This window comes from Capricornis sumatraensis, chromosome 20, assembly GCF_032405125.1.
Source record: "Capricornis sumatraensis isolate serow.1 chromosome 20, serow.2, whole genome shotgun sequence".
NCBI classification, from domain to species: Eukaryota; Metazoa; Chordata; class Mammalia; order Artiodactyla; family Bovidae; genus Capricornis; species Capricornis sumatraensis.
In genome coordinates this window covers 8,698,365-8,842,543 of record NC_091088.1, presented here as the reverse complement: position 1 = coordinate 8,842,543, position 144,179 = coordinate 8,698,365, and the positions used below count along the sequence as shown (strand labels likewise).

Sequence of the window (144,179 nt, the reverse complement as noted above, 5' to 3'; positions counted from 1 at the left end):
ATCTATTTTACATTCCAGCACGGGTTTCAGAGTTCCATACAAAGATAGAATCTATACCCTTGGCAAATAACACTGTCTGGATTACCTTAAACATGTCACGAAGCCTGATTTGGCTCAGCAAATCATCTACTAACGACCCCACTTTCCCGGCAGTGTTTTTTCCTGACACCAGGAAACGTAGTCTTCCTAATGTTTCCAGATTCCCCATATTCATGTTTTAAGATGTTTTTGCAAATTGTCCTGCACTGGTTTTAAAGTTAGATTTCCATTTCAGTATTCATGCTGCAGTTTAAGGAAAACTAAATCCTCTTACAAATCATGTGTCAACAATCCGAACAGACCACTGTGGCTGAATGTAAGCAACCCAAAAAGATAAGTCAAGTGTACGCTCCTAGAATTTAGTCAAACCGCTAACAGCATGTCGTAGATGATACGCTCTGATAGACGGGTACTTAACATTGCTTGGAAGATCTCAATCGTCAGCCGTATCTTTTTTGCTAATAGACTCCCTCACAATAAAAGAGGAAATAGAATTCAGAAATAAAGGAGACATTTTAGTTGCTCCTTCTCTTGCTGTTCATCATAGGTGCTTTTCCTTGCTGCCAGCTCAGTACATATGCAGGTTTAATGTACTTGGATATAGGTAAATTCAGACACAGGTGTGTTTTTCATCAACTAGGACACTACCTGGGGAGACGCCCGGGCTTGATTTACACTGTCCAGCCAAGCTAACCAAGCCAAAGTCCATCCAGCTGTGCTGGCCGTCCTGCATCTAAATCCCCCTTTATACGCTGTTTGCCGTGAACACTGCTGTGTGAAAATCGGTCACCTAGAAATGCAAGGTGAAATAAGCAAACCTCACTTGCACCCTGTACTTGGTCGCGGAATGTGCCCAGTGTACTGTGGGGCCAGTGTGAGGAAAGCAGGAGAGACTCCATCTTGAAGCCTGTCATCCATCCTAAAGACAGGATTCACACTGGGCCTGAACCCTGCCCAAGAGTGAAGAAACCGTTGCTAGGGAAAACCAGGTCTCCTGGAGACTTCCGTCCCTACAGATGGCAAACGGAGATTGTAGCTGAGGTCAGGCTGCCCCTGTTAGATTAACTATGGAGACATCCCCCTTTTTGTATAATCATTGTTCCTCACCTTTAACCTTAATTGTTTGTTCTCCTAGCACCTACCTGTTATAAAACTCAGTCATGCACAACAAAGAGGTTGCTAACATGCAACCAGTCACGTAGTGGGGGGTATAAAACTGGGCCTCTCAGAAACATCAGGGTCCTTGTTGGGGACTGATTCCCCTTGGCTCCGCTGGCGTAATAAGCTGTACCCCACTGTCTTGAGTGTCCTCCGAGGTGAGTTTTACGACTCCATATCCCACAACATACCCAGTGCCGAAGAAGAAAATGGGATGCGAACATCCATTTGTCCCAATTCAGGGCTCCATTAGGGTAATTATAAACCAGCGCCCCTGGTGTGAATGGAATACACGACGCTCAGAATGCTGCTCCTTTGGGGGAACCATTATATTCATTTTACAACCACCCCATCCACGTAAAGAAAACATCCTTCCTCTTGTTAGTCAGAAAACAGCCCATCAAACTCTCCCTCAGTTGAACTAGGGGAAACATTTTACTCTAATACGTGGTCTTGATATTTTCACCTTTAAAGCTTTAATATTTTCCTGTTGTGTGCACTCATGCACCGCTGGCTTCCATATCCTTGTGTATCCCTTTGTCATACCAGGGTCATGGCAGCTCACCTTTTAAACAACCCATACTGAGCTGGAGCAAGTTTGGAGAAACAAACAGCTCACCTTTTAAACAACCCATACTGAGCCGGAGCAAGTTTGGAGAAACAAACAGACATAGCTGGCAAACAGGAACTGAGAAGTTCGTTTTCTGTGAGTTACTGAGATCCATGTAAGGCTTTATTTCCTTTTTACTACTCACATGTTTTACCTATCAAACACAAAGTGGGGAAACTTCCCTAGTGATCCAGAGGCTAAGACTCCATGCTCCCAAGGCAGGGGGCCTGGCGTTTGATCCCTGGTCATGGAACTAGATCCCACACACTGCAACGAAAGGATCCTGCATCCCACAGCGAAGATCTGGTGCAGCCAAACGAACAAAAATAAGTAAACATATTTTTAAAAAACACAAAAACTGGTTTGCTGCCTTTCTTTGGTAGCCAGAAGGAAGTTAACATACAAATAACTCCATGCCTTTGCCTATATCTCTAATGATTGATCCCAGGAGAACCAGTTCTGGGAACATTACTAGACAGGGTCTTAGGCAGAACCATCGCCCAGTGGTCTCTCTCTCTTCATGTGTTTGCCTTTTTTAATTTTATAGACCAGCCCAAAGAAAAACTCCTTCAGAAATGAGTGGGGTTTTTTCCCATGGACCCTGTAATGTTCTGCAGCATTTTAAAGACATTAAACCCTTGGCTTCTATTTATTATGATTTACTCTTACACATGGGCTTCCCAGGTGACACTGGTGGTAAAGAATCTATCTGGTAATGCAGGAGACATGAGAGACACAGGTTCAATTCGTGCATCTGGAAGATCCCCTGGAGGAGGGCCTGGCCACCCACCCCAGTATTCTGGCCTGGAGAACCCCCTGGACAGAGGAGCCTGGCGGGGCCCATGGGGTCGCAAAGCATCAAACGTGACTGAAGCGACTTAGCACGCACGCACACAATCTTATACATATGGAAATAGCACCTCCAATTAATCCTAGTTCCTTAAAGATATCTGGGCATTTTGTTCCTAAAGTATCTTCTTCAGTGCAGAGTGTTAGGCAGGAGTTACATAAATATTGAAAGAATGAAGGAATGGAAGAGTGAATGAGTGAACAAGCTGTGTCTCTGTTGACCCCTCAGATGTTCTATTTTTTGTTTTCTTCAGGGAATACTCTGCTTGACTCACTGTGTGTGTGTGTGTGTATTTCTGTGTGAGTGTGTGCACATAGCACACATGTACATGTAAATTAGTCCAATTTTTACCTCCCGATATAGTCTGGTTCAAATCTTCAAGACTCCATGCATCTTCTCTCAAGTGGCAGCTTGCCAGCCTCCTCATTTTCACCCTGAGTTCCAACCACCCTCTTCCAGAGTCATGATCCAGCTTCTTTATAGGTTCCGAAAGCAGAGGAAGTCAAGTCCTGGATAACTGGAGAGTCAAGTAAAGTACGACATCAGCTGTTAGATAAGGAGAGTGAAACCACTGGAAAGAGTGAGATGGCTATAAAATTAGTTCCTATGCAACTTTTATTACATGCAGTCACCACTATATCAATACTTTCCCATTGTATAGCCTCTTTGTCCCCAAATTATTTTTGTAGCCATCCATTAATTAACATTCACGGTGTTTGTTTGTTTGTTTTTAACATTCACGGTGTTTTGAGTCATATCACTTGATTCATTTTGGGCTATCTTGAAAGCTGTCATATACTGGAGTTTCACCAGCCATATTTCTGAAGCACTTTGAGCCAAGTCTCAATTTCTCACTTCCAGAATTGTATCCCTATTAATAAAAGACACACATCACAAGAATGGAGTTGGGAGAGGAGACACACTTCTACTCTTTCTGTGTTGAAACAAGATTCAGAGTCCTTTAAAAGAAATGAGAAAGGACAAAATGCTCAGGTGTGAAAACTTAACACATTGTATGAAAAAGCCTCTTCCTTAAAAGGTAAGGAGAGGAACATAAACTAAATTTTTGATCTTGTTGTAGAGATAACTGTTCTATAAGAACAATTATTCATAAACTTCCAATGTTCTGCCCGCCCTTCCCATGTAATAACTCCATTTAATTAAAGTTGTCACTTATTTGTAAATGCTTTTTTAAGAAATAGAAACAAGAACCCAACAAATAAATAACCAAATTTGGATGATTTGAATATGTTTGGAATGTTGAGAATCTATTTACATTTTAATAAGGTATTTCTTCAGTGCAGGTATTAGATAAATCTCCATAGAGATGAGGCTAGGACACAGAATTAAGAAGAAAGAAGCGCCCTTGACAATTTGGAGAAAAGGAAAGATAAGCAGAGTGGTGTTTAATAGAAACAGATGTGGATGTAATCCCTTTAGGAAGAAAAAAAAAGCTGTACAAATATAACATAAGAGATAGGGAAATGGCTTTAAACACAAAGAATGAAAAAACCTGGGAGAGTTTTGAGAAACCCAAGCTCAGAATGGCTTCATGACTCAGACTCTCTTCCAAGTCACATCCCAACATGGTGTGTTATGTGGATAACTTAAAGAAAGACATGGTGTTACACACATTATATTATTTATAAGAAAGAGTAACACGGGTTTCTGAAAGTGGAAACAGAGGGCTGAAAAAAGGAGGGTTTGTCAGCCTAAAATGAACACATCATTATATATATATATATATATATATATATAGTCACAGACACATATTCTGGTTGGCACATTTCTAATCTATGACCAGTGACAATTGTTTTCTAGTCCAGCAAGAAGGATTTGAATCAACCATAAGGATAAACCTATTGATTAAGATAGAGCATTAAAATACATTAATGGGAGTCAAGAATTCTATTAACTCTATTTTCTTCTAAAAATGATTACTTGTACTTGTGCAATGCTTTGCACACGTAGTTGTTGTTTAGTCACGAAGTCATGTTCAATTCTTGTGACTCCATGGACTGCAGCCCGCCAGGCTCGTGTGTCCATGGGATTTCCCAGGCAAGAGTACTAGAGTGGGTTGCCACTTACTTCTCCAAGAGATCTTCCCGACCCAAGGATTGAACTGGCATCTCCTGCACTGGCAGGCCGATTCTCTACCACTGAGCCACCAGGGAAACCCTTGGATGCCTTGCAGGAGTATAAGTAGATCGAGACTTATAACCCTACCATCAACTGATACATGGTTAATGGTTAAGTGATGAGGAGAATTTTGCAGAAAAGTTGGGTAGGACAAAATGTCTCCCAGTCCACTTTGACTCAGAATAGCATTCCCTCACTTTTCAGAAATATTCTCTCTGCCTGAGAAAATATTTCCACTCTTTGTTTTATGTTGTCCTCAATTTTAAGGAATTGAGACTCTGTGACACCTCCACATTGCTCTATAAAGAAAATGAAATGAACAGACAGGCTGTCACAGAAAACTTTTACTGGAGAGGATTCAGAAAAACAGGTATGCAAATCTTCCTAAAAACAATAGAAAGTAGCAATTCTGATTCTTCTAAATTTTGATCCTTCACTCCTGCGTCTCAGGCTGGAAGTCACAACTCTAAACACACCTCTCGAAGTACCCTTCATTGACAGCTATTACAGAATATTGTGAACAGTATTATATTACAATGAATCAACTATGCCCAGTGATTCAACTAATTCTAAAGCTGTGAGGTGTGTGTGTGAAGAGGAAAAGTTAAAATTTCACCTCCTGCCTCTGTAACTCAGCTTGCCCCTTGTAAAGCCTGGATCACGTAGGTCACGTAGTCTCGGAAAGTGGGGACTTGCAGTTCTAGGAACTGGAGTCTCTCTCACTCACCTTGTCCTGCTCTTTGCAGTCGTCCAGCCCCTGCAAACCGGCTTAATCATGCCTGTCCAGGTCAGGCATCCCCCTCCCCATCTTGACCACTGTTCCCGTGCACACAAAACCCCTTAGTTTAAACCAGCCTACTAACAGCTAGTGTTGCCCACTACAGTCTGTCTATAAAAACCCTGTAATCCCTTTGTTCGGGGCTCAGAGCTTGCAGTGTTAACCCCTCTGGGCCCGATGGCGTAATAGACCAGAGTTCTCCCACTCTCCAAGTGTGGTGCTTGGTTTCTCAAGTTCTGGTTTCTGCAACAGGCTCAGCCGCTCAGTCTTTCCTGACTCTTTGCAGCCCCATGGACTGTAGCCCGCCAGGCTCCTCTGCTCATGGAATTTTCTAGGCAAGAACACCATTTCCTTTTCCAGGGATCTTTCCAACCAGGGATTCTTGTGTCTCCTGCATTGGCAGACTGATTCTTTACCACTAGCGTCACCTGGAAAGCCCTAGCTTTAAATCAGTTCAGTTCAGTTCAGTCGCTCAGTCGTGTCCAACTCTTTGTGACCCCATAAACTGCAGCACGCCAGGCCTCCCTGTCTATCACCAACCCCCAGAGTTTACCCAAACTCATGTCCATCAAGTTGGTGATGCCATCCAGCCATCTCATCCTCTGTCGTCCCCTTCTCCTCCTGCCCGCAATCCCTCCCAGCATCAGGGTCTTTTCAAATGAGTCAACTCTTCACATAAGGTGGCCAAAATATTGGAGTTTCAGCTTCAGCATCAGTCCTTCCAATGAACACCCAGGACTGATCTCCTTTAGGATAGACTGGTTGGATCTCCTTGAAGTCCAAGGGACTCTCAAGAATCTTCTCCAACACCACAGTTCAAAAGCATCAATTCTTCGGCGCTCAGCCTTCTTCACAGTCCAACTCTCACATCCATACATGACCACAGCAAAAACCATAGCCTTGACTAGACAGACCTTGGTTGGCAAAGTAATGTCTCTGCTTTTGAATATGCTATCTAGGTTGGTCATAACTTTCCTTCCAGTGAGTAAGTGTTTTTTAATTTCATGGCTATAATCACCATCTGCAGTGATTTTGGAGCCAAAAAAAAATAAAGTCTGACACTGTTTCCACTGTTTCCCCATCTATTTCCCATGAAGTGATGGGACCAGATGCCATGATCTTAGTTTTCTGAATGTTGAGCTTTAAGCCAACTTTTTCACTCTCCTCTTTCACTTTCATCAAGAGGCTTTTGAGTTCCTCTTCACTTTCTGCCATAAGGGTGGTGTCATCTGCATATCAGAGGTTATTGATATTTCTCCCAGCAATCTTGATTCCAGCTTGGGCTTCTTCCAGTCCAGCATTTCTCATGATGTACTCTGCATATAAGTTAAATAAGCAGGGTGACAATATACAGCCTTGACGCACTCCTTTTCCTATTTGGAACCAGTCTGTCGTTCCATGTGCAGTTCTAACTGTTGTTTCCTGACCTGCATACCGGTTTCTCAAGATGCAGGTCAGGTGGTCTGGTATTTCCATCACAGTTTATTGTGATCCACACAGTCAAAGGCAATGCCATAGTCAATAAAACAGAAATAGATGTTTTTCTGGAACTCTCTTGCTTTTTCCATGATCTAGCAGATGTTGGCAATTTGATCTCTGGTTCCTCTGCCTTTTCTAAAACCACCTTGAACATCTGGAGGTTCACGGTTCACATATTGCTGAAGGCTGGCTTGTAGAATTTTGAGCATGACTTTACTAGTGTGTGAGATGAGTGCAATAGTGTGGTAGTTTGAGCATTCTTTGGCATTGCCTTTCTTTGGGATTGGAATGAAAACTGACCTTTTCCAGTCCTGTGGCCACTGCTGAGTTTTCCAAATTCGCTGGCATATTGAGTGCAGCACTTTCACAGGCTCGTCTTTCAGGATTTGAAATAGTTCAACTGGAATTCCATCACCTCCATTAGCTTTGTTCGTAGTGATGCTTTCTAAGGCCTACTTGACTTCACATTCCAGGATGTCTGGCTCTAGGTGAGTGATCACACCATCATGATTATCTGGGTTGTGAAGATCTTTTCTGTACAGTTCTTCCATGTATTCTTGCCACCTCTTCTTAATATCTTCTGCTTCTTTTAGGTCCATACCATTTCTGTCCTTTATTGAGCCCATCTTTGCATGAAATGTTCCCTTGGTATCTCTAATTTTCTTGAAGAGATCTCTAGTCTTTCCCATTCTGTTGTTTTCCTCTATTTCTTTGCATTGATTGCTGAGGAAGGCTTTCTTATCTCTCCTTGCTATTCTTTGGAACTCTGCATTCAGATGCTTATATCTTTCCTTTTCTCCTTTGCTTTTCACTTCTCTTCCTTTCACAGCTATTTGTAAGGCCTCCCCAGACAGCCATTTTGCTTTTTTGAATTTTTTTTCCATGGAGATGGTCTTGATCCCTGTTTCCTGTACAAAGTCACGAACCTCCATCCATGGTTCATCAGGCACTCTGTCTATCAGATATAGTCCCTTAAATCTATTTCACTTCCACTGTATAATCATAAGGGATTTTATTTAGGTCATACCTGAATGATCTAGTGGTTTTCCCTCTTTCTTCAATTTGAGTCTGAATTTGGGAATAAGGAGTTCATGATCTGAGCCACAGTCAGCTCCTGGTCTTGTTTTTGTTGACTGTATAGAGCTTCTCCATCTTTGGCTGCAAAGAATATAATCAATCTGATTTCAGTGTTGACCACCTGGTGATGTCCATGTGTAGAGTCTTCTCCTGTGTTGTTGGAAGAGGGTGTTTGCTATGACCAGTGCATTCGCTTAGCAAAACTCTATTAGCCTTTGCCCTACTTCATTCTGTATTCCAAGGCCAAATCTGCCTGTTACTCCAGGTGTTTCTTGACTTTCTACTTTTGCATTCCAGTCCCCTATAATGAAAAGGACATCTTTTTTGGGTGTTAGTTCTAAAAGGTCTTGTAGGTCTTCATAGAACCATTCAACTTCAGGTTTTTCAGTGTTACTGGTTGGGGCATAGACTTGAATTACCATGATATTAAATGGTTTGCCTTGGAAACGAACAGAGATCATTCTGTCATTTTTGAGATTGCATCCAAGTACTGCATTTCAGACTCTTTTGCTGACCATGATGGCTACTCCATTTCTTCTGAGGGATTATTTTTCCATAAATGTTAAGTAAAATTTCTCCACCAATAAATCTATTGTGCACAGTTGTGGTTATGATACACACATTTACTGTGCATAGTTGTGACACAAAAAAGCAAACAGCCTTCAGCTAGGACAGTCACAGGGAGAGGAGCACAGCTGCACGGTGTAGGATACATTTCCCTACCACCTGAATCCCCAGTAAGCCATGCTTTCTGCCTCCTAATGCAAGGAGAATCTTTAGAGGATAAAGACAGCAGTGGGGCCAAGTCACAGTGAAATGTTCCCTAAGCTAACAAGCAAAGGATCAGCATTTTGTGACGCCTATTATAGATGAACAAAGAGTATAATAAAGGAAGTCCATTTCAAGTATATGTAGATTCAGAATAAATTCTCTACATGTGATCATTATTACTATTATTAGTGTTGCAAGAAGGTTTACATACTCTAAAGAAATCATTTCAGCATCATCACAAAATATTGCATTAAAAATTTCATCCATGCTTTTATTATTAAATAATAATTATTATTATTTGGCTGCACTGTGAGGCATGCAGGATCTCATTTCCCCAGTCAGGGATCAAACTCACACCCCCTGCAGTAGAAGCATAGTCTTAACCACTGGATGGCCGGGGAAGTCCCCATTCTTGCTTCATAAAATAAAGCAGACAGTGGATGTTATCTATTATAAAGTGAGAAATCGGTACTCAAGGAGGCCAAACTAGGCAAAAAGCATCTTTTCTAGAATCTGTATTAACAGAGATTATCTCTCTCATATAATTCTTTCCTTAAATACTCTGAGGAGCTTTGAGCAGGTCTTCCTATTTCCATGGCAGTTTATTTCATTAATGGTATGGCATATTGGCTACGACTAGCAGTTTGCTAGGTATCATCAGCTAGGTAGGAAAAGCACTGAAGAGTCTACTCACAAGCGCCTAGATGGGGACACTTCACACACACACACACATACCAGCGGTGTGCATGGATGTAATAGTCCAAGCATAAGGACATGAACTTTGCCTTGGGGGAGAGTAGAAATGGGAAGTGTTTCTCACAAAAGGCAGGAGGTGGGGCGAGAGGAAACAGACTGAAGGAGCCTCCTGTGGCCCCCGGGACTGGAAGCAGGAGCTGCTGCTCTAGGGGAGGAGGCATACAAGGTTGGCTCTGCACACACTCAGTTAGAGGCTGGACGAGGCGCTACCACACCGGGCCTGGTGCTGCAGCTCTCTCATCAACCACAGCTCTAGCTGGGAGCTGAGAAGGACCTGCACACAGAGGAGTGCTTGAAGTCAAGAGAATGTCAGCCCACTGGGGGTTTATTATGTCACAAACGACACATCATAGCATCATTGCTACCACATCATGAGATTTTCCTTCGTGTTTACACAGTCAAGGGAAATCTAAAACCTTAGTGCTTGGATGAGCACCTTGGGTCATGCACCTTGGATCAGCCTATTCAACAAACCATCATTTCCAGCCACAGTCCTTTTGCACTTCTTCCTGTCCGTTTCCAGTAACAATCTCACTCCGACACTCGCCCCCAAAGCAGGAGCTGTGCCCAGCAGACTCTCCTGTTTTGATATTCCCCACGTAGCTTCAGGAAAGTGGCCGGAATGATTGAAGCCTATTAAATACCTGTTGTGGGTCTGTAGAAATCACCAGGAAAATATCACATCTGTAACTATCACCAAGTATTTCAATTTAGTAGTTAGAAATACAGGCTTCTTATCAAAATGGATTTTCTCTTCCTAGAGAGATAGTTAAGCCAGGATTCCCAATTCTTATCTGTGCGTATGTGCATGCTAATTCGCTTCAGTCATGTCTAACTGTTTGTGACCCTATGGATTGTAACCTACCAGGCTCCTCTGTCCATGGGATTTTCCAGGCAAAAGTACTGGAGTGGGTTGTTATGCTCTCCTCCAGGGGATCTTCCCGACCCAGAGATTGAACCCGCGTCTCCTGCAACTCTTGCATTGCCGGTGGATTCTTGACCGCTGAACTACCGGGGAAGCCCCAGGTCTTATCCATCTTTCCTTAAAAATTAGTTGCTCTTAACAAGTGGTGCCGATCAGGAGAAAGGACCCTGGATGTGGGCTGGTTCTGTCGTGCTCTGTCACCTCCTTGCCCCAGATCAGCGGAGAGCTGAGTGACTGCCATGTTGCCAAGCAACTCTGTAAAGACTATGAATCTTGTTAATTAATCAATGAACGAACTCTGAAGGGCACTTAGACAACATGGACTATCTTGTCCTGCCAGGGCGGGGGAAATACCACAGGGACACAGTGTGAAGACCAGTCACAGAAGGAGTTGAGTGGACGTAGTTTGCACAGGCAAGATTTCCTGCCATTTCCCACAACAGGGATGGGCCATGAGGGCATTATGCTAAGTGAGAAAAGCCGGATGGAAAAGATAAACACCATATGGTATCAGTTAGATGTGGAATTTTTAAAAGCTGACCTTATTAAAAACAGAGAGTAAAATGGTGGTTTTAGGGGTTGGGGGTGGGGGGGCTGGGGATATTTGGGAGATGTTGTTTGGGGGTACAAACTTTCAACTAGTAGATTAGTAAACCCTGGAGATCTAATGCCCAGCATAGAGATTATAGTCAACAATACTATATTATAAACTTTAAAGTTTCTGAGAGACTAGATCTCAGTTGTTCTCACCACTAGAAAAAGAAAAACATGATAATTATGTGATCAGATAGGGATGTTAGCTAATGCTATAATGGTAATCTTATTGCAATATATAAATGTATTAAATCAAAACATTGTACTCCTTAAACTTACACAACGTTATATGTCAATTATATCTCAGTTTAAAATTTTTTTTCTGAAGGAGGAAATGGCAACCCACTCCAGTATTCTTGCCTGGAAAATCCCACGGACAGAGGAGCCTGGCGGGAGACTGGGAGTCCATGCAGTCCCAAAGAGTTGGACACGACTGAGCAATTAAATAAAAATTTAAAGGGATACTGAACCAAAGGAGTAAGGAAAAAGAAAAGTTAAACCACATACAGGTGCCTCATATCACATACCCTCTACAGAAAGCACAGTAGCATCTGAATTCTCCTGAAAATGTCTCATTTGGAAAGAGTAAAAACTCATACCCAATTTATTTCTACACTTTCCCAGGCTTTGTCATTTTTCAGAAAATACTCTGAGGAGATGAGCAGACTGAACTGGCAGAAGGAGTGTCTTTTCTCCAGGTAGACTCTCCAGTCACCTGTCACTCTCCTCGTGCTCTTTGAAATCAGTAAGTGCACACCTACTCTCTTTATTGCTGTTGTTTGGCTTTCGTGGGTATCTGTTTCATGCTTTATGCAAGTAAATGTTTCTGAGTAGAATGTTTCACTGATAAAAGTAGAATTCTGAAAGAGATGGGAATACCAGACCACCTGACCTGCCTCTTGAGAAATCTGTATGCAGGCCAGGAAGCAACAGTTAGAACTGGACATGGAACAACAGACTGGTTCCAAATAGGAAAAGGAGTCTATCAAGGCTGTATATTGTCACCCTGCTTATTTAACTTATATGCAGAGTACATCATGAGAAACGCTGGACTGGAAGAAACACAAGCTGGAATCAAGACTGCCGGGAGAAATATCAATAACCTCAGATATGCAGATGACACCTTATGGCAGAAAGTGAAGAGGAACTAAAAAGCCTCTTGATGAAAGTGAAAGAGGAGAGTGAAAAAGTTGGCTTAAAGCTCAACATTCAGAAAATGAAGATCATGGCATCTGGTCCCATCGGTTCATGGAAAATAGATGGGGAAACAGTGGAAACAGTGTCAGACTTTATTTTTTGGGGCTCCAAAATCACTGCAGATGGTGACTCCAGCCATGAAATTAAAAGACACTTACTCTTGGGAAGAAAAGTTATGACCAACCTAGATAGCATATTCAAAAGCAGAGACATTACTTTGCCGACTAAGGTCCGTCTAGTCAAGGCTATGGTTTTTCCAGTGGTCATGTATGGATGTGAGAGTTGGACTGTGAAGAAGCCTGAGCGACGAAGAACGGATGCTTTTGAACTGTGGTGTTGGAGAAGACTCTTGAGAGTCCCTTGGACTGCAAGGAGATCCAACCAGTCCATTCTGAAGGAGATCAACCCTGGGATTTCTTTGGAAGGAATGATGCTAAAGCTGAAACTCCAGTACTTTGGCCACCTCATGCGAAGAGCTGACTCACTGGAAAAAACTTTGATGCTGGGAGGGATTGGGGGCAGGAGAAGAAGGGGACGACCAAGGATGAGATGGCTGGATGGCATCACTGACTCAATGGACGTGAGTCTGAGTGAGCTCCGGGAGTTGGTGATGGACAGGGAGGCCTGGCGTGCTGCCATTCATGGGGTCGCAGAGTCGGACACGACTGAGCGACTGAACTCAACTGAACTTCCATCACTGTAAGCGAGGAATCACCATCATTTTGTGCATTAATTCGCTCATGTTTTGGGAAATTTGTTTGGATCCAATTCTCTGTTTGCTATCACTTCTATTACATTTGAAGAACTTTGTTTAGCCTTTCTTGTAGTACACGTCTGCTGGTGACAACTCCTATACATATTTGTCTAAAGAAAGTCTTTTGCCTTCATTTCTGATTTTCAGCCAACTTAACATTCCAAGTAAACAAGGTTGTTTTCCTGTACCTTCCAGCACCATGGAGATGTAATTCCATTGTTCCCTGACTCTCATAGTTATTGACCAGACATCTGAAATTATTCTTATCTTCACTGCACAATATGTAATGTATCTTTTATTTCTAATTGCTTTTAAGACATTGTTTTAAGCACTGGTTTCCTGAAATTTTAGTATGATGTGGCTCCATCTGTTTTCTTTTTCTGTATTTATCTAGCTTTGCTGGGTTCACTGAAACTTTAAGATCTGTGGGCTTATAGAGTTTATTAATTCTGGAAATTTTTCAGTCATTATCTGCTTAGAAATTGTTTCTCATTCTTTATGTTCCAGGACAGCAATTAAGTGTAATTTAGACCATTTGACCTTGTCCCAAAGATCACTAGGACCAATCACGGTTTTTTTCTTATGTGTTTATTTTTCTTTTTCTACATCTTAAGGTTCATTGATCTTTCTCTTTACAGTGGCTGCTTTTAGTTCTGTCTAGTAAAATTTTCATTTTGTATATTCTCCTTTTGTGTTCATCAGTTCATGGTTTATTTTTATGTCTTCCATTCCTTTCCTAATTACATGTAAAGTGAAGATTTTAAACATAATGATTTAAAATAACTGTTTTAAAGCACTTGAGCTAATTTCATCACCTTTGCTGACTTCTACGTACATATCTATTGCTTGATTTTCTCTTAGTTAACCATAATTTTACAGATAAAAATATATATACACACATTTGTGTACATATATGTTTATATAATACCTATATAAAATATATATAACTGTATATTTTGTTATGAATAATATTATTATACATTTATTTTAATATATATGTTACTTTGCATATCTTATAATTTTTTGTAAGATTTTAAGTGATACATTGTTGAGTATCAGACTGAGTGCTGAAATTTTAGGGGGCAAGCAATTGATTAACTTTCAGATCAGTTTCTTGTTAAGCTTTATTAGGGCTGAATTAGTCTTTATCCTAGGACTAAGTTAGCCTTAGTACTAAGGCTTAACCTTCTGCCACCTCTATTGAATAATTACCCAGGTTTCAATAAGATTTCCAGAGAAGGCAATGGCACCCCACTCCAGTACTCTTGCCTGGAAAATCCCATGGATGGAGGGATCCCTGGTAGGCTGCGGTCCATGGGGTCGTGAAGAGTTGGACACAACTGAGGGACTGCACTTTCACTTTTCACTTTCATGCACTGGAGAAGGAAATGGCAACCCACTCCAGTGTTCTTGCCTGGAGAATCCCAGGGACAGAGGAGCCTGGTGGGCTGCCGTCTATGGGGTTGCACAGAGTTGCACACGACTGAAGCGACTTAGCAGCAGCAGCAGCAGGAATGAGATTTCTCTCCTCCAGCTGGACAGAACTTGTCTCCCAGCACTGTGTGAGTTCTGGAAGTTGTTCTTTGTGTTGCCTCATGGAGTTTCATCCCACGTGTACATGTTCATCCTACATAGTATTCAGCAGCAAATTCAAGAGGATTTCTATTCTGATTTCGGGAACTGTTTTCCCTAGGATTTCATCTTCTTTAGTACTTTGCCCGACAAATTTCACCTATTTCATCCGAGAATGCTGTACTCTGCCTGGGTTAGCCTGTCCTATGCCATGGTCCACAAAGGATTTCCAGGGTGCTTGTAGCCAGAACAAGGGTAACTTTCACATCATTTATTTTCCTTTTCCCTGGATCACAATCCTTCACTACCTATTGCCCAATTTATGAAAACTGTTATTTCATATGTTTCTCCAGTTTTTAAATTCTTTATAGAAAGAGGACAAATCCACCACCAGTTACTTCAACATGACAAGAAGTAGAAAATCTATAGTTTTAGTAGGTAAGGTATTCAGAACAACCTAAATGGGTATTTCTGACTCTGAGTCCCTCATGAAGTTGCAGATGACTTGTTGGACAGGACTACAATAATAAGAAGGCTTAAATGGGGCTGGAGAATCAATTCCAAGGTGATTCACTAATGTGGATGGCAAGTGCTACCGCCTGTTTGCAGGAAGTCTAGTTTCTCACCTCCTGCACCCAGTCTGCTTGAGTGTTCTCCTGGCACATCAGGTGGCTTCTGTCAGAGTGAGTGACCCTAGAAATACTAACACTTTTTATGGCCACCAAAACACATAAAACACAGGGATAAAGCGCCTTTGATTCTTAGGAAATGACCAATCACTGACAGTCTCTTTAATACAAACCACACTGGATTGCATTCAGCACACACAGAAGAACCAAGTCTCTCAAATTCTTCAGTGAATTGCTTATTGTGAAAAAACAAACCAAAGTTCAGCTTGATTCAAACAAATGCAACCCCCAAGGAAGCTGAGTAGCATCCTGTCACTGTCCTCCCTTCCTTTCACAAGAAGGCTGTCATTTCAGAGACTCTAGAAGAAAATATACCCCCAAGAGCCACAAGAAGGCATGAGAGAATCTGAGTGACACACAAAGTCAGGATCCCCCCCAGATAACTAGAGCCCTAATACAACACTCCCTTGGCACATCTGAGTGCACTTGGCTGCCCTTGCTGTTCATTTTCACAAGGGTAAAGCCAGCAACCTCTTTCTGAAAATACTGCCAGTTCATGCTATCACCGCAAAAATATAATAAGAAAAGAAAAGAAAGCCCTTTCTAATGAGGGGAATGCCAAGGACTAAGAAAAAGACGATCAAGCAGATGCTACTTCACTATAAATGGTCAGTTCAATAAAGGGCAACGCTGCTTTTGCTTTTAACTGGAGGCAACTTACAAACCATGTAACATTTTTAAATGCATGCATTTCCTTAGACTTTATGTATTCATTACAGAAAATCCACTTTTTGCCAAACACATAAGACTCATAGCTCTTAGCAATAAATTTAGCATTTAACATGCAGAAGACTAAGCCGGTAAGTGAACAGAGAGGCGAGATTCACACTGAACTTCTATGGCTCACACAAAAGTGAAAGCATATATATATATATATATGCCTTTCCTGGTGGCTTAGACAGTAAAGAATTTGCCTGCAATGCTGGAGACCCAGGTTTGATCCCTGGGTCAGGAAGATCCCCTGGAGAAGGGAATGGCTACCCACTCTAGTATTCTTGCCTGGAGAATTCCATGGACAGAGGAGCCTGCAAAGAGTTGGACATGACTGAGGACTAACACTTTCTTTTTTTCATATACATATATATAACTTAAGAGAATATTAAAAAGCAGAGACATTTAGCCAACAAAGGTCCATATAGTCAAAAGTATGGTTTATTCCAGTAGTCATGTACAGATGTGAGAGTTGGACCATAAAGAAGACTGAGTGCTGAAGAACTAACGCTTTTGAACTGTGGTGATGGAGAATCTTCTTGAGAGTCCCTTGGACTGCAGGGAGATCAAGCCAATCAATCCTAAACGAGACCAACCCTGAATTTTCATTGGAAGGACTGATCCTGAAGCTGAAGGTCCAATACTTTGGCCACCTGAAGCAAAGAGCTGACTCACTGGAAAAGACCCTGATGCTGGAAAAGACTGAGGGCAAGAGGAGAAGGGGACGACAGAGGATGAGATAGTTGGATGGCATTATTGACTCGAAGGACAATGAGTCTGGGCAAACTCTGGGAGATACTGAAGGACAGGGAAGCCTGGCGTGCTGCAGTTCATGGAGTTGCAAAGTATCAGACACGACTTGGTGATTGAACAACGGCACATATATGCATTCATATTCATATTATACATCAGCTGCCATTTAGCTTTTCTAGATAAGAATTAGAGAAATAAACAGGTGCAAAGTCTAGCGGCCAGTTCACAAGCATTTACTGCTGCCTGATCTGTACCTGCGTCTACACTGTTGATGCAGATGCTGAGGTGTTTGCCTTCAAGAACCACTAACTAGGCAACACACACACAACTAACATGCTTTCAACTATTCAGTATATATCAACCCCCCTGACATGTTATAGACCCTCTGCAAGACTCTAAGAGAACAACAAGAGAAAGAACAACAAGAGAAAGATTCTGACATTGACATGGTCCGAAAAGAATAAGCCAGAATTAAAAAGGGGACATTGGGTGAGACATTAATACCATTTCTGTGATTGTCTAAAAATAAAAGATTAATTAATTTAAAAATATATTTGTAGAGCATATGTTTCTTGGTTGATGGCTGGATATTTGATAATCATGAAATACCATAGAGATTCTATGCTAAGAAGATGTTTTAAAAATAAAAAAGAAGGTCATCATTTCTCAGCCTTATTTATGTTCTCATTAATGCACTCTGGCATTTATAATGGCAATTTGTAAATAATCTTTAAACATCTAGGGAGGGGGGTTCATGTTTGGGAACACATGTAAGAATTAAAGATTTTAAAATTAAAAAAAAATAATAAAAAAATAAACATCTAGTGATCCAACCTTCTTTTAATGTCTTAATTTCTACCATCCATAGCTGTGTTCTCTAATAGGGCAGCCATGTTGGCTGTTTACATTTAAATTTGACTAAAAGTGAAAAATAAAATTCGTTTTTCAGTCATGCTATTCTCATTTTAAATATTCAACAGCTACTGTATTACAATTCACAGGCGTCACAGTGGTCAAAACTCCACCTGCCAGTGCACGAGCCACAGGAGACATGGGCTCAATCCCTGGGCGGGGAAGATCCCCTGAAGAAGGATCATAAAGAAGGTGGATCACAAAGCAAAGGAATTCCAGAAAGACATCTACTTCTGCTTCATTGACTACATGAAAGCCTTCGACTGTGAAACACACAAACTGTGTAAAATTCTTAAGGATACGGGAATATCAAATCAGCTTACCAGTCTCCTGAGAATCTGTATGTGGGTCAAGAAGCAACAGAACTGGATGACCGACTGGTTCAAAGTTGGGGAAGGGCTAAGACAAAGCTGTATATTGCCATCCTGCTTATTTAACTTCTATACAGAAGTTATCATGCAGAATGCCAGGCTGGATGAATTACAAGCTAGAATCAAGATTGCTAGGGGAAATATCAACAACCTCAGATATGCAGACGACACCTCTCTAATGGCAGAAAGTGAAGAGGAACTGAAGAGCTTCTTGATAAGAATAAAAGAGAGAGAAAAGCTGGCTTAAAACTCAACATTCAAAAACTAAGATCATGGCATCCAGTCCCATCGCTTCATGGCAAGTACAAGGCAGGAAAGTGGAAACAGTGACAGATTTTATTCTCTTGGCCACCAAAATCACTATGGATGGTGACTGCAGCCATGAAATTAAAAGATGCTTGACCCTTGGAAGAAAAGCTATGACAAATCTAAACAGTGTATTAAAAAGCTGAAACGTCACTTTGCCAACAAAGGTCAATATAGTCAAAGCTATGATTTTTCCAGTGGTCACACATGGATGTGAGAGTTGGACCATGAAGAAGGCTGAGTGACAAAGAATTGATGCTTTTGAACTGTGGTATTGGAGAAGACTCTTGAGAGTCCCTTGGACTGCACAGATCAAATCAGTCAATCCGAAAGGAAATCAACCCTGAATATTCATTGGAAGGATTGATGCTAAAGCTGAAGCTTCAATACTTTGGCCACCTGATGCGAAGAGCTGACTCACTTAGGAAAAGACCCTGACGCTGGGAAAGACTGAAAGCAAGAGGAGAAGGGGGCAGCAGAGGATGAGATGCTTAGACAGCACCACCGACTCAATGCACGTGAATCTGAGCAAACTCCGGGAGATAGTGGAGGACAAAGGAGCCTGGAATGCTGCACTCCATGGGATTTTAAAGAGTCCGACATGAATTAGCCACTGAACAACAATACCACTGTATTACAGAATATTTCCATTATTGTAGAAAGTTCTATTGGACAGAATTAGTTTATTGATTTCTAACATAAGAAAATAATCTTCCAACTCAAATCATATTGCTTGCCAAGCATGTTTCCATTGCACTTCATCTGTTTATCTTTATTAATAAGTTAACTTTTTACTCCAGTGGAGAACTCAGTGCTATTCATCTTATGATTATTAAAATAGTAATTGATTAATAAACATGTAACCTATGCTAAGTCTATTCTCCACCCAGTATCACCACCATTTGAAGACATCATAGTAAAACTACACTTTTATGTCTATCAACAGATGAATGAATAAATAAGTGGTATTCCATTACACAATGGAATACTTAGTCAATTCAGTTCAGTCGCTTAGTCGTGTCTGACTCTTTGCGATCCCATGAATTCCAGCATGTCAGGCCTCCCTGTCCATCACCAACTCCCAGAGTTCACTCAAACTCATGTCCATCAAGTCAGTGATGCCATCCAGCCATCTCATCCTCTGTCATCCCCTTCTCCTCCTGCCCCCAATCCCTCCCAGCATCAGAGTTTTTTCCAATAAGTCAACTCTGTGCATGAGGTGGCCAAAGTATTGGAGTTTCAGCTTCAGCATCAGTCCTTTCAAAGAACACTCAGGACTGATCTCCTTTAGAATGGACTGGTTGGATCTCCTTGCAGTCCAAGGGACTCTCAAGAGTCTTTTCCAACACCACACTTCAAAAGCATCAATTTTTCGGCACTCAACTTTCTTCACAGTCCAACTCTCACATCCATACATGACCACTGGAAAAACCATAGCCTTGACTAGACGGACCTTGTTGGCAAAGTAATGGAATACTACTCACTTTTGCCATTTGCAGCAACATGAATAGACTGTGAGAGCATTATGCTAAGAAAAAGAAGTCAGACAAAGGCAAACACTATATGGTATCACATGCAGAATTAACAAACTAATGATTTTGACAGAAAAGAAGCAAACTTACAGACACAGAGAACAAACTCGTAGTTACCAGCAGGGAGAAGGAAGGGACAGGCAATATGCAGGACAAGGGATTACAAGGTAGAAACCATACAGTATAAAAGAAGTTACAGGGATATATGGTATAACACGGGGAATACAATTAATATTTCATAATAACTATAAATGGAATATAACCTTTAAAAATTGTGGATCATGCTACTGTACACCTGTAACTTATAATATTATACATTATACTTCATTTTTTAAAGCAACACTTTTAAATTTTTAACATTAAATTTGAAATACCATTAAAAATTTAAAATTGGATATGATAAAAATCAAATCAACTACCTATCTTCCTTATGAAACTCTCTGTGGAAGACACACTGAAAATGTATCCCTTCCTTCTTGGAAACTTGCAAATGGTTTGCTAATGAAAAATATGAAAATTCTGAATCTTGTAGAGTATACTTCTAGATTTTTTTTCCACAGTAGAGACTGGGAGAAATGGATTTGCATATACTTCTTCAATTAAAGGAACTTTCAGATTGCTTTTTAAAACTCAAACTTTTATAACATCAAGTATAGTGATAATTTACTTGTTCCTGGACAGAGAATTATCAGATAATGATAATTGGACTCAGAGCTCCTTCTTGGAAATTTTATTAAAATTGTTAATATTAGATAGGAGAAAATCCAACATGATAAATTCAAATATTCCACCAGACAGGGAAAGCCATATAATAGTGCATGTCATAACTTTATTTTTGTGAATAGGTTTTATCTGTGACTTTACCCACAAGAACATCTTTCTGTCAAGGACTTAAGATGATTCCCTGGTGGCTCAGTTGGTAAAGAACCCGCCTGCAATGTGGGAGACCTGGGTTCAGTTCCTGGGTTGGGACGATCCCCTGGAGAAGGAAATAGCTACCCACTCCAGTATTCTGGCCTGAAGAATTCCATGGACAGAGGAGTCTGGCAGGGTATCCAGTCCATGGGGTTGCAAAGAGTTGGACACAATTGAGCAACTTTCACTTTCACTTTATTTCCTTGGCAGATAAAGGCAGTTTTTCTGTCCTGTGTTTGATATCATGTTTGCCCAGATATTCATCTTCTACATTTCCAAGTTCCTCAATTAAGTTTGGGGATGTATCTATTCCTTGGGGATACTGCAAAGCCTTTTCCCTAGTATGGAAGACTATCCAGGCTTCCCAAACCCTCTAACCCACAATTAGATTAAAATTTTAAATACACTATCAGTATAACTAACTCAGGCTTCCCAGGTGGCACTAGTGGTAAAGAACTCACCTGTCACTGCAGGAGATATGAGATGCAGGTTCGATCCCTGGGTCAGGAAGATCCCTGGAGGACGACATGGCAACCCACTCCAGTATTCTTGCCTGGAGAATCCCAGGGACAGAGGAGCCTGGTGGGCTACAATCCATAGGGTCGCTAAGAGTCAGACCTGACTGAAGCGACTTAGCATGTACACATGCATAACTGTCTCTAAGAGGAAAAGAACCTCACTCCTTTATGTTGGACACTTCCGAGTTAATTGTGGCTCAGCTGAACACAAAGGTCTTGGAAAGAGACATGCTCCCTATCTGGGGATTTACTTTTTTATGATTGCATTATTCTAATTCTCAGTAAAACTTAGTTTACTAATAACTGAAGAAGTCTGTCTACAATCTTGGGACCTTTGCTTTCCCAACACTCTCATCATACACTTTCTCATCTTCAGCTCCAGGCAGATACACGCAGAGATCAAACATCAAACTCCTTGATCACAATGGCTGTCATTCTCCCACTAGAACAACTCTCCCCTTCTCTATACCAAAGGGCTGGTATGATTTTCCTGTTAAATATGCCAAGGAAGTCTTTAAAGGTGTCTGTCAGTTGCCAATATGAGGTCTGCCAGACAGGCCTGCTGCCTTCAGGAAGGAAGCAGAAAATTTCAGAGTTGCAACATAAAAGGCGGTATGACTCCAGGAATCTGGGAAAGAAACACCCCACTGGAATCTCAAATCTGGATTTTCATAATATGTGAATGTATAGGAAAACAGTTTGCACAGAAGCCTTGAAATGAGAAGATATAGCTTTATTTCCAAAACAAGACTAATGGGTCATTAAACTCAGTGTTCAGTATAGGGTAGAGAAAGTTCCCCAGGAATTTAAATGCTATGTCTGACGCAGGATACAGCATGCTTGGGGCTGGTGCATGGGGATGACCCACAGAGATGTTATGGGGAGGAAGGTGGGAGGGGGGTTCATGTTTGGGAACACATGTAAGAATTAAAGATTAAAAAAAAAAAAGAGTGTAGGGGATTGTGGAAAAAAAAATAAATGTAAACTGTGTATTTAAAAAAAAAAAGAAAGTGAAAAGTGAAAGTGAAAAAAAATGCTATTTCTGGCAGATTTTCAGTGAAATGGAGACTTCCTACTAGGATAACCTATTGATATCCTTTTTGGTAAGTATATCAGAAAAAGATAAGCATATCAAAAAATAGAGATGCTTATAACTTTGACTTCAGTCTTGTCTCAACTACATAAAAGGAAAGCATATATTTAAGATGCTGTTGCAGCAGCTGCTGCTGCTGCTGCTGCTAACTCGCTTCAGTCATGTGCGATTCTGTGTGACCCCATAGACGGCAGCCCACTAGGCTCCCCTATCCCTGGGATTCTCCAGGCAAGAACACTGGAGTGGGTTGCCATTTCCTTCTCCAATGCATGAAAGTGAAAAGTGAAAGTGAAGTCGCTCAGTCGTGTCCGACTCTTCGCAACCCCATGGACTGCAGCCCACCAGGCTCCTCCGTCCATGGGATTTTCCAGGCAAGAGTACTGGAGTGGGTGCCATTGCCTTCTCCAATGTTTAAGATGAGTCACTGAATTTGGGAAGGGAGTTTCTGAAGTGGTCGAGACTCTAGAGACTTCTCAACAGCTACAGGTCCACATGATTGTTTCTTCACAGGAAGGACTAGTAAAAAGCTACCTCAAATAGTTGGTCTATACAAGCCTCCTTTCAGCTCAGCAGCTGATTCATCAGATATACTTCTTGCTGTGCACAAGGGCTTTCCATCTGAAAGAATGAAATTTGGCTTAGAAACCAGAGTTCAGATTGCTGTGTTTTCTACCTTTCAAAATATGCTCTCCTAGTTCAGTTCAGTTCAGTCGCTCAGTCGTGTCCGACACTTTGTGATCCCATGAACTGCAGCAAGCCAGGCCTCCCTGTCCATCACCAACTCCCAGAGTCCACCCAGACCCATGTGCATTGAGTCAGTGGTGCCATCCAACTATCTCATCCTCTGTCGTCCCCTTCGCCTCCTGCCCTCAGTCTTTCCCAGCATCAGGGTCTTTTCAAATGAGTCAGCTCTTCACATCAGGTGGCCGAAGTATTGGGGTTTCAGCTTCAACATCAGTCCTTCCATGAATATTCAAAACTGATTTTCTTTAGGATGGACTGGTTGGATCTCCTTGCAGTCCAAGGGACTCTCAAGAGTCTTCTCTAACACCACAGTTCAAAAGCATCATTTCTTTAGAGCTCAGCTTTCTTTATAGTCCAACTCTCACATCCATACATGACTACTGGAAAAACCACAACCTTGACTAGACAGACCTTTGTTGGCAAAGTAATGTCTCTGCTTTTTAATATGCTGTAGAGGTTGGTCATAACTTTTCTTCCAAGGAGGAAATGTCTTTTAATTTCATGGCTGCAGTCACCATCTGCAGTGATTATGGAGTCCCCAAAAATAAAGTCTCTCACTGTTTCCATTGTTTCCCCATCTATTTCCCATGAAGTCATGAGACGGGATGCCATAATCTTAGTTTTCTGAATGTTTAAAGTCAACTTTGCGCTCTCCTCTTTCACTTTCATCAAGAGGCTCTTTAGTTCTTCTCACTTTCTGCCATAAGGGTGGTGTCATCTGCATATCTGAGGTTATTGATATTTCTCCCGGCAATCTTGATTCCAGCTTGTGCTTCTTCTAGCCCAGCGTTTCTCATGATGGACTTTATATATAAGTTAAATAAGCAGAGTGACAATATACAACCTTATTGTCAAATGCTCTCCTGAAGATCCTGCAATAAATAAACCACCTCTCCTTGCAGTCATCCTCTTATACTTTTAAGCAGAAACTAGAAAGTTACACAGCTGAGCTCTGTATCAATCGTATAAAAAGTCGAGAAAAAGAATGCAATGAATTTAATTTTAAAATAACAGATAAATCAGTTCCTAATGGTCTAGACTGATGGGGAAACAGTGGAAACAGTGTCAGACTTTATTTTGGGGCTCCAAAATCACTGCAGATGGTGACTGCAGCCATGAAATTAAAGATGCTTACTCCTTGGAAGGAAAGTTATGACCAACCTAGATAGCATATTGAAAAGCAGGCATATTACTTTGCCAACAAAGATCTGTCTAGTCAAGGCTATGGTTTTTCCAGTAGTCATGTATGGATGTGAGAGTTGGACTGTGAAGAAAGCTGAGCATCGAAGAATTGATGCTTTTGAAACGTGGTGTTGGAGAATACTCTTGAGAGTACCTTGGACTGCAAGGAGATCCAACCAGTCCATCCTAAAGGAGATCAGTCCTGGGTGTTCATTGGAAGGACTGATGTTGAAGCTGAAACTCCAATACTTTGGCCACCTCATGCGAAGAGTTGACTCATTGGAAAAGACCCGGATGCTGGGAGGGATTGGGGGCAGGAGGAGAAGATGATGACAGAGGATGAGATGGGTGGATGGCATCACCGACTCAATGGACATGAGTTTGAGTGAACTCCAGGGGTTGCTGATGGACAGGGAGGCCTGGCGTGCTGTGATTCATGGGGTCACAAACAGTCAGACACAACTGAGCAACCGAACTGAACTGAACTGAATGGTCTAGAGTATGATTAATAAAAATTGACAATAATAGAATATGTGGGAGAAATATTGCTGGTTTCTTTTGAGATGATAATAGGATAGATTACTTGCTCAGAAAATGTTCAAGGATTTTTGGTTGCTTAAGAATCAGTTAAGGTAGAATGCATGCTTTATGAAATAAAAATTCAGATAATTATCTGAAAACTATCACATACTTGAATAAGTGAAGGGAAACTGTATATTGAAGAAGAATAATATAAAGTCACATCACTCTGTTTATGTCATATTTACTCCTACTAGAATAAATATATTTCAGTTCAGTTCAGTTCAGTCGCTCAGTCGTGTCCAACTCTTTGCGACCCCATGAATTGCAGCACGCCAGGCCTCCCTGTCCATCACCATCTCCCCGAGTTCACTCAGACTCACGTCCATTGAGTCCGTGATGCCATCCAGCCATCTCATCCTCGGTCATCCCCTTTTCCTCCTGCCCCCAATCCCTCCCAGCATCAGTCTTTTCCAGTGAGTCAACTTTTTGCATGAGGTGGCCAAAGTACTGGAGCTTCAGCTTTAGCATCATTCCTTCCAAAGAAATCCCAGGGCTGATCTCCTTCAGAATGGACTGGTTGGATCTCCCTGCAGTCCAAGGTACTCTCAAGAGTCTTCTCCAACACCACAGTTCGAAAGCATCAATTCTTCAGCACTCAGGCTTCTTCACAGTCCAACTCTCACATCCATACATGACCACAGGAAAAACCATAGCCTTGACTAGATGGACCTTAGTCGGTAAAGTAATGTCTCTGCTTTGGAATATACTATCTAGGTTGGTCATAACTTTTCTTCCAAGGAGTAATTGTCTTTTAATTTCATGACATATTTAAGTCAAACTAAATAATAACACAGTGATTTTATATATATACATACACATGTGATATATTATATATACACACATAGAGAGGCCTGGTGTGCTGCAGTTCACGGGGTCTCAAAGAGTCAGACATGACATGGCGACTGAACAACACCACCACATGTATGTGTATATGAATATATTCCAATTATACATACAAATTTTTTATTTATATAAATATTTTTCATGGATGTATGTATAATTTATTTGGAATTAAACTATAATTCTAAAATACTACATTGGAAGATTTTTAAATGATATGATAAAACATCAATAAATTAAGTGAAAAAAGGGTATGAAAATACTGCATTAGCCAAAGAGTTCATTCTATAACATGCTACAAAAAAACCAAAACAAACTTTTTTGCCAACCCAAAACTTTTATCATTCACTAGAGTAAAAAGTATTAAAATTCACATATACCATACATATTTATATTACAATACATAATATATTGTGAAAGCAAAACTGGAAATGACACTTCAGCATAGATTTCACAGGCTTTTTTAACTTTTGCTCTTCATTATGAAAATTTTTAAATGTCCATCTTAACAAAGATAAAAGTAAGTTCTAAATGAAGTTTTATAAAGTAGATTACACTAAATTATTTTAAGGAAAACAGTTACCACCCAAAGACCATGAGCATAATTTGATACACAAGCCTCCAATCTTATTTTCAAAATGTACACTAATGTGTTTCTATTTCTGAATGATTTGTTTATTCATGGTGGTTCAAATTCAGATAAATAATCATTTGCATGTTTATAATATTCTTTCAATATTTCACATTGCATTAGGGTTTTTTTTTATATTTTGTATTGTGCTGTCTCCTATTTTTCTTTCCACAAACTACTTACATCCAAATGGGCTTTCCTGGTGACTCAGACAGTAAAGAATCCTCCTGTAATGCAGGAGACCCAGTTTCAATCCCTGGGTTGGGAAGATCCCCTGGAGAAGGGAATAACTACCCACTCCAGTACTCTTGCCTGGAGAATCCCATGGAGGGAGGAGGCTGGTGGACTTCAGTTCATGGGGTCACAAAAAATTGGACACAACTGAGTTAGTGCTTAAAATTCTCCAAGCCAGGCTTCAGCAATATGTGAACCGTGAAATTCCAGATGTTCAAGCTGGTTTTACAAAAGGCAGAGGAACCAGAGATCAAATTGCCAACATCCGCTGGATCATGGAAAAAGCAAGAGAGTTCCAGAAAAACATCTATTTCTGCTTTATTGACTATGCCAAAGCCTTTGACTGTGTGGATCACAATAAACTGTGGAAAATTCTTTAAGAGACGGGAATATCAGACCACCTGACCTGCCTCTTAAGAAACCTGTATGCAGGTCAGGAAGCAACAGTTAGAACTGGACATGGAACAACAGACCGGTTCTAAGTAGGAAAAGGAGTACGTCAAGGCTATATATTGTCACCCTGGTTATTTAACTTATATGCAGAGTACATCATGAGAAACGCTGGGCTGGAAGAAGCACAAGCTGGAATCAAGACTGCCAGGAGAAATAGCAATCACCTCAGATATGCAGATGACACCACACTTATGGCAGAAAGTGAGAAGAACTAAAGAGCCTCTTAATGAAGGTGAAAGAGGAGAGTGAAAAAGTTGGCTTAAAGCTCAACATTCAGAAAACGAAGATCATGGCATCCGGTCCCATCGGTTCATGGGAAATAGATGGGGAAACAGTGGAAAGAGTGTCAGGCTTTATTTCTGGGGACTCCAAAATCACTGCAGATGGTGATTGCAGCCAAGAAATTAAAAGACGCTTACTCCTTGGAAGGAAAGTTATGACCAACCTAGACAGCGTATTAAAAAGCAGAGACATTACTTTTGCAACAAAGGTCCGTCTAGTCAAGGTTGTGGTTTATCCAGTAGTCATGTATGGATGTGAGAGTTGGACTGTGAAGAAGGCTGAGCGCCGAAGAATTGATGCTTTTGAACTGTGGTGTTGGAGAAGACTCTTGAGAGTCCCTTGGACTGCAAGGAGATCCAACCAGTCCATCCTTTAGGAGATCTGTCCTGGGTGTTCACCAGAAGGACTGATATTGAAGTTGAAACTCCAATACTTTGGCCACCTGGTGCAAAGAGCTGACTCATTTGAAAAGACCCCAGTGCTGGGAAAGATTGAGGGCAGGAAGAGAAGGGGACAACAGAAGATGAGATGGTTGGGTGGCATCACCAATTCAATGGACAGGGGTTTGGGTAAACTCTGGGAGTTGGTGATGGACAGGGAGGCCTGGCATGTTATGGTTCATGGGGTCAAAAAGAGTTGGACACAACTGAGCAACTGAACTGAACTGAACTGAGCAACTGAACTGAACTGAACTGAGCAACTAACACTTTCACTTTCACTTATATCCAAATGAAGAAAGAGGAGTAGCAAATGCTACAGAAGATCAACTTTGAAACCACCATTCTGGATACCCTTGTGGTTTATAAGAAGTAGTTCATAAGGTCTCTGTATTCAGAGGTCAGTGTGTTTTATTTCCATGGTACTCACTTCAATAGGCCTGTTACTTAGCAATTATGACACATTATACATATCATAACAAACGCTTCTGGAGACTACAAGGTTCTAGGCAACCCAACACCTACAATATTCAGAAAGGATTCCCCAGGTTGGGTTTTTATTCATGAACTGTGCATGTTTATTTACATTTATGCTGTTGCTGTGTCCCTGAGTTCTATATTTTGGTTCCCCAGTTAGGAGGGGATATAAACGTTTAACATACAAGAACACAATGGAGAAATGAAGGTATAGCCAGTGTGCACGTAAGTAGCAAAATGCCACACAACTCTGTTTGAAGTCAGCACTTCTTTTTCAATAACTGAGCATCAGATTTTTTTTATCCTAGAAAAATGGAACTCTTCTTGGGTGCTTTTCAAGTCAGTCAATACCACACACACTGATTGAACAGCATCTATGTATGTGCCAAGCTACTGTTGCTGGTACGGTAAATTATTCTATAGTGCAACATGTTATTTGGAGGAAAATTGGCACTATTTGCAAGGAACTTTGGGTTTAATTTGCATCTAAAAATTTTAAATACCCGTAATTGTATACAGCCAGGAACACTATCCATGGTTAAACTGCATATTGTTCCTATTGTTGCTAAGATGTGAGGACATTTAACAATTACTACCTTATGCCACATGATGTTGCACATCCGAGAGCAAAGATCACTCATGGCTGAGGACTTGGCATTGAAGACTTTAGGGGTCTTGATGAACCACCAAACAGATTAACACCCTTTCATCTCATGCCCACTGAATTTCCCTTTGGAGAGTGCCTCCTGCCCAGGCTTTTGCAGACTCATCCAAGGACTGTCTGGCTCAATTATCTTGGTCCTAGCTGTCTGTAAGCAGAATCATATTTCAGAGGTTCAAAGGGCTCTGGGGCTATCCATCAGGCCAATTCCATTTCAAATATTAAAAAAAATCATGTGCACTCTGATCAAACTGACATTTTCTCCTTCCTTACATGTCAGTAGCACAAAAGCTGAAGCTCCTTCCATTTTGAGATTCTGAACTTCAATCTCCTTTTAATGTAACAGTCCTTCCACTAAATCCTTTCTTGGGCTCATTGGCTGGTTCTATTGAAAATATTCTAACCTTGTATCCCTTTCTTGTTATGAATAAAACAGTTATTCAAACCCTATTGCTGAGAAATTTTTTCACAGTTCTCCAGCACTTTCATACTGCAACTCTGTTTCAATAGTAAAAAAAAAAAAAAAAAAAATGAATCAAGACTTTGGAGGGAAAAAATTGGTGCTTCAAAGAAACAACTATGCATTGTCTATAGCATGTCTCCATATCATCTGTTTATAATTACATGGCAACTATTCTATATCTTTGTAAACTATGGATAACTGATGCCAGGGAAAAATAGTTCTTATCTATAGTTATGCAAATCTGCCCGGTCCAAAGAGAGTTAATTGACCTCCGTCCTCCACTGTGGAGAAGCCAATATTTGCTTTTGAACCTGTTAAGCATTTACTTAACCAGTAGCTCCCTAAACTACCATCCTAATCTACGACCCTAATCTACAACCAGTAATGCTGGAGAAGCTGAAGCTGAATGGTTCCACAAAGACCTACAAGACCTTTTAGAACTAACACCCAAAAAAGATGTCCTTTTCATTATAGGGGACTGGAATGCAAAAGTAGGAAGTCAAGAAACACCTGGGGTAACAGGCAAATTTGGCCTTGGAGTACAGAATGAAGCGAGGAAAGGCTAATAAAGTTTTGCCAAGAGAATGCACTGGTCATAGCAAACACCCTCTTCCAACAACACAGGAGAAGACTCTACACATGGACATCACCAGGTGGTCAACACCGAAATCAGATTGATTATATTCTTTGCAGCCAAAGATGGAGAAGCTCTGAACAGTCAGCAAAAACAAGAACAGGAGCTGACTGTGGCAGATCATGAACTCCTTATTGCCAAATTCAGACTTAAATTGAAGAAAGCAGGGAAAACCACTGACCATTCAGGTATGACCTAAATCAAATCCCTTATGATTATACAGTGGAAGTGAGAAATAGATCTGATAGACAGAGTGCCTGACGAACTATGGACAGAGGTTCCTGACATTGTACAGGAGGTAAAGATCAAGACCATCCCCAAGAAAAAGAAATGCAAAAAAGCAAAATGGCTGTCTGGGGAGGCCTTACAAATAGTTGTTAAAAGAAGAGAAGTGAAAAGCAAAGGAGAAAAGGAAAGATATACCCATCTGAATGCAGAGTTCCAGAGAATAGCAAGGAGAGATAAGAAAGCCTTCCTCGGTGAGCAATGCAAAGAAATAGGGGTATACGATAGAATGGGAAAGATAAGAGATCTCTTCAAAGAAATTAGAGATGCCAAGGGAACATTTCATGCAAAGATCGGCTCAAAAGGACAGAAACGGTATGGACCTAACAGAAGCAGAAGATATTAAGAAGAGGTGGCCAGAATATACAGAAGAACTATACAAAAAAGATCTTCATGACCCAGAAAATCATGATGGTGTGATCATTCACCTAGAGCCAGACATCCTGGAATATGAAGTCAAGTGGGCTTTAGAAGGCATCACTACAAACAAAGCTAGTGGAGGTGATGGAATTCCAGTTGAGCTATTTCAAATCCTGGAAGATGATGCTACGAAAGTGCTGCACTCAATATGCCAACAAATTTGGAAAACTCAGCAGTGACCACAGGACTTGAAAAGGTCAGTTTTCATTCCAATCCCAAAGAAAGGCAATGCCAAAGAATGCTCAAACTACCGCACTATTGCACTCATCTCACACGCTAGTAAAGTCATGCTCAAAATTCTCTAAGCCAAGCTTCAGCAATATGTGAACCGTGAACTTCCAGATGTTCAAGCTGGTTTTAGAAAAGGCAGAGGAACCAGAGATCAAACTGCCAACATCCACTGGATCATCTAAAAAGCAAGAGAGTTCCAGAAAAACATCTATTTCTGCTTTATTGACTATGCCAAAGCCTTTATCTGTTAAATATCTGGGCCTAATCATATCAGAAGGGACTAGGGCCTTAGGCCCTGAGAGAATTAAACCTATACTAAATCATCCCCTACCTATGACTTTAAAAACAATTGAGAGGATTTTTGGGAATCACAGGTGATTTGGATTCCAAGTTATGGGGAACTTGCCCGGCCTTAAAGCGTCTGCCTACAATGCGGGAGACCTGGGTTCGATCCCTGGGTCAGGAAGATCCCTTGGAGAAGGAAATGGCAACCCACTCCAGTATTCTTGCCAGGAGAATCCCACGGACAGAGGAGCCTGGTGGGCTACAGTCCACGGAGTCGCAAAGAGTCAGACATGACTGAGCGACTTCACACAAAGCCTTTGACTGTGTGGATCACAATAAACTGTGGAAAATTCTGAAAGAGATGGTATTTGGTATTCTGAAAATACCAAACCACCTGACCTGCCTCTTGAGAAACCTGTATGCAGGTCAGGAAGCAACAGTTAGAACTGGACATGGAACAACAGACTGGTTCCAAATAGGAAAAGGAGTTCATCAAGACTGTATATTGTCACCCTATTTATTTAACTTACATGCAGAGTACTTCATGAGAAATGCTGGGCTGGAGGAAGCACAAGCTGGGCTGGAAGAAGCACAAGCTGGGCTGGAGGAAGCACAAACTGGAATTAAGACTGCCAGGAGAAATATCAATAACCTCAGATATGCAGATGACACCACACTTATGGCAGAAAGTGAAGAAGAACTAAAGAGCCTCTTGATGAAAGTCAAAGAGAAGAGTGAAAAAGTTGGCTTAAAGCTCAACATTCAGAAAACGAAGATCGTGGCATCCAGTCCCATCACTTCATGGGAAATAGATGGGGAAACAGTGGAAACACTGGCTGGCCTTATTTTGGGGGGCTCCAAAATCACTGCAGATGGTGACTGCAGCCATGAAATTAAAAGACGCTTACTCCTTGGAAGGAAAGTTATGACCAACCTAGACAGTATATTAAAAAGCGGAGACATCACTTTGTCAACAAAGGTCTGTCCAGTCAAGGCTATGGTTTTTCCAGTGGTCATGTATGGATGTGAGAGTTGGACTGTGAAGAAAGATGAGCACCGAAGAATTGATGCTTTTGAAGTGTGGTGTTGGAGAAGACTCTTGAGAGTCCCTTGGACTGCAAGGAGATCCAACCAGTCCATCCTAAAAGAGATCAGTCCTGGGTGTTCATTGGAAGAACTGATGTTGAAGCTGAAACTCGAATACTTTGGCCACCTCATGCAAAGAGCTGACTCATTTGAAAAGACCCTGATGCTGGGAGGGATTGGGGGCAGGAGGAGAAGGGGACAACAGAGGATAAGATGGTTGGATGGCATCACCAACTCAATGGACATGAGTTTGGGTGGACTCTGGGAGTTGCTGATAGACAGGAAGGCCTGGCATGTTGTGGTTCATGGGGTAGCAAAGAGTCAGACACTACTGAGCAACTGAACTGAACTGAAGCGTCTACTTGATTTCCTTATCGATTCATGAGTTAAATAAAATCTTTAATCATTATTCATTTTATATCTGCATGGGAGTCACACTTTTATCTTTTTTTAAAGTACCATTTAACAACTGCAAATGAGGAAAAATAAGCGTAACAAGGTTATCGATCCCGGAGTTTATAAGAATGAGATGGTAAAGAGGACATATCCAGCAAGAGGGGGTCAAAAGTTATATTCTCTCATGCTTTTCTTAGCATTAACATGCCATAATTTAGTGGGAATGAAAATAAAGAGTTATTTTAATAATATTCTCTGAAAGTAATATCACGTTTACATTGGGAAATGATTACAGGGTGATGGTTAGTATCTGAAACCATTGTCAAAGCAAAAATCGCACCAGACTTAGTTAAGCAGGTAAGGAAGCCTGTATTCAAAGCTACTGACAGAGGGAAGAAAGACAATCTGAATGCAGCTCTGCCAAAACAATGGGCAGGAGGGTTTAAAAGCTGGCTGGTGGATATCATAGGTCGTCTGTGTTCACTAACTGGCCTTACCAAGGAAAAGGAAGGCTGAGAGAATTCAACACAGAGAGAGGAGAAGGCAGTGTAAGGATAGAGAGCAGCGAGGGATATGAAGATCCTGGCCCTGAGGACTAGTGCCATTCAGCCCCTAACCAAGGACTATCCAGGGCCCACTAGAAGCTGGAAGAGACGAGAAATTACTCTCCCCTAGGGCCTCTAGTGTGAGGAGAGCCCTGGCAACATCTTGAGTTTGACCCAGTGATAGTTACTTCTGACTTCTGGTCTCCAGAACTACAAGCGGATAAATTTCTGTTGTTTTAAGCCACCACGTTTGTGGTAGCTTGTTAGAGCAGCCACAGGAAAACCAATACTGATTTTGGTACCAAGGAGTGGAGTATTGCTGTAACAAATACCTAAAAATGTGGATATGGCTTTGGAGTTAGTAATGGACAAAGGCTAGAAGAATTTTGAGGCACATAATAAATAAAACCTAGATTGCTTTAAACAAACTACTGATAGAAATATAAACATTAAAGGGACTTCCCTGGTGGACCAGTGGCTAAGACTCAGCATTCTCAATGCAGGGGCCTGGGTTTGACCCTTAATCAGGGAAGTAGATCCCACATGCTGCAACTAAGACCTGGTGCAGCCAAACAAATAAACAGAAATGTTTCAAAAAGAAATATAAGCATTAAGAGCTCAGAAATAAGGGAGAAGCACAAAAGGGGAAGCTCGTATCATCTAGGAGAATACGCATATTGTTGTAAACAGAATATTGCTAGAAATGTGAACATTAAAGGTGCTCAAAGTTCTCAGAAGGGAATGAGAGACATCCTGGTGGAAAAATGGGAAAAGGCAATCCTTGTTAACAGTGGCAGAGAGCTTCACTGCACTGTGACCTACTGTTGTGTGGCAAATAAAATCTTGCAAGGGATGAATTCAGATATTTAGCTGAGAAGAATTCCAAGCAAAACCCTGAACATACAGCCTGGCTTCTCTTCGCTGCCTGTACTAAAATGGTAGAGGAAAGAGACATATTGAGGAAAGAAATATTAAGCCAAAAGAAACCAGGACTTGATGATTTGGGAAATTCCCAGACTTTCCAGACTGCTAGAGATATTTAGGAGGTTCACTGTTACAAAAGTGTCCTCTGGAGAGAAGTCCAGAGGTACTGCTAGAGAACCTTTCATCAGTGCAAAAGAGATTGAACATGAGTGAAGGGAAGAATAGCTGGGGGGCTGGGCAGTCTAAGTGAGAGACGATGGTGCAGTGGTTGGACAGTACGTGCGGCAGTCCAGCACAACAGGATGAAAAGTGGCTGGATTTTAAATGCATGCTGAAGACAGAGCTGATGATGTTTTCTGACTGACTGTAAACGCTTTGGGAGAGAGAAGGGTCGAGGATTATCCCAAGGCATTGGGTCTGGGTAACTGGAAGGATAGGGTTTCCCAGGTGGTGCGGGGACAAAGATCTGCCTGCCAAGCAGGAGACACGGGTTCAATCCCTAGGTCAGGAAGAAATGGCAATCCACTCCAGGATTACCTGGGAAATCCCATGGCAGAAGAGCTTGGTGGGCTACAGTCCACAGAGTCACAAAAGAGTCAGACATGAATGAGCAACTAAACAACAACAAGAAAGACAAAGTTGACATTTCCTAAGATACAGAAAAATACCAGGAGCCCAGTTTTTAGCATAATAGATAACTATTTCCATTTAGAAAAGCAAGTAGAGATTCTGGGAAGGTAATTGAATTTCAGAGTCCAGAGATCAGCATCTCGGTCCAGACCACAGCTATAAATTTGGGGTCATCAATACAGAGATAAATATAAAGCCATGAGACTGGAGGAGGTCATCAGGAAGCGTCTGTACATACAGAATAGAAGAGGTTCAAAAGCTGAGTCATGGGAGCCTGCAAAATTAAACAGTCAAGAAGAGGGGGAGGGGGCAGCAGAGGAGGGCAAGATGGAGTATGGCAGGGAAAAAACCAGGAGAATGTGGAGTCCTACTGAGTCAAGAGAAGAAAGCGTTTCAAAGAGGAAGGATGATCAAGTGTCAGGTACTGCTGAGAAGGTCAGAAAGAAGAGGCTGACCGTGTCCATGGTGCTTACCAGTCCGGAAGTTACTGGCGATGTTGACTAGAGACGTTTTGCTATGATACTGACATGATGATTTCGGTGGGAGATAAGAGAGGGAATTTAAAGACAGTACATGTAGGAAATGAAATGAAATGGACTGGAAAGTCAATTAATTTCGCTTTTTAAAATAATCCACAAATTTGGCCAGAATAAGCTCATTACTGACTTTAAAAAGTTTTGCTAAGATGCACCAGATGGCTTGAGGTATGGAGGAAATGAGTAACCAACATGGATCATTCAATTAGAGAGTTTGCTAATTAAAGAAAGAGGTAGTAAGTGCATGGTAATTTCCAAGAGCTAAGGGGAAAGCAAATGTGATTGTTTTCATCTGTTGAATCTGTTTAGTCTGTGAGGTAAAAATGGAGAGAAAAGAGACTGAATGGGGTTCTTGAAGAATTGAATGGGGTTCTTGAAGAATTGAAAATGATGCAAACAACAACCAAAAAAAAAGCCAAGTGAAGGAAATGACTTTGGTAAAGAAGTAATTTCTTCCTCAGAAATACTAGGGACAGATGAGAAGGTAACTGCACACCAGGCTTTCTCAGTCTCAGCACTGTTGACACTTTGACCTGGATAATTCTTTGTTGGGATGGCCTCTCTGTGCTTTACTGGACATTTAGCAACCCTGATCTCTACCCACTAAAAGCCAGCAGCACTTGCCCTCTGTCAAGACAGCCTCAAATGTCTCCAGACATTGCTAATGTCCTCAGACAAAATCACCTCAGGGCAAAATCACCTTGGTTGAAAACCACTGATATAGAGATAAATTGAAGAACAGAGAATTGCATTGTGTGTGCTCTGAGTCCTATGAGAAATTGGAATGGTAACTTCATGTGAGCTATTAGAATGGCCTGGGTGATTAAGAGGAGAACTTCTGGGAAGAATAACAATAGATACTATGACAGCTTTGCTTTGTGTCGACCCTGGAACTGTCGTCTGCTAGAATGCCCTTCCCTGTATAGTTCTAGAGTCATGTGGGCCACAAGAGACATTTTACGTGAGATTTGAAGGTGGAAGGAAACAGCCACCACATTCATTTCACACTTGGAAGGCTAAAGCAGAGCCCCAGGCAGGACGGCGGCTTGCACACACTGCCACTCGCCTGCTGGCCCGCTTGCGGTAAAGCAACCAGCAGCCCACAGCTCCTCCAGCTCCTGAGGCAGGTGCCTCTTTAAGCACTGTGATGAAGGGCGCCAGCTGCCCCAGCAGGTCAGCCACCTCGTTGAAGTGGGAGGCCTGGGAGCAGTGAGAGAGTCACGTGGGTCCCAGCTCACCTGGGAGGGCTCAGCCCATCCCTGCAGTTTCCAGTTTGTGCTTCCTCTCCCCTCTCTCTTGTCCATCTTTCCTCCTAATCACCAATCCTGCTGATTTGGGGCTGCAGCATCCAACACAGAAGCAGTAACTGTGTATAAACTCTTCAGTGTGATCTCTCAATTGTCTCAGGTCAAATCCCACATTCTATACCATTCATTTACTACTGCCTATATGTCAAGCGTAACAACACTATAACTTACATTACAGTGTCCTTATTTTATCGGTGAGGAAACTGAGAGCCGGGAAGACTGACTCTATTGAGGTTCCACATTTAGTAAGTGGTGAAAACACAGAGCTTGAACAACACCAACCTTCCTTTAAAAAACCCTCTCTCCTTCCATCCGGCCAGCCTAAGAAATAAAGGAGGGGTAGAACGTTTCTAAATGAATGACCTTGACAAATGACTCCACACTGTATTCTAATAATGATAGGAAATAAATAAAAGCCCTTTTCAAGACAGCACTTGATGATGTTTTAGAGGTAAGAGGCACAACAGTTAAAGATAAGAATTACCTGCTCTTCATAGATACGAAATAAGAAGAGTCGCAGTCCTCTGTTTTCTATTACTGCATAATGCCTCTGAGACACCAGCGTTTGGGGGCAGCAAACGGCCTGAAAGTTTAGAAGCGGCCTTAACAAATCCATCAACACTCAGCCTACTCAGGACCAGGGCACGGTGACCAGGGCGCTCATGACTATTATTGTACCTCGGCCAACGCCCTGGCTTCCTCTTTCCCACCTCTCACCCCAGGGGCACAGCTTCTAGGCCTCTCCCACGCCGGCTGACCCCCACATTAACAACGGCAGCCACATTCTCTGTACACGTGGGCTGTGGCAACAGACCAAGATGGGACAAATCTCACTTTTTACTTGCTGGTATTGTTCAAAGCAGCAGCAAAACCAGAAGGGCGGCGAAGAAAATGTATTAGGTTGTCTGGGTGAACAGTCTTATGTGCCCATATCTCCGCGTCTACTACAGCATATGAAGGCCTGAGATACAGAGATCAAATCTATGAATTACTTTCCAAAAAGGCAAGAATGATAGAATATCATCAACGGAAGGGAATTTTTCTTCAGGTCACTTAATCCATTCCAAGTGAATGAATCCATTCTAAAACTAACCAAGTAGTCATCCATGCTCTTCTTTCCCCCTTCAAATCCCACACCACCATTAACCAATTCAAAAGGAAGCCCTTGTTATCCTCTGAGAGCAAAGAGCTAAAAGCGAGAGGCACTCCTTGCTTTGAGCTAGACTATACCTGCCTGTGATTATGACCCAGCGGTGTTGGAAGAGTCATTTTGCATCAGCCAGAGTATCTCCGCCCATCACAGGCCATATTTATTGTTTAATGCATGTTCTATAGTTATAATAATGGCAACAATAATAAGACTGATATGAAACCAGCTATTTTGTACACCAGTTTGTTCCATCAGTAAAAGATTTTTAGATCAGTTACTGACAGCACAAATGATTATTGCTTTTGCCATATTTTTTTTCACTTTATACCATAGTAGCACCATGGTTAAATTAGGTAAAAAGGTAGTAATTATCTTATTATATTTATCTATTGTATTCGTAGTCATTTTAAAAATCCTCCTTTCCTTGATTTCCACAGAAAAACTATTCACTTGAACAAAGTTTTACTTTTAAGCTTCAGATTGAAGCCCACTTTAAGATCACAGTTTTATTATCTGAGAAAAGCATAAAATTTTGAAATAGAATATCTTCACCAAAACTTGGGAACAGTTTCTATAGAAATTGCCAATTAACTCTTGCATATTGTCTTCAGGTTTCTGAAGACCTCAGTGCAAGATGGACTCTGATACGTGTTATGGCCCCTTTAAGCGTTGGAGAGATCAAGTCACAAATAATTCTTACTGTATTTTAGATTGCACAGTCATCTGCAAAAAACAGAAGGAAGGGCTTGTGGTGACCATTCTTCTGCTTTGTACCTAGAGCATAGACTCTCCAGGAATGCCTTGTATTTCACCTCATCAGAGTCTGTCTCCACTATGAGAAAATAGATGGTGCAGATACTGACAATATAAACGACCTCAAGAAAAAAATTACAGACAGGGCTGACATGTTGAAGCAAAGAGTTTATCAGGATTAAGAGCTGATTCATCAGGGAGTTCCCTGGTGGTCCAGTGGTTAGGACTCTGCACTTCCACTGCAGGGGTCCTGGCCAGGAAACAAGACCCCACAAGCCATGCAGATTCATCAGTTTCTGATTCATCAGTTTCATTTCCCAGTAACTGGGTTAGTACCTGTCCTCTAAATAAATCTGATCCTAGGATGACTGTGCTCTGATCAGTTATAGGTAAAATATATTCAATAAGAAAATTAAGATAGGATTGTTTCTTTCAGATAAAAGAGTAGAAAAGTCCTAGAGGGAACAGGCTAGAAATGATAGGAAGCTAAGTTTGATAATTCAGCTTTATATGGCAGTACTCTATGGGAAAAAACACAATTTAGTGGGATTCAATAAATAGTTTTCTTAAATTAAACTATTTGTTAGAATTAAGCTGTGCTCTGGGTTTTTAAATCAAAATGAATATGCTGTGGTAATTGGGGATATGAGAAAAAATAAATTAACACTACTTGGAACATAGTTAATGTGTCTGAATTTATGCCAATACCTGTTTGTGAGAGGGAACAATATTCTAGTAGATGAAAGCTGCCAATTATGTTTTAATAGGTTCATGTACAATGATAGTAGAATTATAATACTGATTTTCTTCTGAATACTCCAATTTGCACTGTTTTCCTCCAATAATTTCTGCTTCAGTGACTGTATATTGATCTTCACTATGTACTATTTTCTTAAATTAAATACTCTATTTCTAAAGTTGTGGGGGTGGGGAGAAGAGTACACACATGAAAGAATAATCCAAATTCTGGTGAAACCACACACTTTTAGCATACATCAGTATGCTATTTCATTTTCAAAATAATTCCTGTAGCTTTTTTGCCTTGAACGTTCAGGAATTGGCTGCCCAATGCGTTTGTATTTATTCACCTCGCTTTCCTTCATATTTGATCTTTGTTTCTTGCCTTTAGTCATTTCACGGCTAATTAAATCCCTCTACCTTCTAAGTGAGAAGAAGAAAGACAAAATAACGTAAGCTATTGTAGTAGTGTCAAAGGAGAAAAAAAAGTAGAAAGGGACTAAACTGTTTCTCCAGCGTCAGTGCCAGTTGACCCCAGGTCTGTCCGCTTCCTCAGCACTGCCCCTGGGGATGAAAAACCCTTGACACGCAGCCCAGCTCAGAGAGGAAGGCACATGTGCCGAGCCTGGCTGCGCGTGTGAGATGCACACGGATGCAGCATGTCTCAGGGCTGCCAACAGTCCTGCCTCCCCAGTACAAGAAAGCCGTGGACAGAGCATGCTTACTGGGCACTCCCTTCATTCCCTCCAATCTCTTCTAAGGAATACAGCTCTGCCTTCTTTTCCTGATGGATAATCTGTACCTGGAGGGTCTAGAGTCTTCCGTACCCTTGCTCCCATGTGGACAGATTTCTAACATGCTCAGTCGGCTCCCCATCACATTCTTGCCTGCTTCCTCCCCCTAGGGCCTAGAATTTACATATGTAACATCAGACACTGTTTCAGAGAAGACACACCATTGGGAAATCCGCACCATCTATTTACAACAAGTATTTCCCACCTAGAACTCCCCACAAGCACCCTGCGGCTGGTGTACACGACTTCGTGACTAAACCACCACCACACCAAACCAGGTTCGTTTGCCGTACACAGAGCAAGCCAGGTGCTGAGACGCCGAGGTTTGCAGCAGAGAAGAGGTTTACTCTCAAGGCAGCCAAGTGAGGAGAGGAGACAGGAGAACAAATCTCAAATCTGCCTCCCCCAAGGCAAGGGGCTAGGGACATTTATGGGACAAAGCTGTACATCCTCCGTCACTTCAGCTGTGTCCGACTCTCTGCAACCTCAAAGGACTGTGGCCTGCCAGGCTCCTCTGCCCATGGGATTTTCCCGGCCAGAATACTGGAGTGGATTGCCATGCCCTCCTTCGGGGGATCTTGCCGACCTAGAGATCGAACCTATGTCCCCCGCACGGCAGGCAGATTCTTTACCATCTGAGTCACCAGGAAAGCCCATAGGGTAAGGCTGAGGTGTGGGGAATTGGGGAAAAGGGACTGGAGATAAGAAAAAGATGAGGTAATCATTATACTGGGCAGGTGCTTCTGAGCCATGAGCTTCTTCATGGACACATGTTCAGAAAATGGCAGCGTCCCCAGGCACTGAGAGTGGAGTTTGGGGCCCTCTGATGTGAGAAGGTCATCAATTGGACACTCATGATTGCCCAGTTGGAGGGTCAGTGGTCCTGACTAGTCTTAAACAGCTTGAGCTCAAATTGAACATAGCTGACTCTAACTCCCTGAAAACAACTCAGGCAAACATCTTATTCTTTAGGTGATGTGAGGCTTGGAAGACATGAAAACTTTTTGTTGCAACGATTAAAGGGAGCTTGATTGATGAAGGCAGTTTACGGGTTTCACAGATCTAACTGATGATTATTCTCAGTTTCACTAGAATACTGTTCTCATCACCCTTCTCTCAAGGACAATGTTCTGGAGATTTTGCCACTTTATTAAAGGCAACACAGCCTTGGGTTCGTCCACTAATTACCCCCTGCCCGTCCCTGGTGCTCTCCACACCCCTCAGCAGCCAACATTCAAAGTCCTGTAGCAGCTCACGTATTTCAGGTTGATTCAACGTCATCTTCTTGTTCCTGTTCTCTATTCCAGATCACCAAGATGTGACAGCAATTACAGTAGTAGCTGAGAACTGATGCTAGGTTTCTCTGCAGTAAGTTTCTTTTTAGCAAGGTTGGTAAAATATGCAATCAAACTAGGTACAAAATATTGATCCAGCCTCTCTTTGACGAATATGAAGAAGGCCTAGAGGGATTCCAACTAACTGAAAGAATTAACCAAGCACAGATTTGTTTTACTTGGTCTTGTGACAAGGAAATTGGGGATCCTTTTCCCAAAAAATACATAAAGTCACTCTGTCTTATTCATTGCTGTGTTCCTTGTACCCATCAGAGTACACTGCCATATTGGGTTTCTATAAACATTAGTTGAATAAAAAAAACAAATGGATGAATACAGGATCTCATACCTGAATTAAGTTATCAAAAATGACTGAATAAACATCAGTTATGGGCAAATAATGAAAAAACAGTGAGGTGCTACCTAAACAAGCAATATAAAAGTTACAAGAGAGAATGGGATATAGTGAAGAACACAGAAAAAAGTAAACTGATAATTTAGAACTAGTTTAGCCTTAAACCTGGGGGAAGGTTTAGCATTAGATAGAGACAAAGGCATTCCTGGCACCGGGAACAGAATACATGAATATTTGCATGTGCATAAGAGCATGGACCAATGAGAAGAAATGCTCTGTTGGGAGTGGGAAATGCATGGGAAATACTGTCTACTGCACAGATAGTAGGTGGACTGAAGGCAGAACATGGAGATCATTTTAAAACTCAGTCTAAGGAGCACTTGAAAAAGCACCAGGTCTGGTCTGAGTGAGATGTTTTTTGTACATCTGGACATTAACTTCCTCTCTGTTTCACTGTTTACCTTTCCAAAAGATGCAAATTTCTTTCTCATGCTCTAGGTTAAACATAAGACCCCACAATCGGCAGGAGCAATAAAGAGTTTAAGGGCACATGGTAAACTGGGTAAAGAGAGTCACAGTCAAGTGGAAGACACAGTGACAGGGACAATGATATCAAATGATATCAATGTTATCAAATGCTGGTTCTCCAAATTATCACCAAAGCAGCTACTGATAAGACAAAGCACAGCTAATCCCTTGCCACGGTAAGCGAGGACACTAGGTCAGCAGAGCCTTAATAATGTCCTGCTGCTGCTGCTGCTGCTGCTGAGTCACGTCAGTCGTGGCCGACTCTGTGCGACCCCAGAGACGGCAGCCCACCAGGCTCCCCCGTCCGTGGGATTCTCCAGGCAAGAACACTGGAGTGGGTTGCCATTTCCTTCTCCAATGCACGAAAGTGAAAAGTGAAAGTGAAGTTACTCAGTCGTGTTCGACTCTTCGTGACCCATGGACTGCAGCCTACCAGGCTCCTCTGTCCATGGGAGTTTCCAGGCAAGAGTACTGGAGTGGGGTGCCATTGCCTTCTCCATAATAATGTCCTAGGGAAGGACAAAGTCAGGATACTTACTGAAATTTTGAAGTCTGGTTTAAAGCAGGTCTTACAATGTGGAAGCTTGATTACGATTGGGCAGGAATCATGATGCAATACTTTCAGACTAGTAATAGTTGAGGACATAGCAATGCAAGACTTCTGAGGTGAAGATTCAGAGTCTGGTGTAAACTGTCCACAGATGCTTCCTATTAGTGAGTTGATGGAACTCCTTGGAAGTCCTTGGAGTGAAAAGTAAAGTTATTTACAGCTCATATCATCCAGGGAAAGAGCCTCATGACATACTGAAGTTAGATCAAAGACGGTGGGATAATAAAGTCATGTTAATGTACTAGTGAACTGCATAGATGGTTTCAATTCTGAGTGTACACGCATGCAAAGGACACAGGAAGCAGAACCAAAGAAGAGTTCTGAGCTCTGCTCGGTAGATTCAAAAGAGTCTTCAAAGAAAAGGTGGCCTCTGCACCATGAGCTAAAAAAAAATGAGCAGAGTTTGATCTGTGTACAAAAGGAAGAAACGATTCAAGGAAAGGGCATAATGTTGTGTAAGAAAAAGGGTGAAAGAATGTGTCTTTCACCATAGATTCTACAAGCAGAACCCATCACTGTTGTTCTAACATACAAATTGATGCCCTTCTACTGTGTTTATTGTAATTACTCAGAGTATTTTGCTGGGAAAGAAATTTTTGCATAAGGATGATGTTTTAAATTATTGCTGAAACTACTTTCATGTTTTACGATGAGCTTAAAAACAAATATGGTTTGGGGATGCAAACTTAAAATCATGTGGGATTTTTTAAAATATTCTTTTTTAATAAATAAATTGTTAAAACACATAGAAAGTCATTCCCACCTAAAGAGAGTAAAAGAGAAAGGAAGCGTGGAGCTGCCAGCAGGGTTTGTAGTTTCTCTGATGCAGTGCAACAGCATTTCAAATCCTCCAGGAAAAAGAAGAAAATATTCTGTACTCATGAAAGCCAGAGTGGAGGCCATTTAGCTCTCTCCTCCATGTCAGGGAACTTTTAGTAAACTAACTTAGAACCCAAAGGGATTATGATCACTGTGCATTATAAAAAAAGGGATGGCCATAAGGAGATTTAATCAGAAAATAAACTTCAAAAACATGCTTTGATGCAAGAACACTGGGAAACCAATCAGCATTTGATGCTCTTAGTAGCCTCTCCTAGAAAGAACCTTATCCCTCTGATGCCTTTGTGCGATAAAGGTCAGGGCACCCCTCCATGGCCCTTCATGAGTTGGTCAGACCCAGGTCCCCCAGTCAGTGATGAGCACAGCTCTGATTCAACAAGCTGCAAACCTGCAAACCCCACACCTGAGAGCCCAGACATTCAAAACAACCAGCTAATTAAACCTGGAGCAGCAAGCTATCATCATCCGAGATTCATGGGCATCCAACAAGCAGAAGAACAAGCAACACGGCACTCAGCAACAGCTGTCACCTGCTATAATGTTCTTTAATTATCTTAAAATCTCTAAGAACTGACAAATGGGTGACAAAATGCAATTTTCTGTGTCAGGAAGCGAGAGAGAAGCCCGTGTTTCTTTGATGAGAGGAAATACTGTAAACCATCTCTCTCTGGGCTCTCACTGGGGAGAGGGTGCCGTCGTCACTCAGCTCTGGTCTGTAAACACACTCGTTGTTGTTGCTGTTGATGTAGTCACTCGGTCATGTCCGACTCTTTTGCGACCCCATGGACTGTAGCTCAGCAGTCTCCTCTGTCCGTGGGATTTCCCAGGCAAGAACACGAGTGGGTTGCCATTTCCTCCTCCAGGGGATCTTTCTAACCCAGGAATCAAACCCCCATATGCTGCATTGGCAGGTGGATTATTTACCACTGAGCCGATCAGGAAAGCCCATATAACACACTCATTACAGGACTCGTGGAGGGACACGTTTCCTTCTTTACAAAGACTGAAGAAGAGAAGCCAGGATGGGCACTGGGCTATGACAAGCCGGCCCCCACAGGCTCAACACGTCTTTCAAATGCAGCCCCAGCTCCAGGGCTAGCCCCACTGTGGTGCTCGTGTCTCATGGACATGCATTCCTGGGATGGACCACTAGCAAAGCCAATCCAAGTTCCCTGGGGTCATGTCACGCCCCTTCCCATATGCCCACTGGCATGGCCAAAAAAATTTTTTTAAATAATAATCTTTAAAATGATAAAATAAAATAAATTAGTGTCAATTTAGTAAACATTCAGTGAACATTTCTGCTCACTATAGTATAATCATTTAAATTTTCTATTTAAATTATTTTAAGCAATTAGCATATTATTTTAAATTTCTATTACTAGTTAAATTAGTCTGTTTTTATGCTCTTTGATATACAAGTTCTCTGGGAACAAGGACAAGACTTGTTAAGTGATTTTGTTGATGTTACTTTGATAATCAACATTTTGTATTTGGTCATTTTAATAATAAAGTCAACTGTTCTCTTCAAGACAATGCAGTCAAATTCATTAATTTTTTCCTCCTCTATTTTCATTCTTATTATCCACTCCATCAATGCTTCTCACTTTAAGATTTCAGAGCCCACAGGTGAAGGCATCTTAGTGTACAGTACAAGCTTAGACCTGTTAATTGACACGGTACCTGAAATGGACATGCCACTAACCTAAAGAGATAAGAGGAGACCATTGCTTTCTCCAATCACCTTCCACTAAAAATGCAGGTAAGGGCATGACGCTGATCCAGAAGAAGGTACAGCACCAGAATGCTGCCCAAGTTATGACCAAAAAAAATCTATGCTCCCAATTGACCTATTTTGCTTAAAGGAGAAAAAACTTCCAGTGAAAAACATACCCATTTTATATATTTAAACTGGGGAATATTAATACTAGAAGGAACCATTGTTTATCTCTGAAAAATGAAAGTGAAGCTATAAGAAAGAGCAAATTACAACAACCCTGATTCCCAAAGAAACGAACTCAAGCTTCCAAGCACGGACATTTAAATTACACATCACAGATGCTTTGGTGCCTTTCAAAATAGAATAAAGAAAGAGGAATGTGACAAGGATCATTCTCCTCTCTCCCCATCTCTGCAAGGGTGGCCTTCAGTGGAACTTGGCCAGGAACACAGATAGCCCAGGCAATCCTGATAATCTAAAAAGGCTGAAGAAAGATGATGTATTATAGATATAAAAGATATTCTTTCACCGTGTCAAGTCAGTCTCAACAGACTGAAATTTGTTTTCTATTGTAATGCATTCTTATTTGTGAAATAATATCAAAATCTGAAAAGCACTTCACAGTTTACCAAATATTTCCATAGACCTTTAGCACTGACAGCATCTGGACAGAGATAACGGGCTGACCAACACAGATCCATGCTCCTCGTTCATAACGCAAAGTTGGCGGCAAGAGGTGGCCCTGGCTGGGACCATGTGATGGAATGTGAGCCAAAGTGATGTCTGCCATTTCTGGGCTCAGAAATTGAGTGCTGGGTGTTCAATGCTTTATGCTCTCACCTTTCACTACACAGCCAACTAAAGGCAAAGGATCCAGTGAAAGACACTAAAGGCATCTTAAGAGATGGAGAGAGTCACGTTATAGCAGGAGAGTCACACAGATCTGGGATGTAAGCAGGAAACTATCGAGATTCGCAGAATTCTTCTTGTTTCATTAGCTAGTGAAAACAACACACTGCCAAAAGAAATGACAGCGCAGGTGCCAGTCGGGGCCTAGTTCACGTCAGGCGTTCAACAAATGTTGGATAGATGGATCTGTCTGTCCATCATCTGGATGATGAATGGATGGATGAATGGTAGGTAGATGGACAAATGGCAGCCCTATTATATTCTAACCTATTAAATCTGGAAATCATAAAGTTTTGCCACAAATACAACACTCGGTAGTGATGTCAGTTTCTAACACATGTGACCTGGGCTGATGACTATTTTAAAGAAACATGGCTGACCTGTAAAATTGTAATATACTTTTCAGAGGAATATCAGAAAAAATTGTAAATGGTACTAACTAGAGACTAAACCAAATAAGGTCTCAAAATATCTCCAGACTAGTGACCATGATTTTCCCAAATAATTCAGAAGAAATGGGGATTAGGGTACTAATACATAGGTTTAAGAGCACTGGGCTTTGAGAATAGGAAGATGGTAATTCAGATGAAGGTTGCACCACATACTAACTGTGTAACTTCAACTGAATCCCCTACCCTCCCTAAGCTTCACCTCTCACATCTGTAAAATGGTAATGAAACATGAAAATCAAAGTAGAAAGTTTAGCATGGTGTCTGGCACATAGAAGACACTCAATACATGCTAGGCTATTATTCTTGAGAGTGACTCTATACACTGTTACTGCTAATTAAAATATATTCAAGTTACCCTGCCACAATGGCAGGTAATTTCACAGATATTAAACCATACAAATTAAAGGATTCCTCCAATTTTAAGCATAGTTAAAAGACAGTCAATAACTAATTCATATTGCAGAACTGGAGGCTTTTCAAGGGTGGCTATCAGTGGCTGCTGTATGATAATTGCTGGGCTCTTCTTACAAATTTAACTTGTCAATCCACTGGTTGCTAGCCTTTTCTGAATATCAAGGTCTGTATTCCTGACATTCTCATCTCACTCATTTCTCTCCAAACATGCTTCCCAGTGTTCCTATCACCATCTTCCAGACAAGCCATAATTTCTGCTTTTGAGCATTTTCTTGGACCTCCCCGGTTTTGTGAACCACCTTCCTCCTATTCTTTAATCTCCTGGGCAAATATCAGACTCAAGGTCACGCTGATAAAGCCTCCTGCAAACGTGAAATACTTGGCAAATGTCAAGGCTCTGAGCTCTCTACATTTACTTATGCCACAGCGGAGATCTCCTCTCTTCAGATTCCTAGAGCACATATAATCCACATAAAACAGAGTATTTACTCCTAGACGCTTGTATATTGATATTTAATTATTTCACTTTTTTATTCCTCTTAAATAGGATTGTCAATTTCTTGGCAGCCTTAGTACCCTCATCTGTGAAATGAGGGCATTGTATTAAAGGTCTCCTGGTTTCTTCTTACTCCCAAATTTTTACTATCTCCTGAGGCATTTTGCCTGTGAAGACCAAAGCATTAAGCACAAAGATGGGTACATTTTAGCTTAGTCACTGTGTAAACAGTTAAGAGAAAAGATGTGTGCACGTTCAGTTGCTCAGTCATGTCTGACTCTTTGCGACCCCACAGACTAGCCCACCAGGCTCCTCTGTCCATGGGATTTCCTAGGCAAGAATACTGGAGTGGGTTGACATTTCCTTCTCCAGGGGATCTTCCCAACCCAGGGATCAAACCCGCATCTCCTGCACTGGCAGGCAGATTCTTTACCACTAAGCCACCTGGGAATCCCAAGAGAAAAGTGATAAGCCATCCTTAACAAAACTCAACCAAGGTCAGGTCTAAAGTGAACCTTCTTAGTGTACATCAGCATATAGAACAACATTCACAAAGATTTTCTCTCGACAGATTTAGCTCTAAGGTTAAGAAAATTCATGGCATTTTTCCTCCTTATTTTTGTGAAATTGAAAAGCAACATAGGGCCAGGCAGCCTGATCGAAACTTCCCTTTGCCTACAGGAGAGAGTGCTCTCTTTTCAAAGGCTTCCTCAAATGCTCCGGGATTTCTGCTGCCCTCACTTACAAAAACCGACTCAGGCATAATTTTGCTTTCTTCTTTCCTCATGCTCAAATTGATTCACCATGAAATAAGTAAGATGTAGCTTTTAGGGTCCCTTATTTGAGAGGATTCTAGCAATTTGTCCATGTGGTCCAACCTTATCTTCGACAAAGGAGGCAAGAATATACAATGGAGAAAAGACAATCTCTTTAACAAGTGGTCCTGGGAAAACTGGTCAACCACTTGTAAAAGAATGAAACTAGAACACTTTCTAACACCATACACAAAAATAAACTCAAAATGGATTAAAGATCTAAACGTAAGACCAGAAACTATAAAACTCCTAGAGGAGAACATAGGCAAAACACTCTCCGACATAAAGCAGGATCCTCTACGATCCACCTCCCAGAATACTGGAAATAAAAGCAAAAATAAACAAATGGGATCTAGTTAAAATTAAAAGCTTCTGCACAACAAAGGAAACTATAAGCAAGGTGAAAAGACAGCCTTTGGAATGGGAGAAAATAATAGCAAATGAAGCAACTGACAAACAACTAATCTCAAAAATATACAAGCAACTTATGCAGCTCAATTCCAGAAAAATAAACGACCCAATCAAAAAATGGGCCAAAGAACTAAATAGACATTTCTCCAAAGAAGACATATGGATGGCTAACAAACACATGAAAAGATGCTCAACATCACTCATGATCAGAGAAATGCAAATCAAAACCACAATGAGGTACCATTTCACGCCAGTCAGAAAGGCTGCAATCCAAAAGTCTACAAGCAATAAATGCTGAAGAGGGTGTGGAGAAAAGGGAACCCTCTTACACAGTTGGTGGGAATGCAAACTAGTACAGCCACTATGGAGAACAGTGTGGAGATTCCTTAAAAAACTACAAATAGAACTGCCTTATGACCCAGCAATCCCACTGCTGGGCGTACACACCGAGGAAACCAGAATTGAAAGAGACACGTGTACCCCAATGTTCATCGCAGCACTGTTTATAATAGCCAGGACATGGAAGCAACCTAGATGTCCATCAGCAGACGAATGGATAAGAAAGCTGTGGTACATATACACAATGGAGTATTACTCAGCCATTAGAAAGAATACATTTGAATCCGTTCTAATGAGGTGGATGAAACTGGAGCCGATTATACAGAGTGAAGTAAGCCAGAAAGAAAAACACCAATACAGTATACTAACACATATACATGGAATTTAGAAAGATGGTAATGTCCATGTGGTCCAGTGTTGCACAATTTGCAAATGTAAGATACTTAATTCATAATTAAATGACTGTGGTCTCTTTTCACTCTGCTTTTTCCCCCTTTAACTGCCCTTTGCTGAAGTGGTAGTGTTGTGACCCAGGCACATGTGAAGACAAGGTAAAAAGATGTCAGTTTATGATACATAGTTGGGAACACAGTCAGCTCTTGTTTAGTCAGATGTTTTCACATGGTTCACCATCACTTCCATAAAGTAAAGCTGTAATAGCTTGTCCAGTAAGTGGCAAAGCTAGGATTCAAACCTAAGTGTGTCTGATTCTAATACTACCATATCATCTTATTTACTCCTATCATCTTCTTTGGGATCTATTAACAAGTCTGATTCCTTAATTTAAGTATGATGCTCGATGCTCAGCCACTTGCCAGCATCTTCTACCTCCACCTCTCAATCTGGTGCCAACAGACCACTAACAGCTACCACTCCCCTACCTGTATAAACAACTCTATCCTTGATGAACTCTTTTTCTTTTACAGATTGTAGTTTGGTTTATCTTTCCTCAGGCTATAATAGTTTTGACCAGTCACATTTATGTGAATTCTTACTATTTTTTTCCTGCTGCTACTGCTGCTGCTGCTGCTAAGTCGCTTCAGTCATGTCCGACTCTGTGCGACCCTGTGGACTGCAGCCTACCAGGCTCCTCCGTCCATGGGATTTTCCAGGCAAGAGTACTGGAGTGGGTTGCCATTGCCTTCTCCTGTAACTGCATAGTGATACACCAATTCAACTTACTGCTATGGGGGAGAAACACCATTTAATGAGACATGAAGACAAATTGACATAAAGCATTGCCATCAATGAAGATAATATATAACTCATATTATACCACTACTACAAAGGCCGCAATGAAAAACTGGGTTATGCTTGCTGTCAAATGTAAGAGTTGTCCACTAAGATCTAGAGACAAAGATCAACCCAGTAGTACTAAAGACCACTAGCACCCAGATTTTGCTCTCTAAATGTATGTAAATATAATTTTTTAGTTTAAAAATTAGAGCACTTTGGGAAAAATTACTGATTACAGGTTAGGGCAGGAACTATCCAAAACTAGACCTTTTGTCGTACCTGCAACAAGAAGGATTACTGACATAGCAGTGGTCCCTCCTGTGCTGCTTACCAAGGTTTCACTGTGATTTCAGTTACCCCCATGGTCAGCTGCAGTCCAGAAATATTAAATGGAAAATTACAGAAACAAACAATGCACAAGTTTTAAACTGCGTGATGTTCCGAGTAGCCTGATGAGATCTCGTACCATCCCGCTCATGAATCACCTCCTTTGTCCAGCATATTCCCCCCTGCGTTAATCACTTAGTAGCCATCTGGGTTATCAGATCAACTGTTTCAGTACTGCAGTGCCTATGTTCAAGTAACCCTTATTTTACTTATTATTGGCCCCAAAGCACAATAGTAGTAATACTAGAAATTCAGATATGCCAGAGACACTGCCAAGTGCTTCTGTAAGTGAAAAGGTGTCTCAAGTTAATGAGGAAAGAAAAAAATGCTATGCTGAGGTTGCTAAGACCTATGGTAAGAATGAATCTTATATCTGTGAAAGTGTGAAGAAGGAAAAAGAAATTTGTGCTACTTTTGCTATTGCACCTCACAGTGCAAAAGTTACGGCCACAATGTGTAACAAGTGCTTAGTTAAGATGGAAAAGGCATTAAATTTGCACAGTTAGATAGTTTGAGAGCGAGAGAAACCATATTCACATAACTTTCATTATATTATATTGTTCTGACTGTTCTATTACGATTTTAGTATCAGTTATTGTTATTAATCACTTACTGTGCCTAATTTATCAGTTAAACTTTATCATAGGTACGTATGTATAGGAAAAAAACATAGTATATGGGTAGACAACTCCATACTACTCATGGTTTCAGGTACAGAATAGGGGCCTTAGAAAGTATTCCATGGATGAGGAGGGACTTCTATATTGAGGTTATATCACAAGAACAGAGGAGTCAATTTGAAGAGGCTTCAACTGACCAAAGTATTGATAAGAATAAAAACACACAAAAATGTTAAAATTCATGAGTTTTAAATATTACTAAAACAAAAAATGAAACCTTCACTAATCACCTTTTAAAAATGCTCAGGGGACTTCTCTGGTGGTCCACGGTTGAGAATACACCTGCCAAAGGAGGGGACATGAGTTCGATCCCTGGTCCAGATGGATTCCACGTGCCAGGGACACCCTCCGTGCACCACAACCACCGAGCCCGCTGTGCGCCCACTACTGAGCCCACACACCCTAGAGCCCAAGCTCTGCAACAGGAGAAGCCGCTGCAATGAGCAGCCCACACACCATGACGAGAAAGTAGCCCCTGACTGCCACCACTAGAGAAAGTGTGCACGCAGCAAAGAAGACCTAGTTCAGCCAAAAATAAAATTAATTACAAAAAACAAAGAATAGGAAGACTGGTAAGATTTAAAGAAAAACACTACAGAATCAACTCATTTTTCTGATAGCTGGTAAATAAAGTAAATTAAATATTCAAGCTGCTTTTTAAAAATCATCTATACACAGGGTAACCAGATACTTTATTAGGAAAATTGTCTCTCTATGGAATCACTCCAAGAACTATAACAGGAAATGATTGAATAGCAACATTTGCAAACTCCTAATGAAGACAGGCAATGGTCATGAATGGCTTCAAGCAGTCCCAAAGAAAGACAACCAGACACCTTGTACCTTATGACAAAAATGCATAACACCATTTATGACAGTGAAGTGTCTGCCTGCAGTGCGGGAAACCTGGGTTCCATCCCTGGGCTGGGAAGATCCTCTGGAGAAGGAAATGGCAACCCACTCTAGTACTCTTGCTTGGAAAATTCCTTGGATGGAGGAGCCTGGTAGGCTACAGTCCAGGGGTCGCAAAGAGTCGGACACAATGGAGCGACTTTCCTTTCCTTTCCTTTTGCCAATAAAATAAAATCTAAATCAGATCAAGCCTCTGGACATAATTATCAATATTTTGAGAAGAGAGTACACAGAGGAACATAGTTTGTGACATCTTTAAAATATGATTAGGAAAATCCAAACAATAATGACAATACATAAGTGTATGTTTTTACAGCACTTTTTTTACACTTTTATAATCAGCAAAAAATAAAAATGTTTTGGAACTATAAACAGGCAGTATAACAAATAAAGAAACTTAGCTTACTTGTGAAACTATTATTACCTAAACAAAAAGATTCTCTCCTTGACAAGATTATTCACCAAAAGACACCTTGGAGAATGAACTGAATTGGTGCATTTATACTTAGTCACAGCTCCTTGACTTATGGTCCTACATACGGAGAAATTCAAGAATGAAGTTTTAAAGGCTACACAGTCAATGGAAGACCCACTTGTACTAAGTAAAAAGTGTTTTTAAAATTATATCACTGAAAATATTATACGTTGAAAGAAAACTTATACATTTGCAAAGATTTCACTTAAATTTTATCATTCTGTTGGTGTTGAGTAAGTAAGATGTGTCCAGCTCTTTGCAACTCCATGGACTGCAGCATGCCAGGCTCCTCTGTCCTTAACAATCTCTCAGAGTTTGCTCAGATTCATGTCCATTGAGTCAGTGATGCTATCTAAGCATCTCATCCTCTGTCATCCCTTTCTCCTTTTGCCTTCAATCTTTACCAGCATCAGGGTCTCTTGCAATGAGTTGACTCTTCCCATCAGGTGTCCAAAGTACTAGAGCTTCAGTTTCAGCATCAGTCCTTCCAATGAATATCCAGGGTGGATTTCTTTTAGGATTAACTGGTTTGATCTCCTTGCAGTCCAAGAGACTCTGAAGAGTCTTTTCCAGCACCACAATTTGAAAGTATCAATTCTTCAGCCTTCAGCCCTCTTTATGATCTAAGTCCCACATCCATACTTGACTATTGGAAAAACCGTAGCTTTGACTATACAGACCTTTGTTGGCAAAGTGATGTCTCTGCTTTCAATAAGCTGCCTAGGTTTGTCATAGCTTTCCTTCCAAGGAGCAAGCATCTTTTAATTTCATGGCTGCAGTCACCGTCCGCAGTGATTTTGGAGCCAAAGAAAATAAAATCTGTCACTGCTTCCACTTTTCCCCTTCTATTTGCCATGAAGTGATGGGACTGGATGCCATCATCTTAGTGTCGTTTTTTTTAATGTTGAGTTTCAAGCCAGCTTTTTCACTCACCTCTTTCACCTGCATCAAGAGTCTCTTTAGTTTCTCTTCACTCTCTGCCATTAGGGTGGTATCATCTGCGTATCTGAGGGTGTGGATACACACATGCTTAAAATCAGGGCCAAATGTATCTGTGCTAGCCCAGCTTCCTGCAGGTCTCTTCAGAGTGCAAGTCACCACCGTGCATCGTCAGGGAGAACTCCCCTTCGTCTGCAGAAGGAAGCGGCACCAACGAGCCAAGGCAACAGATCTGAGTCCTAAGGCAGGAGACCAGAAGCTGCAGGCGAGATGTAAGTACGTGCCACGCGTGCTGACTTATGCTAGGGCCTTGTGTTTTTTATTTATTATTTTTTTAATCTTTTATTTTTATTTTTACTTCATTTTGCTTTACAACACTGTATTGGTTTTGCCATACATACACTGACATGAATCTGCCACGGGTGTACATGAGTTCCCAATCCTGAGCCCCCCTCCCACTTCCCACCCCATATCATCTCTCTGGATCCTCCCCGTGCACTAGCCTCAAGCATCCTGTATCCTGTTTTTTATTCTATTAATTCTATTTTATTATTTAACTCTGCCTTGCATAACCAAAAAAAAGATACCTTTGTAAGTCTTTGGCACCCTCTTTTGGACAACATGATTATTTCAAAGCTGAAATTTCTTTCAATAAAAAGGATTTCTGAGTATGTTGAAGGCAAATTGAAATCAGATACATATTTTTATGTACTTTTGTTTTTATAATGAACAGACTTTACTTTCAGGGTGGTTTTAGGTTTGTAGAAAAATCGAGTAGATAATACAAAGTCCCTATATGTTCCCATTCCCACACAGTGTCCCCTGTTATTAACAGTTGGCATGAGTGTGGTATATTTAAGTTAACAAAACAATATTAGCACATGATTACTAACTAAAGCCCAGAGTTTACAATAAAGTTGTACCTATCGATCTTTATAAATTTCACATATCCACTGTCACAGTATCATATAGTTCTACTGCCTTAAAAACCCCTGTGCTTTACTCTTCGGCTCTCCACCCGACGCCTGTAACCACTGATCTTTTTACTGTCTCTGTAGTTTTCTGTCTCTGTACTTCTCCAGAATGACATATCATGGATAATAAAACATGTATCCTTTTCAGACTGCTTTCTTTCACTTAGCAATATGCACTTAAGAGTCTTCCATTTTTGGTTTCCATAGTTCATTTCTTCTTGTCACTGAATAATATTCCATTGTATGGAAGTGCCAAAGTTTATCCATTTCCTACTGATGAACATCTTGATTGCTTCCAATTTGGGCAATTATGAATAAAACTGCCATCAACATTTCTGTGTAGGTTTTTTTGTATGTGTTTGCAGAGTTTTCAGCTCATTTGGGTAAATGCCAAGGAGTTTGATTGCTGGATTATATGGTAAGATAATGTTTAGCTTTGTAAGAAACTGCCAAATTGTCTTCCAAAGTGACTGTACCATTTTGCATTTGCACCAGCAAGGCAAGGAGTTTGATTGCTGGATTACATGGTAAGATAATGTTTAGCTTTGTAAGAAATTGCCAAATTGTCTTCCAAAGTGATTGTAACATTTTGCATTCTCACCAGCAACAAATGAGAGTTTCTGTTGTTCTGCATTCTCACCAGCTTTTGTATTGTAGGGGTTTTTTGGGATTTTAACCATTTACATTTAGGACAAATCCTACTTGGTTATGATGAGCAATTTTTTATTCATTATTGGATTTGCTTTGCTAATATTTTGTTGAGGAATTTTACGTGTATGTTCAGAAGAGATACTCGTCCCTGGTTTTTCTTTATAATGTCATTATCTGGTCTGGAGGGTGAGTATAATGTGAGCTCCATTGGATATGTTAGAAAGTGTTCCTTCTGCTTCTATTTCTAGAAGAGGGTGCAGAGAATTAGCGGCATTTCTTCTTTAAATGTATGGCAAAACTCACCAGTGAAATCATCTGGAACCACTGCTTTCATTTTTGGAATTTTATTTATCAGTGATTCAAACTCCTTAATAGATATAGCTCTATTCAGATTATTTCTTTTTGTTTGAGTTTTAATGTCCAATTGGTCCATTTTACCTGTTATCAAATTTGTGGGAATACTTATACATAATATCCCTTTATTATCCTTTTATTGTCCATGAGATCAGTAGTGATCAGTTCTATTCGTTTTTTATTTCATGTATTCTGATGCTCTGTTGTTAGGAATATGCATATTAAGGGTCACTTTCACTTTTCACTTTCATGCATTGGAGAAGAAAATGGCAACCCACTCCAGTGTTCTTGCCTGGAGAATCCCAGGGACAGGGGAGTCTGGTGGGCTGCCATCTATGGGGTCGCACAGAGTCGGACACGACCGAAGCGACTTAGCAGCAGCAGCAGCAGCAATGACCTCTTGGAGAATCGACTCTGTTTTAATTATGTAATACCTCCTTTTATCCCTGATAATTTTCCTTGTTCTGAAGTCTGGTTTGCTTAAAATTAACATAGTTACTGGAGAAGGGAATGGCAACCCACTCCAGTATTCTTGCCAGGAAAATCCCATTGATAAGAGAAGCCTGGTGCACTACATTCCATGGGGTCACAAAGAGTCAGACACAACTGAGTGACTGAGTACAGCATAGCGCAGCACGATTGTGTAACTTTATACAACCCTTTACTGTTCATTTACCTGCATCTTTATATTTTAAGGGCTTCTTTACAGACACTAGATAGATCTGAGTCCTGTTTTTTAATCCCTTTGATAATCCCAATTTAATTGTTATATGTTATATGTAAACCATTCACATTTGAAGTCATATGTGGATAGGTGAATTAAAATCTACCATCTTTCCATTTGTTGCACTTTTTTTTATTCCTTTGTTTAAACTTTCCCTTTTATTTAGTTTGAAAATATTATTTTTTGCTAGAATCAATAGATTCAATAGAATCTTATTCAATTCAATCAAAATGATTCATAGATTTCATATTCATAGTCCTAATCCCCAGAATCTCAGAACGTGACTCTATTTGGAAATAGGGTCTTTAAAGAGGTAATTAAATTAAAATGAGGTCATTATGATGGTCCCTAATCCAATATGATGGGTGTCCTTTTAATAACAGGAAGTTACAGAGGGAAAGCAAGGTGAAGACATAGGGAGAAGACAGTCATATACAAGCCAAGGAGATAAGTCTTGGGAGACACCAGTCCCACAGACACTCTGATCTCAGATTTTCAGCCTCCAGAATTTTGAGAAAATAAATTTCTGCCACTTAAGCCATTCAGTCTATGGTACTTTGTGTGACTGACCTAGCAAACCAATATAATCACCAATCAGCATTAAGGTTTCTTTTTTAATATAAATTTATTTATTTTAATTGGAGGTTAATTACAATATTGTATTGATTTTGCCATACATCAACATGAATCTGCCACAGGTATACATGTGTTCCAAAACAAGTGCTTTCAATTTGCATTCATATATCTATATTTCAGCCCAAAATTTTTATTTTGAAACCATTATTTTCTCTTTGACTACTATACAGAAGCCATTCTTGAGGTTATTTGATACAGTAATGAACAAGGACAGTTAGAAATGTAGTTATAACATAAGTTTCACATACTGCTGGCTGCTTCTAGTGACTAGATATTTTTATAATTCCCAAACAATTACAAGGCAAAAATCAAGTCCATGAGAATACCTGTGGGGCTGTGCATGGGTGAGCCTTACGGCATCTCATGTTCAAAGTCTCCCAGGGACTGTGCCAAATGCCCACACAAATGGGAAATCATGTAGGCTGGGGGATAAGACTCAGGATTCTACTGAGTATTTCTGTTAGAGCTCTTACCTGCAGTCTGAAGACTTCAGTTCTCCTCTAGACTCAGCTACCAATTTAGAAGAAGCCAGGCAATTCATTTCACTTTACAAGGGGTGCTCACGTGTTTTCTCATGTATGAAACAAAAGGATCAATCTGCTAGCCAATCTCTAAAGCTCTCAATGGCTCCCAAAATTTGTGAATCATAAAAGTAGGAGATGACATCCAATAAGAAGCTCCATGGTGGTGGCCTTACAAGAAGTTTGAGTCAATCTTTCCACGGCACCCACATGACTGGACAAGTGTGTATGAAAAAACCAAAGGCAAAGCAGTCATCCCACTGTAATGTAAGTCATGCCATTGAGGTAAGGTCAGTAAAAATGTCAACATGATAACCTCTGAAAATGTACCACTTCATAAAAGTAACAGAAGAAAAGCTAGCAAAATTTGTCAAAATCAACTTTTTCAGACCTAAAGGTGTTAACCAAAGACTTGTAATAACCCAAGGAGCATTTATTCAAGAAAAATGGCTGAATTTAGTCATGAAAGCAGCAAGTTCTGTGGTGTTTTAACTTACCCTAGTACCATCCACACTGCCCCTCTCAACAGTAGCCTTGGGAACCAACAGTCTGCATTCCTATAGACAGATGGAGCAAAGCATCATGAAATACAATCCACAGAATGGGAGAAAACGTCTGCAAACCATATATCTAATAAGGATATAGCACCCAGAATACAGAAAGAACTCTTACCATTCATAATGAAAAAACAAATTTAAAAAATGGGAAAAAGTTCAAACAGACATTTCTATAGATAGATACTCCAATTGCAGAAAGTGAAGAGGAACTAAAGAGCCTCTTGATGAGGCTGAAAGAGGTGAGTAAAAAAGCTGACTTGAAACTCAACATTAAAAAAACTAAGATCATGGCTTCCAGTCCCATCACTTCATGGCAAATAGAAGGGAAAAAGTAGAAGCGGTGACAGATTTTATTTTCTTGGGCTCCTAAATCTTTGCAGACGATGACTGCAGCCATGAAATTAAGAGGCTTGCTCCTTGGAAGAAAAGCTAAGACAAACCTAGACAGTGTATTAAAAAGCCTCTACTAACAAAGGTCCACATAGTCAAAGCTATAGTTTTTCCAGTTGTCATGTACGGATGTGAGAGTTGGACCATAAAGAAGACTGAGTGCCCAAGAATTAATGCTTTTGATCTGCGGTGTTGCAGAAGACTCTTGAGAGTCCCTTGAACAGTAAGGAGATAAAATCAGTCAATCCTAAAGGAAATCAACCCTGAATATTCATTGGAAGGACTGATGCTGAAGTTGAAGCTCCAATACCTGGGCCACCTGATGTGAAGAGTCAACTCACTGGAAAAGACCCTCATGCAGGGAAAGATGGAGGGCAAGAGGAGAAAGGGGGTGACAGAGGATGATGAGATGGCTGGATGGCTTCACTGACTCAATAGACGTGAGTCTGAGCAAACTCTGAGAAATAGTGGAGGACAGAGGAGACTGGCATGCTGCAGTCCATGGGGTCACAAAGAGTTAGCTGCTGGCTCAGCTGGTAAAGAATCCGCCTGTAATGTGGGAGACCTGGATTTGATCTATGGGTTGGGAAGATCCCCTGCAGAAGGGAACAGGTATCCACTCCAGTATTCTGCCCTGGAGAATTCCATGGGACTGTATAGTCCATGGGGTCACAAAGCGTCAGACACGACTGAGCACCTTTCACTTCACTTCACTTAGCAATTGAACAACCAACACAGACAGACAGATACATAGGTAGGATGGATAGGTAGATAGATAGGCAGGGCGAATGAGCACATGAACGCTCATCATTCATTAGAGAAATAAAAAAGTCAAAACTACGATGAGATACCACCTCACACACACACTGAAACGGTTATAACTTTTAAAATTTGAAATAACAAATATTGACAAGGATGTGGGGAAATTGGATCTTTATGTATTGCTGATGGAAGTGAAAAACACCACAGCTGTTGTGGGAAACAGTTTTGCTATTCCTTAAAAAAGTTACAAGAAGTTACTGTATGATAGCAATTTCATGCCTAGGTGTATATACTCAAGAGAAATGAAAACAAATGTTCATAGCAGCATTATTTATAACAACCAAGAAATGGAAACAAATGGTTATCAACTTATGAAAAGATAGATAAAATGTGGTATAAGTAGCTATACAGTGAAATATGATTCAGTTAAAGGGAGTGAAGTACGAATACTTGCCACTGAATCTTGAAAAGTTTTTGCTAACTGAAAGTAGTCAGACACAAAAGAGCACACATTCCATATCATTTTACATGAAATGTCCAGAATAAGCAAATCCATAGAGCAGAAAGTACATTAGTAGTTTCATCTTTTCCGGATTAATGAAATATTCTGGAATTAGTCCTGATGGTTGCACAATCTTATCAGTGTACTCAGAACACCTGAAATGTACACTTTAAAATGAATTTTATAGTATGCTAATTACATATCAACAACAACAATGAAGCAAGACACAATTAAGCCAAATATTGCTGCTGATTCCAAAAGGCTGACCTTAAACATGGGGCAAACAATCTACACCAACAAGAATGAACAGGACACCAGCACTGTGGCTTCTCTGGGTTTGACACATATTCTCAATCTTTTCAAAGTCCAATAGTGTTGCCAATAAGGCATTTTCATTTTAAGCTTCATAATAAGCTGGTCCATTGTTACCATTATTCCTTGCCTGACATGTGATTTTATTTTATCTTCACAACAAAGTAATTCTTGATAGATCACAGTAATTTCAATCCGTGAGGATCTTTCAACTGTAGGAGTGAATTAGAAAGATATTTTTATATTGCCTATTTGAGATAACAGGTCCTAGCACCACGCTTCAGGCAAAATACATCAAAAGAATGAACTGAAGGTTAAGTTTCCTTTTAGATCACAATTTTTATAACATCACAACATTCTTGCCTAAAAGCAATCCGAATTATTCAACTGCAAGATATTCTATATTCACCTCATTCAGCCTCAGGGAAAGAACAAAGTCAGTAGCTGGAGACACTTCTGAGGTGGAGGCACATTCATCTTCTCATTGTGCCCTCCTAAGTCACCAACGCCTGAATTCAACATCAACACACTAGAGAGAAAACGCAAGTAAAAGCTTCCTGAAAAGCTTTCTATTATGCTGTATTTGCAAAGGTAATCCTCACGTGGAAAGAAGTCATAAGAAATTCAAGTCATGAAATTTAAGTTCCATGTTCAACAATTATTACCATTTTATCCTACCCAAATCAGTCAATTAAATATAACTATCTCTCCAAATTAGTGTTGCTGCTGCTGCTGCTAAGTCGCTTCAGTCGTGTCCATAGCACTTAATCCAAATTTGATTTTAAAAAATTTACTTTATGTATATTCTTGTTTCTATGAAAAAAAAAAAAGTTCCTTGCTGTGATTATGAATCTTAGAGAATTGAAAGATTCAAGGCTCTTTGCCTTCAATGCTGTTTATCACAGAGCAAGATTTGTATTCAGTTACAGGTGGATCCATGGGGGTCTTTCCCCACAGGGGTTTATTTACTGAACTATCCAGAGATATTCATTATGAGGTGATTTCATATATCATTATCCATGAGCAACTTTGGTGTAACAAGTTTGTATTTAATCAGGTCTTTCTTGGTTTCAGTCTCTTTTGCACAAGACCTGACCTTTGACACGCACAGAGCCCGCTGGGGTTGTGCAGTACTGTGGTCCTGCTTAACAAATGCTTCTTTTCTTAATCTTTATTGAGACATAATGGATATACAAAAAATCACTCACATGTAATGTATACATCTTGATAAGTTTGGACATATACTTACACCTGTTACACCAAAGCTCTAAACATATGCAAAATTTTCCTTGGATTCTTTTGTGAGTTTCTTGTTCTTTTGCTGTTGGTTTGGGAGGGGTTAGAACATTTAATAGGAGATGGACCCTCTTAATATTTTAATGTATATGCACAATAATGTATTATTAACTATAGATACTCTTTAAATAAATGCTTTCTGATATTGATGACGACGACAATGGACATGACATCAGGTAATATTACCCTCATTCATTCACTCACATAATCAATGATTTGGTATTGATCACTCAATTTGTACCATGGCCTGTCTTGGCACTGTTTGACAGGATGATAAAGAAGGAAAACACAGCCCCTGACCTCATTCAGCTTTACACTTTAGTGAGAAGACAGAGAAAATACACATAGCCTGAGTGAATAAGATCACTTCAAATACTTGTAAGCGCTGTGGGAAAAGTACGGCTCCTGAGACAGGAAGTGATAGGACAGAACAATTCACAAAGTGTGCTAAAGTGATGAGAGAGGAGTCAGCTCACCAGGCAATCCTGCCCCTGCAAAGACCACTGGAGCTCCAATACAGAGAACACTGTGGCAACATGAAATGTCCCAACAGAAGACGTTTGATGGCCAGGTGAGGAATCAGCGCACCAATAAGAACACCCAACTCACATCAGTTTTACACTGGGATCTGCTTCAAAAAGTCTCCCATTAGAGAGACTTTAGTACCATTAGTACACATGTAGCTCTGTCTTGTTTCAGCTTTCAGAAGGTGTCCACTGAAAGACTAACCACCGTTCCGATATTTTACACTGAGAAAAACCAATTTCCAATTTTATCTGGAAGACAATTCAGGAACTGTGAATCCTGAAGAATCCCACTGAACCGTTGACATACCATCCTACTGAGAAGTAAGAAGTGGGATGTAATTTTCCAATCAACAAATTAACAAGGTCAAAATGCAATTTGGGCAGGGAAAGGTATCTGCTAATGATCAAGGTATAAACTATCAACAATCATTCCTTTAGAGACATCTGTTTTAATACTTCATATGATATTGAGATGAGCCTCTGAATTGATGTAATGTTTTTCATATAGTTGATGAATTACTTATACATAGTAATTTACAAATTCATACAAGAACGCTGTCTGCAAAGGTGAAGCAGGAGGTGTGATGCTCCCTACTACACTTGGGAAACTCTTGGCTGAAAAAGCCACATTCATCTGAAGGACTAGCAGATGGGCAAAGACATGGAGAGATGGGGCCAACTCAAGTCTCCTCAGGCATCTTCTGCAATGCAGTGTGAGATAACATAGGTCAAATACTTCAGTTCATCTTTGTTCTTTGTCCTAGTCCATCTGAACTGCTATAACAATAATACCACAGACTGAGTTACTTACAATTTAACAGAAATTTCTTTCTCACAGTTCTAGAAACCGAAAGTCTAAGATCAAGGTGCCCTAATGACTGGGTTCAGGTGAAGGCCCTCTTCTTGGTTGCAGACTGCCAACTTCTCACTATATCCTCAGAGTTAAGGCACCTCGTCCTCTCTCAGGTGTTGGCTTGAGAATCAGCTACAAAGTTTTCTTTTCGAGATAATTCTAATCCATCTTCACTTGTAATACCAGAACTTCTTAGAACATGATTGCTCTTTTTAATGTCTGTGCTTTGTTAATTTACAAGGGCCAAAATGAAATACATATTTTTTGAACTGGACTATAACTTTCGGACACAACTGAAGTGACTTAGTAACTATTTATCTCAGTCTTAATTGAGTCCAAGTCTTTTTTTTTTTAATTATTCCCAGGATTTTATCTACTTATTTTTGGCTGCACTGGGTCTTCACTGCTGAGCGCGGCTTCCTCTGGTTGAGGTGAATGGGAGTCTCTCTCCAGTTGTGATGCACAGGCTTCTCACTGCAGAGGCCTCTCCTGGCGCAGAGCACAGGCTCCAGGGCACAAGGGCTTCAGTAGTCGCAGTCTGCAGACTTAGCTGCCCGGAGGCGTGTGGAATCCCAGACCAGGGATCAAAGGAGTATCCCATTCACTGGTGGGAGGACTCTCAACCACTGGAGTACCACAGAAGTCCCGAGTCACATTTGCTGAGTGTTGGGCCCCTGCCGACACGCTGTTGTCTTTTCACGCTGCAGTGTGAGCCACCTAACCTGGAAAGCCTATGAAAGGGCATAGGACTCCCAAGTTGCACAGAATGAGGGGACAAATAGAACAGCGCATCTCCATTAGCATTTACTTTATGCAAAAAGTAAGAAAGGACTTAGACCTCTGTTTGCTTGGGAGAGGAATCTTGCTCAGTTCATACACAAAATGGTCATGCTGAATGTGCAGTGCGCCAGGCTCAAAGAAACAGTGGAGTTCCACCAAGATATTCACATTTTCTGAAGTGAACAAGAGAATGCCGAGACTAAAATGCCTTCGATTCCATTTAAATTGGCCTCATTATGATATAAAACAGTGATCTAATCAGACCTGACATATAATCTGCAAAAGATTCTAAGTTGTCAATTCTACTTCATCATTAGCACGAGTGTCACAGTTCTGTTTATATTTTGTAATCTACACAGTATATTTGGATAGGATGTACTACTATATAAGTAAAATTCATAAACAACTAGACATAAATATATTGGATGTTTACTAAACCAATATTTTATTACAAAGACTGTACAAAAGTTTGGAGACTCTAGTCTAAAATACCATTTTAATCATATCAATCACTTAACTGAAAGTCATTTAATCGCCACTAGCTAAAAGCTATAGTCCAAATTCTTATTGCAGCAAATTTGGTGCTTCACAAAGTGGCCCCAACTCCCTTTTTTAAAATTGTTATTTCTTGCCACTCTTCCCATGGACTCACTCAGTAAGTACTCGCTGATCTTGTCATGATATTTTGATACTCCTTCTACTTTATGTCATATTTAGAATTTTGAGGATGGACGGTTATTTGCCCCTTTCTCAAGTGGAAATTTCCTAGACATCTTTTGAATCCCGATGGATAGTCATCTACTCTGTGACGCCTCCCAGACCCCCCACCCCCGGCAGTTACAAAGCACGTTGCTTCATGCTGTCATTTGGGGTCCACCTCTGTGTCCCCTCACCAAAGACAGGAGCTCACGGAGGCATGAGATGCATCTCATCATTCTTCTCTGTGAGGGCCTTATATAGCAGACACAAATGAACGCTAACCAATGCCCCATAAACACACAGAAATCCATCTAAAGGTTGAAAATAACCCTACCTACTGTGTCATTCCTGTTGAGTCCTAGTGAGGAGAATCACTAAATCTACATAGAGCAAGTATTATTTTAGGCAAAATATTTTTATAAATTTTACACTGAAGCTAAAAACTACCATCATGACAGATACAAGAATACAGTAAAGCAAATCAGACTGGGTTATCCAAATTAATGCCAAATATATCACTTTATGTATCTTTTAACCTAGAAATGCTGTCTCTGCTGTATAACATTGCCATCTAGTGGTCAACTTCAAAACACTAACTCAAAATAAGACTTCACTGTTTGAAAGGTAAGTACATAAATAGGACCTTAGCTTCTGGCCATGATAGAATAATAAGGAACAAACTTTCCCTTCCATCAAGAAAAAAAAAGAAGACAAATCACATAATTGTTTACAAAGCACTGAACAACAGGCAACAGAGGACAGTGGTTCTGTGAGACAGGAAACAAGCAAGGCCAACCCTACAATCTCCCCAGATTGTTGCCTTGAAAGAGACTGCAGGCCATGGGGAGGGGAGGCGAGTGGACTCATTATGGATCATGTATGAATATTTGTTCATCAGCTGTAAGAAACATGCCGCACTAATGCAAGATGTTAATTATAGTAGAAACTATATGCTATAAATAACATAAAACAAAAACTATGTCTTTATAAGGACTCTGTGCTCTATTTTTCTGTAAACCTGAGAGTGCTCTGCAGAGGGTGTGCGGGCAAGGCTCGCAGAGCGCTGGAGGATCCCCGGCTGAGACATTTGCAGCAGCTCATGAGCTGCTTCCTGAAGGGCTCTGTGATGCAGTGGGTACAATCCGTGTCCCCTTCACGATCTCTGAGAGCCCTCTCTGCTGCTCTCCCAGCCTCTCCCACCCCGAGTCATGTAGTTCACAGTCAGCCTCCTTCATGAGGCGGAGAGTACCCTTCGGCACATTTTCCTCCACAGGAGATCACAGGCCCAGAAGCTCTCTCTTCCCTACGCCGTGCTGTTCTGGGGAAGGAGTGATGTGGGCAAAGTCAAGCTATTCCTCTTATCCACACTCCAATGTGTTCAAACTTCTTTTTTCCTCCAACAGTGTGAGGCGCTAACTTCTCCTCTGGAAACACAGACTTCTAAGAAGGCTCTCTTATCAATGTCTTTTAGAGGCTCCCTGGTCTGAGGCAGAGAAGGGCTGGAGCCGGTTCACAGGCCACTGCAGGGTCCACCATCAGGACCAAGGTCTATGTGCCTATTACCCAATGTTCAGGGGGGTGAGACTCCTCCTGGACCCCTTGGCATACGGTACTATATCCCACAGATCTCACAGAGACAAATTGTGGATGGATGTCAAATTTTTGTTGCTGGGGTGGGGGAGTGAAAAAAGCAAGTGACATCTTACGCTGCCATGATGCTGACATCCATGATGCTGACATCCTGCAGACACGTTGATTGTCAAGGTGGGGAAGGATGCTACTGACATCTAGTAGCTAGAGAAGCTGCTAAACATCCTACACCATCTAGGATGCCTCCCACAAAGAATGATCCTGTACAAAATGCCAATAGAGCCAAGCTTAAGAAATCCTGATGGATAATACCGCTTTGAAAAGGAAGAACAAAGTTAGAGGATTTAAACCATCTGATTTCAAGACTTAATACTATAAAGCCATGATGGCCAAAACCATTCAGCTGGTGTACAGAGAGACAAACAGATCAATGGGACAGATTAGTGATGGCAGAAACAGACTTATACATACAAACTGATTTTCCACCAAGGTCCCAGACCATTCGATGGGAAAAGGATAATCTTCCAACAAATGATATTGAAACAATAAAATATATGTGTAAAACTCTACCCTTAATCTCACACTATAGACAAAAATTATGTTGTGTCATAAACCAACTTTAGGAGCTTAATCTGTAAAATTCTAGGAGAAAACATAAGCATAAATTTTAGCGATCTTGGGGTTGGCAAGGTTCTTAAGTATAACACAAAGAACACAAATATTTTTTTACCCTAAACAATTGGACTTCATTTCTATCTATATTGACCTTGCTAGAGAAAGGTCTCCAGTAGAATTGCTATGCATTGTGAGGGGAGAAGCCAGGGGCTGGGAGGGAGGTCTCCACCAGCCTAGGACCCTAAACGCCCCACATGCAGGCTGCAGCAGGGCAACCTCACTTGGCCACCAATGCAGCAAAGGGTGGAACCCATGCTTCCGCGTCCCACATCCAAGGCCTGCGTTTGCTCATCTTCGGAAAAGGTGGGGGTGTGAGCCAGGCTAGCATCCTTGGCACTTGCACTCATGATGCGAGACTGGCACAGCTGTGTTCTCGGTGCAGGGTCACTCACCCTTGGCTAAGTGGTTGGGTGTACCTGGATTTGCACCTCCCAGGCCTGGCACCAGCTCAGTCCAGCCAAGCAGCCAGATCAGGCTTCTGGAGTAAGTGACCAGCCCTGGCTCTACACATAGCCGTGTCCCACGTAAAGACAAAGCATATTTCAGTGTGGAAATGGTGGGCACCAGGGATGGCAAGAGAGCTTGAGTTTGTGATTTGTCCTGGGCCAGGCCCTGATGGTGCTCACACCTGCCTTACTCCCAACCGAGGCCTGAAGGCCTCTCTCCCAAGGAGCAGCAGGGTCTGCAAAAGTCAGAAATGAAAGGAGATGAAGGACTAAGTATCAGGAAATACTGGACACGGGGGTTCTTACTGCAGTTATTAGTGACCTGCAGACTTTTCCACAGACCACTAACAGCTCCATGTGGGAATGCGATAGGGCTGCAATTCTTAGACAAGGTTCCGTAACCTTGGACTATTTCATGTGACTCTCAGATGTCCTTCCTTGTTATTCTGTTTGCAGATGGTGCAATGACAGTATTTTGTGGCTACCCATAAGACCATCAAAATGATCAGAAACACAAAATTTTCTCTTTTTTTAAATGATTTACTTTTATTTTTGCTCTTCTATTTTCATTGCCAGTGTTTAAGTAAGGGCAAAATTTTGGTTGTTTCTGTTTAACAAGAGCCCATAATGGGAACACTAAGAGAGAATTTACATGAGTGGACTCACAACCAGAAAGATTTGGAAGGCAAAGTTTATTTCAACGTAATGAGTTACAACACTAACATGTTTAACAAAATTAATTTTTGATTTAAGAAAAAGTAGGTTGTGAAACATTTTACATGGCCCAGCATCACTTTCTTCAGCATTCATCGTGTGTGGTTTTATACTGACAGCCCCTGGGAGTTCTGCCACCCTTCACCCTCAGAACCGAACTCTGGGCCTGGATGAGCAGCTCAGAGTGGGCGCATTCCTCCAGACGCAGCCTTCTTAGGGGGCAACGCTCTCTATCCACCCTCCATCAGCACCATAACCCAGATTAACATCTCCCAAGGCAGCCTTTCAAGAAACATGTTTCTGTTAAGTTCGGTGTAGAAGAAAAAAAAGTCATCAAAATATGTAAGAGGTTCGCTGAACTCAGACTTAACCCTAAAGCTCAAGCTAAACTCCCCAGGACGCTCCTTAAGACACAACTTTAATCTTAACACTGAAATGTGCCCTAAGTGGGCACCCAGCCAGTTAATAGGTCAAACCCAGCACTTTCCAGCCAGGCCAGCCCATGGCAAGATGACTGAAGGAGGATTTTGTTCAGGGTCCTGATCCCTTTCTCTCTGAGCACTGACTGATTTATCTGAAGTGTCCCTGGATATCAAATTTGCCTGGGTGATCTCATGGTGTCCAGGACAAGCCCGACTCAGTCAGTTCAGTTCAGTCGCTCAGTCGTGTCCGACTCTTTGCGACCCCATGAATCGCAGCACGCCAGGCCTCCCTGTCCATCATCAACTCCCAGAGTTCACTCAGACTCACGTCCATCAAGTCCGTGATGCCATCCAGCCATCTCATCCTTGGTCGTCCCCTTCTCCTCCTGCCCCCAATCCCTCCCAGCATCAGAGTCTTTTCCAATGAGTCAACTCTTCGCATGAGGTGGCCAAAGTACTGGAGTTTCAGCTTTAGCATCATTCCTTCCAAAGAAATCCCAGGGCTGATCTCCTTCAGAATGGACTGGTTGGATCTCCTTGTAGTCCAAGGGACTCTCAAGAGTCTTCTCCAACACCACGTTTCAAAAGCATCAATTCTTCAGTGCTCAGCTTTCTTCACAGTCCAACTCTCACATCCATACATGACCACTGGAAAAACCATAGCCTTGACTAGACGGACCTTTGTTGGCAAAGTAATGTCTCTGCTTTTGAATATGCTACCTAGGTTGGTCATAACTTTTCTTCCAAGGAGTAAGCGTCTTTTAATTTCATGGCTGCAGTCACCATCTGCAGTGATTTGCCTGACTCAGGTCCAGGCAAATTACCTCCTAGCAAATACCTGTCTCTCAGCACATTATTCTGGGCACTATGCCCACCAATCTGGTTTCATCCTTTATCTTTTATTTGTGATCGTATGTTTCCTTATGTGCTGCGCTGTGCTGTGCTTAGTCGCCCAGTCGTGTCCACTCTTTGCAACCCCACGGACTGTAGCCTGCCAGTCTCCTCTGTCCATGAGATTCCCCAGACAAGAATTCTGGAGTAGGTAGCCATTTCCTTCTTGAGGGGTTCTTCCCAATCTAGGGATCAAACCCAGGTCTCCCGCATTGCAGGCAGATTCTTTACCATCTGAGCCACTGGGGAATTATAACATCGTTTTTATTTCTCTTGATTTAATAGGCATAAGTTTATGAATTTTGAATTATGGTTGAATCCAACTTAAGGATGTCTGAGAACTGGATCTGGCAGGGAAAAGCATGTAGGAAGTCAGTAAATAATTGCATTAACCATGGAACCTCAAGACAAAATCTGGAATATGCGTTTCAGCAGAAAACCTTCTCTTTTTTTTCCCCTAGCCGCATCTTGTGGCTTTCAGGATCTTAGTTCCCCCACCAGGGATTGAACCCAGGTCACAGCAGTGAAAACACTGAGTCCTAACCACTAGACTTCCAGGAAATTCTCCAGGCAGCCTTCTCTTTAATGACATTTTTGTAGTTCCTCAGTGGAGTGAAAAAGTGAAGTTGCTCAGTCGTGTCTGACTCTTTGCGACCCCATGGACTGTAGCCCACCAGGCTCCTCTGTCCATGGAATTTTCCAGGCAAGAGTACTGGAGTGGATTGCCACTTCCTTCTCCAGGGGATCTTCCCAACCCAGGGCTTGAACCTGGGTCTCCTGCACTGCAGGCAGACGCTTTACCGTCTGAGCCACCAGGGAAGCACCTCAGTAGAGTGGGAGATGTCAATAATTAAGAAAGTAAAATTAGAAACGAGAGAGTTTAGAAGATTATTTGTATAGACTGTTTTATATCCCTTCCAATTGATAAGACTATTTAGGAAACATCAAGTTTCAGAAAGGTTAAGTGGTATTTTTCTTAGACAAAATAACAGAAGGATAGGTATTCCCCTGGAGGTCCAGCATTTAAGACTCTGAACTCCCAATGGAAGGGGCATGGGTTCAGTCCTTGGTTGAGGAACCAAGATCCCATGTGCTGCATGTCCAATAAGTAAATAAAACAAAACATTAAAATAAATAACAGAAGGATACTTACTCTCAGCATATACAAGTGTTATATAAATAAATATATACACATCTATATTTGGGCTTTCCTGGTGGCTCAGAAGGTAAAGTATCTGCCTGCAATGCAGGAGACCTGGGTTTGATCCCTGGGTTTGGAAGATCCCCTGGAGGAGGATATGACAACCCCTACTCCAGTATTCTTGCCTGGAGAATCCCCATGGATAAGGGAGCCTGGCGGGCTATAGTCCATGGGGTCGCAAAGAGTCAGGCATGACTGAGTGAGTAGGCACAGCACAGCACATCTACATTTATTCATATTCATATATAGTGTGTTATACTCTTAGGAATATTAAGAAAGTGCTACACTTATTCCTCAGTATGAAGTGTGTGCTATAATGGACCCAAAGTTGGAGATAAGAATATGTGATTTGACATAAAAGTTGGTAGTAAAGAAAATCTTACAGTGTGAATACCAACTATGAAGGTTTTGGCTACTTAGGTCAGGTTTTCTAGGTTTTAGCCTAGAAAGAGTAATATTTACCCAAGAATCCCAAACTGTGTCCCATGTCATTAGCATCCCAGTCATGGCAGCTTAACCAATTTATTCCTGGGAAAATGTTGCTAGTGTGTCATGATTATACACATATGAGCCATTCTGAAAAGGACTCCAGGACTGAATGAGAAGAAACAATGTATTTCATATGTGCTCAGTTTCATTGTATTTAATAACATTTCTATTCTTGGGAATTTCACATTTTTATTTGAATATTTTAATTAGAATATTAGAAATAAAATATGGAGAGGGATAAATTAGGAGTTTGGGATTAACATATATATATTCCTATGTATAAAATAGATAACCAACAAGGACCTACTATATAGTACAGAGAACTGAGTATTTTGCAATAACCTATAAGGGAAAAGGTTTATTTCCTGTATAGGGAAAACATTCTTATTATATAAAAAAATACATCTATATTTATATATGTATAGGGAACATATACACATATATAAAACTGAATCACTGTGCTGCACACCCAAAATGTGACACTGTAAATCAACTAGAATTCAATTTTAACAGATAATAATATGTTTAAAATATAATTAATATAGTAAAACCTACTTACATTTCTTCCTATAGCACTCAGACACCTCAGATTTTAGAACAGCAGAATTCAGTGGTATGTTGATTTTTATCAAGTCTTGGAGTCAAGGGAAAACAGCATGAAGATCTTGGAAAATCATAATGATATTAAAGCATTGGAAGACTAGAAGGGTACATTTACATGATAATACTACTATAATAATTATAATTTTAATGGGTAAATAGTTAACAAAGATATTAAATATGAATTCTAATGGCAAATATATAGCAAACTTCAATTTCATTAACATTATATGATCTGGGCTTATACTATCAAGTTATTAAATAAATATTAATAATGAAATAATTTATCAATATAATTATGTATTACCATTAAAATATAAATAGAAAAAACTTTGAACTTAAAATATTTTATTAATACCAATGTTATATTAATGACTGATAAAATATTACATTTGCATGTTCATTTAGGGCAGTACTTTCCAAGTTTATCATTAATACTTACATAGAATGATATACAGCATCTGTTGGTCAATAAACAAAGTGATGCTACTTATATTGATGTCATTTTCCATTTGACTGGACAAAGAAAATGAATAACTTGGAAGTGAATGGATGTTTTTGAGTAATGTTTTAATGTCCTTTTATTTTCAACATAATCATATTATTCATTTCATACTTTTGAAATTTTCATATGTGTTCATATCCTCACTTGAAAAACTGAAACTATTCACAAAATTAAATGTATATTTAAATTTTTTTTCTGGTGAAAGGTACTTTACGTAAATATTCATTATAGTCAACTGACCTCTTTTAATCTAAGCATGTGATCAGTGTTGACAAGTGTTAATACGAATGGGATTATATTTCACCATAATATGAATGGGATTAAATTTCACCATATTAACTCCTTAACTTACACTTTCATTTTAGCAATTTTGAGATGTTTCTGGAAAGTTTCCTCTGCACTTGCACTTATCCAGGTGGCAGAATACTTTCTAAGCCCCTCCATTATGTTTTTATAAGCTATTCTTTTTTAATACATTTTATTAAAAGTATAACTTAGTTGCCATGAAATGTGTCCTTTCAGGGTGTGCAATCCGGTGGTTTTCAGCAGAGTCAAAGAGTTGTGCCACCCTCAACCAAAACAAGAGCTAATTTTTTAAAACTTCCATAACCTCTAAAGAGAAATCCCCTATCAATTAGCAGTCAGTCCCTATTCTCTCCACTCCCTAGAAACCGCTAACCTGCTTTCTGTCTCTGTGGATTCGTCCATCCTGGCTGTATCATGGAAATGGAATCAGACACACATTGTTGAATTCACAATCAATCAATTTACAGAACACCTTCACAGCAACACTAAGATTAGTTTTTTTTAATAACTGTGGAGTATAGAATAGCCACAATAACACATAAACAATATCAATGATGGAAATTTCTGTAACAGCTAAGAAAAATAGAATAGAGTAGGAATATCCATATAATATTAAAATATCAAGCCAAAATAAGAAACAAAAGTTTTAAAAACTATACAGAACAAAGCATATATTATATCAATGTATACATACATATGTATTATATAAACTAGAAAGCACAGATTTTAAGTCATATTTGGAAAGACGTCACGATAGATGCAAAATTAGAATCTGGTAGAATCTGTATTTCCTCTTAATCCAATTACTTCAAGTTTCTTCTGAAAAGTGTATTAAAGATGTTTAATGAAGGGATTAAGTAGGAGAGTGTTTAAGAGATGGGTGGGCCGTCCTCGGTGTTTACAAATCCTGTGTCTTGGGGAACTGCTCAGTTGTCCACTTGTCTCTGCAGAATCCGGATACCTCTTCCCAAGATGGATCAGAACAGCACTACTAGTGGTCTTTTGCTCCTTTCTTTGGTAATGCCACATGCTTTATTTTCCAGAGTTTATAAAAAGTAAATTCACCATTATGATTAGAGGAATAGATAGCTGAAGTAGGTGTTGTTTTGCAGTGGTAAGCTGTGTCAGGGGATTGATGGGTACTTTGAAGTTAACAGAATGGAATCCCATATTTAAGAGGCAGCACTGAGTCCCATAAGTGGGTTTTCAAAAATCTTAAAGTTAACATTTTTAATGGAGAAAATTTATATGGCATATACAATATTTTACATTTAGCTTATATCTAACAATTTAATATATTAATGATTATACCTAATGCTTTAATTGGAGAAGGCAATGGCACCCCACTCCAGTACTCTTGCCTGGAGAATCCCATGGAGGAGCCTGGTGGGCTGCAGTCCATGGGTCGCTAAGAGTTGGACACACTGAGCAACTTCACTTTCACTTTTCACTTCCATGCATTGGAGAAGGAAATGGCAACCCACTCCAGTGTTCTTGCCTGGAGAATCCCAGGGACGGCGGGGAGCCTCGTGGGCTGCCGTCTATGGGGTCGCAAAGAGTCGGACACGACTGAAGTGACTTAGCAGCAGCAGTAGCAATGATTTAATATGTTAATGATAACTAATGATTTAAAATATTAATTTTATCACAAAATAAGTTTTGTATATTTTATTTATCCCTTTAATCTTTTTCATATTTTACTTGTTTCACTTATTTCCAGTCATTTTCCTAACTCGTATTTTCTTTGCACATAATTTTGTGGATTTCTAGTAATTTCTTGCTTTGGTAACTCAGATAACAGACTGTCTTTTTTTACGTATTATATACATATATATATATATATCTGACCTATATGTCTTTTTTTTTTTTTTTTTGGCTATGCAAGGCTGTTTGTAGGATCTTAGTTCCCCAAATAGGGATTGAAGCTGAGCCCTTGGCAGGGAGGGGACAGAGTCCTCACACTGGAACACCAAGGAATCCCCATGTCTCCAGTTTAGAATGACTTTAGGCATAGCCTTAAAGTAAAAATATAAAATCATCATTGAATCTACAGACTTTCAATCTGAACTAAACGTAAGTTACATGCTCATACACGTTTTAATCTATAAACATATCCTTCATACTTCTCCCCATTTTCTCTTCATCGGACAGTCTACAAAAAGAACCCTGGCAAGGCAAGGTTATTTACAACCAGAGTCAAAAGCATCCAAGCATGGTTTGAATGCTCTTAACCCTGAACAAGCAACCAGGAAACAGCTGGCTAAGGAAACTGGCATTCCAGAAATCTAAAATTCAGGTAAGTATCAGATATTTCATTATTCTGGTTCAAGGTAAAGAAAAAAAGTAGGCTTAGCACTGGCAGGCAATTACTCTTATGTCAGGTATGTTTCCCAGAAGGTTTTTCCTGTTATATACTTAAAACAAAATAAAAACAAGAGTTACCTCTTTTACCATGGAAGAAACCTCTATTACTTCTTTTACCAATTGGTTGGGCGTATTTACCATTGGAGGAAAGAATACACTGGAGTATCTCTCCCAATAGAAGATAACTGAATTGGCTTTTTAAATTAATTAATCTGGCTGCCTCAGGTCTCAGCTGCGCGCTCAGGCTCCTCTTGCTGCGCACAGGCTTCTCTAGCTGCAGGGCACAGGCTCAGCTGCCCCATGGCATGTGGGGTCTGAGTTCCCTGACCAGAGACTGAACCTACGTTCCCTGCATTGGAAGGGAGATTCTTAACCACTGGACTACCAGGTTAGTCCCTAAGTCAACTTTTGAGATTTAGAGAATATAGGAAATCGGATCACTGTGTTAATGATATGGCATCATTAATGATATGGTATCACTGGAATATACACTGCAGAATAATGATTAATATGTGAGGAAAACTGTGGGATAAACACACATGTAAATTCCCAATTCTCAGGCTAGTATTTTTTTCCCCACTAATATTAGAAATGTAACTTACATACAGAAGTATATGAAATAAAATTCCATATTGTATCATTTTGAATAAACTACTGATGTAAAAATAAAGTTGGATTTCTTCAGTCAGCGAAGAGCTATAAATAATACAAGAACACCAACTGAAACAGTATTGAAACCAATAAATGTCAATAAAAAAGATGCTTTGGGGGAAGCAGGGGGGGAAAGATGCTTTTAGAGGAGAAGAATGATTTTTTTATCAAAAATAGTTTCCAATAAACCACTATATGTAAGGGCTATAAGGGCATCAGTCTGAGGGGACACTAGGAAGAAGAAAATTTCCTCTTTTCTTAATGTATTTGTTTTAGGAACAGGAAACAGTTTCCTCAAATCCCAGTAAAAAAGTGCACTTTGGGGGAATATCTGAAGCTTCCTTGGTGGCTCAGACAGTAAAGAATCTGCCGTCAACGCAGGAGACCCACATCTGATTCCCGGATCGGGGAGATCCTCTGGAGAAGGACATAGCTCCCCACTCCGGTATTCTTGCCTGGGGAATTCCGTGGAGAGGAGCCTGGTAGGCTACAGTCCATGGAATTGCAGATTGGACACGACTGAGAGACTTTCACTTTCAAGACGTCTAGCGACTGGCCGCACGAGAGGTACTAGGCCCGTCTGAACTGAGGTGGAGAAAGGCAGGTCCGGGAAACAACAGAGGATGAGCTTGTTTCAGCCACTGTGTTCAGTAACTTACTCATTAGTTTCCAGTTTCCACTTGGGCTTAAGGCTTACTGGAAAATATTTTGATTAATTAAAGAAGAGATATAACCTTTTAGAACAATGCCTGGGATATGAGTGATTCATAAATATTGGTTATCAGTTACACTCTACTCTTACCATGAATTATCAAATTATCAAAATAAAACACTCAGAAATTATCGGAACATACATTGCAATGCTGACTCCAGTAATGAGGAAACAAAATACTGTATTAGCGATAATTTTAAAGCAAGATTATATGATGAAGACGAAGTAAGTAAGAGGAAGTGTGGATGAGTTAGCCCTGCTCGTGACTGTGGCTAATTCCACTGTCTTACATAAAGAAATCCTTTTCTAAGATATATTCCGTATATATTATGTATTATCAAATGGCATTTCCAATGAAGAGTTGATGCGACATGAGGGAGAGATTGATTTCCTTTGAGAGAATTAACAGTGTTTCTTAAACCTGTGAAATTTACTTTGGATACCCTGAGGATGACCATACAAGAAAGGCTAATTTGAGTTGAGAGCAGATTGTGTACTGTCCTGAATTTTATGCTAATAATAGCATCATTCCCAGGATAATGCATTTTCTCTTAGGGATATTATCCCAAGAGCAACTGATCAACTAGTTTTGTTTAACTGCAATGATATTTGGAACAACATAGACTGCGTTACGTGACTTTCATGTCTTCCTTTCCCACTCAGATTTGGTTCAAAAACCACACAGCAAGATAGACGACTGGGGTTCAGCTCCTCCTTAGAAGACTAAACCCATGGCTAGAACCAGCCTTGGCCTTATACTCAAGGTGAGAACCCACCAGTCCAAATGCAGTTCACCAGTGGAATCAATTGAGAGAGGAATCAATTCTGCATGTTGTACCCAAATTCACCACAGAGAATCCTTAGCTTTGGAGCCAATTACAGCTTGTTCTTTGTAACCGAGGGTAAACAATAGGTGGCTGGGACAGACAGGTTCTGAGCAAGCAAGTCTTTGGACTTTTTGGTCCTGCTGCTCTGAGCAGGGCAACAATCTCCTCTTCTGTCATCTCAGGGGGATTCAGAGGGAGTAAGAGGTTAGCACTAACTTCTCAAGTTTGAGTTTCCAGCTTGAATGCAAAAATGTCCTAAAACCCTCCCTTTTGTCCCTGAGTTCTCTTTTAGAATACTTACCAAAAGAAGCCACACAAGACCAGACAGCCATCCCAAGATCTTAATCAAACATTCTAGTTCAAGCTTTCTAGAGGAACCTTGATACTGCCACCAGGGAAACACTAGCCAAACAGGCATTCGGAATTGAGAATTCAAGTAAGTTTGATGTCTATGGCAGCAAATATCCCTTCTGTTAAATGATGTTACCCCCTGAGTGGTTGCTGGAAAACTGTACCTAACCTAGATTATCACAGTAATCAAGGACAAAAGCATGGGATGGTAAACATCTGGCATTGCAAGTCACACTCCTGAAAAAGGAAGAATTTTCTAATTAAATTGTCAGTGATGCATCTATTCAGAACTAGCAGCAGAAGAACTACAGATAATGTAAAAGATAATGCCTATTTTGAGAACACTCTGTTAGGCTCTCTAAAGCTTGGCACTGTTGTCATTTTGGGCCAGATATTTCTTTCTTGGGAGGGGCAGTCTGTCCTGGCATAATGTTCTTCAACGTTCCTGGCCTCTACCAATGAGATATCCTGCAGACTTCTCCTTTCCCCATTCTTAACAACCCCCCCCCCAGAAGTCTACAGGCACAGTCAAACTGGGGAACAAAATCACCCTCATGAGTACCTTCTTCGACCTAAATTATGGGGAAAGTGGTTCATATATGTTCAATGTTTGTGAAAAGGAAGCACGTTCTTAGGTCTATCAGCAGAATGACTCTCAAAAACACTTATGTTTATTAACCCTTACTCAGATTTATACACGTTTACAAGATATGTATTCCTGTGCACACACTGATAAAGAGGAAAAAAATGTCAGCCTGGTCAGGAAACCCTGCTCCCTGGTCCATCGCTGTAATCGGAGGGTGGTCCTAGAGCATATGCCTTTTCAGCCAAGTTTCAATTCATCTAAGGTTGACTGCTGAAAGTGCTATGACCTAAATCTATGTTTGTATGTATATATATACACATACATACATGTACACATACAAACATACTGAACACATGAACCAGGGTAATTAATTTCATACACATATCTCCTGAGATTTGCGCACACATAACAGGCCTTATTTCTTGCCTTATGATGTCCACATCTCTGTTTTTCTCACAGAGATGTGGTTTCAGGACTCAAGATCTCTGTACACTGGGCAGAGGAGAAGCGAGTCTGTGGATTCCTTACTAGATGGCCCAAATGTGAGACCCAGTCCGACAGTTCAGCAGCCTGAAATTGACCTGTGGCCTCTCCCAGGCCAATCTCATCATCTTCCTTCCTCCAGTTCTTTCAGCAGGAACCAATCATTTCTACCCATTTTTCTCCCTTCCTACATGTCCCTAGTGTGATCCAAGGTCAAAGTGTCATCATGCAGCCTGTGAAGCTGTGCAGGGAGAACTCTCTCCACGCTAACATCTGGGAATGATGTGCCTGTACCACTGACTATGGGAGGTGACCCAGATACTTAGGATCCTTTCTGGTCTCAATACCAAGAAGAACACCAGGACCACCAAGAACAGACTGATATGGGAATGCTACAGTTGGAAGACTATTCTCAGCCTCAACCTGAGCACACACAAAAAAACAACCGCCACAGGATCTGGGCCAGGTGGACATATCTTTCATTCTGCAGCGGTGGGATGAGTGCTGCCAGGCTGACTGTAGAGTGGAATCCTCAAAAGGGAACCATCGAAACAGGCTGATGGCCACAGCACACGCGAGCTCGAGAATCATCTCATATCCTCACCCAGTCTCACCAGCAATATACAGAAACCTCAAGAAGACTTTAGGTCAACTCCTGCCATCCACAAATTGTCAGCAAAAGATACAAATTTTTTGAATCCTCATTCACAGGAAGAGGACCCTCCAAGGACTCCAGCTGTGCCTCAGGGAGTAAGATTTCAGGCTCTTCTGAACACATTGCAAAGTTCACCAGGGCCTGAGCTTCTGGAGGAAGATGGCATTCTGAGTCTGATCCAGGCCTCCTTTCTTTTGATGCAGATCAGAATTTAAAGAACAGTGATCATGGAAGCCATCCTGCCAGGGACAAGGTTAAAGCGAGGAAAGGAAAAACCAAGTGGAAACCCAAATGGAGGTTATCTTGTGGGCAGTGGTTATCTTCTGTACTCCACTAAGGATTCTTTCCAAGCTCCACTCTGCTGCTGGAAGCACCATAGGACACATCTGCTGAATTCTTGTGGAAAAATTTTACTGACAAGTATGACCTCTGTGATGACCACGTCCTCTACCACCTGGAAAATCCACAAAGGGTAGCCTAACTCAGGCGAGAACAGGTCTCTGAGGGACATCAGAACTTTTCTCCTTCCTGGCAACATGGGAAGGCAAACTTGAAATCTGTTATGTAAAAAATGAAGGGATGCTGTACTTCCTGATGGAGTTCATAAAACTGAACTTTTCCCCAAAGCTCCAAGGGTTTAAATTAGGAACCAGACACTACTTCAGTATCCATCATTAAAGGAACGATTAAATGGATTAGGACAAATCCTTCAATACTGAGTAGTCTTCACTCAGAAGTGTATTTTTATTTAAAACATACAAAAAATTGTAAGAATTTGTAACAGCAACACCGTATCATCACCAAACATAATCTAATGATGTTAATACTTCCACTTTTTAGGGTTTTTAATACATTTGCATATATGATTATATATGTCCATAAAATTTTTCCTCAGATAAACTTTGTATGTTTATCAAAACTTGGTAAACCATTCTCACTGTCCATCTTCTCCCTTCTTTTGAAAAGGTAACTTCTAAAAATAGATTTTGGTATATGTGGGTCTACCTTGGTAATAAAAATGTCTTTAAAAAGTATTACTTCAAAAAAAATTACTTCTTTATTTCATCAATCTGTTTTCTGTTTTGTCATATCTGCTTTACTTTCCATATGAAGGTATTGAAAGATCAATACATATACATCTAGTTTTACAGATACCAGTTTTGCACAAATAATAGTTGTGAGGTGGACATCCTTCTGGTATTTGGGTGTGCTACATGCAAGAGTTCTCTAGGTGTTCATACTGAAGCACAAGTGCCAGAATATTCCAGCACCAAGATTTATGGCCAAATTACACTCAGCACAAGTAATTTTTCCTAATATAAGCTGTATCTTCATTAACCACTTAAGGAATTAAAACTCACATGCATATGTACAGGTATTTGTGGCACAAATCTACCCAAAAAATCTGATATAATTATTTGACAGTGTTGATACCATGCCCAGTTTGATTTTTAGATTGTTCCACCAGATGATTCTCATGCAGCCAAAGCTGAGAGCTCCCAGTATCTTTCCTGTACTTCAACCATATGTAGACAGTTCTTCAACTTATGAAAACAAGTCTGATGACTTGAGAAGGGAAGACTATACATTTGTATCTGTAATCCTCTTCACTTACATGAACATCTGTATCTCCACGTTTATAGGTACTGCTCTTCAGTTCAGTTCAGTCGCTCAGTCGTGTCCGACTCTTTGCGACCCCATGAATCGCAGCACGCCAGGCCTCCCTGTCCATCACCATCTTCCAGAGTTCACTCAGACTCACGTCCATCAAGTCCGTGATGCCATCCAGCCATCTCATCCTCGGTCGTCCCCTTCTCCTCCTGCCCCCAATCTCTCCCAGCACCAGAGTCTTTTCCAATGAGTCAACTCTTCGCATGAGGTGACCAAAGTACTGGAGTTTCAGCTTCAGCATCATTCCTTACAAAGAAATCCCAGGGCTGATCTCCTTCAGAATGGACTGGGTAGATCTCCTTGCAGTCCAAGGGACCCTCAAGAGTCTCCTCCAACACCACAGTTCAAACGCATCAATTCTTCGGCGCTCAGCCTCCTTCACAGTCCAACTCTCACATCCATACATGACCACTGGAAAAACCACAGCCTTGACTAGACAGGCCCTAGTCGGCAAAGTAATGTCTCTGCTTTTGAATATGCTATCTAGGTTGGTCATAACTTTTCTTCCAAGAAGTAAGCGTCTTTTAATTTCATGGCTGCAGTCACCATCTGCAGTGATTTTGAAGCCCCACCAAAATAAAGTCTGACACTGTTTCTACTGTTTCCCCATCTATTTCCCATGAACTGATGGGACCAGATGCCATGATCTTCATTTTCTGAATGTTGAGCTTTAGCCAACTTTTTCACTTTCATCAAGAGGCTTTTTAGCTCCTCTTCACTTTCTGCCATACGGATGGTATCATCTGCATATCTGAGGTTATTGATATTTCTCCTGGCAATCTTGATTCCAGCTTGTGTTTCTTCCAGCCCAGCGTTTCTCATGATGTACTCTGCATAGAAGTTAAATAAGCAGGGTGACAATATACAGCCTGGACGTACTCCTTTTCCTATTTGGAACCAGTCTGTTGTTCCATGTCCAGTTCTAACTGTTGCTTCCTGACCTGCATACAGATTTCTCAAGAGGCAGGTTAGGTGGTCTGGGATTCCCATCTCTTTCAGAATTCTCCACAGTTGATTGTGATCCACACAGTCAAAGGCTTTGGCATAGTCAATATAGCAGAAATAGATGTTTTTCTGGAACTCTCTTGCTTTTTCCATGATCCAGCGGATGTTGCCAATTTGATCTCTGGTTCCTCTGCCTTTTCTAAAACCAGCTTGAACATCAGGGAGTTCACGGTTCACGTATTGCTGAAGTCTGGCTTGGAGAATTTTGAGCATGACTTTACTAGCGTGTGAGATGAGTGCAATTGTGCGGTAGTTTGAGTATTCTTTGGCATTGCCTTTCTTTGGAATTGGAATGAAAACTGACCTTTTCCAGTCCTGTGGCCACTGCTGAGTTTTCCAAACTTGCTGGCATATTGAGTGCAGCACTTTCACAGCATCATCTTTCAGGATTTGAAACAGCTCAACTGGAATTCCATCACCTCCACTAGCTTTGTTTGTAGTGATGCTTTCTAAGGCCCACTTGACTTCACATTCCAGGGTGTCTGGCTCTAGATGAGTGTAAATACATATCTATTGTTCACCTACACAGCCTCTATAGCTCCCCTCTATCCTCTATTTCTCTCTCTGTATCTACACATCTATCTATAGCCTCTGGATGGACACAGGATGACTTTCTCTAGAGAGAGAAAAAAGTAAATTTTCTCTTCTGAAGCAAGCAGTGAGGTTAAGTCCCTAGAGAAACATGTAGGGAACAGTGTCTGACCACGGGAGTCAGGCTGACCAGTTCAGAATCTCAAGTCTGATGTGCCTTTCATGAACTGGATGACCAGACATCCTATTTGATTGAGGTGATCTATGGATGTGGGCTGAGCTCAACCAGTGGAGGGGTTAAAAGTCATCATGGTCGAGGCCTCCACAGCCTGAAAACAGGGTTGAGAACATGGAGTCTGCAGGGTTTTGAACCTTGCAGGTGGCAAGTCCAGTGGACCTTGCTGGGTGCCCAGGACTAGAGTATCTGATCGCCCCGTCCCAGCAGTGCCTCCAGTAAAAGGCATCTGCTCTCTTCCAAGAGGCTCCTTGGGTCCCAAGAAGCTGGGCCCTTAGATCTCAGACCCCTCTGGGCTGAAAACCTTTGGACCGAGGGGCTTCTGAGAAAGGCTGCCCACAATGAAAGAGACTCTTGGAGGAAACCCTCCCTCTTCGGCTGTTGGGAGCAGTAGCAGCCACCTTTCAACCACAAGGGGAGTGGCTGACAGGACAAGCTAAGGATGGCAGGGCAGAAAACTAGAACCTTAAAGCCCCCTAACTCAAGACTTGTTATATATACAAAATATAAATTCCCTTACTTGCTGAAGTTCTTTAGAGTTAGGTTTTCTGTTACATGTAATAAACACCTGGCTTTTGATAAGCCAGGTGGGGTTATGACTTCAGCAAACAGCATTAGTCCAAAAGCAAGAGAGGATGAGAATAAAGCAAACAGCAGCACAAACTTTTAAAGCTGCAACCACTTACATGGAATAGGGACAGAGGAAAACAATACCAGGAATATTTCTTCACTGCTGCAGAGAAAGAGAAGACAGAATGTTTCTGCCACTATGGAAGCTGTGGAGGTTACTTAAGGCTGGAATAAGGAACCTCAAAAGCTGGAATAAGAGAAAGCCAGGGGGGAATAATGAGAAAGGCCCAGAACTCAAGAGCTTAATTAAATGAGTTAAGAAATAAAGTCTCCCAGAACACAAGCAGAAAGCAAAGCCAAACTTATGAAGTCGAGGAAAGAAAAAGAATAAGAATCTAGCAGCTTAAGGCAAAAGTATCTCAGTATTAAGATTTAAAACAGCTGGTCTTTGGAACAGATACAGGTATAGTTCAATGCCATTAACTATTAAAATCCAACTCATTTTCCTTGCTTAGTTTTGTGCTCCCAAAAATACTTCTGATAATTTGTTTCCCCACATATATACCAGCCCAAGAGATGAAATGATCTGAGAAATTACAAAACCAGGTATTAGAAAATTACTGGTTTATAATGAGCACTAGAAGCTGGCGTGTGTTTTGGCTTAAACATGTCTTCTGGCAGTACGGGTATAATAAATCAGACCCTTTTGCACATGACTGACAAAACTGGGATCTCTAGCTCTGTAAAGCCAATAGGCTGTAGTAACTACTAAGGTACAGACATGGTGGATGACATGTCCATTTCACATCTAAAGCAATGATTTTCAACCACCCTAGTGTCACATCACAATAGAAAAACACATTTTAAACAAACATCCACCACCAACCCCTCCCAAGCCCCATTTAAGAATCACTACCATAGCGTCTTCCCTGGTGACCCAATGGTTAAGACTCATGTTTCCACTGTAGGGGGCTAGGGTTCCCTAGTAGGGAAACTAAGACTAAGATCCTGCCTGCCACAAAATGTGGCCCCAAAAAAGTCACTGCTATAGTGAGCAAATGGGTGTACTTTTTTTTTTTTTTTTTATATTTATTTATGCACTTATTTGGGCTTCCCTTGTGGCTCAGCTGGTAAAGAATCCGCCTACAATGCGGGTGACCTGGATTCAATCCCTGGGTTGGAAAGATCCCCTGGAGAAAGGAAACACTACCCACTCCAATATTCTGGCCTGGAGAATTCCATGGATAGTCTGTGTGGTCGCAAAGAGTCAGACAAAACTGAGTGACTTTCACTTCACACGCACTTACTTATTTGGCTGTACCCACGTCTTAGTTGCAGCATGCAGGATCTTTGATCTTTGTTGCAATGTGAAATCTTTTAGCTTTTTCGTGGGTTTTGTCATTTAGTTTAGCTATGGCATGCAAACTCTTAGTTGCAGCACGCATTGACAGTGCAGAGCCCTAGCCACTGGACCACCAGGGAAATCCTTGCACTTATGTTGTACCATTCCAATAAGCGGAGGAGGAGGAAAAGGTTAAATGCTTTGATTTAGGCCAGGTTCTGCAAGAAGCAGACTCTTTCCAGAAGAAAAGAGTGTGAGTGCAACTGATGATTCCAGATGCACTAGGAGAGAAGCGGGGATGTAAAGTAAGAGCAGGAGGCCTATGAAGGTGCAGTCATCCCACTGTGAGCAACTATGCTTTCTTCTACTGGCGGCCTCCAACAGATGGCATGGAGACCACCATCCCATCCAAGGAGTAACTCAAATATTCAGTTGTCATCTCTCTGGTCAGCAAGGAAGCTGAGTATGCATGCTCTGATTCACATTCACCACTGGGTAAAAGCTGCTTTCAGGGGCATTAACTCCACAGCACTTCACACAAAGAGAGAGCCTCCGACAGGTGCTGGCAGGAAGACTCCTGCTGTTGGCATGTGCTGGACTGGTGAGCGCTCAGGCATCTGGGACAGGTACTGACATCTTCTGTTGTACAACGGATAGTTCCTCATTGACTTCTCTCCCCTTTGGCTCTCAGCAGTTCACCTGCTCATGCCATCTTTCACAGTCCTTGACACAGATCTTCTCTTTGCTCCATTCAGAAGAAATACCTTCTTTCTAATGGCCTATCAGTTCTAAATGGAACCTCTTATTGGTTCTAATTACTAAGACTCAAAAATGTCAGTTCCTTTATAGCTTTTATACCTAAAAGGTTTTATGAATACAACCAAAGAAAACACTTTGTGGAGACTCAAATACAAAGTTCTATTTATTTTCAACAATGGAATCAACACAACAAAGAGGAACTAATCCTCTTATTTTTAAATCTAACACAATTCTTAGCACAAAACGATCTTCAGTAAATAAAAACACATTACTAGTGAACAAGTAAGACTTTTCTTGAGACTCTCTTGTAGTGTGTGTCTGAAACAAAACTGTATGATAGGTAAAGAAACACATGCTAGAGACTTCACTGACACAGACTCGAAGAAAAGAACAGCCAAGGAACAGGGTTCCCAAATATTAAGCTGGCAAAAGAAACACGGGCTTTTCAAAGCAGCCCAGAAATCAGAGCTCACTGAGGGATACAAGAGTTTGGGACAGTCCATGTTCAAGGCCTTGTAATTAAATTTTTCTGTATTTCTAGATTCTTGATTTGGAATCTATCACAATCTAGAGGAGCTTCTGCCAAAAGACAGGAGGCTCTTTATTCACGGTCTCACAAGGCCCATCTAATTTTCCTTCTTTGACTTCATGACTAGCTCCTATCACCAATATAGCAGGGATTCCACTCCAGAAAACGATCACTACTATGTAAACCAATCTCTCCTTTCTCGATTTTCCTTTCATAAATACACTGATACTGCCAGGAAGAGCTCGAAACATATCCCATTTCTTTTATTTCCATCCTCTTACACAACTCTGCATGGCGTGCTGCAGTCCATGGGGTTGCAAGGAGTCGGACACAACTGAGCGACTGAACTGAACACAACTCTGCTTGGGTACAAGATCTAGTACTCACAGTGCAACAAAATTGGTCAAAAGATTAGTGTCGGTTCCAATGCAAAAATTTCTGAAGTCCAATGGTCACACAAAAAAATTTAATGTCTTATCTGCCCAACTTTTTTTTCCATTATCTTGCCAATTATTTCTTTCGGAATTCAATCCTCCGAGCTACATTCTGAGCACCAAATTTTTTGACCAATGCATCTCGAGTAGCCTCATCATCTTTTTGCAAATCTAAGTCATCCTGTCGGGACCAAATGGGATACCCATCAGCCCTCTGACCAGACTCTAAAAAGGAGGAAGTAGCCTCCAGCTCACCACTATTTTTTAGGAAGGCCTGTGTAACTGTTGATAGATCCAAGTTAAACTTTTCCATCAACTGCCGGATGATCTTAATGGCAGCTCCCACCTCTGGTGCAGAGACTTTTTCTTCTTCTTCTTCCTCATCAGGCTGTGTTTCTGAGTCTTCCTCAGGCGTGGGTGGATCATCATCACACATTGTTATGTGTATTTCAAAATCAGGACTCTCGTCCACCTAGACAAAGTGAAGAATAGAACCAGTTCATAACAACAAAGTCACACTTACTCTTAAAATATCTGGTCTCTCCCAACTACCACCTCCTCTCCCTTTCATTCCTTCCTTCAGCTCCTCTAATGTGTTATGTTCCTTCTTGCATTTAGTCACGCTAGATGTGTGTACACATGCATGTGTGTATATATACATACACACACATATATATATGCGCCTTAGCGTAACCAGGAATGTGAGTATAGGGTATATATGTGTCGATGTGAGCATGTGTAAACATATAAATACGTGTATGTATAATCATGGTATTCCAAAGAACATTAGAAGCTACACTGAATGTGAAAAATATATGCATATATAGGCACATATATATGAGTATACATGTATGCATTAGATTATCTATTAAAAATTTGACTTCCCTCTCAGGTTGTAAGCTCCATAAGGTCAGGAATTGTATTTTGCTTGTCACTACATCCTCAGTGCTTACCAATGCTTTCACATAATAAGCACTCAAAAAACACTGCTGTGTGAATATATTAGGGCCTCCACGCTCCACTACATTTAGGCACATTACAAAGAATGTTATGTGAGAAAAGACCCATGTAGGCCATGTTTGAGAGTTGTTGAAGTACCTGAAAGCTTGTGAAAAATGAACCAACTTTAAACTAAATGAATTTTAAACTATTTCGTGATTTAGACTAAGACCTAACCATTTTTCTTGGTGTTAGTAAGAAAAGTTAATTAACAAGATTCTTTTTCTAAGAGAAATATGCACATATAATTTGGATTTTTTTAAAATTATTTTATGGTTGCCTTCCCCTATTACTGTGATTAAATATGGGATTCCAACAAAGTATCAGAAATTAACTGAATATGCAGAGCTAAAAAAGCTCTAAGTATATAAAGAGCTAAAATTGCTTAATAAAAAAATTAACCTCCTTAAAAAATTACTTTTACCTGAGAAGCACAAAGTATTTTAAAAAGATAAATCCACAGTCTTAACTTAGAAAACCTTATAGATAAAAGTACTCAAAGTGAGATGCTTTGTACTGCTGAAAAATCATTCTCGCCTTTCTCCCTCTCCTTCAAGCCTCCTACCAAACTCTTAAAGCTACATACCTGGAACTTGGGTCGGTCCCACTTTCCATCTTCCTCCTCCATCTTGAACTCTCTTACTTTTATGGGCCTCAGGTGTATAAAAAGGACAGATGGGATGACCACTTTCAAAGGAGGAGAACAGACGTAGGGAAAAAATGATTTCTAATCAACATACCACAATCTCCTCAAATTCTCGGGAAGCTTCTACAAGCATCTTTTTGACTGCTGCTTCATTCTCCTTCATCTCTTCTTTTTCAAATTCTTCTTCAGGCAAGTCTGGAGTTCTCTTATTCTGTGGTTCTGTTAAAGAGAACAGCACTAGATTAGAATTAGCTCTGGGCCACAAGTTAGGCTGAACTTTTTTCCCTAACAGTTTTTGATCAGAGGGTGAGAAAAACATTAGACATGCATGTTCAGTAATTTCTAATTTTTCAGCTTGCTACTGAAAAGTTATACAATAAAAATAATGATAACTTTACTAAGTTCTCATGTATAAAATAAAAAATACTCTTCAAGCTTAATTCATTGTTTTGTTTTGTACTTATATAGATTTTGCAAAAAAAAAACAAAACTGCCATAAACTGGGTTTTCTGGGAATCAGATTCTGAGATGGAGATTAACGTGTCACGTGTTGATCAGGGAGTGCTTAGCGGGCAGAGAGAGAAGTTGAGCTGTGAAAGAGCTCCAACAAGGCCTCAACTGAAACCATGGAGAAGTATGGAGCTGGGAAGGCCCTTCAGAGTTGACCATATTGGGGAAAAGGGGTCAATAACACCACACAGATTAGTCACTGGACGATAGCATAAAATGACAGAACCCTGCCCAGCTGAAGATGGATCTGAGGGGTCTAGCACAATCCACTACATACCATCTACAGAAAGAAGAGCCTCATAAAGCTAAACACCTTCCTGTTCTCCTTTTACTCTGTTCTCTGCGGATTTAACTCTGCTGTTTTCCACTTAACAAAAACTGACTGTGGAGGGGGAACTCGAGGGAGTTTTGCAACGAAGCTGTTTCTGAATTCTGATTATGGTGATGGTTACACAAATCTATACATGTATTAAAACACCTAACTGGAAAACTTGTATGGCAATTCCTCAAAATATTAAACATATAATTACCATATGATCCACCTATTCCACTTTTGAAAATATAAAAAAATAAATAAATGAAATGAAAGCATGGTCTTAAACAGGTATTAGTACACCCATACCATAGCAGCATTATTCACAACAGCCACGATGTGGAAGCAACTTAAGTGTCTATCAATGGATGAATGGATATACAAAATGTGGTTGTAAAGTGGAACATTATCCAACCTTAAAAAGAACAAAACTCTCACACATGCTACAACATGGATAAGCCTTGAAAATAAGCCTTTCACTTATATTAAATGAAATAAGCCAGACACAAAAGGACAAATACATTATGACTGCACTTACATGAGGTACCTAGAGAGATCAAATTTATAAAGACAGAAAGTAGAATGGTGATTGCCAGGGGGAGGCAGGAATGGGGGGCTGGTGTTTACAGGGTATGAATTTCAGTTTGGGAAGATGAAAACATTCTAGAGATGGATGGTGGTGACGATTGCATCACAACATACTTAGTGCTACTGAACAGAGCACTTAAAAACTGCTAAAATGATAAGTTTTATCTAATATATATTTTACCACCATAAAAAAATTAAATACCTAACTGTACATCAAAATAAGTCAATTTTATTTTATATAAATTTTTTAAAAGAAGCCTTATATTTTAGAGATATATGCTGAAATAATTAACAGATAAAATATGACATTGCCTTGCTCTGATCTACTTTTCTAAAAAACACAACCCCACACACTATTTCCGTTTCCATGGGTCAGAAGCCCAGGTATGGCTTGTACCGGTCCACTGATCAGGGTCTAATTTACTTTTATTTTTTAATAACATTTCTGCATGTATTAGCCATTTATTTATTCCCTCTTCTGAAAACTTCCTGTTTCATTTCCTTTGCTCATTTTTCTACTAGTTTCTCTTTTACTTACTAACTTCAGCAAGCCCTCAAAGGGAAACACTAAGGAAACTTGCTTTGTTGCAAGGTATTGGGTATATTTTTCCAATCTGCCCTCTGACTTTATCACGAAAAGCTTCAAATTTTAAGTAATCAAATATATAAGTTTTTTTCTTCATCTTCCTGGCTTCAGAAATAACAACACACAGCTATTAAAAAGGCTATTCATCCACATTCTTTCCTAGTCCTTTTCGGATCTTAATTTTTATATTTAAATATCTGAACATGAAAACACTGCATAGGATGAGTCCAGTTAATTTCATCCCAAGTTCCGACTGGTCTACCAGTCATCTCTATGTCACTGATTTATATATAAATATATATATATATATGCTCTCCTTCACCCATACACATAGCCCTTTCCTCTCTCCAAGAATTCTCCCTCTTCCTTACTCCATCCCAGTCACACTGATCTCTGCACTTAATACCCCCAAAACCTGGAACATTCTTCATCAAATAACCACCTGTTTAGTTCCTTCACTTCCTTTGATCTCTGCTCAAGTATGAGCTTATGACAGCGAACTTCCCCTCTTACCCTGTAGAAAACAACCTCTTCTCCGGTCCTCACCCTTTTTATTTTTTTCTACAGCACTGGAGTTGGTAATGGACAGGGAAGCCTGGCCTGTTGCAGTTCATGCAGAGTGGGACACGGCTCAGCGACTCAACTGAACTGACAGCACTCATCGCTACCTAGCTAGCATTTTAAGCTCCATGACTACAGGGAGTTTTATATACTGTTACCACCCAGCAGGTAAGGGCCTGGCGCTCAAATACTTGTTGGATGAATCTCAAGTATCACTTTACCAAAAACAAAACTCCTAATAAGCATACTGAACAGGAGAAAATAGATTTTACCTCCCCAGACTTCAACTGTTATGCAGAATAGTCACACAAGGAAAGAGACGATAAGTGGAGCAAGCGTAACTCTAAACGAAAGTGTCAGACAGTTTAAGCTCAATATCGATTATGCAGAAGAGAAGATTCTCAACAGCTATGCCCTGTGTCCTAACCACGTCGGAAAACCAATACTCAGTCCAACTGCGTTAGAAACTCACCTCACCCGAGCGAAACTAGGAAGCGGCTCCCAATAGAACCTTCTATGAATATGCATTCATTTAAGCCAAGACATGAAAATAAAATGGACTAGAAGGCAATGGCACCCCACTCCAGTACTCTTGCCTGGAAAATCCCATGGACGGAGGAGCCTGGTGGGCTGCAGTCCATGGGGTCGCTAAGGGTCGGACACGACTGAGCGAATTCACTTTCACTTTTCACTTTGATGCATCGGAGAAGGAAATGTCAACCCACTCCAGTGTTCTTCCTGGAGAATCCCAGGGATGGGGGAGCCTGGTGGGCTGCCGTCTATGGGGTCGCACAGTCGGACACGGCTGAAGTGACTTACCAGCAGCAGCATGGCTTTAAAACTGGCTTATACCGAATCTACCTAAAGCCATGAGAAACACTGTTTAAAACGAGTCTGTGAAATATCTCTGAAAAGATACCCAAGATACAGGTTGTGTCTGGGGGAAAAAAACTGGATAGCTGGTGGGAAAAGAAAGGAGAAGGGGAAGAATTTTCCAGACTCTTTCTGCCTCTTTTGCATCTCGGGCCATGTCGTGTTAAAGAGAGATTTCAAAATGATGCTAACTTTACCCGAATGTTTAAAGACAGATTACAAAATGATGCAAACTTTAGCCGGACGGCAAAGGGGGTTAAGGAGAGGGGCTGGGCGATGCCCCTAAGACGCCCACATGGACTCCCCGCGGAAGGGGAGACGCCCCCGCCCCCAGAGCACACCGGTGACAGCGGAGCACCCGCGCGTCGGCGACCGCAGACCTCACCCCCGCTATCAGCAGCCTCCGGGTCTTGCTCAGCCTTCCTCTTGAGTTTCTGCGAGGAGGGGCTCACGGGGGCCTCCCCCAGCAGGTACTTGTGCTCCTGGCCCCGCAGGCGCTTCAGGTAGCGGTCCTTCATGGACTGCCAGGAGTGCTGGGTGAGCGAGCTCTTCTCCATCGCTTTCCACAAGGCGTTACCGGTGACGGAGCTGGCCGAGCGGGCATGTTCCTTCACGTAGGTTAAGATGGCCACGTCGTCCGCGTCCGTGAAGACCATCCGCCCCGCCGGCGACTGCGGCTCAGGCTCCGCCGCGGCGGCGGCGGCGGCGGCGCCCCGGGCCTGGACCCCGGGCTTCGTCTCTGGGGCCTGGTCGGCCGCCGGAGCCGGGCCCAGACGGTAGGCCTCCAGCTCGAGCTTCTCGTTGCGCTCCACGCAGTCCAGAATGTACTGCGTGGAGATGAAGTCGCCCGAGGCCTCGGCCGCCGCCTCCCCGGGCTGGGCCAACAGAACGGCCCCGGGCTCCTGAACGCGACACAGAGTGCCGCCGCCGTGCAGGATGAGCGTCGAGAGCCGGCGCTTTGCCGGGCTGGGACGCACGTAGAAGGACATGGAGCTGCCATCCTCCCTCACGAACAGAGTCGAGGAGTGAGTGGGTCCATTGGGGTCTTTGCCCAAATCCATCGCCTCCGCCATGGTTCTCCCTGGGAACCCGAAAAGGCTGGCCCCCTGCGAGCGCCCGACGAACAAGGAGCTGCAGGGATTCAGATAAAGATCCTGGGGACGCCGGCGCCAGGCCCGTAGTGCGCCTGCGCATTAGCTGCGCGCGAACAGTGCCCCGCCCCCTTTCCCCGGAAGAGGCGGGGCTTCTGACATTGACCTGGAAGTCGCCGCGCGACTCCCCGTCCTCTTTAGGTCCGGCCCTCGGGGAAGATGGCTGATGTGCAGGGCGCTGAAGTTAAAGTGGACTGCGGCGAGCCGAAACTGAGCAAAAAGTAAGTGTCGCTGCGGGTCATTATGCGATCGGAGAGTCTGGACTAGGAAGCGCCTCGAGGCTCCGGCCGGGATGGCTGTGCCTGGGGCCTTATTGCCGGTTCTCGTGGTTATGAACACGTTGGGACGCAGGCGCTGCGTCCCGAAACTACATCCCCCAAGCTGCCCGAGGGCCCCGCTGGTTGGGTCCTTCCTCCCTGTCGTACTCCTAGAGTAAGAGAATGCGGAGAACTGGGCGGCGACGGAGAAAAGCGAAATTTACTCTTTTCGCGGAGAAATGTGTTATTGTGCCACGCCCCGGTAAAGAAGTTGGAGAAATGATAAATACCCAGCTCTTCAGAAGGACCTTCAGGTTTTCCTTGGCCTCGCCAAGGCCATTCTGAACCTTTTGTATTAAAGGGATCATTCTAAAACTGTCGTGCAGCTATCTTTATTGGTTGGTCAGAGGATCTGTGAGAATTGAGTGAATCACCAATCAGCAGTATGGACTGTCTTATTTAGCCGAGTACACCAAGCTGCATTTAGTACTGCTGGAAGTATCTTTGTTAATCACCCCAAATCCTTGGAGTATAAAGGTAAATATAAATGAATTAAGATTGGCCTCCCTTTCACCGATTGTCCTTTGTATTCTCTTAATACTGCATTCCTCAACCGAAGTCCTTCATAGAACCTAGGCAGTGATAAGAGTGACTAATTGCTCAGTACTCCCAAAGATAGTACATAAATATAGTACCCTTCCAGGGGCATCGGAGAGAAGTTAGTTTCTTGCATTTAATGGCTGCCTTAGTGCATTTTTTTTACTTCTGTGTCTTAATTATTCTTGGAACTTCCTTTGTCAGAATCTTTAGTGAGCACCACTGTATGCCAGTTATTGTCTCCAAGTTTAAAAGCAGGCTGCCTGCCAGGTGATTCAGTTAAGGCCTCATTCATTTTAATGCAGTGAAGAACATGATCTCTGTCATTGTGTTGCCTTCCAGTGTTAATGTATAAGCTTAATGTAGTCCAAGACTCTTCCTGAAATTCTCCTTTCCTTCATTCCTAGAGCTCCAAACAAGTCTTTGACTCAGGTGCCTTTGTGGCTTATTTTTAGCTTTCTCTAGAGTTGGCAGTTGATGATGACATTTTGTATGTTTCACACTGCCATCTTTGTAGCTAGGTGTCTGATCTCCAGGAGAGAAACTGCATGTCAGGAGCTTGAGAAACACTGCCTTGTGTCCTGTCTCCTATTTCCTAGAATGTTGTAATCATTTGTACCTGTAAACCATTGATTGACTTATTATTGACTTGCGACCCCAGATAAGCATCTTTGTACCATAGCCAGGGCTCAGAACATTGTCAGTTACATGTGTAGCACAGTGAGTGTTAGATGGCTGCTGTCAGTTGAGAGGGTCTTGCATAAAATGGAACACTAAAAGGTTGTGTAACCTCCCCTTCTCCCCCAACCCAACCCATAACAGTAGGAGTGCTGGCTGGGGGTATATGGTACTGCCTGTCCCATCTGACACCACATCTCTGTTTCCTGTTAGGTGGTGGTAATCATTCTTAGGTGGTTCCAGGGTATTCTGCCATGTTGATGCAAGCCGCTGTAAGGCTTGTTAGGGGGTCCCTGCGCCAAACCTCCTGGGCACAGTGGGGGCAGAGGGAGCTGCGCCTGTGTCAACTTGCTCCTTTTACAACGATTCACAAGGACAAGCCACTTTCTGATAAAAGAAGGTTGGTGCCCTTTACCTTCTTTATTGCTCTAGAAGCAAAGGTCCTTCTTAATTAGTTTCTCATCTGTAAAGCCTCTGGCTGAGTTTTGGACTTGTTGCCAAGTAAATAGCCCTGCTACCTACTACCCAGACCAATAGTCCTTTCTCAGTTTTTCTTTAATAAATTCAAATTCTCACTCCATAAATTCTTGAGATGACATTTAGGTCTTATGCTAGAACAGTGCTGAGACAAAACGCTTGTATGAATAAAGAAGAATTTGTAACACCGATTATTTTCCCTTCCCTATCTTTCTGAAATTTCGTTGCTTCTGAGATTTAATTTGGTTAATAGTCTAAGTTCTTATTCCTAGAACCTTTCTGGATAACCCTTTTTACTGATTTGATTTAAATGGCAAAAACTGGTGCTGCTGCTAAGTCACTTCAGTTGTGTCTGACTCTGTGTGACCCCATAGACAGCAGCCCACCAGGCTCCCCAGACCCTGGGATTCTCAGGCAAGAACACTGGAGTGGGTTGCCATTTCCCTCTCCAATGCATGAAAGTGAAAAGTGAAAGTGAAGCTGCTCAGTCGTGTCCAACTCTAAGCGACCCCACGGACTGCAGCCCACCAGGCTCCTCCCATGGGATTTTCCAGGCAAGAGCACTGGAGTGGGTGCCGTTGCTGCTAGGAAGAACCAGATAGGCTTAGATGCTCCTGACTGAGTGACAGCACAATAAACCTAGCACATTCTGGAGAGGCGACTTTACAGCTGATACAAAACAGATCATACCCAGAGACACGTACTTTGGGGCCTCAGAGTCAGTTTTCTTACTTAAAAGACGGTCATTTCAAATCTCCATTTTTTAATTGAGTTATTCTAATTAAGAACGTGCCCTGAAACCAAACAATAGCAAGCATGATGAGGGATCATTTGCCATGGTTCATTATTATAGGATATTCATTTAACATTGGTGGTTTGAAAGAACAATGAGGCTATCCCTCTCTGCCCAAATCTGTTTGGTTTCTGAGTCTCAGCTAACAAGTATTAAAAGAGTTTGGATAGTGAGAGATTTGACCAGAAATTTAATCCACATCTGTAAAGTTTCTGTCCTTGAGGCAGGGTGTGAAGAGTTAAGACAGTGGGGCAATACCTAGAATAGTTCACATTTGCGTACTTTAATAAAGAATGCAGTTAGATGCTAGGGATGGGGGTTATCTCTTTGTGTATATTTCAGTCCTCACAACATTTAGGGAAGAAGATGTCTATTATTATTTTAAAGGAATAGCTTGAGTAATTGAGCACCTTGCTCAAGCACACCAAGTCAGGCTTTAGTCCTAGACAGTCTGGCTCCAAAGATGGTGCTCCCCTACACCATGCTGCCTTGTACACTGTCTACCCAATTGGTTGTCAAAGTCCAGCTCCTCTGGGGAAAGGCCAGTGCTGAGGGTCACTGTCAATGCATTGATCAATGCTGAGGGAGAGACTGTCAGAGGAGTGTCTCCCTGGACTTCGTCACCCCACCCCAGACTAATCCACTCCTTGTGGGAGGGCAGAGAGATGACAAAGCTAGGACTTTCACCTTACCACACATCACATCTAATGCTCTCAGAACTTCATGTTGTCCTCAGGATACCGAACAACTTAGTCCCTGGCCTCAAGGGGCTCCCAAGACTAATTAGCCTGAGAAAATCTTGGTGATTTTCTGTAAAACATTTTTTCCTATCCTGACTATAAACTAATATATGTAGGGTTTTCTTTGTCCTTGTGTATCTTGATTTTAGACGGGACCTAAGGCCAAGGACCTCCGACTGGAAAATAGACTGAGAAAAAGATCTTTCACATCTTGCTTCTAAGTTTATTTTTTCCTGTCTATTTCATGTATAGAGTTTAGTAACTAAGAGATAACCGTGGGGGTGTGGAACTGGACAAGTGTGTTTCCCTGGGCAGTTGATATTTTTGGTAATTGGTGATGGGGCAGAACGTAGGGGACTCTTCAGGCACCTGTTACATTGAACACTTTCATCTTCCTGACAGTGAGCTAAAGAGACGCCTGAAAGCTGAGAAGAAAATAGCGGAGAAGGAGGCCAAGCAGAAGGAGCTTAGTGAGAAGCAGCTGAGTCAGGCCGCCGCCACCAATCACAGTGCTGATGATGGTGTGGCTGCGGAGGAGGAGAGCTTGGACCCAAATGTGAGTTCTCGGGATGACTGCCCTCCCTGGGCTCGGGGCAGCTTCTGATGAGAATTGGACAGGTTCCCCGGGAAGAGACAGTAGGAGGGACCAGTGACTGGCGGGATAAACAGGAACTGGGGCAGGCACTGGGACTGATGAGGGGGGCCCACCACTCCATCTGGTTGAAGGCACAGTCCCTGTGCATCTTTCTTGTCTTTTCTTGCTTAACATTCGAGAAAATCCAGTACTTTCAGGTGGCTGCTACTCCTTGGAGTTAGCTGGACCTTACAGCAACCCTGGTGGCTTCCCTGGTAGCTCAGACGGTAAAGCGACTGCATGCAATTCGGGAGACCTGGGTTCTATTCCTGGGTCAGGAAGATCCCCTGGAGAAGGAAATGGCAATCCACTCTAGCACTCTTGCCTGGAAAATCCCATGGATGGAGGAGCCTGATAGGCTACAGTCCATGGGGTCGCAAAGAGTTGGACACACTGAGCGACTTCACTTTCACTTTATAGCAACCCTAGAGAAAATCTCTCCCTACAGGTGGCCTGGGGGGGGTTATTTTAGCTGAGAGATTGGCAAACCGTGGTCCCACCATCCCTGTCACTCCTCCCTAGTTCTGTAAGTAAAATTGTGCTGAAACACAGCCATGCCCATTGTTTACATGTCTTAAGGCTGTTTTCACACTACAACCTTGAGTAGTTGACTAGTTGCATCAGAAAATGTTTGCTGACCCCTGATACAGAATATTCCGTGTTTTCATACCTCCAGGCCCATGGGTGTGCCTTGGGGAAAAGTCTGGTGTGTGACCAGGGATAGGAAAGTAGGAGAAGTGACTCAGTAGGCAGATGTGTCTCCAGAAGTGGTAACCAGCGCCACCCACACCAATTAAACTTACTGTTTTAGTGAATTTCCTGGCAGTCCAGTGGTTAGGTCTCTGAGCTTCTACTGCTGGGGGCCGTCCCCCGACCCAAAAAAAAAAAAAACAACTTATTTAGACAAAAATGTGGTTTTTCTTTTTGTCACATCTTGGCATTTTGGAATTCTAGTCTTTATTCCCAGCTATATATCTGGCCACCCTGCATATTTAAGTGCAAATCTCACTCCATAGCCAATCCTTGATTTCAAGGCTGGGGAGAGCTTGGTTAAAGAAACCTCACTGTATTGGGACCCCTCTGAGGCAGAATACTGAACGCCGCTAGACCGGCCACTGGTCTAACTGGGCTCAACTTCTCAGAAGCTCTTTTGTTTTTTTAACAGCAATACTTCAAAATCCGAAGCCAAGCAATCCACCAGCTGAAGGTCAGTGGGGAAGATCCATACCCACACAAGTTCCATGTGGACATCTCGCTCACTCACTTCATCCAAGAGTACAGTCACCTGCAGCCTGGGGACCACCTGACTGACATCACCTTAAAGGTGGCAGGTAGGAAGACTCCCTGGCAATTTGCTGGGCTCCCGCAGCAGGCAGGCCTCTGCAGTTGCTCAGAGGAACGTCTGGGGTGGTCTTGCTCTCTAGGAGCTTGTGCCTGAGACTGCATTCCTAGAGACGGTGCCATTATGTCTGTTCACAGAAGGTAGAGCAGCTCTGAGGCATGAGGCCACATTCCAGCGCCGAGGCTGCAGAGGAAAGGGCATTCTTTGTGGGGGACCCCTGACCTGGTGCTGCTTCTTGTTCATAGTCCTTTATGAGACTTTATCCCGCCGGTGGGAACCATGCCCTAAGAAGCTCCTGAAAATTCGGATCTGTGTCCCTAGACTGCTATACACTAGGCTATATTTCTAGGGGACTCTTATTTTGTGTAGGATCTTCTCCTTAATTCAAAAAAGAATTAAATCTTGTCTTTCATTTATACCCCACAAAAATATTTCTATATAAAACTACCAGTTGTAGAAAATTTAGAATGTTGAAGCATTCAGAGAGGCAAAGAGAGAAAAGTTTAATTACCCATAATCTCACCACCTAAAGAGAACCCCTGCCAATACTTAAATGCCCCCCAAATATGTTTTATCTTTGCTTTTTTGACACTTTTTCTCAAATTTCTTTTTTTTATCTTTTTTATACTTTGATTTTTTAATTTTATCCTCCTTTCCAGATTTTCTTAAGGCATTACGTGTTTTATTTATTCAGTCTTCCTTCCTTCTAATTTAGGCTTCATTTCTGAGATGGTTTTTTACTTTATTTTCTAATTTTTCCATGCCATCTCATTTCTTAGTTTTTCTAACTCTGATTTGTATTCTTTCATATTTTGTATCATATTCAAATGTCTTTCAGGTTGTGAAATAGAACTCTTTCCTTTTTCCTGAGCATGTCTTTCTCAAGTGCTTTCATTGTCTGTGGAGATGTTATTCTTGTTACTCTGTTTCTAAATTTAATATTGGTGTTTGACCTTGGTTTTTTTTATTGATAGGCAAGAAATAGATTTATTAATATAAGATGCTTATAAGAGATACACATGAGCAGGCAAGAGAGCTCTGCTGTGATGTTTTGTTTTTTTATTTTAAATGTGAGATTTTTTTTTTTTTCCTGAATATTAAAAGGAAGCTCAGGGGACTTCTTGGTGGTCCAGTGGCTAAGACTCTGCTCCCAACACAGGAGGCCCAGGTTCAATCCCTGATTGGGTCCCACATGTTGCAACTAAAGACCCCACATGTGGCAGCTAAGACCTGACAGAGCCAAATAAATATTTTTTTTAAAGGGAGGGGTGGGGAGCTTGGTTCAGATCGCTTTTCTAGTTTTACTGAGATCTCTCTTCTGTTTTTTTTTTGTGTGTGTGAAGCATTCAGAAATACAGCAACTTGCTTTCTGGGAGTTTCAGTCTCTTCTCCCTCCTTGCTTTTGTTGGACTTTCTCTGTTTTCTCGGTCTTGTTCAGTTTGGGGGGGCCTTGTCCCAGGAGAGATCCCTGGCCGTTGAATTTAGAGAGTTCTTGGGGGCTCTACTAAAAGGCTTCATCCCCTAGACTTTCCTGGTGCGCAGCCCGCAGTACTCACTTGTATGGCAGTGAGCTGCAGTCCTTTACTTAGCCCTGCCGCATTTTCCAGTGAATACCTGTGGTTTTGGGGGAGACTTCCCGTTCTCAGACCTGTCAGAGACCCCATTGATTCCCATAGCTTTTTCCTCTTGGGGTCCTTGGTGGTTTTTACCCATGCTCCTATTGGGGGATTCTTGGAATATCTTCCCACGTAATTTTGCTGTAAATTTTGGCCATGGCTTTTTGCCCTCCCCTGTCTAATTGTGCTTTCTCTTTTTATGTGGGGATTGAGGAAGATCCAAAAACACTGCCACCAACATTCTGGGAATCCATTGAGCACCTTTTAAAACCAGATCTTCCTACACATTCTTTAAGTGGTTTGAATGGGAAGCCAACTTTGTGCTGTAGAAAAGGGCAGGGCTTAGGCCCCGGGCTACAATCAAATTGCTCTAGTTTATGTTCTGCCTGGATGTGAAAAATGCAGAGGGAACTTTTTTGGCACTGACACCATGAAATAGCTTCTGTCAGTATTTCTGCTGTTCTTTCTCTAGGTAGGATCCATGCCAAAAGAGCTTCTGGAGGAAAGCTCATCTTCTATGACCTTCGAGGAGAGGGGGTCAAGTTGCAAGTCATGGCCAATTCCAGGTATATAGAAATACCATTTACAGGCCTTTCTCGATTGGCCCAGAGCAACATGACAGAGAACAAAGTCCATGTGGTCTTCTTTTCTTGTTGGAAATAAAAGTTAAAGGGAATGTTGTAAGGTGGGGAAAATAAAATAGCCCTCTGGTCACCTAGAGACTGACACCTGTTCTTGGGTTGTGTGACAGACATTTGACCTTGATCTAGGAGTCGTCTTAGATTCACAGTAACAGTTTAGCAAGGGTTCTAAAGTTAAACCAGAGGTCAGTTTTAATCTGGAATATTGTATACTGAGTTAAATTTTCCATTCATTCAGGAATTACAAATCTGAAGAAGAATTTATTCGTATTAACAACAAACTGCGCCGGGGAGACATAATTGGAGTCCAGGGCAATCCTGGGAAAACCAAGAAGGGTGAGCTAAGCATCATCCCCTATGAAATCACACTGCTGTCTCCTTGCCTGCACATGTTACCTCATCTTCACTTCGGCCTCAAAGACAAGGTGAATTCTTGTGGCCTTCTGGCTCTGATTCTACCATACCATTGAATGGAACACATCAGTGATTCCTCTCTGTTCCTTCTCATTTAGGAAACACGATATCGTCAGAGATACTTGGACTTGATCCTGAATGACTTTGTGAGGCAGAAATTTATCATCCGCTCTAAGATCATCACGTATATAAGAAGTTTCTTGGATGAATTGGGATTCCTAGAGGTGATGGAGAGTTCTTACCTGACATGAGCTGCCTTGCGGTGCCTGCCTCTTACTCTTCCTTCCCTTCCCTTCCCCACAGGCACATCCTGTGTCAGTATGCTTCATGCTCAATGAAAAGTCCTCTTTCTTGCCCCTATTTGGAAGGTAGGACAGGACTGCAAAGATAATGAACACAGCAGAGGGCCAGTCACATGCTAATGATGCCATGTTCAATATGTTGCCAACTCGTTTTGCTTTTTTGTAGAATTAAAAGTATTTTTCTTAATTTTTATTCAACTTCTTTAAACTGAAAGATGTTGTTTAGGAAGAATTTTAGAACAAAAAATTTCAATATTTTCTAATTGTATGAGAAATACGAGTACATGTTACCATAAAACAAATTTAGATAATAAAGAAGTAAGTAGAACAAAACTGAAAGTCCCCTTTCATTTTTTCCCAACTAATTTCCCTCTCCAAACATGCATTTGAATATGTATCCTTCCTTGCCGTTTACTGTGTATATTTATATACATACCAATGCATGTTGCAGATGGGGTACCTGTGTAAATGTTTTAGAAGGGTTTTACTCTTTGTTTTAAACATAAATGAAATCACATTGTATATATTATAATGGACCTCTCCACCCCCAACATATTCTAGGACCCTTTGCATGTCCGTGTGTGTGTGTGTGTGTGCGTGTGTGTGTGCGTGTGTGTGCGTGTGTGTGTGTGTGTGTGTGTGTTCCTTTTTGATACTTTATAATTATTTCCTCTGTTGGTAGTTTAAGTTTCTGATTTTCTTTGATAATATTTTAGTGAACATCTTTGTACATGTGCAAACGTACAAGTGTTTCTGTATGCTGGATTTATGTCAAAGGATATAAGCCATTACATTTTTAATAAATACTGCAAATTGAACTCAAGAAAGGGCATACCCATTTAGAGTCCTACTGACAGCTTGTGAAAGTTTATGATACTGTGTTAATGGTGTTTGGTATTAATAGAAAGAGACACTATACTAGAAAATCAGGCTGGCTCTGCTTTTTTGTCAAGTGCCTGCATATTACCATTGAACTTGTCTTTTACTTGGGATATAGTAGACTATCCCAGTCAAAGCATGAGCCATCCCCTCAAACTAGAGGAGCTCCGTCTGTAAACTAAACGTTTTTCCCTCTCTTTTAGATTGAAACTCCCATGATGAACATCATCCCAGGGGGAGCTGTGGCCAAGCCTTTTATCACCTACCACAATGAGCTGGACATGAATTTATATATGAGAATTGCTCCGGAACTTTACCATAAGGTAATCAATAAAAGATGCCCTGTGTCCTTAGAGAAGCAGAAGGCTGAAAAACATTGGCTAGACAGGTACAGTCAGAAATAGAGGAACAGTGAGGGTAGAACAACAGAAGAGTTCTAAATGTCGAGTTTGTGAGTGTTACATTTCTGGAATTTATCTACAGGATCAGTAGAGCCTTCTCTAAGGGCAAAGGGACTGTCTTTCCTAGATGGACAGATCTTCCTAACCTACTTTGTTTCCCATAAAACTTTTTTAAGTTTATAATTCTTATATTAAATCTGATTTTAGTCTTTTGTTGAGAAATGAGTTGAGTCTCTGCCTGAAAGTTGGAAATATCCTCAAATCACCAGAATAAATATCAAAGACTATGTCATTGGTTGCAAACAACAAAAACTGTTACAGTATTTAAGTAAAAGAAAAATGTATCCAAATATACAGGGAAGTTCACAATTTCCAGGAGGATCAGAGAATCGGGCTTGGAGACCACACAATTCGAATGGTTCTGAATCATATCAGGGCTGTCCCCGTGAAGAACCCAGTATCTTCCATTTGGGAACTTAGCACAGCTCATAAGCGTGCTGTGAGGCACAGGTCATTGCCATTAGGACCTCCACAGTTACTGCCTTTATAAGCCAGATACCTCTGGCCCCTTCACCCCAGGAGATTCTTGCTATATCTGCATCCTCTTTGCACGTGGAAGTCTCACAGATGGGTCTGACCGGGGAGCTTGGGTCATGTGTCTGCACCCTGACCTCCAAGAGGCATCTTATAGAAGCTTACACAAGATGGGGGACACCCCAGGGAAGAGTATTCAGTGTTCCTGGGCAGCCAGAATGAATTATAATTATCCACAAAGACCTGAAGAGAGTAGGGCATTCAGCGTTTAGGTGGAGACCTGAAAGCATGGCTTGAGCTGTGAAAACCAAGTTACAACTTCTGTAGACAGAAACTTTCCCCAGCCAGACAAGACTGGCTGCCGTGACCATGACTGTGGCCATGTGTTACTAGATGCTGGTGGTTGGTGGCATCGACCGGGTTTATGAAATTGGACGCCAGTTCCGGAATGAAGGAATTGATTTGACTCACAATCCTGAGTTCACCACCTGTGAATTCTACATGGCCTATGCCGACTATCATGATCTTATGGAAATCACAGAAAAGATGATTTCAGGTGACCCCCCCCCCCCACCCCGCTCCCTTTGTCTTTCCAACGTGTCTGGAGGACTGGTGTGCTGCCTTCAATTGGACTTGCTGTTGGTCCTCTTTAAATGACACGTTTCTTTCCCAGGGATGGTGAAACACATTACAGGCAGTTACAAGGTCACCTACCATCCAGATGGCCCAGAAGGCCAAGCCTATGAGATTGACTTCACCCCGCCCTTCCGGAAAATCAGCATGGTAGAAGAGCTTGAGAAAGCCCTGGGCATGAAGCTGCCAGAAACGAACCTCTTCGAAACTGAAGGTAAAGTGAAGCACTCCTCCAGTTGTAGGGCCCTCCTTCCTGTTCAGCTCTGAATTAGATTAGGTCAGGAGTAGAATTCCCCGTGTAATTCTTACATTGGGGTGGTATTGTGATGGTGTGATGTCTTCTGTCCCAACTTGTATGTTTGTATTACAGAAACTCGCAGAATCCTTGATGATATCTGTGTGGCAAAAGATGTCGAGTGCCCTCCACCCCGGACCACCGCCAGGCTGCTTGATAAGGTGGGAGGCCGGGCACTGGCAGTAGATGCCCACATCCAGTGGAAATGCACCCTGCTCCCTGTGAAGGAGAACTCTGCCATAGAGAATTAACTTCCCTAGCTTCACAGGAATGCTCTAGAGAAAGGAGAGAACAAGTGTTAAATCCCTGCTGTGCTAAGCTCTCTGCCAAATAGTTACATTTGTTACCTTAGTGAATCCTTACCAACCTTTCAGCAGCTTAAGATAAACCTCTGTAGCATCAGGTGTGGACAGGAGTCCTCTGCCACCAGAACTGAGCCTATCAAAATGGCATTTGAAAGGGCTCTAGCTGTGCTCTGTTTTTTCCTTCAGCTTGTCGGGGAGTTCCTGGAAGTGACGTGCATCAATCCTACCTTCATCTGTGATCACCCGCAGATAATGAGCCCTCTGGCCAAATGGTAAGGCAGACTGCAGTGTCTCAGTTACCTGTTGCTGCATGATAACCTCAGAACTTAGTGACATAAAGCAGTTTATTCTTAAGAGTGTGTGGGCTCACAGGGTTGTCTTTCTGCCCTATGTGGTGTTGGTGAGGGTAACTCAAGTGGCTTTTTTCACCTGGGAATTCGGCCAGCGTGCCTTGCATCCCCCTGCAGGGGATTCTCCTCCTCCAGAGCCTCTTCTCTGGCAGCAGAGCCAGGGCTCCAAGTGGAATCATTCTGAAAGACTAAATCCTGGTGTGCAAACACACACCAAGCCTCTGCTGATGTCCCACTGGCCAGAGCAAGTCACCCAGGCAGCCCAGAGTCGGTATGGCAGGGCATGAATATGGCGGGTTTGCTTCGGGGTCCCAGTCTACTGCATAGGTCTGTTGTAAGATAATTCAAGCTTCCTTGTCTCTAACCGTCCTCGGTAATGTAGCAGATGATTCAGTGCTGAGGATGCATACAGGCTTCAGGTCACAGTCAGAAACAGTTTTGAGTCAACCAGATTTCAGGAGTTCTTGTGCTTGTACCACACGTTCTGTTTATTCAGCCTCCCCGGTGGTCTGTCCCCAGGCACCGCTCTAAAGAGGGTCTGACTGAGCGCTTTGAGCTGTTTGTCATGAAGAAGGAAATATGCAATGCCTACACTGAGCTGAACGACCCTGTGCGACAGCGCCAGCTCTTTGAAGAACAGGCCAAGGTAAGGAGGGAGCTCACCAGAAGACACCTGCCTTCACCCTGGTCTGTGTCTGGCCTGCAACTCCTGCTGACGAGGACAGAAATGAGGCTGAAAGCCACGGGCCTCACAGGAGGAGGTCACATTTCAAGATGGAGAACTTGACCAGTTTGGGCCCTAGAATTTCTGTATAAATGGGGCTCAGGCGTGATGATCTGTGGGGGGAGTGTGACGCTTTTTTGACGAGGATGTTACGTTTTCTTAAATGGTACATTTATCGAGGTGGCCTAGGGATGGGAACACAGCACCCACAGGCTGCCTGCATTAGCGTTGCCACTGATGGGTGGTTCAGGAAATGGGAGAGACACTGTTGGGAATAATCAGTCTCTGAAAATCAACTTCACTGGACTCACAGAGCCCCAGGCTGTGGAGGTATTTCCATTTGGCAGAGAAGTTCGCATATGTTCTGGGATACGGTTCATCAGTCTTGACCTTCAGGTCTTCGAAAGAAATGGCTCCATCCTAGAGTTCCTGGGAAGCTAGTTTCCAGCAAGTGCTGGGTGTCCAGAGCAGCGCTGGGATGGAAACGCCTCTGGCAGTTTCCACGGGCTCACTCAGACGCCAGAGCGCGCAGCCCGGAACAGTGTCACTGTGTGCTTCTGTCCTCTAGGCCAAGGCCGCTGGCGACGATGAGGCCATGTTCATAGACGAAACCTTCTGCACCGCCCTGGAGTACGGACTGCCCCCCACGGGCGGCTGGGGCATGGGCATCGACCGCGTCACCATGTTTCTTACAGACTCCAATAACATCAAGGTACCCGGCAGCCCTGGAGGGGCACCGCCATGTGCACCAGTGTCAGAAGCGTGGCCTGGCAGGCCTGGAGCGCAGGGGAAGGGCGTTGGGCTGGGAGGAGGGGCAGGCGGAGAGGTTACCGGTGACTTCACAAGAGGACCGCCAGGGCATCTGGTTGTACAAAATTAGGGGGATTCTACCCAAGGCAGAAGAAATACCAATTGTTTGCATTTCTTAAGGATCCAAGGAACATACTGAGCCATCTTCATGCATTACCTCATTTAACTTAAGTCAACCTGGGACATGTAGAAACTGTTGCTCTCCCCATATTTACAGATGAAGAAATCATTTGGAGAGAACCTCTCTGTTTATTATTCTTTTGATATCGTGACCTCGGCAGTGCTGTGCATTTTCCTTTTTAATATTTACTTGTTTGGCTCTGGGTCTCAGTTGCAGCATGCGAGATCCTTTAGTTGTGCATTTCTTCTTTTCCGCTGTTTGTAACTGAGAGGGACTGAACTGAAATGAAACAACACAACACAGATCTCCAGGTTTTGGTGATAACAGTAACGGGGGCGGGTCAGTGGGGAGGAGTGGGTGGATGGGCAGGAAAAAGTGCTTAGCTTCAGAATCCATTCTCTCTCCTGTAGGAAGTGCTTCTGTTTCCTGCCATGAAACCTGAAGACAAGAAGGAGAATGTAGCCACCACGGATGTCCCGGAAAGCACAGCACCTGGCACTTCTGTCTAGAAAACAGTAATGGCGAGTCGTGTGACGGGCATTTTTGCATTTCTGTAATCAGGGACTGTGAGGAAATTCCTGTGTGTGTTGCTGTCTATTTGACTATCACATTTCACTTCAGCCGCCAAAAGCGAGAAGAGGAATCAAGAATTCCTTTTTACTCCTTGTTACCAAATAAACCATTTGTCTCTACTCTTGTCTCATCGCTCTTTTTACTTTTGAAATGTCATCTTATCTCCCAGACAACTGACCTAATGAATGTTTAGAATTATACCACTTTACTCATTCAACAAATTTTTCTAGGTGACATCTAAGTGGAAATCTAGAAACAGAGATCTGAGTGGAAAAGCATAGTCCAGACCAGAGGGCTGCATTTTTGAGGAGCTCCAAAGGGGTGTGGAATGACCAGAAAGGAGTAAGTAAAGCTCAATGAGGGGCCAAATCATGCAGGCACCTGTAAGCCATGCAAAGGAGTATGTGTTTTATCATGAGGGAGGTAAGAAGCCATTGGAGGGTTATGAGCAGTGTTTTTCAAAGACTGTCCTAGTTAGTATGTGGATAGCAAGAGTGAGAGAGAGTTAACTCTGCATTTGCAGGCTGAGGAGGACATGATGGCTTATTTTGGATGGTATAAAATGATGGTGATGGTTATGAGTTACTGGAGTTTGCTTGTGTTCCTGAGGTCAGAATCTGTTTGATAATGTGGGCTGTGAGAAGAGGAATCAAATAATTTCAAGGTTTTAGGCCTAACCACCTGGAAAGTAGAGTTGTCATTGACTTGAGATGGAAAAAATTTGAAGGGCAGGTTTGAGAAGGAAGGTTGAGTGTGGTTTTGGACGTATGAAACATGTTTGTTAGATGTTGGGTGATAAGAGTGAGTAGGATGTCGACTAGTGAATCTGGTGTGTTCATATTTTCAATTCAGTGAAAAAAAACGAGCTGGGCAGAAAGAGTTAATTTAAAAAGTCCAAGATTAGCACAGCAATCCAAGAGGAAGACAACAGCAGTTTGTCCGAAGGACTAGGGTTTTGCCATAAAAGTAGAACTGGGTGAATTCAAGAGAGAGATCAACAGAACTTGGTAACAGATTATATATTGGATTATAATATGAGGGTGAAGGGAAAGGAAATGACAAGGTGATTCACTTTTCAATTTATGCAACTAGATGAACGGTGGTACTAATCCTTGAGATAACTCTGGAAGATGATTCCCCCACAAAAAATCTTTTAAAAAAACTAGAAGAGTCACAGATTAAACACTTTAGAGAGAGGAACAGGATACGTATCTTTGGAGGAGTAAGGAACTTACCCTTCCTCTGATCTAGAAAAAAAGAATGGGAGTCAATTAAGCTGCACTTCTCTAGCTTTGGAGGGATAATATGAAAAGTAAATTCTCTCTCATCTTTCAGTTCAGTTCAGTCGCTCAGTCGTGTCCGACTCTTTGCGACTCCATGAATCGCAACACGCCAGGCCTCCCTGTCCGTCACCAACTCCCGGAGTTCACTCAGACTCATGTCTCATCTTTAGGAATTGAGGTATACAACTGCCAAATGGTACAGACTCCTGAACTATTCAGACAGCTATACTATATACTACTACATATTACTAGTAATACGTATTACTGACAATCTGAAGGTTTTAGACCTGAACTGTTAATAAATAAGCCATGAGCCACATGCGGCTATTGCACATTTGAAATGTGGCTGGTCAGAATTGAGATGTACTGTAACTTCACCTGGCTCAGACTGTAAAGTGTTTGCCTACAATGTGGGAGATCCGGGTTCGATTCCTGGGTCGGGAAGATCTCGTGGAGAAGGAAATGGCAACCCACTCCATTACTCTTGCCTGGAAAACTCCATGGACAGAGGAGCCTGGTAGGCTACAGTCCATGGGGTCGCAAAGAGTCGTACACGACTGAGCGACTTCAATGTCAATGTCAATGTAAGTGTAATATACAAACCAGACTTCTGAAACTTACAATGGAAAAAATATAAAATACCTCAATATCTTTTTTAAAAAGTTGATTACACGCTGAAATATGTTGTATATGTCAGGTTAAATAAAACATCGTTTTAAGTTCATCTATTTTGAGTTTTTAAAATGTAGAAATTTTTAAGTTACATATCTGGCTCGAATTATATTTCTACTGGATAGCAGCGTTTTAGACAAAAATTTAATGTTCCAAGATACGTCATTCTACTCTTGGAATCTATTCTTTCGCACACCATCAGCTTCCCGAGCCCCTTTGACTGATACGCACAGCGCCGGAAGTCGGATCTGACCCTCCCGCCTAGCTCCGCCCCCTAAGTGACTACAAAGGCCGGAGTGCACGGTGTGTCGCCTCTTAGTGACGTCACGTCCGCTGCGCCGCCCACGGTCCGTCGGCTCCCTTCGACGGCGTGTGTCGAAGAGGTGGGAGGGTCTCAGAGAGTGTCAGGGAGCCGAGGGCGCGCGAGGCGGAGGTGGGGCGGTGGGGGTCCTCGTGGCTTCTGGGTCAGGTTCCAGTGTCTGACTTTCCCAAGCTCCGTTTGTGTGGGGAGAGGACGTGAGAACAGTACCTCTCCCACCACGCGTCCGGTGGTAAAAGGCGGCTCCTTTAGTGGAAATACCGCCCTCCCGGCGCGGAGAGCCCCCGCTGCGGGCGAGCGCGGAACGCGTGGCGGTGTTGCAGCGTCCTACAGAACCAAAGAGGGCAGGCACCCACCTAGTCCCGGCTGCAGGGGCCCGGAGTCTCCTGTTGACTGGACACCTTGGCCCTACCCGGACCTCTTGAGGGTGTTGAGCCGGGAGCTGAGGGAAGTAGGCTTCCCTTCAACCCGTCGAAAAGGGCTTTTCGCCCCTGGCCCTAACTTTCTTTGAAAAGGAAGTGGTCTCTTCCATTTTGCAACTGTTAAAACATGCAATCTTGTGGGCAAAGAACTGTCTAACAGCTGATCTTTTGTTTCATATAAAAAATTATTCACGTTCTAGGAGAGAGTGGATTTGAATTTTAGTGAATAAAAGCAAAACTTTTATTCATTTCAACTACTGGGCACGCTCATCCTGACAGCACCGAGAATGTGATGATACAAGTTCTGGGCTGCTGCTTCATAGAGAGTCAGCGTTTCTTCTGGCAAGTTCTGTCTTCCTTGGCTATTATGGTTTGTGTACCTATGATTTAATTTCAGGTGGGTACCGGAGTATCTGCCTTCATAAAGTATACTGCCTTCTGATGCTCCTCGCCCCCTCGGAATGAGAGGGAAATCTTTTCCAAACGGAGGATTCAAGGCTTACCCATGCCTTTCTTTTGCTCTAACAAATACAAGGTTTATGCTGCGAGAGCTCCCTGGCGGTCTAGAGGTTAGGATCCGCTTTTTTTCCTGCAATGGTCCAGTTTCAATCCCTACTTAAGGGAACTTGTGGTTGTGGTTTAGTCACTAAGTCGTGTCCGACTCCTGCGACCCCATGGGCTGTAGATCTCCAGGCTCATCTCTGTCCGAATACTGGAGTCAGTTTGAGCTAAAGACCCCGCAAACCAGCCCGTGGGGCAAAAAAAAACTTACGATGGTTCTCTGACTTACAATTTATGTCAGTTCGGCAATGGCAATCCACTCCAGTACTCTTGCCTGGGAAATCCCATGGACAGAGGGGCCTGGTGAGCTACAGTTCATGGGGTTGCGAAGAGTCAGACACGACTGAGCGCCTTCACTTTCGCTTTTCACTTTCATTCACTGGAGAAGGAAATGGCAACCCAATCCGGTGTTCTTGCCTGGAGAATCCCAGGGATGGAGGAGCCTGGTGGACTGCCGTCTATGGGGTCGCACAGAGTCGGACACGACTGACGTGACTTAGCAGCAGCAGCAGCCGCCAGATTCTTAATTTAAATCACTATGATCTGATGTACTATGACCGTTTATTGAAATAACAACCCACACATCAGAACAGTTAAATGATAAACTGAAGCATATTAGAATTTTTAAAAGTTGGGTCAAAAACCAATTCCAATTGGGCAGCACCAAAGCAGAAGTAGTTAGGAGCCCTCTGCAGACAGGAGGCAAGGTAGACTGTTATAGAAAAAGTGCAGAAACGAAAGAAGAAATCATTTGATTGGCTACAGCTGGAAGCCTAGCTGACAGCTGTTGGTTGGTTGTCCTTAGCAGTTTTGATATGGTGACCTTAAGGTATTTACACACTTAGGTCTTGGTTTGCTTAAATAGGCCAACAGCATTAGAGGCTCATAAATCGAATCGTCTCCTTGTTTTATTAATTTGACAGTGCAAAGAGCTTATTGTGGAAAAATCAGTTGTCTGCGATATGCCTTGAGGCTCAAGTGGAGCCTTTTTTTGTTTGGTGACACATTTGGCTTTGCCCATCACCTTATGATCTTATTTTTTCTTAAGAAGCTTTTCATACATTTCAGTGACCAAATGAGGTCACTGAGTGAGCATTGATAGTGTCAACAATGAGAAGAGTGTCAAGGGAAGTGTTCTAGGCCTCTTTTAGGTCCGCTTCATGGTCTCTTATTCATGGCTTTACTTAATGCATCACAGATCTACTCTCTGCCAGGGAGCTCAAGGCAAATGAATCAGGAAATTCAAATGTTCTTATTTGTAGTATTACTCTCAATTGATGTAATTATGTTGGACACTGTGCCAACTTTTTGTAAATATTATTTAAGCCTCACAGAAACTCCAGTGGATTAAATACTATTGTCTCTTTTATCAGATGACACAGAAAGGTTAAGTAATCTACCCAGCATCTCATAGTTAATTTGTAGCAAAACCAGGATTAGAATCCAGAAAGGGTAACTCCAAAGCCCTTTCTGAGAAGAACTGCTGTCTCACTTGAGTGGTGAGAAAACACTGGGCTCTGTCACTTCCCTCTACATCATAAAAGATTGTGGAAGACATTAAAATGTTGCTTTCCTGATGGGGGCGGAGGCTTACTAGACAGAGGATAAAGAACCTCTCTGCTATGAGGGAAAGAAAAGTAAAATGTCTGGGGAAAAAAGGATAGAAAAGAAGACCTTTATCCCCAGAAAGATAAACTTTGTGTGGTGAGGGTCTGTCTGAAGCAAGCTGAGGTCTGCAGCCCTTTACGTGCTATTCCAAATGAAAAGTGGAATGCCAACAATATTTCCTCATATGCTTTCATTTTGAGTATTGGGCTCAGATTCATTAGAAACATGTCATATATCCAACATTAGAAAAAAAACAGCTTGAAGAATAATGTATCTTCTGGGGTTGTGAGATTTGAGACTTTGTTGCTCTTTCATTAATGATAAAAAGAAAGCAGAGGGGTAGTCAGAGAAGATGATACACAGAGTTACAAAAGGGGAGCTTCACCAGGAACATGAAGGGGTTACCTGTGAACGCCTGCTGCAGCAAGGTGTGGGTTGCAGCATCTTGCCTTGGCTCTCCTTTCTGTCCTGACAGCTATGGGTTTTGGTCAGGGCCTGAGCACCATGTGGACTGCGGATGAGATTGCCCAGCTGTGTTACGAGCACTATGGGAGCAGGCTGCCCAAGCAAGGGAAGCCTGAGCCCAACCGCGAGTGGACGTTGCTCGCAGCCGTGGTGAAGATACAACCCACAGCTGACCAGGCCTGCGACCGCTCTGACGGACCAGTGCAAGGTGAGACCTTTTCTCCCTGAAACACACTGTCTCTCCCAGTAAGAGACACAGGGCTAGACAAGGGATGGTGGTGGTTGGGTATGATCCGAGATGCCGGGCACATTCTGCTGCTGCTGGCCAGGCGCTGCGGGACCTCTGGTGGCAGGAGATGGCCGTGCAGAAACCACAGCCCTCAGCTGGGGCAGCCTGTGAGGGAGTCCTCTGGACGAATGTTGGGGGGCGGGGGGGGGGGGTGTTAAACTTGCCAACCATTCAGATTCTAAGGACTCATTTCATGATTTGCTTTTTTGCCCCCTCAGTGACAAAGGAAGTTGTCTCAATGGGAACAGGAACCAAATGCATAGGCCAGTCCAAAATGAGGAAGAGCGGTAAGGCTGGGTGGGGTCTACACGGGGCCTGTTAGGGAGTTTTAGAAAACTGGTGTCCGTGTCACCTGTTTCTCTTCCTGGCAGAGCAAAGGGGCCTTATCACTAGGTGGCTGACCTTTCACTTCCTGGTGACTGTCGCTCCAGTTGGAAGGACAGACCTCATTTAAAGAATGGAAATAAGTTTCAGAAGCAAAGGCCACCAGGAACATCTTTCTGAGTGGATTGAAAGTTGGCCATTTATTTTCATGCTCAAACCAAAAATTCCCTGAGTTTAGCTTTTCATAGTACATCTGAAGCCCCAGAAAGCAATCGTGAATTAAATGGAGATTTTGGCACAAGAAAGAGTAAGAAAATCCCTTAGAGGTCTGGCATCTTCACTTTCTGGATGCCAGTTAACAGAGTCCTGCTCCAGTTTGCTTCCCTCATCCTAGTTTTCCTGGGGATATGAGGACACTGTTCCAGGACTGCTCTTGATTGAATTCAACAGGATTGTTTCACCATGGGCACAAGTATGGCACCAGGGGACAAAAGATCTGGACCTCTGTCCTCCTGATTAAGATTTCCCTATAAGTCAGGAGTTCTCAGCTAGGGGAGATTCACCCCCCAGGAGACATTTGGCAATGTATGGAGACATTTTTCACTGTCAAAACTGGGAGAAGAGGAATGCTGCGCCAGTAATGATTGTACTGCTTTCTGGCAAAGCCCTCCAGGAGTTATGTGGCCAGTCTGGGTGCTGGGGGAAACTGCCATGTTCTGCTTTCAGGAACCAGGGCCTCTCTAGGTTCCATATGTTTTCACTAATGTCTTGTCTTTGCCACAGGTGACATCCTCAATGATAGCCATGCTGAGGTCATAGCCAGAAGGAGTTTCCAAAGGTAAAGCCACATCCCCAGAGAGCTTGATTTAGCATGGGTGGGGGCCCCAGAATTTGCATTTCTAATAAGCCCCCAGGTAATACTAATTATGTCAGCCTCTGAACTGTACTTAAAATACAGTTGGTCTGGTCTAGATAGAGGTTCTCATGCTTGAGTGTGCTTCAGAATCACCTGGAGGGTTTGTTACAACCCAGATAGCTGGGCCCATCCCTAGGGGTCCTGATTCAGCAGATCCAGGTGGAGCTTGAAAAGTTGCATTTCCATTTTTTTTAAATGTTTGTTTATTTGCCATCTCGGGTCTTAGCTGTGGCCCATGGCATCTGTGTTGTGTCACGCAGGATCTTTTCCACGTGGCGCATGGACTCCAGCTGCAGCACGTAGTTGCACCCTGGGGGCTTAGTTGCTCCACAGCACATGGGGTCTTAGTTCCCCGACCAGGGATCGAACCCTAGTCCCCTGCATGGTAAAGCAGACTCTTAACCACTGCATCACCAGGGAAGTCCCAGAAGGTGCATTTCTAATAAATTCCAGCTGGTGCTGCTGGTTCATGGACCCCATTTTGAGAATCACTAGCTTGTTCTTGTAATTCCAGGTCACTGTCTGTTTCATTGGTCTCCAGTATCTCCTTCCTTCTTAGTAATCACCCAACCAGAGTCTCTCCCTTGACCACAGACATGGGTGGTTCGCTCTGGTAATGCCCCCCACCCTGTGTCCCATTAGGTACCTGCTCCATCAGCTCCACTTGGCAGCTGCCCTGAAAGAGGACAGCATCTTTCTCCCAGGATCTCAGAGAGGACTGTGGAAACTCAGACCAGACCTCTTGTTTGTGTTTTTCTCCAGCCATACACCCTGTAAGTATATTCAAATCTCTGGATTCATGTTACATTCATCTTTACTTCCTCATCGGTGTCTTATCCGTGAGTATGTTTCTCAAAAAAAAAAACTCTTTAGCGAACATGTAGTTACAGCCAGTGACAGTGCCTTTTTGTGAACACCCCAGTGTGCCTAATCACTTCGCTACCAAGAAAAGCGGAGGGCACATCACTCACACTGTTATTCAGTTCTTAGTTCCCGATCAGGATCAGGAAACTTAAAGGTCCAAAACCAACAATAGGGCTTAGAAGTCCAAAGCCCTGAGTTCTGTGGCGATTTATCCTGACACTCATTCATTCATTAAACACATCAGTTTCATTTAGTTGCTCTGTCATGTCCAACCCTCTGTGACACCATGAACTGCAGCATGCCAGGCTTGCCTGGCCATCACCAACTCCCAGAGTTTACTCAAACTCATGTCCATCAAGTCGGTGATGCCATCCAACCACCTTATCTTCTGTTGTCCCCTTCTCCTGCCTTCAATCTTTTCCAGCATCGGGGTCTTTTCAGATGAGTCAGTTCTTCGCATTAGGTGGCCAAAGTATTGGAGTTTCAGCATCAGTCCTTCCAATGAATATTTAGGACTGATTTCCTTTAGGAGTAACTGATTGGATCTCCTTGCAGTCCAAGGGACTCTCAAGAGTCTTCTCCAACACCACAGTTCAAAAGCATCAGTTCTTTGGTACTCAGCTTCCTTTATAGTCCAATTCTCACATCCATACATGACTACTGGAAAAACCATGGCTATTACTTGATGGACCTTTGTTGGCAAAGTAATGTCTCTGCTTTTTAATATGCTGTCTAGATTGGTCATAACTTTTCTCTCAAGGGACAAGCATCTTTTAATTTCATGTCTGCAGTCACCATCTGCAGTGATTCTGGAGGCCCTCAAAAATAGTCTCTCACTGTTTCCATTGTTTCCCCATCTATTTGCCATGAAGTGATGGGACCAGATGCCATGATCTTCGTTTTCTGAATGTTGAGTTTTAAGCCAGCTTTTTCACTCTCCTGCTTCGCTTTCATCAAGAAGCTCTTTAGATCTTCTTCACTTTCTGCCCTAAGGGTGGTATCATCTGCATACCTGAGGTTATTGATATTTCTCCCAGCAATCTTGATTCCAGCTTGTGCTTCATCCAGCCAGGCATTTTTGCCTGATGTACTCTGCATATAAGTTAAATAAGCAGGGTGACAATATACAGCCTTGACATAGTCCTTTCCCCATTTGGAACCAGTCTGTTGTTCCATGTCCAGTTCTAACATACTTCCTGTCCTGCATACAGATTTCTTAAGGGGCAGGTCAGGTGGTCTGGTATTCCCGTCTTTTGAAGAATTTCCACAGTTTATTGTGATCCACACAGTCAAAGGCTTTGGCATAGTCAATAAAGCAGAAGTAGATGTATTTCTGGAACTCTCTTGCTTTTTCAGTGATCCAACAGATGTTGGCAATTTGATCTCTGGTTCCTCTGCCTTTTCTAAATCTAGCTTGAACATCTGGATATTCATGGTTCACGTACTGTTGAAGCCTGACTTGGAGAATTTTGAACATTACTTTGCTAAGGAGTGAGATGAGTTCAGTTGTGCAGTAGTTGAATATTCTTTGGTGTTGCCTTTCTTTGGGATTGGAATGAAAACTGACCTTTTTTTTTATTTTACTTTACAATACTGTATTGGTTTTGCCATACATCAACATGAGTCCACCATGGGTATACATGAGTTCCCAATCCTGAACCCACCTCCCTCCCCATACCATCTCTCTGGGTCATCCCAGTGCACCAGCCCCAAGCATCCTGTATCCTGCATCGAACCTAGACTGGCGATTCGTTTCTTACATGATATTATACATGTTTCAATGCCATTCTCCCAAATCATCCTACCCTCTCCCTCTCCCACAGAGTCCAAAAGTCTGTTCTATACATCTGTGTCTCTTTTGCTGTCTCACATACAGGGTTATCGTTACCATCTTTCTAAATTCCATATATATGTGTTAGTATACTGTATTGGTGTTTTTCTTTCTGGCTTACTTCACTCTGTATAATAGGCTCCAGTTTCATCCACCTCATTAGAACTGATTCAAATGTATTCTTTTTAATGGCTGAGTAATACTCCATTGTGTATGTGTACCACAGCTTTCTTATCCATTCATCTGCTGATAGACATCTAGGTTGCTTCCATGTCCTGACTATTATAAACAATGCTGCGATGAACATTGGGGTACATGTGTCTCTTTCAGTTCTGGTTTCCTCGGTGTGTATGCCCAGCAGTGGGATTGCTGGGTCATAAGGCAGTTCTACTTCCAGTTTTTTAAGGAATCTCCACACTGTTCTCCATAGTGGCTGTACTAGTTTACATTCCCACCAACAGTGTAAGAGGGTTCCCTTTTCTCCACACCCTCTCCAGCATTGAAAACTGACCTTTTCCAGTCCTGTGGCCACTGCTGAGTTTTCCAGATTTGCTGGCATATTGAGTGCAGCACTTTAACAGCATCATCTTTTAGGATTAGAAATAGCTCAACTGGAATTCCTTCACCTCCACTAGCTTTGTACATAGTGATGCTTTCCTAAGGCCCACTTGACTTCACATTCCAGGATATCTGACTCTAGGTGAGTGATCACACCATCATGGTTATCTGGGTCATGAAGATCTTTTTTGTATAGTTCTTCTGTGTATTCTTGCCACCTCTTCATTAAACACATATTTTCTACTATTTGTCAGGAAAGTGTGAAATATGGTTATGTAGCAGTGAATAAGACTAGTCCCTCATTTACCCTTTAATTTTTCAGGAGATATAGACAGTCATGGTGAGTTAAGGTAGATTTTGATAAATTTAAGGGGATGTTCAGGTGCTGTAGTTGCGTTAGGCAGGCAAATCAAACCTGGCCAAGGGGGTCACTTCTATCCTTTGTTTTTCTGTCTAGAAAACTGAGAATAATTTCTACCCTTGTAGACAACTCAGGAATGATAGTAAAATTTTCTCACCCTAAAAATTTTGAAATAAGGAAATAAGATTGTCCCATGGGTGTATTACACTAATCAGTCTTTAGAGACAATAAAAAATATAACTTTATGAGAGAACAGAAAAATGACATACAGAGAAAGGCAGAGCTCATCCATACTCTGTTCTTAGCAATGTCTTTGGACCAAGGCACCCAAGGACCAAAGGATGTTTCTTAACTCAGTGTTTCTCAAACTGTGATATATATAATATGCACCCAAGAACTTGTTAAACTGAACATTCAAATACAGCAACTCTGGAGTGCATCGGGAGGCCTCCATGTCTAACCAGCTCCCTGGTGATGCCAGAAGTCTTAGCCTGTGGATCCCGCTTTGACCAGCCAGGGCCTGGATGATCCCAGTAGCAGGTGTAGCATTCTTGTGGAGAGAGATATCTGGGGATCACAGCTGGCCTGACCACCTAATCAAACTACGAAGCCCAGTGGTCCACAGGCTGGTACTGCTCTGTGAGAGAGCGCTGCGCCATGGCCACATGAGAAAACTCAGGACTGTTCAGTGAGTTGTTCAAAAAGCTAATTTCTTTCCATTTTAAGCTTATGAGATCTTTATGTATTTTTAAATTAATGATAAATAAGCTTTTTAAAGATCTTACTTGATGGAATATAAAATTGACAACACTCTATTAATCTTAAAGTCTTTGGGGATTTTGGGTCTGTGAAATCAAAATCTGAAATTGCTGATGTAACTCTCTGGGTCATGGGCCGTCTTTTACAGTGGGATGTCCCCACTGGGGGAAGAGACAATACTAGAGAATGTAATGGTCTGGCTCACTTGGCATTTATTCCTCATTACCAACTGTTAAGTTGGTGCCTGGGTTGGCTGCTTCAGACTTGTGCATTTGAGTTGTGTTAGCATGAGTCAGACTCCCGAGTTCAGACATCGGTCAGGATCAAATCTCTGAGCCTTCAGAGTGGGAGGTGGGCCCTGGGGAATTCTTCAAAGTCACTGTCACCTTGTGAGGTCTCTGGAAGCCTGCCAGCCAGCCTTTCTGGCAACACTCCCATTTCTGCATCTCTTGCCTCTCCCACTCTTAGGTTATATAGACCACAGATGTATTATTTACACACTTTAGAAAAGCAGTACACATTAGGTTAGTGTTTGAAGAATCTCCCTTCTCTTGGGAAAGCTATGCTTTTTACTGACCTCTGGTTTTCTTTGGTTCAATGTAAACACAGAGTAAGTCAGAAATCTCTAAACCAGCACAGGGAAATACCAGTTATGCAAGTCTTTACTGAGAGGATACACAAGATGGGAAAATTATAAGCATTATTTGCCGAACTTATTTAACCATGAAATCAACCCTCCACTTTTATTTTCCAAGGCATCTTGGGGATAACACTCCACAAAATGCACTTGGGAAACCGTGCTCGTTCTAAACCAGGGGTTCCCAACTCAGGACAATTTTGATCCCCAAGGGACACTTGGCAGCATCTGTAGACATTTTGGTGGTCAGACTCAGGGGTGCTATCAGTATTTAGGAGGTAGAAACCAGAGAGACTGTTAACATCCTGTAATATATAGAATAAGCCCCCATGGCAAAGAATTATCTGGCCCCAAATGTCCATGTGGAGGTTGAGAAAGCTTGGTCTAATCTAGTGTTTCCAAAACGTCCTGGGATCTTTGTTAAATGGTTCAATTTTTTAAAAACTCCTTCCACTGAGAGATTCTAGCTCACTGGGTCTAGGTGAGAACCCCAGAGAACTGTTATTAGGGAAATTTGGCCAAGTGTTCTTAATCCATCTCAGATCAGCTGGGAGAAGAGTATTAAGCTTCATTTAGAGCAGTCGTTCGGAGAAGGCAGTGGCACCCCACTCCAGTACTCTTGCCTGGAAAGTCCCATGGGTGGAGGAGCCTGGTGGGCTGCAGTCCATGGGGTCGCGAAGAGTTGGACACGACTGAGCAGCTTCACTTTCACTTTTCACTTTCATGCATTGGAGAAGGAAATGGCAACCCACTCCAGTGTTCTTGCCTGGAGAATCCCAGGGATGGGGAGCCTGGTGGGCTGCCGTGTATGGGGTCACCCAGAGTCGGACACAACTGAAGCGACTTAGCAGCAGCAGTAGCAGAGCAGTCGTTCTCAAACTCGAGGTTGTATCAGAATCACATGGAGAGCTTATTAAAACAGACTGCTAGGTACCACCTCAAGAGTTTCTGATTCAACAGGTCTACCATGGGTCCCAAGATTTGGCATTTCTAACAGGTTCACAAGGGATGCTCATGCAGCTGGTCTGGGGACCTCACTTTGGGAACAACCGGTTTAAGGGATTTCTTCTCCTGCAGGTGGGGATGCCTCCATCATTCCAATGCTTGAGTTTGAAGATCAGCCTTGCTGTCCTGTCAGTAGAGATTGGGCCAGTAACCCATCAGTAGAAACTAGTGATAACCTAGAAGCTCCTGAAGATAAAAGGAAATGTGAAGACCCAGAAAGTCCTGTGACTAAAAAAATGAGGCTGGAGCCCAGGACTCCTGGTGGTACAGCTCACTGTCAGAGTTTTGGCAGTCAGGAAAAGGGCCCAAATCCACCAAATGTCAGTGGCTCTAATCTCACGGCAGAGGAACTGGCCAGTGTCACTGGAATGACCCCTAGTGGTGCCCAAGTGGTGGATGTTTATAGAACTGGAGCCAAGTGTGTGCCTGGAGAAGCTGGAGACTCAGGGAAGCCTGGTGCTGCGTATCACCAGGTGGGGCTGCTCCGAGTGAAGCCAGGCCGGGGGGACAGGACTTGTTCCATGTCCTGCAGCGACAAGCTGGCACGGTGGAACATCCTCGGATGCCAGGGGGCACTGCTGATGCACTTCCTAGAAGAACCCATCTACCTGTCAGCTGTGGTCATTGGAAAGTGCCCCTACAGCCAGGAGGCCATGCAGAGAGCACTGATCGGGAGGTGAGAGGGCAGGGGGGCCGTCTTGCCAAGAAACGGTCTAGGGCTGTGTCCATGGGGCCTTGAACGCGGGTACAGACGTAGAAAAAGTTAGGGTTTGTCCTAAGGGAGTGACTAAGAACCGCTCAAACATTCATTTTGTGTACACTAATTAAGAAAAGAAAAAGAAACCACAGAAGTGGCCAGCTATAGAAGATTGTGATTGTTTTTTACAACTAATACTGATGAGAATTAAACATGGAAAAATGCTCATAATGTTTAAAGAGCAATTTAGAAGGTAAGATGAGTTCATTTCAGTCTTAAAGTATAATATGTCCATAGGAAAAAAAATTATAGAAAGATATATACCAAGAAAGGTATTAATATGATTACCTCTGAGTTATGGTTTTATGGGTGTTTTTTTTTCTTCTTTATGATTACTCTCTTTTTTTTTTGCAGTGCACACAGTTTGCTATTGTTATGTTTAAGAACACTCAAACAGTAGTGTTAATTTTTAAAAAGAAAAAAGATGAAGGATGAGCACCCAAGTGCGATCTCCCTAAAGAAGGGCGGCCACGCCTGATTCCTGCTGTAGTACCGAGGGCAGAATATGGCCAGGGCCCGGGGAAACCTGGGCGCTCTTGTCAAATGCACTCTCCTAAAGCCAGCTCTTGGGAGCAGTGCCAGGATATGACCCACTAATTCCACTCCCAGGTACATACCCAAAAGGAATGAGGACATGCATCTGCATAAAGGCTGTGCATGAGTGTTCAGAGCAACGTTAGTCATAATACCTAAAAGTGAAACGACCCAAATATCCATCAGCTGCTCAAACAGATCAATCAAAGATGGTAGCCCCCTATAGTGGAATGTTAGTCAGCCTCAAAAAGGGATGGAGTCTGATACATGTCATAGCAGGGATGAACCTTGAAAACCTTATGCCAAGTGGAAGAAGCCACACGTATGATTTCATGGACTGAAATGTCCGAAGTAGGCAAATCCAGAGAAGGTACATTCATGGGTGCCAGGGGCTGGAGGAGACAGGGAGTTACTGCTGTTAGGGAGTGACGGATTTCTCTCAGGCTGATGGAAATGTTAGATTTTGGTGCTTGCTGCACAACTCTGTCACTAAAAGCACTGAATTATAACTTGAAATGGGTGAGTTTTATGGTATATAAACTTATACCAATAAAGATGCTAAGGGGGAAAAAAGGCAATCCTAGGCACGGTGCCCAAGGCATTTTCTCTGTTTTCCATGTTTTCTTGATTCTGAGACTATAAGTTGCTGTCTACTCAGTTCTAGACCCACTTCATGCTGGCATCTACTTTGTGTAAAATAGAAAAAAATGAAGTTTTATATTACAGAATAACGGTTTCTGGTATATTGGAATGACTTCTTAGGAAGCTACTGCCAACAGGTTAATATTTTTGCTTAACGTCTTCAAATCTATCAAACCCATTACAAGGAATAGAGTTTGGCGCTGCTGAAGCCCCTGAGGGACGGTGGTAAGTTCATAGCTTCACTTCAGAGTGACGGAAGTGGTTTTCCCTCACTCGTAAGGCTCGGAGGATCTAGGTTCTGTTCTGTCAGTACCTCCTATACCATCCCCATAAATAAATAAACAGACGCACACACCTTCTAAAGCTTTGGCCTCTTGCTGAGACGTGGGTGGTGATGTGGTGCTCAGCCCTAGGTATTCTCTCTATCGAGGAGTGAGCCAAATTTCATGCATTTTCCCTCACATTTAGGTGTCAGAACGTCTCAGCTCTACCAGAAGGCTTTGGAGTTCAAGAAGTGAAAATACAGCAGTCAGATTTACTGTTTGGACAGAGCCGCTGTGCAGTGCAGACGAGAAAGGCTGACAGCCCAGGCCGACTTGTTCCTTCCGGGGCAGGTGAGGGGTCCAGGTTCCACTTGCACTGTCCCCAGGCTGTAGAGTGGCCTGGGCGACTCTCCATCCTCCCAGCCTGGGGTAGCACTTTCCCACACAAGTTGTCAATAACATGGGCTCAGGAGACACCCACAGTGGGTCAGGATCATGCTGTGTCACCCTGGGCAACCTGTTCTCTCTTAGCCTCAGTTTCTTCATCTTCAGATAAGAATTTGTCATTTATTTGTCAGGGTTGTTATGAGGAATAAATGAGAGATTTTTTTCATGCATTTGCTGCGTGTCTAGCGTATAGTAAGTGTTTTAACGATTGTCAGCCCTGATGGTGATGATGATGAAGAATCATGAGCTACTTTATACTCTTGTACTCCGGAGGGCAGGCGTCAGAGTGATAGCCACTGTCTCTGACATCATATCCAACTCTCATGGGTCTGCAGCGGTAGCGAAATATTCTTACTAAAATACCTCTGACATTTACGGAAAACTGAACACCTTTAACCCTAGAATCTTACCTTTTCCTAGCCATCAGCTGGAGTGCAGTGCCTGAGCAGCCCCTGGATGTCACCGCCAATGGCTTTCCCCAGGGGACAACAAAGAAAGGAATCGGACGCCTCCAGGCCAGGTACAGAATACTGGGGCAGGCAGTGGTGGCAGTGTGTTCACACCTCACCACCCTCCGATTCCAGAACATTTCCACCCCCACACCCATGAGCAGTCCCTCCCCTCCCGTTCTCTCGCCCTTGGGGCCCACAGGTCTACTTTCTGTTTTTATGGATTTACCTGTTCTAGACTTTTCTCTGCACAAAATCACACAATATGTGGCTTCTTTCACTTAACATGAGGTTTTCAAGCTTCATCCATGTTGTATCATGTGTCACTCCTTCATTCCTTTATTCCCTCATATGGAGATACCAGTTTAGAGGGGGGCACTGGTGTTTTTAATTTTTATTTTTGGGCTGCACAACTTGTAAGATCTCAGTTCCCTGACTGGGGATCAAACCCTTGCCCCTGTAATGAAAATGCAGAGTCCCAACCACCAGACCACCAGGGAATTCCCTGGGTATACCAGGTTTTTAATCTGGTCCATTGATGGTTATTTTACTTTGAGGGTATATGAATAATAATTCTGCTCTGAACATTCAGAATGCAAGCTTTTGGGTGGACATTTGTTTTCAATTCTCTTGGGTATACTTGGAGTGGGATTGCTGGGTCATGGGATAACTTTATGTTTAACTTCTGAGGAACTGCCAGACTGTTTTACATAATAGCTGCAACATTTTAGACTTCCATCAGCAGTATATGAGAATTTCATTTATCCCACATCCTTTCCAACACTTGTTTTTATCTATCTTTTATTGTAAGCATTGAATGTGAAGTTCTGTTTCATTGTGGATTTGATTTGCATTTCTCTAGTAACTATTGATGTTGAGCATCTTTTCCTGTATAACCAATTGTATATCTTCTTTAAAGAAATATCTATTCAGATCTTTTGCCCACTTGTAAAATCAGTTCATCTTTTTATTGTTCATTTGCAAGATTTCCTTGTATATTCTGGGTATGAACCCTTTATCAGATATGTATTTCAAATATTTTCTCTAATTCTGTGGATTGTCTTTCGTTTTTTTAAAGTGTTCTTTAAAGCAGAAAAGTTTTCTATCTTGAGGAAGTCCATCTTATCTATTTTTTTATTTCATGGTTTGTGCTTTTAGTGTCATATGTAAAAATCTGTAGTCTAATCCAAGGCTACAGATCTTTACCTCGTATTTTCTTCTCATAGCTTTAGCTTTTATGTTTAGGACTTTAATCTATTTTGATTTCGTTTTTATAAGGTATGAGGTAGGGATCCACCTTTATTCTGTTGTATGTGGATGTCCTTGTCCCAGCATCATTTCTTGGAAAGGCTATTCTTTCCTCTTGTTGTTCAGTTGCTCAGTCGTGTCTGACTCTTTGCAACCCCATGGACTGTAGCACGCCTGGCTTCCCTGTCCTTCATCATCTCCCAGAGCTTGCTCAAAGTCGTGTCCATCAAGTCGGTGATGCCATCCATCCATCTCATCCTCTGTCATCCCCTTCTCCTCCTGCCTTCTGTCTTTCCCAGCACCAGGGTCGTTTCCAGTGAATCAGCTTTTCCCATCAGGTGGCCAAAGTATTGGAGCTTCAGCTTCAGTAGCAGTCCTTCCAATGAATATTCAGGGTTGATTTTTTTAGGATTGACTGGTTGGATCTCCTTGCAGTCCAGGGGACTCTCAGGAGTCATCTCTAACACCACAGTCTGAAAGCATCAATTCTTCAGCCTTCTTCTTTGCCCTGGAAAATTTTGAAAAGAACACTTTCTTGGGTCTTACCACAAGAAATTCTGGTTTAGAAGAACAAGGCTGGAACCCAAGAATCATTTATGAAGCTTCACAGTGATTAGAGACTGGCAAGAAGAGTGCCATAAATACAAGACTTTGCATCTTCAAATTGACTTTTATTGAAATGTGGAGCATGTGCTCTGCTGGACATGAGACTTGAGTATCATGCCTGTGTGTTTGGAGGTTCATGTATCTGCCTTATTGGTTCTTCTTTTGTTAACTGTTCATCTTGGCCACTCAGCTTTTCACTCCCAGTGAACCACAGAGGGTCTGCAGTAACCCAGGGGTGCACGGGGCTGTGGGCTAGTAGCCTCTCCAGCAAGGTCTTTCTGTCCGTCTGGACTGAGCTGCTGCTGAACGACTGTTGTCAGACTCCCACAGTTTGAAAGTAGTTCTTTTCACTTTAAGTGGCTCTTCCATGTCTTTTTTATGCCTCCTTATAAGGAGTTGTATTGTAATGAAAGTTCACAGCTGGACTTGTTTCTTTTCTTTTTGACATGCTTATTTGTCTCCCTCAACGGAAACAATAATAACAACTTACATCCTTTCAGACTTAAAAAAAAATAAAGTATTTTTCTTCACAAACACTAACAAGCCTTCAGACTCCTGTTCAGGAGATCTGGCCTGTCTCTTAGTGGCCTAAGCTATTGAATCAAGTAGTATTTACAAAATTTTTGTTGTTGTTTTGTTTTTAGGGATAGAGATTATTTTGCAGTTTTTCTCAAGGACCTCCCAGCTTCAGGCCAAGGTCTGCATCTCTCAGGGGATCAGCCCTTAACCACAGACCAGGATGTATGAGCAGAGCAGGTCAGGAGGGACAGGGAGCACACTTCCTGCTGCGTTCTGCCTTTGCAGGCAGTGACAGACTAGCCGCACCCCATGCTGGCCCCACCCACCTGCCTGCGGCTTCAGTTTGTCGCTTTGCTGAGGTCTAAATGCTCTTCACTGTGAACCCATACCATCTTTTACCTTAAAAACTTGCCTTACCACTGCTTTCTGGCTCAAAATTACCATCTTTTCTCCAGATTCCTAAAGTGCTCTTTTCCAGCTTGTCCCAATATGTTGTTGTTTTCTGTGTGATTGGGAGTGCCCCTGTTCTCACCCTGGCTCTGTCTCTAGTTACCCAGGTGTCTTTGGACAAGTCCATTAGCCCTCTGGGCCTCAGTTCAGTTGCTCAGTCTTGTCTGACCCTTTGTGACCCCATGGACTCCAGCACGCCAGGCTTTTCTGTCCTTCACCAACTCCCAGAGCTTGCTCAAACTCTTGTCCATCAAGTCAGTGATGCCATCCAACCATCTCATCCTCTGTCATCCCCTTCTCCTGCATTCAGTCTTTCTCAGCATCAGGGTCTTTTCCAGTGAGTCAGTTCTTCTCATCAGGTGGCCAGAGTATTGGAGTTTCAGCTTCAGTATCCTTCCAGTGAATATTCAGGACTGATCTCCTTTAAGATGGACTGGTTGGATCTCCTTGCAGTCCAAGGGGCTCTCCAGAGCCTTCTCCAACACCATAGTTCAAAAGCATCAATTCTTCAGCACTCAGCTCTCTTTATGGTCCAACTCTGACATCCATACATGACTACTGGAAAAACCATAGCCTTGACTAGACGGACCTTTGTTGGCAAAGTAATGTCTCAGTGTGTAGTAATGTCTCAGTGTGTTCATATCTGTATGAATCTCGGTGTGTTCATATCTGTAAGACAGATATGGCCTCATAAGACTGAGGCCTCAGAGTTAGGGCCTCAGTATGTTCGTATCTCTAAGACGAGGATATTGGAGAGCAATCTGAGGCTTCTGTCGTGTTGTGGATGTCTCTCCATTTAGAAGGCAGACTTCATACAGAAGGAAGTTCATGCTGGAAAGAGCAGAAGCTCTGCAGTTCAAGAGACTGAGGTTTAATTCCAGGCTTCTTTCCCCTAGTAATTGAGCAAATTACTTTACCTCTCTGAGCCCCAGTTTCCCCAACAATAAAACAAGGGTAACTCCTAGTATCTATCACCCAGGAATGTGAAAATTGAGAGAGTGCCTCTAACATGGTGCAGGGCTTTCAGTAGACATCTTGTTAAGATAGATGCCCCCTTCAGTCATCAAGTGAAGCTGCATGTTACGTTCGAAAGAATCAGTTGCTTTAATTCTAAAGACTGACCACTGCAGGGGAGAGAGGGTTTCCTCACTTTTCTTTCCTGAGTGCCCTCCTTGGACTCATTTTAGAACGTTCTGGAATACAAACTCAAGACTGGGATGTTAGAAGCATTTAAAATTCTAGTGCAATACTCAAAGGTAGTATTTTTATACCTTTTTAAAATTAATGTGTATCGGAGTACAGTTGTTTTACAATGTTGCGTTCGTTTCTGCTGCACAGCAAAGTGAATCAGTTATAGCTATGGAAGTATTCCCTCTCTTTTAGACTTCCTTCCCATTTAGGTCACCACAGAGCGCTGAGGAAAGGTCCCCGCACTGGACAGCAGGTTCTCATCACTTTATACATTTGTTGTTGTTTAGCTGCTAAGTCATGTCCGACTCTTTTGTGACCCCATGGACTGTAGCCCACCAGGCTCCTCTGTCCTTGAGATTTCCCAGGCAAGAATGCTGGAGTGGGTTGGCATTTCCTTCTCCATTTTTATATCTAGTAGTGTATATACACCAATCCCAATCTCCCAATTGATTCCACGCCTCCCTTCCCCCTCTTGGTATCCATAAGTTTGTTTTCTCTATATCTGTGTCTTTATTTCTGGTGTGCAGATAAACTCATCTGTACCATTCTTCTAGATTCCATATATAAGCAGTATTATGCAATATTTGTTTTTCTCTTTCTGACTTACTTCACTCTGTATGACAGTTTCTTAGTCTACCCATGTCTCTGCAGATAGCACCATTTCATTCCTTTTTATGGCTGAGTAATACTCCTTTATATATATTACCACATCTTTATCCATTCCTCTGCTGATGCACGTTTGGAGTGCTTCCACTCCTGGCTGTTGTGAATAGTGCTGCAGTGAGCACTGGGGTGTGTGTGTCTTTTTGAGTTATGGTTTTCTCTGGCTATATGCCCAGGAGTAGGATTGCTAGATCATATGGTAGTCCTGCTTTCAGTTTTTGGAGAAACCTCTAAACTATTCTCCATAGTGGCTATAGCAGTTTACATCCCACCAAGAGTATAGGAGGGCTCCCTTTTTTCCACATCCTCTCCAGCATTTATTGCTTGTAGATTTTTTGATGATGGCCACTCTGATTGGTGGGAGGTGACACCTCATTGTAATTTTGATTTGCATCTCTCTAGTAATTAATGATGTTGAGCAATTTTTTCATGTGTTTGTTGGCTATCTCTATGATGGCCAACCAACACTTGAAAAGGTAGTATTTAAGTCTTCGTGTTTATTGCAAACAAGGAGATAATAACAGGAATCAGATAAAGGACCCGCATTTTCCAGAAGCTTAATTTTACTCTTTGCCCCAAAGTGGCAAATCTTTTAAATTCTCTTTGCTCTGAAGAGGCATATCCTCTTTCCATCCCACATGAGCCACCACAGCATCCTGGAGAGATCATTACATGGCTCATTGGATTATAAAAGAGAAGGATAAGAGAGGAAACAAAGTGTGTCTAAGTGTGTTAGAATAAAGATAGGCCTAGGTTGAATGTGAATGTGTGATCTTCAAAAAAAATTATGTATATATGTATAGCTTTCCTAGCTCTTTGATGTACCAATCAGCAACGTTAACCACCTCACCAGGGAGACGTTAACATCTAAGAAAGTAATCCTCTTAGTACTGCTAAAAGGAACTAGGGTTTATTGGAACATAGCATCTAGCAGTCACCAAGATGGTTTTGCTCCACAGATGACATTAATGGTTATTGTTAGGTGAGTCTCTTTGACAGAGAAGTTATTAGTGTAGTCATGCTGTTCTGTTGTTGAACAAGTCTTGAGAAAGGTCTTATTTCTCTGGAGGGAGATCTTTTCCAGCAAAGGAGAGATTCCCAATTCATCTTTATAGATATAACACCTAAACATTACTCATGAGGTGACTTTGACCAAAAGCACTCATAAGAGAAAGTACCATTCGGTACCCTAGAAGGAAGAATGTTGAAAACATTTGCAGATCTGTTCTCAAAAAGCTGCTAAGCTCTCTATCATTGATGGCTTCTCACGGTGATGCTAGAGGCCTTGACGTTTCACCACAGTGTTGGTGGTAAACAGAATCCAGCTGACTCCTTCCTGTGAGGTTTAAGCGACGTGTTTCTTTAATGAACCTTGAGTGGATCCCTTCTCCGGACTACAGAGCATGGCATGGTTGATTGCTGAGGCTTCTTGTTCTTGTGAATGAAATTCCTTGACATATTTCATTAATGTTCTGTAATTATGTAGCCAGATGTTCTTTCATAGTTGTACATCAGCAGCCACTGGGCTTTAGGAAAAATCTCATGGGCTCTCCTATCAGTATTTCCAAGGAAAACATGAGCATCTGGGACAAGATATTAGCTTATTTTTTGTATTCCTCTTTTGCTGATTCTGGGTGATGTGGGCAGTGGAAATGTTGGCTCTGTAAGACTCTCTAGACTTCCTGAAAATATGTGGTCATGTCACCAAAAACAGTTGCAGACTCTTAAATCTAGAAATGAAATCTCTGATTCTAGGTAAAAGTGAGCATATCAACTTATCTACCTGAAAGCATACATGCAATAAAGCATAAATAATGTTAGTTTTTAACTGGGTAAAACCAACCATGATACAGTACTAATTATCTGAAAAAAATTTCTAAATCTTCCCCTTTTTGAGGGTCACGAACTTCTGGCTTTACTCTTAATATGTTTCTGTTAGCTAAATAGACTTCATTCTCTCTCTTTTAACGTTTAGGCCTAGAAAGCACAGGGAGCTGCCAGAGACAGCCTCATTTCTTTGTCCTATATGAGATTTTCCCAGGACCATCACTTTGCTGCTAGAATCATTTCTCTCTAAAGTGCCCTGGTTCTGTTACAGAAGAATAACGTTAGCACCTGAAATCCGTGTTCGGAGCATCCATGTATAATTGTTTCTTACAAGTCTTTAAGTGTTACGTTGATCTAGCTAGTTGGTATGCCAGTGAATGAACCAGGCAAAGTATTATGGGAAGCTGTGAGGCTTGGCTAAAAGTAGTTTATTGATTGTCTAATCAGTCAGTATGAATTAGTCAGCATTATTCACACTTAGACTACTGGATGAATAAAAGATTTAACATTACAGCTGCCTTTGGTGACCACCCTTTGGATATATTTTCACTAATATTGAACAGATTATTTTGTTCTTGAGTAGTAATTTTCAGTTATAATGCAATCATATACACGCTTGCCCTGTATTTTAAGTCTGTAATTTAAGTTCAGTTACAGGGGATTGGTATTTCAATCTGACAGTTCTTACTTAATGGCAGCTTTAGCTCCAGCTCCTTATTAGCTCTACCAGCCCACTTATTGAGTGGAAAAAATATGAGCACTTTGAGCTACAGGAATTTCACTTATCTGACATCTTTCTGGTACACCCACCATGACCCAATACGTGGTTATGTATAAAAGGCTCTCATACAATACAAGCTCCCTGTCAGAGAAACTCATTTTATTTTCTTTATAGAAAAAGAAACTTATAGTAATTTTATTGAAATCTATGTTTTAAGTGAATACATATCAAACTTAGAATATTTTATGTGTATATGTATGTATGTCTCTTTCTGGGCATTCTGTTCTATTCCATTGGTCTGTTTCTCCCTACACCAAAACCATACTCTTAATTAGCATAGCTTTATAATAAGATGATATCTGTTAGGGGAAAAGTCTCCTTGCTTTGTCTTTCGAGAGTGTCTCGGCTTTTCTTAGACTTTAAAGATCGGTTTGGGGAGATTTGACATCTTTCATTGTTAAGTCTTCAAACCAGGAATATGGTGTTTATCTCTATATATAATGCTGGTGCCAAATTGGCAGTTGTGCCCCAAATCTAAAATAGTTTTGAAAGTTCACTTATTTAGGTCTTCTTATATATATTTCAGTAAAGTTTTATGATTTTCACATCTTTTATTGGATTTATTTCTTGATGTTATATTCATTTTCTGTTGCTGTATAACAAATAACACCCTCACCCCATGGCGGGGTTGGGGAGAGCACCTTAGTGGCTGAAAACAACAATTAACATCATTTTACAGTCTCTGTGGTTCAGGAATTTGGGAGGAGCTTAGCTGGATAATTCTGACTCAGGGGCTCATGAGGTTGCACTCTCTTACGTCAGCCAGCAGTGCAGTCGTCGGAAGCTTGACTGAGGCTGGAGGATCCAGTTTCCAGTAGCTCTCTCATGTGACTGCCAGGTCAGAGCTGGCTGGCTGTTGGCAGGAGGCCTCAGTTCCTCTCAACCTGGGTCTCTCCATGATGCTACAGATATTCATCTTTACAGTGTGATGGCTGGTTCCCCCCGACTGAGAGGATGCATCCCAAGAGAGCAGGGCAGAAGCCACGGAGTCTTTTATGAGTAGCCTCAGAAGTCACACTCCAGCCCAGTCTTCTAATGGTTATTGGTATCAGCCCTGTTCTATGTGGAGTGGCATTGCATAAGGGCTTGAATGCCAGGAGGCAAGAATTACCATTCAGAGATTGCTACCACGGATGCTATTTAAGTCATTTCCTTTATTTCATTTTCTGGTCATTGCTACTGCAATCAATTTCTATTTTGTTTATTTCTCTCTTACAATAAATGCATCCAGCAACATTGCTAACTCTTACTATTCTACTGATATATGTATTAATTCTTTAAAAAATTTTTAATGTAGACTATCTTTTGCAAATAGTATTTCCTTTCCAAGTTGCCACTCCTTTTCTTTTATTTTTTTTCTCACTTACTGTGCTAACCAGAAGTGACAATATCACAGTCATCTCTGAATAATGTCTTCAGTTTTTGCTTTTCAATCTTTATTCCTTTTATTTCTTGTCTTACTAGCCAGACCTTCTGTATAACGTTGGATAAAAGCAGTGATAGCAAGTATCCCTCTATCATTCTTGATTTTAAGAACATGTATCAGCTGTAGGATTTTTATGGAAACCCTTTATGAATTTAAATACTATCTTTCCTAGTCCTAGTTTGCTAAAAGGTTTTATATCACTCAATGGATGTTGAATTATAACAAATGCATTTTCTGTACATATTTTCCTCAAAGTACTTTTCTCCTTTGGTCTGTTAATGAGATCCATTAGTTTTTTGGTTGTGGGTTTTTGTGGTTTTTGTTTTTTTTTAATGTTAAAGCAGCCTAGAGGTCCAGTGATTAGGACTCTGGCTTCCCTTGTGGCTCAGCTGGTAAAGAATCCGCCTGCAATGCGGGAGACCTGGGTTCAGTCCCTGGATTGGGAAGATCCCCTGAAGGAGGGAAAGGCTACCCACTCCAGTATTCTGGCCTGGAGAATTCCATGGACTGTATAGTCCATGGGGTTGCAAAGAGTCAGACACAACTGAGCGACTTTCACTTCACTTGACTGCTGTGGGCCTGGGTTCGATCCTTGGTCTGGGAGCTGCTCCACAAGCTATACAGCATAGCACAGCCAAAAACAAAAAGCAAACAAGCAAACAAAAAAAGCAGCCTTATGTTCCTGAATGCCGGCAGCCACTCTAACACAGATAAGGCCCAGAGAGAGTGGCGTGTGGGGACTCATATTCCCCTTTAAGCAGTGATGTCTCCAGTAGGCTAGGTCCCAGCCAGGCAAGGGAGCTTTTCAGCAGACTGTACAGTGCCCTGCTTCATATATGCCAGCAATGGCCTCTGTGTCTCAGCTGATGGTACGATTTTCAAGGATGGAGACGGATATGGTATGTAAAATAAGACTATACCTTGTTGGCACACACAACACTTCCCAGCTTCTAAGTAAGCCCATGAATTGTATATGAGGGAAAGGAAGGAGGCACATACACTCTCAGCCCCAGCTGTTACAAATGAGCAAAACCAAGAAGACCCAAGTAACTGGTAAGGAATTCACACTGACTTCCCTCACTACTTCAAACTATGACCATCATGAAGCTTGATTCAGAACTGAGGGATTCACCTCCCAAGGACTATAATCCCCATAGGAGCAATCTAGAGATTCTTCCTCTGGTGCCTGGGCTGAATAGACTTTATAACCACAGTTCATACAGGGAGCAACACTCAAGTCTCTGAAACAAATCTTTCAATGTCTTGTAAGCAGTGTTACCCAAGGGGCCAGCTCCCTTGAAAGATGGTAGCCAAATAACAGCTGATGGGTATCCTTGGGGGCAGAATTTAGTAATTCCCTCTGCCTTTAGCCCATTTTAGCCTGTCACCTTGATGATTTCACTGCTGATAATGTTTATGAAATGAGAATCATTTTTGTGTCTCAACCTAATCAGACTCTCTGGATTTTTCTTGCCAAGCATTGGTGAAAACAGGGGCTCAGGACATTCAGACCTAGAAAGATACCATGTGAAGCCCAGTATCTTTGATGGTGGCCTGGTGCATACTAAACACTTAATAAATCCTCTTGGTCTTTTTTCAAACAGATCCCGAATCAGCAAAGTAGAGCTCTTTAGATCATTCCAGAAGCTGCTAAGCAGTATTTCAGAGGACAAGTGGCCAGACTCACTCAGGTGATGCCTTTGACCTACATTTTTCATATTTATGAATGGCTGGACGTTTTGGCAGGAGTGGTGTTTCAGTAGGCCAGTGAGTACTTGGTACTGACCACACGCTCTTCAGTCCCCAGAGCCGCAGCTGCAGACATGTGTGTGATCTGAGATGTGATGGATGCATAGTTGGTGGGACAGAGTCACAGAGCCTGTGGGTAGAATTGGGGCCTGCCCGTCCCAGGCCCTCCTTTAGTCCAGCTCCAGATGGAGAGCACTGTGAGAATGTGAGCGCTGAGGTGTCAGTGTATTCTGTTGGGAATATTATTCTCTTTTTCTCTTGTTCAATCAGTGGTTGTGAACTAAAGCTCGAGGACTTAAATTAGTTTCCAAACAGGAATGTAGAGACTATAAAACCACTTCATGAGCAGGTGGGTGGGTGGAATTCAGATGCTAAGAGTCAGGCCAAATCTCACTGGGTAAGGGCACAGTGCCCACAAACTGACCTCACTTCGTAACACCAGCCGCATTCTAGGGGGCCCCAAAGCCACTCAGGTTGCGACTACCCCCTCAGGTTCAATAATTCACTAGGAAAACTCACAGAACTCTGGAAAGCACCGTACTTTGAATGCCTGTTATTGTAAAAGATACAAATAAGGACCAGATAAAAGAAAGGAGGACACATAGGGCAAGGTCTGCAAAGGTATCCAACCTGCTACTTCTGTGTCCCCAGGATGCATCACCTGCCCAGCATATCACTGTCACCGACCAGGAACGATGTGATTGAACTCAATCTCCACCTTCTCCTCTCCCCACCCCAGGATGTCAGATATCAGATGACTCAGGGCCCCAAATTTCTAATCTCATGGCTGATCTTTCAGCCACAGCCAGCCCATCCTGAAACTATCTAGGGCCCACCATGAGTCACCTCATTAAGCAAAAAGTTGAGATCCAAGAGGTCCACCATTAATAACAAAGACACTCCTATTATCAAGGAAGTTCTGAAAGTTTAGAGGTTCCCTCCCAGGAACTGGCAACAAAGATCAGCCAAATTCTTCTTTATACAACAGTGGAGAAGCCAGGGAGTAGCTAGACACTCCATATGAAGAGGCTGCTGCCTGTTTTCAGCATCATGTATCCTGCAGTCAGTGTCAATGCCCTCCAGCCATCCATGGTCAGTTTGCTTGTTTCTTATCTGGAAAAATCAACAAGATTGGAACTGGGTGGGTTGGTATACATTCTATGACTTAAAAACAAATGTGGACTTAGGTAAGGAGAGACTTCATTTGAAGGCTTTGTTGCAGTGAGAGACAGGGCCTGTTTCAGCAGGCAGAGAAGGACTGATGCAGTAGCAAGAGCATCGCAGTCTTAAGGTCTGTGAGCCTCTCTAAGAGCGGGGGCAAAGAAGAAGTTTCGTCTAAGCAAAGTCAGAGCTGGAAATGTGGGAGTGAGGTGAGCAGGCAGTGTGACGGGACCACTGAACAGGAAGTGTCAGTCCTCAGGAGGGGCTGTTAAAAGAAAGGGCTGGTACACTTGCCTATGCTGCCTCAGAAAGAGTGGCTCTAAGTTCAGGGGTCTGCAGGAGGAAGAGACGCATAACTGGTAATTAATATTTGGTCAAATTATCAGGCATTTTGATGAGATTTTGTCAATGGGTACAAACAGTTCAGCTAATCATTAAGAGACAAAAAACAGGTGTTTGGAGCGTCTGTGTCTGGCCTTGTCACAGGTAAACCAGGGGGGCATCCATGAGTCTAAATCATGAAGAAAGGTGATTCTTTCCAGTCTGCCATTTCCCACACACAGAAATATAGGAGGGAGGTTTCTTAACCATCGCTTGTTTTAGGAACTGAGGGCTCAGGTAAAGTTTAATGTTGTCATGCATGTAGCTCCCATCCATTAACCACCAAAAAGCTATGGGAAATTTATCAAAGGACTAGAATCAGTGTCTGCTACAATTAGCAACTTGGCTCTGTGCTGTAGTGAGTGAAGAAACAACTGGGGTCTCCTAAGATCTTTGCAAAGAACAAAAGAGTAGAAGCACGGTAAAACCTGACTCAGTGAGCTGCTAGTTTCAGTTTCTTCAGCTATGAGATGACAAGGTCATAGTTCAAGGTCAGGGCTGGGTCAAGAAGAGGACTTTGAGAAGCCTGACTCAAGTTTGATCAAAGGAAAGAATCTTTGTCTCAAGAAAATCTTTTTATCTGGGTGTTAAGTGTTACAGACATTGCTCAGCACATTAGCCATTCTTCAGCAGTCAGAGACACTGAAGGATTTGGGAAGGGGTGTTGGCTTTCATTACACAGGAGAATATGACTAAGATGAAAAGTACTTTGGGAAAATGCACTTGAGAAGTGTCTAACGGCTCGATTCTACCAGTGAAGATTATAGCCATGTAGAAAACTTTAAACCAAGTGGTAGATACAGTTATTCTTTTTTATCTGATTCCAGGACCGAAAAAAGAAAAGAAACAGACTAGTACTGTTTATTTTTCTCTGTTTTAACCCCATGTTGTTTCCTGGTGAATCTCCTCCAAAGGAGCTGAGTCACTCTAGGACAGCTAACAGAGCCCTTCTGTCCCTAAGTCTCTCCTCATAAACCTGTCCAGCCAGTTGCTGAGGTGTCTTTCTGCCCACAGTGGCGAGCTTTCCATTGAGAACGTGTGTGCTTGGTGGTGTGTGTGCATTAGGGTGCAGAAGCTAGCGACGTACCAAGAGTACAAGGAGGCTGCATCCACTTACCAGGAGGCCTGGAGTGCACTCCGGAAGCAGGCGTTTGGATCCTGGATCAGAAACCCCCCAGATTATCACCAGTTTAAGTGAGCAACGGGTGTTTTCCATTCATTCATCCTGGACTACTGTCTTCCTACATGCTAAACAGGCCTTAGATTTTCTTGTGGCTGATCAGGAAAAAAGACTGCCATCTATCAGAGCGATAGATCTCTTCTATGTCAGATGGATGGAATTTTGGACATGAAACAAACTATACTTGATTGAACTATGCTTTCAAACTGTGATGCTGGAGAAGACTCTTGAGAGCCCATTGTAAATCCTGAATAGTCATTGGAAGGACTGATGCTGAGGCCAAAGCTCCAATGGCCACCTGATGCAAAGAACTGACTCATTAGAAAAGACTCTGATGCTGGGAAAGATTGAAGGTAGAAGGGGAAGAGGGCAACAGGATGAGGTGGTCAGATGGCATCACCAATTCAATGGACATGAACTTGGGCAAATTCTGAGAAATGGTGAGGGACAGGGAGGCCTGGGGAGCTGCAGTCCATGGGATTGCCAAGAGTCAGACACTGCTTGGCAACTGAACAATAACTACTTGATTGAAGTAGCTCTCTGCTAAAAGAACATCTTGCTAATGACCTTGGTGTGTGTCCTGTATTTTATTGCTTCTCTAAGAATAGGAATTTGGAGTGTGATGCTGTAGAAGTACTCTGCAGTAGCTCCATTTAGTGTGTTCCTCATTGATTCAGCAAGTATTGGGCTGAGATGATGTTTGAATCTCTGTAAACTTTAGAACTTCACCTGTCATAATGGACATGTATTTTGTATACCCAGCCTTGCTTCCTTTGAAGAACCACCCTTTTTTGCTTTATCCCTGAGACTCGGGTGAAGCGAACTTTCCTCGTTGACTCCAGCAGTGTGAGCCAACCCTGAACAGTCCTGGAACTAATACCAGAGCAATCGGGACAGATTCCCTCTCTTCTCGTATTGGGAGCTGTGAGCGCCAGGTAACCTGGGACTGCCTGGGGCTGCCTTTGCCCACTGCACAGAGACAGCCAGCTGGAGAACAAGGTGATGAAGGAAACAGCCCAGAGGATGAAGGCTCTCGTGACCTTGTCTGAGTGCCTGAAACTAGTGCTCACTCTGGACTTCAACGATGTGAGATAAATTGCTCTTGTTATTTTGAGTAAGCCCCTTTGACTCCGTTTTCTGTGACTTTCATTGGAAAGAGTTCTGTCTGAAAGGCCAAACAAAAGTCCCTATAGCAACTCAGCAGCACACCTAGAAACCAGGCCTGTTTTTCCTAACATCTAGTATTTAACTCAGAGAAGGCGATGGCACCCCACTCCAGTACTCTTGCCTGGAAAATCCCATGGACGGAGGAGTCTGGTGGGCTGCAGTCCATGGGGTCGCGAAGAGTCGGACACGACTGAGCGACTTCACTTTCACTTTTCACTTTCATGCGTTGGAGAAGGAAATGGCAACCCACTCCAGTGTTCTTGCCTGGAGAATCCCAGGGACGGGGGAGCCTGGTGGGCTGCCGTCTATGGAGTCGCACAGAGTCGGACACGACTGAAGTGACTTAGCAGCAGCAGCAGTATTTAACTCTCAACCTCTTCACACTCTAATATATTGACTGAAAGTGGAAGTTCTCTGTGTTGGGATTGCTCAAGGACCTTGTTCGTTCTTCAGTATTTCTTTATAGCTTTAAATATTTTTAATGACAGCTTTATTGAGATGTAATTCACATACAAAAAATTCATCCATTTAAAATGTACAGTTTAGTGGTTTTTAGTATATCCACAAAGATGTGCATAATCACCACAATCGATTTTAGAACATTTGTGTTCTAAATTGGGAGTGGGGGGTGCTATCTGATCCAGTACAGTACCCATTAGCAGCCGCTCTTCATATCCCCTCAACACCCCCACTAACCCCAGGGCAAGCAGCAGTCTATGTTGTGTCTCTATGGATTTGCCTATTCTGAACTTTTTATATAAATAAAATCATACAATATGTGGTCTTTTGTGACCGGCTTCTTTCATTTAACATGATGTTCTAAGACTCATAATGTTGTAATGTAATTGGTAACATCATTCAGTACTTTATTCCTGTTTATGGGATAAAAATTACATTCAGTTCTATGGATATATACCACATTTTGTTATCTAATCATCAACTGATGGACTTTTAGGTTATTTCCACTTTTTGGCTATTGTGAATATTGCTGCTGTAAACATTCATGTACAGGTTTGCATGTGAACATATGTTCTTAATATTTTTTTTATTGCAGAAATAATACATAAGGTTTCTTTTTTGTTGTTTCTTTTTTTTTTTTTGCCTTTTTATCATTGTAGCTTTTGGCAGTGGGCAGGGGCGGGGGGCATGGCAGGTGCCGTGTGGCCTGTGGAATCTTACTTCCCCAATCAGGGATTGAACCCAAGCCATGGCAGTGAAATTGTCAAGTCCTAGCTACTGGACCACAAGGTAATTCCCCCATAACTTTCTCATATTGAGTTATCTTTGAACCTTTGTCTATGAGGAATCCTTTTAGGTGGGAGCAAAGACAAAAACCTCACTACCAAAGGCCAGACTTCCCATATGCTGCTTTAATGAACCCTTTGCCTGACCTGACCCCAAATCCTATGATATGAGAGCAGTTAAGACACCTCAACTGGCAGAAGCTCTTCTTATCCACTGAAGATCATGCATCACTCTCATGAGATCCTATTTTCAAAGATGAAGATTTCTATGAGAATGTGAGGAATTGGTGTCTTTTCTTTCCTAAAATTCATGGTGTTTGTCACATGTGTACAGAATGTAAAACACACCCATCAATTTAGACTTTAGAACAGAGTCTAGGAAACCCCGAAAGCTAGAGACCAGAGGCGTCTTCACTTTGGACTCTGCCTGTTTTGTCAAGAGATAAAAGGAGAGCTTAGCCCATTCCCTCAGCTTCCCTGGTGGCTCAGAGGTTAAAGCGTCTGCCTCCAATGCAGGAGACCTGGGTTGGAGAATCCCATGGACGGAGGAGCCTGGTAGGCTCCAGTCCACGGGGTTGCAGAGTCGGACACGACTGAGCAACTTCACCTTCACCTTCACCTTAGCCCATTCCCTATGTTTTGCTTTAATCTCTTAAAAACCCAAGTTAAGAATCTCACCTATGCCTTAAAATCACATCTCTGCAATATTGGCAGGTTCTCAAACATCATACATTTAGATCGTGTGTTTTTACTGATAACCACTTCCAATTTTTAACTACCTTTTAAAAAGAAACTTCTTATAGAAATTTTTAAATAGACTCAAAAATAGAAAAGCACAGTGGACCTCCACGTACCCATCACCCAGACCAAACATCCATCAGCTTTATGCTGTTGTTATCTGATCCTTCCCCCCTCCCCTCCAACTTTGTTTTCCTTAGAACATTTTAAACTGAATTCTAGCTATCCTATTCCACCCAGTAAAATTAACAATCATTCTTTAGTATCTATTATGCAGGCTGTGTTTAGTTTCCCCTATTGTATCAAAAATGTCTTTTGACTACTGATGTGTTCAAATTAGAATCCAAACAACATCCACACAGTGCATTGGGTTGATGTATCTTTTGTGTCACTAAATCTCTAGCAGTTCACCCTCCTTTTTATGTCCTTGACAGATGGGTCATTTGTCTGGTAGACTCTCTCCCATCCAGGATTTGGCTGCTTATTTCCTCCAGGGTTGATAACCGGTTCCTCTCCCCCTCATATTTCCTGTAAATCTGTAGTTACATGAGAGGCTTGATTACAGCCAAGTTCAGTTCTTTCCAGGATATTCTGCATACTTCTGTTACATTATATTAACCTATGGGAACATGACATCAGGCTGTCCCACTTTCAGTAACTGATCAGAGAGTTCAGTGGTACCAGCCTGATCCAACCCCTCCCCCTCCCCCTTTCACAGAATGGTTTTAGCAGCTGCGTCTTGAAGTCCCCAAGACCACCCTCAGACTGAGACAGTAGACAGACCCAGAACTCAGAAAAGCTATTGTCCTCAGTTACCATTTATTACAGTGCAAGTCAGCAAAGAGAAGGGCGCATGGGGAAGAGGGTCTGCACGAGCTTCTGGTTGTCCTTGCTGTGCCTACGCTCCTGGTGTCTCTGGCGTGACATCTTTGCCTCGCTCACCCTGGAGAGCCTGCCCCTCCTGGAGCTAGCCAGTCCCAAGCCCTCTTTCCCAGCCCGGCCCTTGCCGGTCCCTTCACACTGATGGCTCTTGCCCACATTTCCTCCTCACCCCCAGTGACTCCTGACCCACCCTGGTGCTTCCACGTGTGGCTCCTCCTGGCATGGCCTGCCCCCTCCTCCTGTATTTCAGAACATTCTCCTGGGGCACTCACACAGCACAATGCTGGGGAGCAGTGATGTCTGACCGTATGTGTGAAGTATCACTGCCAACCAGGGAGGCTCACCTGAGCCTTGGGTGCTGACACCCTATGATACACAGGACAACCCCCCATGACAAAGAACTATATCCCACCCAAAATGTCAGTATTGCTGAGGTTGAGAAACCTGAACTAGGGATTATAGGTGTTTTTCTGCTTTTGTTTTTGGAGACACCCAGAGGCTTGTAAGATCTCAGTTCCGCAACCAGGGATTGAACCTGGGCCACAGCAGTGAAAGTCCCAAATCCTAACCACTGGACCACCAGGGAACTCCCAGATTGTATGTCAAAGTCACTGGAAACAGTTCCTCTCTAGTTACTGTTCCACATCTATACACAGTTAATTTTGTTTCATTTCCCTTTCAATTTTTAGGGGAATTTTTTACCAAAAAAGTTATATAAAATTTCAAACAATTTTTTTAAAAAAAAAGGTACGTTCAGAAAGGTCTTCCATCTTTGTCCCTTGACTTCTGTTTCTGCCCCTAGCAGTAACCATTTTTTTAGTTGGTGATCAGTTCAATTCAGTCACTAAGTCGTGTCCAACTCTTTGCAACCCCATGGACACCAAGCCTCCCTGTCCATCACAAACTCCCAGAGTTTACTCAAACTCATGTCCATTGAGTTGGTGATGCCATCCAACCATCTCATCCTCTGTCGTCTCCTTCTCCTGCCTTCAATCTTTTCCAGCATCAAGGTCTTTTCACATGAGTCAGTTCTTCGCATCAGGTGGCCAAAATATTGGAATTTCAGCTTTAGCATCAGTCCTTCCAATGAATATTTGAGACTGATCTCCTTTAAGATGGACTGGTTGGATCTCCTTGCACTCCAAGGGACTCTCAAGAGTCTTCTCCAACACCACAGTTCAAAAGCATCAGTTCTTCAGTGCTCAGCTTTCTTCACAGTCCAACTCTCACATCCATACATGACTACTGGAAAAACCATAGCTTTGACTAGATGGACCTTTGTTGGCAAAGTAATGTCTCTGTTTTTTAATATGCTGTCTAGGTTAGTCATAACTTTTTTAGTTGGTGATAAACATTTCAAATTCTTTCCTTTTGAAATACTCTGTGAATAGAATATTTTGTATTTTTGCCAGTATATCTTTTGGGTAGATTTCTTAGAGGTGGGATTCACTGTGTCAAAGTGTAAATGAACACAAAAGTTTTCTTTATTTAAATCCATCTTCAAAGTTCTGTTTCTAAATACAAGTACAAATGAAAAAGCAAAATGTAGAACAGCATTGTAACATTCCATTTCTGTAAAAAAAGGATGAAAGTTATATATCTTATGTTTTGCTAAACTGTCTCTGAATAGACACATGGGAAATTACTAACACAGACCTGAGGGGAAAGAAAGAGAATTGCTAGGGCCTGAGAGCAGGAAGGAGACTTTTCTCTGAATACATTTTATGTTCGACTATTTTTAACATTTTAAACCATGTTAATATAGTAACTATTTTTTAAAGTAAATTTTATTTTATTATTATTATTTTTTAAATTGTTGGCTGTGCTACGTGGCATATGAGATCTTAGGTCTCCGACCAGAGGTCGAACCTGCACCCCCTGCACTGGCGGTACAGAATCTTCACCGCTGGACCACCAGGGAAGTCCATAAAGTACATTTTCGAAAATGGAAAAAAAAATTTTTTTAAGTCGTTTTAAACTGTAGGAATACCACAATATACTCAGAAGTGACGTTATATAGGGAAGAGGGACTCGGCATGCTTTAGGCAGCTAATTCCACAGAATTCTCTCTTTGCTCACAAAATGTCTTCTGAAATCTGGCTCTTTCAGGGTAGATTACATTTTCAGCATGGCTTTCTCTTTGTTCTGTGTTCACGAGTGGGTGACTATTGTGTGCATAACTTTTATTCTCTTTTTCTTTAGAGTTTTAAAAAGTTGGCTTGATTTAAATAATTTTGCGTATATATTCCATGTAGTCATTTCTGCCTTAAAGTGTGCAGTTAAATGCCTTGTTTTCTGGAGTTTTTCCGTGCCAAGCATTAGCTCATTGTCTAGGGAGCCAGCCGATGTGGAGAAAATGACCCGTGCTGGCTGCAGCGCCCCACTGGGGAGAGGCAGGGCCCGCCAGTCCGGTCGCCTCCGTGGCTGGTGGAAGGCTCCCTCCACCTGGACCCGGGCAACACTTTGTGGCTTTCAGGCAACGTTCTGAGCAAGCTTTACCCGAAGTTTGCCAGTTTCCGAGACCCAGGTCCCTTGCTGGCAAGTCAGATAGCTTAGGACATGTTAGGTTTTTAACGGCCACGTCCTCCTGTGATGATATCTGGGGCAGTCGAGCTGTTAAGAGGAGTCCCCTGAAGCAGCAGGTTCTGGAAACTGGGAAACGGCTTCTAAGCAGAGAGCTAATGCGCATGTGCTCGCTTTCAATGGCTCAGGCAATTCCTTCCACTGCAACAAAGGCAGCTACTCTGAAGGAACAGCAGGATACGCAGAGAGCCAAGGAGGCACGTATTTTGGAGAACGAAACTTGATTTTCCAGCCAGGAAGAGCTCCTTTTATGCCCCATCTTGAAGAATCATATTTAATAGCTAGCCTCCACTTCTTCTAAACGTGAATCCATTTAAACCTAAATATGCCTGTACTGGGGCTACAACTGACTTTCTGGAAGAATGTCCAGATGGATCCAAAACAAATCTTAAGCAGTACTTGTGGTCCAAGATGGGGAGGAAAATTCTGTAGAGAGACTTTTCAGGGCTGCAGGCAAATTCACATGCATTCATTTTTTATTTCTTGAAACCAGGGCCCGAAAACTAATCAAAGTGGATGGAAGTCACAGCAGGGGTCATTGCTGGGTGCTGGAAGATGGAAGAAGGGAGTTGAGTAGAAAAAGACCCAAGGCAACGTCTAGAATGATGGATACATTCCATGTTTCAACCGGAGAGTTGATTACATGGATGCAAACATTTGTCAAAATGTATTAAGCTGTACACTTAAGATCTGTGCATTTTATTACATGGAATCATATTTCAATACAAAAATGTTAAAAAAAAAAAAAAAAACTAGTCATTATCCATGACTTGGCATAGTAGAATAAACTTTGGTTTAGATATTGAAGTGTCAATAATTATGTCCTGGTACCAATTCTGTCACTACTTCCTATGTGGATGCAGAGAAAGCATTTAATCTCTGAATTTTAACCTTTCACCTGATCTAGAAAATGAGGCCCCAAGGTTAAGATGTTCAGTTTTTTCAACATTGAGATGAGATTTCTCGTAAAAATTCTTAATTGGGTAGACAATGCAAACAGAAATTTTCTCCAAGAAACTTAACTCATTGACACTGTGAGATATGTATGGCTTCAGTCATGTTGGTAACAAGAGGAATGGAAATAATTTTGTCTCAGTAACCCAGGCCCTGTAATAACACTGTAATACAATGTAATAATGATGTATTAAAAAGCAAAGACATCACTTTTCTGACAAAGATCCATATAATCAGGGCTATGGTTCTTCCAGTAGTCATGTACGGATGTGACTATTGGACCATAAAGAAGGCAGAGCACCAAAGAATTGATGCTTTCAAACTGTGGTGCTGGAGAAGACTCTTGAGAGTCCCTTGGACTGCAAGGAGATCAAACCAATCAATCCTAAAAATCAGCCCTGAATACTCACTGAAACGACTGATGCTGAAGCTGAAACCCCAATACTTGGCCACCTGATGCAAAAAAGACCCCGATGCTGGGAAAGATTGAAGGCAGAAGGAGGAGAGAGTGACAGAGGATGGGGGGATTAGCTGGCATCTCCAATTCAGTGAACTTGGGCAAACTCCGGGAGATGGTAAGGGACAGGGAGGCCTGGGGTGCTGCAGTCCGTGGGGTCACAAAGAATCAGACACGACTTGGCCGCTGAACAACAACCCCGGCTCTGGATTTGCATGTAGATTTTTTGTCCCTCGTCCCAGTGAGCTAGCAGGATGAGGAATTAGCTTCTAGAACTAAGTGTGTTCAACACTGCTCTTCAGTCTCCAAATTCAGGAACTGTCTCAATAGGAAAAAGGCAAAGGCAGAAAGTCGCTCCAAGTGAGGACCCAGGCTGCCAAATGTTGGTCTCAAACACATGTTCCCTGAACCTGGGCTTGGCTCCATGAGAAGAGCTCACAATGGAAACAGTGATGGCTGTTTGCTCAGGCAGCCAAGAGAATGAAAAGCGCATTGAAACCCGGCAGCGTCTCCATGGGGAGAGGCACTGC

The 144,179-nt window shown here is 42.1% G+C and overlaps 4 protein-coding genes and 1 non-coding gene across 7 annotated transcripts; 3 read left to right on the top strand and 2 right to left on the bottom strand.

The window, feature by feature from the left end:
• Nucleotides 1–70,074: 70,074 nt before the first annotated feature.
• TRNAC-GCA (transfer RNA cysteine (anticodon GCA)) lies at nucleotides 70,075–70,146 on the bottom strand. Its single transcript has one exon. It is a non-coding gene; the product is annotated as a tRNA-Cys (tRNA).
• Nucleotides 70,147–78,380: 8,234 nt separating this feature from the next.
• DUXB (double homeobox B) lies at nucleotides 78,381–78,962 on the top strand. Its single transcript, XM_068992224.1, is given in 4 exon segments — nucleotides 78,381–78,461; nucleotides 78,729–78,836; nucleotides 78,839–78,912; nucleotides 78,914–78,962. Coding segments are annotated over 4 exon segments (312 nt in total).
• A 6,426-nt stretch (nucleotides 78,963–85,388) lies between these two features.
• Nucleotides 85,389–92,340, bottom strand: TERF2IP (TERF2 interacting protein). Its single transcript, XM_068992689.1, has 3 exons — nucleotides 91,595–92,340; nucleotides 87,873–87,997; nucleotides 85,389–86,605 (listed from the first exon to the last, which is right to left on the bottom strand). The coding sequence occupies exons 1-3, from the start codon at nucleotides 92,280–92,282 to the stop codon at nucleotides 86,210–86,212; spliced, it is 1,209 nt and encodes a 402-aa protein (XP_068848790.1). The 5' UTR covers nucleotides 92,283–92,340; the 3' UTR covers nucleotides 85,389–86,209.
• Nucleotides 92,341–92,519: 179 nt separating this feature from the next.
• Nucleotides 92,520–106,569, top strand: KARS1 (lysyl-tRNA synthetase 1). Of its 2 annotated transcripts, XM_068991938.1 has the most exons (15): nucleotides 92,522–92,581; nucleotides 94,106–94,292; nucleotides 96,305–96,458; nucleotides 97,702–97,867; nucleotides 99,967–100,060; nucleotides 100,374–100,560; nucleotides 100,648–100,773; nucleotides 101,934–102,053; nucleotides 103,059–103,221; nucleotides 103,339–103,512; nucleotides 103,669–103,754; nucleotides 104,085–104,170; nucleotides 104,768–104,894; nucleotides 105,541–105,684; nucleotides 106,314–106,569. In XM_068991938.1, the coding sequence occupies exons 2-15, from the start codon at nucleotides 94,147–94,149 to the stop codon at nucleotides 106,410–106,412; spliced, it is 1,872 nt and encodes a 623-aa protein (XP_068848039.1). In that variant the 5' UTR covers nucleotides 92,522–92,581; nucleotides 94,106–94,146; the 3' UTR covers nucleotides 106,413–106,569. The 2 variants fall into 2 exon arrangements, with proteins under 2 accessions (XP_068848040.1, XP_068848039.1); XM_068991939.1 differs by lacking the exon at nucleotides 94,106–94,292 and having other exon boundaries at nucleotides 92,520–92,581.
• A 5,276-nt stretch (nucleotides 106,570–111,845) lies between these two features.
• ADAT1 (adenosine deaminase tRNA specific 1) lies at nucleotides 111,846–136,212 on the top strand. 2 transcript variants are annotated; one of them, XM_068992311.1, is made up of 9 exons: nucleotides 111,846–112,014; nucleotides 112,314–112,382; nucleotides 113,203–113,257; nucleotides 113,978–114,108; nucleotides 119,423–120,026; nucleotides 121,752–121,897; nucleotides 122,414–122,513; nucleotides 132,758–132,844; nucleotides 135,510–136,212. In XM_068992311.1, the coding sequence occupies exons 1-9, from the start codon at nucleotides 111,846–111,848 to the stop codon at nucleotides 135,640–135,642; spliced, it is 1,494 nt and encodes a 497-aa protein (XP_068848412.1). In that variant the 3' UTR covers nucleotides 135,643–136,212. The 2 variants fall into 2 exon arrangements, with proteins under 2 accessions (XP_068848412.1, XP_068848413.1); XM_068992312.1 differs by lacking the exons at nucleotides 121,752–121,897; nucleotides 122,414–122,513.
• Nucleotides 136,213–144,179: the final 7,967 nt, after the last annotated feature.

Bases quoted from the DNA above. Each gene is read 5' to 3' on its own strand.
- TERF2IP (XM_068992689.1), bottom strand. From the start codon at position 92,282: ATGGCGGAGGCGATGGATTTGGGCAAAGACCCCAATGGACCCACTCAC. The intron at 87,998-91,594 runs GTGAGGTCTGCG...TCTCTTTAACAG, and splicing joins GGAGGCTGCTGATAGCGGGG to AACCACAGAATAAGAGAACT. The intron at 86,606-87,872 runs GTATGTTGATTA...CACTTTGTCTAG, and splicing joins GAGAATTTGAGGAGATTGTG to GTGGACGAGAGTCCTGATTT.
- KARS1 (XM_068991938.1), top strand. From the start codon at position 94,147: ATGTTGATGCAAGCCGCTGTAAGGCTTGTTAGGGGGTCCCTGCGCCAA. The intron at 96,459-97,701 runs GTGAGTTCTCGG...TTTTTTTAACAG, and splicing joins AGGAGAGCTTGGACCCAAAT to CAATACTTCAAAATCCGAAG. The intron at 104,171-104,767 runs GTAAGGCAGACT...GTCTGTCCCCAG, and splicing joins ATGAGCCCTCTGGCCAAATG to GCACCGCTCTAAAGAGGGTC.
- ADAT1 (XM_068992311.1), top strand. From the start codon at position 111,846: ATGTGGACTGCGGATGAGATTGCCCAGCTGTGTTACGAGCACTATGGG. The intron at 120,027-121,751 runs GTGAGAGGGCAG...CCTCACATTTAG, and splicing joins CAGAGAGCACTGATCGGGAG to GTGTCAGAACGTCTCAGCTC. The intron at 121,898-122,413 runs GTGAGGGGTCCA...ACCTTTTCCTAG, and splicing joins ACTTGTTCCTTCCGGGGCAG to CCATCAGCTGGAGTGCAGTG.